The sequence below is a fragment of the Epinephelus fuscoguttatus genome, linkage group LG2 (assembly GCF_011397635.1).
Source record: "Epinephelus fuscoguttatus linkage group LG2, E.fuscoguttatus.final_Chr_v1".
Classification (NCBI taxonomy): domain Eukaryota; kingdom Metazoa; phylum Chordata; class Actinopteri; order Perciformes; family Serranidae; genus Epinephelus; species Epinephelus fuscoguttatus.
The window spans coordinates 36,862,819-36,969,702 of record NC_064753.1 but is presented as its reverse complement, the minus strand read 5'-3'; the positions used below and the strand labels follow the sequence as shown (position 1 = coordinate 36,969,702).

The following is a 106,884-nucleotide window of genomic DNA, read 5'->3' as shown; positions in this document are numbered from 1 at the left end:
CTGATCCAAGTGGACGTGTGATGCACTGGTGGAATGTAAGTTCGTTTATTCAAGAACTGTACTGTACTACAGTTTTGAAGAACTTGACCTGTGTAGGCCCATTTCCATTTTATGTTACTTTAACATCCACTCCACTACATTGTGAAGGCATATACTGAAGGCCTAAATAATTGACACATTTTCAAGAAAATAATCAGGATGATAATTTAAAAAGGTAATGCATGGGGACAGAAATATTGGAGAAATGAGTCAGTCTTAAACTTCATTTTCCAATTATGCATGTTTATAATGTTGTCAGTTTACACGTTGAATCTTTTTTTTACTTCCTTTATATGGTCATCATATAATGATACAAAAGCATGGAAGAATACAATCAATAACAAGAAGAACAAAGGGTACATATATACTTAAAATTTGATTTGTCTTTTAAGTGTTTTCAAGTCACAGTTTCAGTTCATGGTTGAGGTGGTGAATTATTGGGTTTCCTTTCAGACCATTTGCATTTAAGGATGAAAAACTTACCATATAAAATGAGAAGATTTAAAATAGAAACATGACCTCTATCAGATCACTTGCCACAATAAAAAATAAGTTACACATAACATCAAGAAATTTTCAACATCTATCCAGAACAATTTTACATAAATACATTCATAAAATAGATAAATTACAGAACACACAGGAATTAGAAAAAATATTTCCTGTATTTATGTAAATAGTTTGTTTTATAGATTAAGTGTATAATTTAAAAATACACCTCACCAACCTTATTGTTAACAAAATGTTTGTTATATTAGGACACGATTAATTGTTAATTAATATTCTCAAATTCCAATATTGTTTGCAGCAATAAAAGAGTATTATATTTCTAAAAATAGATAAATACATTTACACATTTTTCATCGTTTATGTTTCACGTTGGACTCGTCCACTCTCACAGACGCTCCCATGTTACGTAACATAAAAACAGCTCGTCAGACTTTGCGACAAGTCGTCAGAAGAAATCGCCGGAGCGAGCAGACTGATGGCTCCCGTCGCCCACCGTCGGCTGTATTAGAAACTGTTTTAATTTTACTGCAGATTTAGTGGAGTGGTGCTATGTCTTCGGGAATGACTGGACAAACACCGTGAGTTCACATTTACTTTGTTTTCTTAATTAAATACATTTGATAACTTGAGTAATACGAGCTAACACCACACTGCATATTTGCGCCGATCGGTTAGCTAGCCAGCTAAGCTAACGCTAGCCGCCGTATTTGCCAGTGTAATCAACCAGCTAGCATACTCTGTTGTGGCCTGCTAACGAACGTTAGCTTGCGGGCTATCAACTGCGCGCGTAAAAAGTTATGAGAATTGTTGAAAACTGCATTCCTCTACGTTTCAGATAAATGTATTAATATCAGGAAAGCCCAAAAATACGACTGTAAGTTACGTTACTTGCTAAGTTGGCTAGCTCAGCATTAGCTTTAGTATCAGTTAACGTTAGCTAACTTTGGCTGTTGTTAGCTTAGCTGACAATTAACAGTTACGAAATCGCAACGCCTCTGGCAGTTGGCACAGAATAAATATGGTTTTGTTAACTTAATCAGAAAGACGGGTCCTTTATCAACAAAAATATATTTAAAGCGCCACCATTTAACTTTTAAGCGACGTCAGTACACGTTTGGTTGCCACAAAACGCTATCAGTAAACATTACATAAGTGTGTACTATTACCCCTTGTATATAAACGTGTAAAACTTTGTCTAAATAAATGGCGCATAACAGAGAAAGAAAGTTAAAACGTGTCCCCGTCTTCAATTTGCACAACTCAATTATCTAACTAGCATTATTACCACCAAGAGTATCTAGGCAAAGACACTGAAATGGCCATTTTAATCTCCCAATTGTTTCACCTCTCATCTAAGATTCACCAGATTAAATATTTATGAGCTCGTTACTTGACACTTCACTATTATACTGTTAGTTTACTTTTCATATACTTTTACTGACTGTTATCCAACTGTTTACACCTTTCAGTTCGTCATTGTGCATATATATGTACTACATTCAGTTAATACATTTGCAATGACTGTAAAATGTTGAAGGGTGCCTGAAACGTGATTGCCAGCGACTGCTTCTCTGTAATTGTTATATACATGATAGATAATATCAACTTGAAATGGAAAGTCCGTTATCTGTTGATGTTTTGCTTTTAAGTAGTTTCTTGTTAAAATGGTGCAGTAAACGTTTAAAGTATGCTTACTTAATTGTCTGTTTGATGTTGTTTTCTTTTATTCTTAAGGTGCCTATCCAGCCGATGGGATAAGCCAGCCCCATCTAAACAGAGTGTAGATGTAAAGCAGCAGAGGAGTAGTGAAAATGCTGCCCAGTCTGTCTCATTATCAGGAAGCGTCAACACTGCTGGTTCAAACAGCACAGTCTCCCAGCCACCACAAACAGGAGAAAAGCCAGCACCTCAGGGAGGAGTTGAAATGGCTGCGGCCATGGCTGCTAAAATAAATGCCATGTTAATGGCAAAAGGAAAGCTATTGACTCCTCCACCATTACTCGCAAAGGTGTGTATGATGGAAATAGTTGTTGAAAATAACTGCATAACATTTCTTGTTTATGGCATCCTGAGAGGGCTTATAGTTTCATTGTCACCCCACATTTCTTTTAGACCCCTCCAAGCGTGCCTCTTCCAGCCACTACAGAAGAAATGGTAGTAACAGAGGTCGACATAAACGATGTACCGCTTAATTGCAGGGACCTTCTTACTAAAGGCAAAACACAGGAGGAGGTAAGTGAAAAGTGACTGTGGTAGTTTGTCGGTGAAGATTCTCAGTCATCCAGGTCATGGTAATCGCACGTGCTATATCGTAGGCAACTGGACTTGTTTGCGTTTCTTGAAGACGTTTCGCCTCTCATCCAAGAAGCTTCTTCAGTTCTAAATGACTGGTACAAAGTTGCAGGCTTTAAACCCTGTGTGGGTGGGAACCCTTGCAGAGTTGTAGGGGTCACATGTGAGCTCTTAGTTGGAGCACAAGTTGGGAGTTATCAAGACACTGAATCATCGGCCTGAAAATGTGCCCACTAGGACAGAAGGGAAGGTGAAGGAACAGAAACACATCAGGAAAGCACTTCAAACCTGTGGCTGTCCCAGGTGGGCCTTTGCTAAAACCTCAAAAACACCCAGAGCAGACAGAGAGGAAGAGACACAAAACGTAACAACATTGCCATTCCTTATGTCGCAGGACTGTCTGAGAAACTCAGGAGGATTTTCAATAAACACCACATGCCTGTGCACTTTAAACCCAGTAACACACTGAGACAGAAATTTGTCCACCCCAGGGACAAACACCCAGGCATGAGTAAAGTAATGTAGTTTATGCAGTTCAGTGCAGCCATGAATGCACAGATTTATACATTGGGGAAACAAAACAACCACTCCACAAGCGCATGGCACAGCACAGGAGAGCCAGCTTCTCAGGTCAAGACTCAGCTGTCCACCTACATCTACAGAAGGGACACTCCTTTGACGACAGCAATGTGCACATCTTGGCCAGGGAGGAAAGATGGTTTGAAAGAGGAGTAAAAGAAGCCATCTACGTCAAGCTGGAACTACCATCGTTAAACAGAGGGGGTGGCTTACGACACCACTTATCACCCACCTACAATGCAGTCTTGGAAACCCTCCCCAGATGACTTCACACCTGGTCCCTCCTGACCCTAACGACTCACATGGTGGCCAGGTGGGTCAATGACTGACATTGTGACCTTAACAACTCTGAAACTAAGAACTCACATGTGACCCCTACGACTCTGCAAGGGTTCCCACCCACACAAGGTTTAAAGCCTGCAACTTTGTACCAGTCCTTTAGAACTGAAGAAGCTTCTTGGATGAGAGGTGAAACGTCTTCAAGAAACGCAAGCAAGTCCAGTTGTCTACAATATAGCGCTTATGATGACAGTGGTAGTGTTGCATTTGAAACACCACATTGGTTAAAATAAATGGGAGATGTGAGGGGAAAAAAAAGGTTAAGAAAGGTATTTAACAACTTTGAATAAACATCTTCTCTATAAATCCCTCTAATGTCAAACTTCCTTTTACCTTTTTCAGATCCGACAGTTTAGTGGAGCAGTCGTCTCAACGAAAGGTCATTACATGTCTGATGCTGAAAAGGGAAAAGCAGGGTATGTACAAAGACCAGAGATGTCCCGATCAAGTTTTTCTTGCCCATATACACATCCACATTCTTTACTACTGCCCAATCTGATACTTTTATTTAACCAAATCATGTTCAATAATCATCAGGGTTCAACACTAAGGTTTTTTTTCACTTGCCCTATAAAAATTGTTTAATTTAAGTGGCTATCAAATAACAAAGACTGCAGTTATTTTTATGTTATGTAATCTTTATTCACACTGTATTTATTAATTAAAACAACATATGTCATGTATTGTAGCTTAATTCCTACACAAAAATGACAGTGTCAGGGCTTAAAGTGAAAAATTTGTCAGTCGTTCTCCGTCTGTAATTTTGCGCCCTGCTTGAGCCATGCCCACCTCTATTTATTTTTCACCCCTCTCTCCAGTTCTGCTGTATTAACACCGGGTTTAATATATTTTGCTTCCATCTCTCTGCCCTGCTCTACTCTATCAGTAGACTACCACATCCACCTGTTGCACAAAACGCACACAGCAGTGTTTCCCCTAGGATGGAGTTGTAGCAGTGGAGGTGAAGCACACGCAGGAAAAATAATTTTCATATGCGTGAAATTTTTTTATATGCTTGCAAAGCACAGCCTGCTGGGATGTTTCTATGTATCTACTGGCATCAGAAGAGCTCTTTAGGACTAAGTATATACAGTACATGTGTGCACAGTAATGAGCAGGTGAAATGTCTGTCTAGCTTACATATGAGGTGTCTCAAGATTTAGGACCATACAATTTTATTGAATATAATAAAAGTAAAAAGTCACATGACATGCTGCTGTTTTGTGCTATGACCTATTTAAGTGTTGGAAGTTGTTATTTACGTGACAACGCCTGAACGCAACACGAGCTCAGCACGAGTGCCGTGCTGCGCTGCTGTGCCAGCAGCTGTTTGTCTGTGCGTAACAGCAGTCTGTTGATGTTATTTACACAGTGTCCATAACAATAACTTTGTCAGCTGACAAACTGCACCGGGCTCGGGGTCAGCTTTGGTCAGGAAACTGTAGCGTCCTCACCTGTGTGTGTGGCGGAACTCTGCCATGCGTGATACAGAGAGCAGAGGAGAATTGTTAACACGTGACCATGTAGAGACAGAAATGACACGATGACATAACACCATAAATAGTATATTGTTATGTTATTATATGAAGCGTCCGTCGTGCAAAATAATATCAATGGGGGCTGTGGGCAGGACGTTACACAGCATGTGTCTGTGACTTCAGGCAGAGAGACCGCTGCATCAGAGCAGAAGAGCGCGTTTTAAAATACATTTATTTTATCAATTAGTTATTAACTTTTACTATTTTGAGCAACTTGCCCGATCGGGCAAGTGAGTTGTTAGTTTACATGCCTGACCTTGAGTTTTACTTGCCCCGGGCAATCGGGCAATCGTTATTGTTGAGCCCTGATTATGTATCTGACGCATTAAGAGTTGTAACCTACTATTTGGCACACCTTTCATTAGTATTGGCTCCAGACATCTTTAATGAAGACATGGTGTTGTTCCTATCAAAGACATATTCCATAAATTAAAGTTTGACATCACTTTTGCAAGTATACTTACTTGATGCCAGATGGTAAACTAGACAATATGGTGTTTAGTTGTTTTAATGAAATGTCACTATATTTAACAGGAGTGCAATTAGGCCTGAAATGGTAGGGTTTTTTTTTAATACAAGGAAACAAGTACCATAACCCCAGCAGTTTAAAATCATGTACGAACAACAAAGTCGTAAGTACTCCAGCCAAGGAATAATAAATAATATGGTTGAGCGAGAGAGTGACAGAGGCTGTGCTCAGGTTACCAGAAGTTGTCAAGTGGCAGTAAATGTACAATGTAGGTTACAGTTTGCCCATGAATAAACAATGCAGCTCTTCAAGACCCAAGATGTTCACCGTGTCTTCCTTTCCAGCTAAAAGTAAAGGGAGAGTCACAGTGTGCTGCTCTCGGATTCAGTCCAGAGACAGCACATGTTGATCTGCTTAGCTTGCAAAATGTTCAGTGTCTTTTTCATTTGGCATTAACCTCACTTTAATGTGCTTACTGTAAAAAAAATAAATAAATACTTGAAGGGTAAATAAACACTTCAGGTCACTGTATTGCCCATGAGACACAGCCGAGACTCGAGCCTGCACACAGCCGGTGCAGACGGGTCATGATACATGATAACAATTAAACAAAGATTATATGCACTCCTGTAACTTTCACCAGCCAATAAAAGGAAGAACAAAAATGGTGGTGATGATGGTTAGTAGCTCACCCCTGTGGTAGGCATCACATGACTGTGGTATTGCAGTTATTGACACAGTCCTAAGGGCACCGCCATGGAATAAAAATTAAATCAGTCAGTTACCATATGAAATAAAATTCACTAGTGTTGCCATGATAATGAGAAGATAAGAGAACAGCAGTATGGAAGAATGTAGAAGTTCTGTGTTGTCCATGACATTTCTGATTGCTTTCTTTCAGACAAAGACCTTTATATTTGCATGTCCAGGGAAAGAACCAAGAGCAGGTCAATAGTAAGTAGCACTTTTTGAAAATCTCCTCAGTATGCAGAGTCTGGCATCATCTTCATCTAATGCAATTCACAAATGCCTGTTGTTTACGGCTGATTGTTGACATCTCTGCATCATCAGAGGCTGTGCAGAGGATAAAGGAGATCATCTCCGAGGACGTGTTGAGGGCCTCAGCAGCATCAGGAGGACAACAGGTGCCTGTAATGCCACCGCTCACACTCTACCCTCAGCCTCCTCGCCCCGTTGTCACCCCACCTGTGCCACGGATGCCCACCACCAACTCAGTGCCAGGACATCGGCCGGCAGCTCCTCATTCAGGGGTAAACGGGCATGGTGTTTATATTAATATTTATCTGCCTGTAACTAAACAACAAACTCAAAGGAATTAACAAACAAATCTAGAACTGAACATCAAACTAACTGTAAAAACGGAGGCAGCGCAGTCATCGGCCACTAGCTTGTAGAAAAAGTCCTATTGGTGCTGCTTCATCGGCCAAACCAATGAATCAGTTGAGCTCTAAAATAAAGCAATAGTCATTTATTTTGATGTGTAACTGTGGCACGTGAAAATCAGTTTATGTGCAAAGTGAAATCAGGATTATGTTGTATACAATTCATAATGTAGCTCATGTCTTCTGTGTTGAATATCTATTCTCTGTGACGTCTCATGTCAGAGTCAGGATTTTACAAATGGAGGTTAAGAAAGTGAGGCAAATGAAGACCATGTTGTCTTCACTGATACCCACCTCCTAAATTAAGCAGCAGAGAGAACGTCCCTGGTTGAAAGGGAAAAGCCTTGGATTTCTGCACCTGCTTACAAAGCCGCTCTACATCCTATTCTGACTTATAGATGTCAATAAAGAACCCTAATTATTTATCACATTTTTCCTACATCCACAGAGTTTTGTGCACACAAAGATTTTTGTGGGTCTGGACCACGTGTTGCCCTCGTTCAACGTGAACGAAAAGGTTGAGGGTCCAGGAGGTTCGTACTTGAGTCACATCCAGTCAGAGACAGGGGCTCGAGTCTTTCTCAGGGGAAAAGGTTCTGGCTACATTGAACAAGCATCAAAACGAGAGTCCTTTGAGCCTCTTTACGTCTACATCAGGTATGTTCACTTCAAATGGTCACCTTTTGTTAACTGTTCAGGATTTATGATTGTTACTGATTTATGTTTTCTCACTCTGTGACAACTTGCCACATTTATATACGTTTACAGTGTATTTGTGATGATCCATAATTAATGAACAGATGAATTTACTTTTTGTTACCTTTCATTAATACAATAGTAACAAATGTTAGTTAGACACAACTTGCATACAGTGTGGCTCTTGTCCAAGTCCCTTTGTCCTTCGACTTGATAAAAGCCAAAATGCGACCATACACTGGCTTTTATGCACGGGGTGCTAGTCAGATTGCATCCATTTACGATTGCTGTCGCTCAGCCATCCTCACCAAAACTCCAGAAGTAGCCTAGCTTAAAATGTGAACATAACACAAATGTTTATATTAAGTTATGTTTCACCATCCAATTGATTCATCCGTAAAGAACATACAGCCTGGTCTTATTAAATTGTCAAAGGTGATCATAATGTCGAGAATGGGATTTTAAATTTTCAATTATTGAATACTTTGCATGAGCATGTTACAGTCCCGGAGGATTGTTAATGTGCACCTCCCCTTGTACTGCCTTAATATGCACATACAGCAAGCCAATGCATCAAAACATTGTTTTCTAGTTGGAGCCGCGCCTCATTTTTAAACTGTATGGTTTGACTAAAATGAACAATGACAGCAATATAGTCCACGATGAGCAGCGCTAAAATCAACCTGCGTAGTTGTCCCTCCATTGTGTCTTGCTTTGCTTCATTCAGACCAAAGCAAGACAACTGTACATCTGAATATACCCTGAATCAGCTGTCTACGTGCCCTGCTGCATATAAATGCTAAAACCTCTTTCTTTTTGCTCTCTGTTTCATCATATTTAACACATGACCATCTGTGTGTCACAGCCACCCAAATGCAGCTGGTTTGGAGTCAGCGAAGAAACTCACTGAGAGTCTGCTGGAAACTGTAAGTTCATGATATTGTCACCACAAATGAAGTTGTGTAAGTTTAGTTGTATTATATGAGTCTGATGGGAGGTTTAAGAAGGTGAAACTATTAAAGCATATAGTTTTCACTGATACCCACCTCCTAAAGTAAAAGTGGTAGCGTGAACCACCTGATCTCCAGAGATAGGTCTTGAGTGCTCTGCACCTACCCACAATGCAACTCAGCTGTTGAAAATACATCAGCACAGCCTTTGTGAATTGTTTTGTAGCTCCTTACATAGTTTTGGTTTTCTTTGACTCTCCAGGTGAGAGCTGAAAGTACCCGTATGATGTCGATGTACACAGCCACAGGCTCAACACAACGTGAGTACTCTTTTATGTCTTGTAACTAATCCCACAGGGTGACCAAATATCAGCCACTAGCTGCCTGCATTCTTCTTGTGGTAATTGATCGTCCCTTGACGTCTTTAGTGACTCAACAATAGGATGAAATAGTACGTCACACTTGTCAAAACACCGTTAATGATTCATGTGATATGTGCTATTAACCCCACGTTCTATACTTTCATTTCAGCATACCCAGCACATGGATTTCCACCTAATAGCAATTACTCTAGCCAGGGGTCCTGGTATAACTACCCAGCAAATGGGTATGCTGGCGGCTATCCAGCGTACTCAGGAGCCAGTGGTTATTGGAGTAATGCAAATGGTCCCCCAAGTCATTCTAACATGTCGACAAACCCTCCATCTTCTCAGGCAATGGTTCAGTATCCGGTGTGTCCTAGGAAACCGCATCCCTATCTCGTCCAGGTAATTACCAAAGATTAAGGCTGCCACTAATCACTGTGTTCTACATTCATGTATTTTTCATTATGTTGATTGATGTAACTTGTAAAAAATTTTATGATATAAAGCATGAAAAACAGTTAAAATATTTTAAATTATATTATTTTATTGCCATTGCTTTGTCAGTCATTTAATAGACTGACCACTTACTGAGTTTAAATCTGCACACACATGCCATGATCTTCATAAAATGTCATGTTAAAAGCTTCTGAGCTCATAGTCTGTGTAATAATTTATATCATTAAGTTGTCAGGACAGTGTCAAGGGAGTTTAGCTTTTTTGTGTTGGTTTTGCTCTTCTTTAGGAACCTGGTAGCAGTGAGACAGTGGAGCCTGAAGGATCTTTAAACACCCCTGCTGACCCAGGAAGTCCCAAACGTCATTTCCAGGAGGGGGCTAAAGAAGAAGAGGTTAGCTCAGGAGTACCACCTGTACATGTCACTGAAAGATAACTGTCTTTTTTTTTTTAATAGTTGACCTGTTGAAGTTACTACTGGCAGATTCACTGTCCAGTCTTCACCATTCATAGAAAATGAAGTAGTTTCAAGCATCACTGCAAAAACCATGAAATTACACACCATTATATTCCATGAAATGATGGTATGAAAAGTGAAAAGTGTGTCAGTTTGTTCATCCTACGTGCATGCTGTCACTGTAGCGACTTGTTGAGTAGTAGGTCACGCAAATGTTATTTAAAGATCAAATGACCATCCCTAATACAAATGGGCATTAAACAAAGCCGAGCAGTGTTTTTTCACCGCAGGCTGCATCAGTGCTGGTTTGAAAATGGATATACAATGCTGACCATTTGGAAACTCCCGACATTAACTATCAACCCTGAAAGCTCTGTCAAATTCATATCTTTGTCTGTCATGAGACACATCTGTGAAGATTTAAATTAAAACCATTACAATGGTGGCAATTAAATTTAGTGTAGTGACTTTTCACCCTTTAAAATAATTTGAAATGTGTATTTTGAAATTAAAAAGTATAAATATGAGCAGTACTTCTCATCTTAAATATTTTGTACTTTTCTTCTCAGCCCACCAGCAGATCTCCAGAGCCTGCTGCTCATGAAGAAGCTGTACCTCCTGCCTCCAGTGTTGGAGAAGAAAAAGTTGTAGAAAGGTCTGTTAATAGATCTAATTTCCTTTGTGTATTATTGTTCGTAAAGCTTGTGTGGTGTGGATATTGATGTTTTTCTCTCTTCAGGATTCTGATGCCTCCACCACCACCTGTCTTTGTGGCTCCTGCCCCTGTTGCACGCAAAAGGCTGAGAGACATGGAGACAGAAGATCCAGTCAGTGTGCCTGGCAGCGCCGCGTCGATGGGTATGCCTTTCTTTCTCCAAATATTCTGAAAGCCCGAGTACTCAGACAACAGCGTTGCCAGATGGGAAATATTTAACTATGGTGCCAGAAGCTTAAAATGATTGGATTTTGAGAAACAAAAATCGTACGCAAGTCATCTTCACAAAAACAAGTATTTTAAAACTCCCTGACATGCCTACAAATTTTCCCACATCAATTTTTTAAAAGCAAGCTGATGTAGCTATGATGCGTGAACAGGAGTATGAGTCCGAAAGTCTGACCGTTTTTGCAATAGCCCACTTACAAAATTAAATACAAGACGGCACAATTGGAAACCTTTTTCATATTCTGCAGGAAACAGCCATGGTCACAAGCTAAAGTAACTGAATAATTGGGCTTACTGGTGCATTCAAAACTACCCCAGTTAAACTGAGCATACCTTAGTGAGAAAGTTCAAGCTCCTAAACAACAACCGTGGTCACGAGTCATGCTCATCAGAGCCTACACCAAGCAAGATTAGTTTAAAGGAGGTCGCAAAGGACTGCATAAACACAGGCGCAGTATCCATATTTTTGCTGTCCTGTTCATGTCGGTAAATTAATTAAAATTAGAGAGCACAGACTAAAATCAAGTACTAATTGTAAGTGTCATATAATAGAGCTGCCCCCAAATCATCAGCTGGGTAAAGCCCCTTAAAATTTAATGACACATGGTGACACTCTGTCGTACAGGGGGCAAAATTATCATACAAATACAGTAACTGTACATCTGGCAACGCTGCTCAGACATGTCTGTTGCATGAAATGGCATCTCCCCCCATGGAGGAATGGGGGAGGAGTGGAGACCTGTGTGACTCCCTCCACTGGTAGAAACCACTAACATGCTCTTCTTGTATATGTTTTTTGTCTTTCCCTTGTTTTCTCTCTCAACATGTGTCCCTGGACCTGCCTGTAATGGATGTGTGCTCTGCTGCCGTTTCATTTGATATCTTCCCTCCCCTGGCTGCGGATCAAACGAACTCAAAACCACCGCTAACATGGGGCTCCGCAATGGGTTTCCTTTTTGTTTTCTCTCGCTTTGTCTCTCCCCCCTCTCTTTCTCATGTCCCCCCACCTTCTCTCTACTTTTCTCTGTCTCTATATTTTTATTGTGCCCTTGCAGGTGTTGAAGAGGAGGTGTGCGAGAAGAAGTCTAAAGTGGACGAAGATGCATCAGGGCTAGTGCCCTACGGAGGAGACTCCTCCGATGAAGAAGAGGAGAGGACACGCAGCAGTAAGACAGATAACTCATAACCCCTGCCCTGCCCCATCCCCACTGTCCAGGACACCCTCAGACCCAAAGTCTGCATTCACAATATTGACACGGTTCTCAAACTCCATCAAAGGAAAAATCCACCCTCGTATTTTCATACACTGTTTTAGGACCATACCAGTGTTTTGCCAAGTGTTACTCCATTTACTACAAAAGATTTATCTGCTATTGCTGACCATTTTCTGTGCAACCCCCCTTTCCATTCAAGCAGTCATGGTTTTCCATTCATCTCTGTCTACTTACACACTTGAAATTTGTGGTTCCACTTTATGTACTGACATCCATTTGAGGACTTAAAAGACAGCTGACACTGTCGATTTGACAATCTTAATATAGCAGTAATGTAAAGAACAGATGATTTGTAGTAAACAGGCTGAACTTATTTAAAAAAAAAAAAAAAAAAAAAAAAAAACCCTGGTATGGTCTTTGAATTATCACCAGTTTCTGATGTTTGTTGCTCCCCTGGACTCTTAAGGGTCCTGGCTTAGGTTTGTTTGTGCATTTGTTTCAATTTTTCTTCCAGAATACCTACCTGTCACCCATCACACAGTGGGTGTAAATCTGTTGGGCTTATTTTAATTTATGCCCACCTATATAGCAGCTGTAAATATAGAAATATAGACGGCCCGCCAACTACTTCATTGTCATTAAATGTTTGTAGCCACATAACTTAAAATGGAGCACATCTTGTGGCTTCATGCTCATTGGGGCATTTTGAGGGTATGATTTCAGAACATACAAGTCTTTCCTCCCTTGTGTTATTGCTGTTTTCATAGAAGCCTTTCTTTCTTTACTCTAAGGCTCTGTCTGCACGTATATGGATCATTTTTAAAATGGATATTTTCCCCTCTCCATTTAAAAAAAAAAAAAACTGTCCACACAATCTCTGTTTTATAAAATAACTTTGCACACACTAGAATGCAAAAACAACTCCAGACGTTCACTGCTGTTGGCTGTCTCACACATTCTCCACTCGTTGCAAAGGTTTTAAAGACTACAGGCTCATGTTACCTGTTTAAAAAAAAAAATTTACTCCTTCTATAAAGAGGTGAAGGAGCTCACTAAAAGATTCGAGTGATGCTCTGGACATGCTAAAGTTTTCCTTCTAGTCCTCATGAACAATAATCCCACTCAAAATTATCCCACCATCTGCCATTTCGCCTGGGCCTGATCCAAAACCAGTGGTTCCCAACTGGTCCGGCCACGGGATCCAGATTTCTCCTTAGTCATTAGTTCAAGGTCAGTGTCATACTGGCGTTTGGCCATGCTGCCGAGCTAGTTTGCTGTCTGTCAGGTAGCTGTCTGTTAATCATTTCCTCTACAGCAAGAAACAGCACTTCAAAGTAAAGCCTCTGTGCTGGAAATTCACTGTACATCAAAATAAAGTGTGTTTTATACAAACTTGAAACATTCACGAGTCACTCGCGGTCCATTCAGAATGGACCTGTGACCCACTTTTGGACCGGGACTCACCAGTTGGGAACCACTGATTCAAACCATGGATGCTGGACTAAACATTTGGTGCAGCAGCACTAAGTTTTAAATGTAAAATTATCATGAGACAAAGCTCTGGTAACAAAGTGGTAGCCCACCGTTGTTGTTATGGGTTCTGGCTCACGCTCATTACACAAAGTAACAAAAGGCATGTGCAAATTGAGGAGATGACCTCATCATTTCTTAAACAAATTAAAAAAAAAAAAAAAACTCAGTTTGCGTGTGGACTAGAGGCCAAAACGTTGAGGGAAAATGGACATTTTCAAAAAATGTTTGTATTCGTGTAGACCGGGCAGAAGATACTGACTCTAAAACCTTTATTTCACCAAAAGAGACATTTTCTGTTACAATATGTCACTACTATCCAAAATACTCACTTTTAACAGTGTGGAAGTTTTCAGGGTGGATTTTTTCTTCTTAAGATGTGAATACACTTGTATAATAACTACAAATGGATTTTTATTTCTTAAAACACTTGTTTCATTTTTTCAAAGCATCTTTTGTTAAATCAAAAACAAGCCCTTCTTTCCTCTTTTTGGACTTAAACAGTTGGTCTGCTGCAATTACTGATGCTATAAATACATATTGTAAAATTCAGTGAAACTTTTTTCTTATCTTGGAAAATGGTGTATGCCTGTTCCCATGGAATATTATAATAAAAACACCTAAAAAAAAAACACCTTATTGTCTAGGTCGGCAAATATTTTTTGGGGGGTGTTTACAGTGTTGGCACCCAGATCCTTGGTAAGTATTAAAAACAAAGTTATTGCATGGGTTTTATTTCATGTTTATTAGATGTAATTGCTGGTGTCAGATGAACGCATACTCGGGAGCCTCTATGCCGTTGTGAACAGTAAGAGCTCCTGGGTTGTCCAGGCCAAAGCAGGGGTGGACATAATTTCGGAAATGACATTGGAAGGTGTGTAGGTGTTGTTCCAGATCCACATTAAAGAAGGACAGAGTTCCCCTGTTGTAGTCCAGTGCCACTCCTATCCGCACTGGGTTCACAGTAATCCTCAGGTCAGGAGTCCAGCCATTGTGCAGGAACTCAAACTTATGCCTAAAGGGTAAAAAATAAGAGGGTGAACATCATGGTTGTAAAGCAGAGAAGTTCTAAATATAAAGCTCCTTCTCTCATCCCGTCCAGATAATTTTCCCACTCTGTCAGCCGTAAGTAAAGCAGATGCTGAATCATGAGCCAATAGCAGGATTTCAAATGGCTGCAGATTAAAGAAAATGAGAAATGTGATTGTTAAATTGTGCGTAGGCAGAATCACCAAGAAGATGCCCACAATGGAAACCACATTCAGGGCTTGTGTGATATGCCGCACTGAATGATCTGCTAGATGTGACAATTCAACTGTCCTGCTTTGTTCCAAGAAGAGTTGCCATAGCAACACTCATAAAAGTCACAGATATTCAACTGTGGGCTTTTCTACCTTCAATGGGCTTAGTTTTACATGGAGCAGATGCGCAATTTTTTTTTTTTTTTTTTTTTTTTTTTTTTTTGCTAAGGAAAGGAAAATTTCTGGTGGCTATAAATAAAGTCTTGGCCCAGTTTCTGTGTACTGCAGTAGTCGTCCCTCGGAGGATCAGCATGCTAATTGTGCTATCAGAACTACATCTACTTGGTCTGTGTAGTCATGTGAACATGAAAGCCAGTTCTTCCCCAGCGTGCAGAAGAAACGGGGAGAAGTAAATTTCATGCAGTGACTGAGCAGAAAACCAAAGCTACTTTAACCCTGGGGTTTTGTTGAAACTTAATTTACAAGTCATTGTCTGGGAACTCAAAGACCCCACAGTGGTTTGTCTAAAAATAATTTAATCCCAAAATATGTTTTGAGTGTTTTTTTTTTATTTTCCTCTAACTATTAATAAACTATAAATGGAAAAGTATTAAAGTGGTAACCCTTCTCTCTGCCACAAACAGACTTTGATAAAACAAAACTACAAATTATGGAAATGACAAAGGGACAGTTGACCACAAAATAGAAGTACACATTTTTCCTCATTCCTGTTGTGCCACTTCTCAATCTTGATTGTTTTGGAATTACTGAGTGTTGAAGGTTTCGGCTGTACAGATGTCTGCCTTCTCTCAAGTATGATGGAACTAGATGACAATGGGCCAAGAAATACAGTTGGAAAACTCAACAGCAATGTCTCTGCAGATATCAGGACCAGGTTACGTTAATCCACAGACCTTGTTGTGAGCAGTTAGATGAAATAAATTTTCTTTGTACCAAACTGTATCATTGTGCAGAAGGAACACAAGATGGCATCTGTTCATGTCAGTGGAGTTGCTTGACTGATGCTTTTGCCAAAAAAGTTTGTGAACTTCTGGGGTTTACGGGCCACTGAATATGCAGTCGTGCAACAACTCATCTGACCATTAACGATATAGATGTATCAACTTTTTTTCCCCTGCTGATGACCTGCTGATGTTATCATGCGTCCCTGCTTTACATTGTGATAATGTCACAGATTATTAAATCACTTTTCTTGGCTCCAGGAAAGTTTTACAAAGACAAAATTATTGTTTTGGAAATTATGGGCTGTACAAATATTTATTTCTTTTGTTTGCTTTCACAAAGAAGGAAATGTACAGTATTGCATCATGTGGTGTGACATTACTGAACACTTTGGATCAGATGGTTATGAAACTGCATTAACAGAAATCCTAATCAACTTATTTGGGATTTGGGAGGAGTAGTGTTGTGTAAAAGTAAAAATACCGTCACTGCCAATCAGAGATATAAAGTAGGGGTGCAACTGATGAATATTTTCACTGTCAAATTATCTGTGTGTATGTACCCAAAGATAATTAGTAAAGAAACCAGAAAATATTCACATTTAAGAAGATGGAATCAGAGAATTTGACTTATTTTTTTCTTACTCAAACTATTACTTGGCAATTAATTTAATAGACAATCGATTAATCGTTACAAATCTGATTTAAAACATATGAAAATCTATTGTATGTAACTGTCTTACAGCTGGTCTCCAAACAGAACATTAAAGTTAATATCCGCAGTGATGCTATGTTAACAGAGATGGTGCACTGTTACCTGGTTGGAGTGAGAATGTGTCTCATGCACCAGGAGGTGTTGTTGGCTCCAAGGTACGAGTTCCTCTCCGTGTCCTCGGATGCAACTCCAATCCGAAATTCCGTCCCATCATCCACCTCAACTTCCCAGTAATGCCTGCCTCGCACTGGGATCAGGTCCCCCAGGACAGCTACACATCTGTACACACACACATTTAACACATCTACACTCTGACCTTAACAGTTCCCATTACTCACTGTCACACACACAGCCATGTATACTTTACCTGGTGAAGGCGTTGTTATCGTCTAAGGCCATCGCGCTGATTGGCAGCTCCTCATCTCCATAGAAGATGGTGAAGCCGTCTTCAGAGAGGGACAGGCAGGGATGAGCAGTGTCCTCCAGGAGATAGAACAGTGTACCTAAATAGGTAAACAGCATAAAAAGCAGTAGGAATGAAAGGTGACTAAATACATTTTGAAGTACTTTAATAAAATTTTAAGGCGCCATTTTGAAGAAAGGGGAAACGCAGTGTTTTTTCCTCAGTTGTCATACACACACAGACCTGAAATACACACAGGCCTGAAATACACACACATGCAAACAGGACCTATACATTAAAGATGCCTGCCCATGAACAGGCACCCTGAGCAGTTGGGGGTTTGGTGTCTTGCTCAGTGGCATCTTGGCAGTGCCCAGGAGGCGAACTGGCACCTCTCCAGCGACCAGTCCACTCTCCATATTTGGTGTGGACAGGGACTTGAACTGGCAATTTAATGCCAATTATACAAGGAGAGAAGGGTGTTAAATGCTGTAAAGCCCTTTGAGGCAAACTGTGATTAAAGCTGTGATCACTGTGTGATGTTGGACTTAATAAAATAAAATTGAGATTAATTCAAAACTATTATTTGTTCAGCCCTTTAAGGTATGCTTCATGATATTAGGCTGTAATAAACTTTAACTTGACTTATACTTCCACTCCACTACAGTTATTAAACAGCTTTAGTTAGTAGTCACTTTTCAGATCAATGTTATATCTAAAACAAAAAGCACAAGTGTATAAAATATGATGCATTTTTAAAGTTAAACTACCTAACAGTATATGAGATTAGCTGCACCTTGATCACTTACATGTTAATGCAGCGGTTCCCAACCTGCAACTCAGGACGTACAGGTCTTTTACAGGGTTGTAAAAGATGAATCTCAGTGGTCACCTGAGGCTGGGTTGAGTACTTTTACTTTGATGCTTTGAGTGCATTTTGTTGCGGATACCTCTGGATTATGCTTAAATAAAATTCTGAACTTTTACCCAATATACCGGATATTTTTATAAATCAGTATTGCTACCTTTACTTACAGGCATACTATGCAGGATTGTCAGTTACTGTTTGTAAACACTTGGCAGCAAAAGTGAAAGTAAAAGCCAATTTGCCACTTTATGGACGTATTAACAAACATTCTGAGAACACTCTCAGAGAGCTCCTAAACTTAGCCTGAATGTTTTTAGTAAGGAGGAGCTTAGGAGTGATTTAGGAAAGTTTTCAAAGCAACTCTGAGCAAGGAAGGGACAGAAACTTTTACCTGGGTGAGGAGGTGTGGGTGACCCCTTTGCTTGGTATGATGCATTCTTTAACAGATGTGATTGGTTGTCACTGACACGCCCCTTTGTGAGCCTGCAAGGTGTGAACACCCAGTGGAAATGAAATGAACTGCTGACTGTGAAAGTGTCATTGTTAGTGTGATCACTCTGCCGATGGGAGGTTGAGACAGACTCGGGTCATTATTGCTGCACTGTTGAATTTTTCCAGTTTTCCAAATATCTTAGTGTTGTGATCATTTTATTTATGGTGTTCGGTGGGAAATGTGTGCGTATCCCTCATCACATTAACCACAAATATTATCCCCACACAGTCTAGTCTGTAGCATTTCATCTCACTGTCATCCAGAGTTTGGAGAGAGAAGAAATTTCATCACTGGGAGCAACTCTTTGTACTGGGCAGCTTTGTGAATACAGCCCCTGGTCACTACCTTTTTACAAAGCCCTGACCTCACCTGAGCGTTGTGGGGGTACACACCCATGAACATCAAGAACACAGAGTATTAGAAGGAAATAACTACAGGCAGAGGAGAGTCTCTGCAGAAAAAAAAAAACACCACCAAGCATACAGTGGGTCATGGTTTAGAGGGATTACTTCTGTATTAATCTAAACATTGTGTTTTTGCTTGTTTGTTTGTTTGTTTTTTTCAGAAAATCCTGCACAGTATATCTTTAAGTAAATAATTTAAATACTTCTCCCACCGTTGCCCAAAAGTACCATGAACAGGCTGATCCTCTCACCTGTTGTGGAGACGGTAATAACCTCACTCCTGTCGCTGGGCCCGCCAATGTTGACTGCTCTCACTGAGATGAGGTAACGGCGTCCTGTCTGCAGCTGGATCAGACACTGACAGGTGGGCACGGCTACTATAGACCTGGAGGATTAACCAATGGGACAGAAGGCTGATATCACTTCCTTTTTGAATAAACTAAATGCACAATGATGACAACTTTCTGGGACGGGCTTTAATTTCCATCTCGCTAACAGAGCGTAAGACCTTGAAATAACATCTTGTCTCACAACTTGTGAAACACCAGGTGGATAAATGAGGTGTTAAACTAAGAGCTCTTTCATATTTGCACCATGGATCCATTTCAGTGAATACAGTTCAGGCTCCTTTATGCATGAAAACACAGATTATTCAAATTACAGGTTTGACTGTTCTCCGAAGTGACCGGATGAAAAATGAAAATGACCCCAAACGCGAGGACGGTATTCTAGCTGAGGCTAACAGTGCTGCAGGAGCTGAGGCTAAGAATAGATTTTCTGGGACAGAGTGTGTCTTGATTCAGCAGCTCTATAACCATGGGACCTCAAAAAATCCCAGGCAAGCACTAACACAGGCTTGTTTATGGATGTATTGAAGCAAAAGCTTTATTAAAGGATGGGCCAGTTGAGATAAACATCGTGGGGGTGCTGCTTCTTTGAAGTGGAGCATTTTTGTTTTAAAGGGAAACTTTGCAATTTTTGAACCTGGACTATTTTCTCCTGTTTTTATATCTAAGTGACTACTGGAGACACTTTCTGAAATGAGTCCTGTATAAAGAGAGAACATTGCAGCCTGACATCATCAATTTAAATCCTTCAAAACAGTTTGTTTTTGCCACTGACAGGCTCCAATTTTTATTTTTGTTAAGTGTCTGACAACGTTACAGAAAGGATCCAACAGACAAATGAAACATTTTCCCTTACCTTTGGTCTGTTTGTTACTGTAAACAAGTCTCGCTCAAGGAGAAGTCTCATTCTGAAATCTTGCAAGAGGTGACTTGTTGCAGGAAAAACAATGGCGGAAATGTTAGCGAGGATTGGGGAAAGGAGTGCTGGGAAGAGTTTGCTGTGTACAGAAAGCTTAGCTTAGTGTTTCTAAAAGAAGACTTCTCCTTGAGCGAGACTTGGTTACACATACTAACAAACGGACTGTTTAATTATTCTGTAGGATCCTTTCGTAATGTTGTCAGACACGTATATTAACGATCTGAGTCTGTCGGTTACAAAAACACACTTTTAATCGACGTAAATTGATGGTGTACAATTGCCCATGGAGATTACATTACAGCCTGTTTCGCTGATGCGGCTGCAGTGCTCTTTCTCAGTAGTGGACCAGTTTCAAAAACTGTTGTCTCCATTAGTCACTTAGGGTGCTTTCAGACCTAGAGTTGTCTTGTTTTGGTCCGAATTAGGGACTAATTTTGTTACATTGTTGCATAATTGCCAAGAGGTGGTTTGTGTTCTCACGGCAGCATTTACAAGCAGACCAGATCAAAAGCCTGCCGAGAAAGCTGCTCTCGATTGGTCAGAATTTTCATGTGGGAAAAATCCAGGAAGTAAACCAAACGTTGAAGAAGAGTACACTTGCAAGATAAGTGTGACACTTTCTAATGTCACAATGGAGGGACAACTACACAGGTTGATTTTAGCGCTGCTCATCGTGGACTATATTGCTGTCATTGTTCATTTTAGTCAAACCATACAGTTTGAAAACGAGGCGCAGCTCCAACTAGAAAACAATGTTTTGATGTATTGGATGTGCTGAATGTGCATATTAAGGCAGTACAGGAGGAGGTACACATTAATAATCCTCCAGGACTGTAACATGCTCATGTTTAACCCAAACAATGTGTCATGTGACTGCAGTTGGTTCAGATCCAGGTCGGAACACATTCTCACAACAAACGAACTGCACCAGAGTTCATTTGTAACCAGACAGAGACCACATCTTCAAAAAGGTCTTGATCTGGTTGTTTTGGTGCACATCCAAGTGTGATTGCTGTGTTCACACCTGCCCAAACAAACCGCATTCAGGGGGCAAACAAACTTGAGTTCGATTGAACTGACCCAAACAGGGCAGGTGTGAAAGCACCCTCCCAAAACATGGGAAAAAAAGGGCCCAGGTTCAAAAATACAGAAGTTTCCCAATAACATCGCCATTTTTAGTTTATTTTTGTGTGAACTCTTTAAAAAACATGACACATCTTAATGAAAGCACAGTTGAATCTTGAGCTTGTTTCTATGTTGAATCTGTCAGCTGTAGGTGCATGTTAGTAACACAGCTCTTACTCAGTTATACCGCTCTCTGTTCCATCAGTGCCCATCTCACTGAGCTCCACAGTGTAAGAGTCTACAGGGTTGGTGTTCCCTGACTCCCAGCGGATCAGAGCAGCCTCTGGACAGCTCGTACACTCCCTCTGCTTGATCACTGGAGGCGACGGCACTACAGACACAGAGAGGAATAAACCATTTTGACTTTATTCACTCCATCATCAATCATAACAGGCTGAAGTGACTACAACATAGAAACATAAGGCATTTTAGGGGACATCCTGAGAAAGACAACAGAACAACTATTTCAACTGCAGAACTGCCGGTGATCTCTGCCAACATTTGTGTCTTTCAGAGGCTGGAACGGGCTGAGAACCAACTATGTTTTACTAGCTTGTCAGGAAGAATATCGCTCTAAAATTAGGCTAAATTTTGATGAGGGAAAAACTGGCGTGGCCATTTTTCACAGGGGTCTCTTGACCTCTTGCCTCAAGATACCTGAATCAAAATGGGTTCTGTGGGTACCCACAAGTCTCCCCTTTTTACAGACATGCCCACTTCATGCTAACCCCATGCAGTTTGTGGCAAAAAACACACAGCTGTTTGAATGCAGTACAGATATCTTATTTTCGCCTATTGTATTTAAATATTTCTGCATATGGGGTTCCAAAACAGTCTTGGAATTGTATAAATTGAATATGGCTGGAAAACTGCATCTCTTGCAGACTCAATGAGCCCAATTTTATTCATGTGTGATGTCTGTCCCCAAGTAGCCATTTTTGAAACAGGCATCACTGTATAAATTGACCTATTGTGACCTCTCAGATAATCAGAGCCACATGAAACTTTGCAACCACAAACTACAGACCGAAGGCATGCAGAGGATGGACGGTTTTCAAAGGTATATTGACAATATGGGGGTTTCTCAGCAATTTCCAGAACAGAAGTGCTCACCGTGCAATCACCAAAAAAATGCAGTTCTTACAGAAAGTTTTCATACCAAATCACAGCATGGATTTTTCTACAGTGTTCCTCAAAGCCTTTGAGTCTTAATGTGGTATTCTGGAGGGACATTTTTATCGGTCCTCAAATGTAAAAGAAAAGAAGCTTAAATTGATCGCCAAATCTGTGTTACAGATGGTATCAACCCAAAAATTGCATTAACAGTTTCTGAGACATAATCAAGCCCTGAATAGGACAGATGTATAACTTGAAAAACTTGACACAGTGCCAAGCTGCATCTCAAATAAGTCTTCAGATTCCCAGCTTTCAGATGATGCATAACACTTCTGTATGGCGTATACTATTAACCTGCTATCTCCCCCATAAAGATCCCTTGTCCCCCCTAAAAAGGTCTATGGTGGGTCTCAGAGGGTTAACGACTCCTTGTGTAGTTACAGGAATGCAACATTTTATTACCTGTCATGTATAAGGCCTTCTCGCTGGCTGGGCTGATGCCTGTTGTGTTGGTAGCAGTCACCCAGAGTTCATACTGAGCATTGGGCAGCAGGTCTGTCACGGTGCAGTGGGTCTCCTTCACGTTCACCTTGCTTACTGAAAAGCCAGCACAGATTTAAAATGTGGCTGATCAAAACACGTCACCAGGAACCTTCAGACAAAGTCCCACATCAATAGATACTATTTCAACAGTAGATGGTGTTATCATGCAGTGTGAATCTGCAGCCAGTGTCTCTTTGTCATACCAGGTGGTGCACAGGTGCTGTCTGCTGGTGTGTCCTCCAGCACCGGTCTGTAGTAAAGCTCGTAGTACTCCACCGTGTCGTCGGAGAACAAGCTCCAGCACACGCGCAGGGACGTCTGGGTGGCAGAGTTGGGCATCTGGGGGTTGATCACCGGGGCAGATGGAGCTGTTTTTATATTGGAGAAACATTATTAAACCTGTGATGAGCAGTTTACATAAGAAGCAATATGACAGCTCAACACTGACACCTTTGGTCTGTTTATTATAATTCTTATCCATAAAACAATTACTTTAAAACTGAGATTTCACTAAAGCTTTTACCAGTGCATTATAAACTGTTAGTAAAATCAAAGAGGACATTTTTCTTTCTTTTCTTTTTCTTCTGCAGACTGATAACTCACCTCATAAACTATGACACACTGCTCTTACCTACATGAAAGTTCATAGGCTGCTTTTAATAATAAAAAGTATTGGCAATGATGTCAGTGATTCTGGCCTTGTATTACATAGTATCAAACTGAAACCAGATTTTGTGGTATTGCCTACCCCTACCTGGAACAACGTTGATAGAGTCCATCATGGTTTTGACATCTGACAGGTCAGCGAGTGGTGTGTCAAACTCCAGACGTGTAGACAACGTGAGGTCAACATCCTCTTTGGCAAACTCCTCAATTCTGAAAGAAAAACAAAATGAGCTCTGAAAACTACGAGGTAGCATTTAAGGTGAAGCAGTTTGTGTCATGCCATTCATTCGAATCACTCAAAATGCATTTAGTTTGACAAAAAAACAACTCAAGATCCACTTTCTAGCTTTTTCTGGAACATTTTGTGGTCTTCCGTATTGATGCTCATTTGTCATGGAAACTGAGCAACTGCAATGCTCTTCAATAAGCTAGGAAGTCGACCTTTGGTACGGATTTTAATGTCAAAGCTCTTCTTTCGAAGGCCAAGAATTTACTGTCACTCTTCGAATGTGTCTACTTACATAATATTAGTCTGAAACTACAGGCACAACACACTTGGAAACACAATATCAACATGGATGGATTACTGAATAGGCCTACCAGGCCCAGGGGGTTCCAAAGGTGTCAGGGGGCCTTTACACGCAAAATGTCACTCAAATTAACACATGCCGACCTGGAAGAGGCTCAAAAAAAATGTCCTCAAAACATAACAAAAAGTGGCCAAACTACCAAAGTCTGTGTGTCTTGCTCCTGTGTAAGAGTGGTGGTGGGGCCTTTTGCATATCTGTGCCCAGGGACTCATTGTCTCATAATCCTACTATGAATATTAGCCCTGTGCCAATAATGGTTAGTCTCCTGAGGTCACACTGCAGTCACAGTCAGTGCAGTTGTCACGCCATGCGGCATACCTACTGAGCAGCATCATAATTACCTTTTAATGGCGGGCATAACTGTCTGTCAATAAAGGTCAAAGACAGCAATAAAGCCAAGTCAATAAATGTAGAAATACAAATAAATCAAACCCACATCAGGACTACGACGGCTAAACCAACTCCTGGAGCCATTTATCATCATGCATGTGACTGTAATCTGCATCCAATACATACAAGACCACAAGCTACGGCACCTTCAGGAACAGCCGCTTGTCTTGGCTGCGGTAAATCTCCTGGGCCGTCTCGATGAGCTCCTTGGAGGCATCCATCGCGTGACCACAGGCCAGCAGCTGCTTGTACAGGGACTCCAGCTTGCTTTTTTTCTCATCCTCCAATCCAGCCGCCCTCTCGTCATATCGCTGAGACAACGTCTGCAGCACATCGTTGTAGTGCTGCTCCAAGTGCTGCTCCTGACGGCCAAAATTCTCCTGTACATATATTTCATAGTTAGAGATTTACATGTGTTGTGCATTAAACCAAATATGGAGAGAAAAAGCTGACAGATCAAGGGAGGCAGTGAATGAAATGGATGTGTTCAGGCCCTCCAGGACTTACAAAACTGAAATCTGACATCTTGAACTTTATTACTGTCTATGAGTTTAATAAAACTAAATAACAATAAAAAAGTACGTATTCCCAAAACCCTCACACAGCCATAAAATAATAAATCACTGTCAAAACACATTAGGACAACCTGTTTCGCTGAACTTAGTCTTCTGAGGACGACATTTACCTCTACAGTGAGAAAGATTTCCTCCAGATGTCCTGCAAAGTTCTCCATCTCAGCCACCTTCCCCTGCAGCCGATTCCTGATTATGACGATCTCATCCTGAAAACAAGTGAAAGTCATACATCTTTCTCTTTTTAATTCAAAACAGTAACAGTAAATATTTTGCAGCTGGTGCTGTCGGGACTTTCTGTTCATGTTGTCTGAAGCTTGGAAGAAAAAGAAGCTTTCATGTGGCTTTCTTCATCTCCTGAAAGTTAGCTACAAAGAAATGTGAAATTACAGATGTTGGTCCACAGTCCTTGAGTGGAATGTCATGGAATTTTTTAGGGAAATAAATGGATGAATGTGCATGTGTTAAAGTCAAGAATTTTGACGTTGTAATAGCTTGTTTTTCACTAATCTTTGTATTTCTTGAGGTGCTGGTTTAAGATGCCAATTTCACTGACACCCTCTAGAAAAAGTGATTTAAATCCCAAGAAACCACCATAATTAAACAGAGGTTGAATAATGCAGGGCAACTACCACACCACCCAGTTTAGTCTTGGCAAAGATATTTCTGCACACTTACATCTTTGCATTGTTTCACATCTTTTCTACCAGTCTGAACATAGGTGGAATAAAATAAGAAAATATCAAATGTTCCATTAGTGCATCATGTGCCCAATCTGTGTTAGTGTCCCCACCTCAGTTTGTCCCTCATTAAACACATCACTGTCGTCAAGTCCTGCCCCGGTGGGAGATGGAAGGCTGTCCTCACACGGCTCAAATCGAAGGGAGTCCTCGGTGTCTACAGAGAACTTCTGGAAGCTGGAAACTCCTCGGGTCGGCCTCACTCCTCTGTCCGCCATGCTTAGCTCCTGGTGCTCAGCTTCCTCTGCAATCACATCCAGTCTTTCCTCTCTGATCTCATACAGGTCCATGAGGATGGCAGCTGTGGGAGGTTTACAATCCATTTATGAGTCTAATAAAAACAGCTTTTTAATTCAACATGTTCTGTTCTTACTATGTCAATTTAGGGATCAACAGCCATTCAAAAAATCCAGCATCAAAACAGCATTAACACAACAGAACATGACATCTCAAAACTACACTCTCCTAATACTTGAACTAGGAAACACGCATGTGCATAACAATTTGTAATGAATGAGCAGCTGATGGCAAAATTACCTGAATAATTCAGCAAACCAGTCTGTTCTAAACAACCATGTCAGGCCACTGTGGTGTCCGACAAGCCAACTCTGAGCAGTCCAACCCTCACCCACAAGCTGTGACAAAAATAGATGGGACTCAGATTGCTCAAATGTCACAGGCATGCCAAACATCCATACAGGAATCAGTTATTATTAAATAAAACATACAATATAGACTAATTAGATGTCCCAGGTTTGTTGACATTGTGTAAACAGTGAAATTAGTGCCAGTTTCAGTATGACTTTGTGCCTTGATATAAAGAGGTGGAATTCCCCAGCATGTGATTCAAAGGTCGAAGTTGAACACAATACAAGAGGCATTGTGGTGCCTTCACGGGTCCTCGTAAACTCCTATATTCCGCGAATTAATCGCATCTACACATCGGAAATATCTCAGTTATGACCTTGTTTGCTCTTGCTGTACCTCGGTGAGAGAAATTAAAAGCTAGCACGTTTCCTGTGTCTGTTAATTTGACGTCAGAAATCAAGCAACACTGACCTTGAGTACACTAAAAGGAAGATTAATGGCGAGAACGTAGTGGCAGTGTTGTTAAATGTAGTGTCTTAGCGGATATAATGAGCACAAAATAACAGGGCTTCTATTGTGCAATCTATAACTACATGTATTTTCAGTAAATATGATAAGTGGCTTTTTTTTTAGATTTATTCGCTTGTGTCAATATGGTCTCTGTGAAAATTCCGGATATGTCCGAGGTGCGTGAAGTCATCTTACGTCACGCAAATGGCGGACGTTGTAAACAGAGCCAGCAGCTTCTCAGAGGCCGAAGTGAAACAGCTCTTTTAAGATGAATAACGTAGAGATAGAGCGGTTAGACAGTCTGGAGGGCTGGGTGGCGGTTAAAAGCAACATATTTGAAGAACCGGAGACGTTTAAGCTCGGCTTTATCGTACAGTGGAATGTCATAGAGTGTAAGTTCGCCGTCACTTGTCACAACCGGACGTTACAACGGCAGAAACGCAAAGCTGAAGTTGTCGTCGGCGGCGACTCTCAGATGAGCTGGGCTGGACTCTTCTCCGTTAACGATTTGAAACACATCCATCAGCAGTTCACATGTGTGGCTGACGTGTTAGCGACCTGCTTCCCGGACTTGTCTGAGTTTGAGGACGGCAACATTTGGGACTTGCTCTTCCTGAACCGCAGGTCAGGTCCCGGAGACGACGACGAGAGGGACTTTGACACGCCGTGTCGGAAACTGGAGAAATACTTCAGCACAGCTATCGACATCTGCGGGCGGAAAATCGTGCTCGACACGTTGTTCACGCAGGACGAGCGGGATGTGGAGGAGTACTTTGAAAACCTGCAGGAGTTCAAGAGGAAGACGATGCAGGAGGAGATGTCGCGGGCCAAGGGTCACGTGCGACAGGTGAGGTGCTGTGACAGCTGTGGGATAATGAGCCACGGGTGCTCACTTCCGGGTCACAGCGTGCAAGAGGCATGGGTAACTGCATATACTGTCAGCTGCCAGTTTATTAGGGACACCTAGCAGTCTAATACCACAACCCTGCGTCAAGGTTCAGTTGTAGAGGTGTTTACTCAACTTAATTTTCAGTTTAGAGGCTCTAGTGATGATGATGATGATAGTGAGAGGTGTATCCTCCAATATTTTGTCAATCCTATATATTGATGAGGATAGACTAACTATAGACACCTCTCAGTATGATGCAGCACTGACCCACACAGTATAACCATTATTAAAGGGCTGTTGACCTAGACTAGACTAGTATTGTGGGGGCATCTACGACACATACTGTACTGTAGAGAACTGAAAATGCCATGAAACCAATGATTATGCTTATGTTTTGTTTTGCTCATAGAATATAAATCATGACTAGAAGGCTTGTCCATGCATCACAGCCATGACTCATAGAGGAAGTCTAGAGGCATTGATGGATTACTGCATGCGCCTACCCGATGCATGCCCAGGGGTCCAGAGTTTCAGGGGGGCCCTGGCTTTCACTTTCAAAATGTCACTCAAATAAATCAGTACCAACCTGGAAGTGACTCAAAATGACCACAAAAGGATTTATAGGAACTGCAAAGGGATACAGAATAACTACCAAAATGGGTAGAACAACCACAAACAGACGCAAAGTGATTTCAAAGTGACACAAAATTACCTCAGAGACTCAGAAGACCACAAAAAGACACAAAACAACCATAACGAGACCCAAAGTGACTTCAGTAATACACAAAAATCACCTCAGAGACTCAGAAGACCACAAAAAAACAACCACAGAGACACAAAGTGACTATAAAGTGACACAAAACAACCGCAGAGACACAAAGTGACTACAAAGAGACACAAAACAACCACATAGAAACACAAAATGACTTCAGAGTGACACCATATTACCTCAAAGAGACAAATAACAACCCCAAGGAGACACAAAATGATTTCAAAGTGAAACAGAATACTACAAAAAGACAAAACAACTAACAGGGAGATACAAAATGACTTCAAAGCAAAACAGATTTACCTCAAAGAGACACAAGACAACCATGAGGAGACACAAAATGACTTCAGTAAGACACAAAATTACCTCAGAGACTCAGAGGACCGCAAAAAAAACAGCCTCAGAGACACACAGTGACTACAAAGAGACACAAAACAACCCCAAGAGGACACAAAGTGACCACAGAGAGACAGTAAAGTACAAAAAGATGCATCACATCTACAAACAGAAGCAAAACCACCACAAATTTGTGTGTCATGCTCCTATGTGCGAGTCGAGGTCTCATATTCACCCATGCTAAGAAGCTAGCTTTGATGCACTTAAAAAATACACGGCAGACTATTATTATCTGAGGGACTGTTTCAATTGAATAAAAGAAAAGGGAAGATTTAGTACAGCTTGAGAAGCCTCTGTAAGATCTTTTTGAATGCTACCCTGCAGGACTAGCACCACACAGTGGTGTTACAAGTCCACTATGACACAGCAAACATTTAGCTGTTTGTGTGTTAAAGCCAGTGCTGTAGATGTTGCAACACCACCACCACCACCAGCACTGATGTTTGTTTTTCAGCTTGTGATTCTTTTTTCTCCTTCGACATGCATTTGAGTTAAAAAGATTTGTACACAGAAATTTAACTCGTCCCCCCAGGTGCCTGCTATACGAGTAAATAACATGGTGAGAGGTGCCTTGCGGTGGAATGGCAGCCTACAACTCCACAGTTAAAGCCTAGGGATATGAGACACTGGAGAAAACACAGTCAGTGCACACAGCATCAGTTACTCTACTATATATTGCAATCTGATACAACAGTGATGCAGTAAATGCCAACTTTATGAACGTCATATGATGTTTTGTTGATACTGTGTCAGAGAGCAGATCTGAAGCGATAGTTTGTGGCAATACTGTATTTTATTTGCATTATATCTTACAGCCAAACATTATATTGCTCCCCTTAAATCAACACATATAGAGACAGGCATGGAATCAAATCGCTCATGTGTATCTTCCATCTTTACTGACATAGAAAAAGTCACTTCTATGTCTACGGCAGCTTACCTCATTCTCCCCTTTACCTAACAGCATTTCAGTTTCTGACCCAGCTGACCGAGGTGCACATATGGTCTGTGGTCCAAAGATGTCATCACTTGAAACCTTGATTTAAAATGTTTGTTAATATCAATTTGAAGAGATAGAATTGTTTCAGCATTAGTGCTGAGTGTCAGAAAAGAGCCTCCAGGAATCCAGTGGTATTAAACCTCTAACCACTGGCTTCACTGGTCAACCTTCAGCCCAGCTGGTTATGAAGGTTGTATTCTGCTAGGGCTAATATCGACTGTTAAATCAGTGCTATATGAACAGTCATGCAGAACAAAGCCTCTGCTGTGGGCTCAGAATAAACCCAGGTAATGGTGTTTATGTCTTACGACCATATTCACAGCTCCTGCAGAGTCATGGCAGCACAGACCGAATGGTGGCGCTGCTCGACATCTATGATGAGGAGGACGAGGCCTACCAGGACCTGGTCACTGTGGCCACCACCTTCTTCCAGTATCTGCTGCAGCCTTTCAGAGACATGAGAGAGCTGGCCTGCCTCTACAAGATGGAGATCCTGGTAAATACAGACATGTATATTTAGCAGCTGTCAGCTTTTTTTTTTTTTTTAGGATGTTTTAAACGATTTCATACACAGGATGCTGTTTGCAGTTTGTTCTGGTATACTGAATATATACTTATCAGGAATTTAAAGGAGCAATGTGTAAGATTTAGTGCCATGTGCCAGACCTGAACTCCTGGTTAGGGTTCCTTCAGTGTTCATTGTTAAGGAGGCTTTTGCTGGGAGCTGAATTATCCACAGAGGTCTCTTCCTCTCCAAAACTTAAATTAAAACCAGTACAAACACTGAATAAAGCAGTTTCATGTTACAAATCACTTTCTCCCCCGACACTACTCAGTTCGTCACAGACAGGCTGCTAGCCCTGCACCTGCTAATGTGTGCTCGCCTTTTTTTCTGATCCAGATGTTCAGGATATTTTTACCATGAGCCAAATTATCTGCAGAGGTCTTCTCCTCTCCAGAGCAAACAGACCTGTTGATTTAAACTTGTAAAAACACCAAGTAAAGCAGTTTTATGTCAGAAAATCTGTGTTTTTACGAAGCTGTTCATCACAAAGGAGCTGCCAACACGAAAACTATCTAGAGCCAGTGTTTGGTTTGTCTGTTCTGGGCTACTGTAGAAACATAGTGGTGCAACATGGTGGACTCCATGGGCGAGGACCCGCTTCTTATGTACATATAAACAGGTCATTCAGGTAATGAAAACACAATGATTCTTATTGAAAGCATACTTATTATATTCCATTTCTGCCAATATATTCCCCTAAATTCTACATATTGTGCCTTTAAATATTTAAGACAAATTTAAGAAGAGCTTTGTAGAACATCCTCACCTCAAAGCAAAGGTCTGCATTCAAATTTATCCAAATTTAATCAGATTTACAGCCCCAGAACATTTTTCAAAGTCACATAGCTGCTACATGATGCTAGTTCTTTGTCATAACCTCACAGTTAACACTGACCCCTCCCCACCGTTAGTATCACTGTGTAACCCCTAACTTGCAGCCTTCTTTGTTACTGAAAAAACAATATTTGTACGTATGTTTTATTCAGTGATCACTACAAGTTCTCTTTTTAAGTCTTAGCATTGAAATTTATAAGTGCAGAGCCTCTTAAAGCACTAATGGAAGGGTTGGCCCTTGATGGTGGAGTGTTTGACACTATTCCATATTTTTATGTCTCATTCGAGGAAAATCTGAGATTGAATTTTATTTTCCCACTAAACTAACTTTAATTAAAAGCTTTTATGTATATGGCTTAAGTATCTGTAAGAGGTCTGCGTTAAAGCTCTTAAGTGTAAAATTGTCCACTGTTTCTCTTACCGTGGTTTTCTTCAGAAGTCTTTGGAGTTTGAGGACTTGGGTCCTAAGAGAATCGCAGCTCTGGAGAAGGAGGCGGAGGAGTGGAGAATGAAAGCGGAAGACGCAGTCGCCTCAATTCAAGACATCACTGTCACCTACTTTGCACAGACTTCAAAGGCTCTGGCTGGTATAAGTTGCTGTGTTTATTTCTCTTTATTTGTGTAGGGGTGAATTCATTAATGACTTTTTTGTGTCATTCCTCAACACACAGGAAATGAGAGTAGAGTTGCGCTGCAGCTGCAGACAAACCAGCCAGTCGGCAGGAGAAAATGTTGGCATTGTTCAATTCTGCAAACCACAGATTCGTTACATTTGTACTATTCATACGTATCATATTAATTTCTAAAGTGACGTAGTTCAGATTACATACATGAGCTGACTGTCATTGGGAGGTGAAAAGGTTGGTAGATGGTGTGACACCAAGGCGAGACGGCTGCAGACCACTGTTTGAGAACAACAAACAAAGCCAGTTATTTGTTAGTGAGACATCAGCAGCATTTCCAGCTGTGGTTGTGACACCAAAATCAGGTATTTCAAGTCAAATTATGATCTCTGTTTTACTATAACCAAGTGTTTTTTTGTACCTAAATATAACCACACATCAACCACAGTGTTGCTGAAGTGTTAAGAAACAAAATTTCAACATTTCCACCACAAAATAACATATAAATATTAACATATCTGTGGTTTGTAGAAACGTACTATGCCAACATTTATTCTGGGGATTGGGTTGAGTAAACAACATATTCATATTACATTACCTAATATTAAAATTACCAAAAGTCCACGCAAAATGCAGATTGCCATCTAAAAGGAAATAGAAGTGTTAAGAACCATTTCAAATCATGACTCAAAGAAATATAATAACATACCAGGTAATTGTGCTGTGGGATACATTTCATGCTCAAAGCAAGAGGGAGAGGGGAAAAAAGCAGTGGGGGAGGATATCGCTGCTCTTTTTTCTCTTTAATTGGATAAGAATTTCGCTTTGTTTGGCAGCCATCTTTGATGTGGGTGTTTTTACCTTGATCTGAGGGAAGAGGACAAAAAGCTAGACTCACAAGTCAGTCTTTAGACGCTTTGCTTAACTAAAGACTGATGACTTTCTCTCTGATTTTGTGTTTAGATGGGCAGATACAATTTCAGAGTTTAAAAAAGCTCTCTACGTTGCAGAACCAATAGTAAATCCGCAGGGCGGTCCTTTGGTGGCTCGCTGAACTTTTGTGCTCGTAAACATAGTCCCACTAGAAACACATATAGCGGTACAAAATGGCTCAAGTTGCTGTAAGTCCTTCATATCCACAATCTTGTGGACTGAGCACACGTTTGATATAACAGAGTTAAATCTCTCAGCATCCTTTTTCAAGCTCTCTGTGTGTTTGTGTCCTTGCAAACGAGAAAAGGGGGAGTGCACATTTCCGGGAGGGTGTGTCCTTTTCAAAAATGCAAGAGGCGTTGCTTTGTTGGCGGCCGTTTTCGCCGGTGTGTTAAACACACTTTAGAAAGGAGTGTCCCCAGACTATCAGAAGGCGGAGATCTCTGATTGTCTGGTGGCGAGACTAACAAGAAGCAGACAATTTATATGGATACACTAGATCCACTGTCTATAAGACTGGTAATTGTAGTTACATTTACAGTATGTGCCTTTAAATCCACCATTTGTTTAAAGTAACACATGTATGTCTGTTTGCTGGAGGTTTGTTGTAAGGCATTCCTGAAAAATGTTTGCATTTTTTGCAATAAAAGTTCAAGAGGCAAATTAGTGAATGTAGATATTAGGTCTGGGCTATATAGACAAAAATCCACATCTCAGTATTTTTAGGCTGAACGGCGATACACAACATATATTTCAGCATTTTCTGCTAAATGGATCATGTGTTCATTTGCAAGTCAGAGCCACATTCTAGATGTCACAGCCACTTCTATAAAAACAGACTGTCACCAAAACAGAATGCAAGCACAGGGATTTGTCATCTGTCGCCTGCATCCAGGCGCTGTCTTGGTGTCACACATTAGATCACAACTACCAAGAACAACGTCGATGCACTATGATCCACCTCACACACACAGACTAGCAAACAAATGCTGGCAGCATCGTGCTGTCCTGCACGTGTGCTACTGTAGTCACTTCAATCATCTCACAGACTGAGTTAGCGTAGCACGTGTAACATATAGACCGATGTCTCACTAATGAAAAGACAGATTAAACAGAGGAGCAGCTCTGTGTCTCTCTGATTGTTGCTGGAGAACTTGTGAGTGAGTGAGTGGGGTGGAGCTGTGAGAGAATGTGAGAGAGGAGAGATGAACACTGGTATGTGTTATGTGGCGCAACTTGACCCTATATCGATATAAACAGTGTTGTCTGAATTTAAATCTTGCTTGAAAATATATCGATATATCCTAGTTAGTCGTTATATCACCCAGCCCCACTCTGTAATAATTAGACAATACTGTGATACATATCACAGTACAGAAGATACGATTCAGTATATTGCGATACAGTGTGATGCTCTAAGCGAGGTGATGTGCTGCAGTATTTTTTAAATGTGATTTTAGGATATAGAAATGCGCTCTTTAGGACTCTGCCTGTTTTAAAGGCCTGTGCTCTTTGTGTTTATGCAAGCAATATCTTGTTGGATTGGAAGAAAAGAGTCAAATTACTGAAAATAAATAACACTGCTGCTATGTCGTGGTTGAGGATTCAAACACAAAATGACCCACAAACTTTTGCAGGCAAACTATTTATTAAAAATCAACACAGTATTTTTGAGAATTGGCACACAATCACAAACTTAAAATTGCAATACTCAAGTGCATTGATATTTTCTCACACCTCTATTTGTTACTTGGTTTTGTGTCTTTTACCCTGGTTAATATATACTGTATGTGCTTTGTGTGATGCTGACATAAACCCTTGTGTGCACTCAGGTATGTTAAAGCAGATGGAGGAGGATAAGTGTCGATTCGGAGCGGCTGCCTGGGCGTCTGCAGCTCCCAGACTGGAGAAACTGCGCTTCCTGTTGGCCAAGGAAACTCTGCAGCATATGAGAGCTATGGAGATGTGCCTCAACCGCAAGAAAAACGGCATCAGACAAAGGGTGTGTGTGTGTCTCACTTTCTTTTAATTAACATAAGTAAACCACAGCTTTCCTAGCGATTCTGTAATTAGTCAGCACATTCTTCAGTGTTGTGTCGGACTCTGACACAGTTGTAAGGCTTTAGTTATCATTCAGATCTTTCTCTCCGGTGCCAAGGCCAACACTGCTTTTGTAGTGGTTGTAATTCTGTAGAGATGTGACACAGTGAATCTTTCACTTGGTATTCCACACTGTGATGTGAATCTCTGGCTGCTATAGTCCTTTGATCTATTTATAAAGCCTCTGTAAAAACAGAGAATCCCCTCGATACACCCCCAAAACCTGCATACATGAATAAGTGAGTGCGTCTGTGTGTACATGCATACTCAAAACGTGCCAGCTACTGTATATGCATGTTTGTGCGTACGGAGGGGTGTTAGGAATACAGTTTTTAAGGTAAACCACAGCGAATTCCTTGGTGCTGTCGGGCATCGTGCTGTGCATTCAAGCTTTTTGGAAAAGAACAGAGAACACCTTCAGCACCTTCACCTTCATGTGCCTGCATTATTCATCAGATTAAGCTCTTTAAAAATCGGGATGCTGGCAGTATCTACCACTGTGAAATCAGCATGAGCCCTTACAGAGACGGCTGTGTGTGAGTGTTGAAAATGAGCTCAGTAAGCTACACCTACGCAAAATCTCGCGCTGATGGCAACATAACTCTGTGGCTCTTTAAAAAGCGCCAGTGTGCCTGCAGATGTCACAACGTGACGCCTTTATAGTGTGTGTATATATGTAGGTTTAAGATGAGAAGTGTGTTATTTGAAATCAATTCACTTCAGCTCGAGTGTCATATCCAAACAGAGGATGTGTTTGTACTTGACATAATTAGTGATAAAGGGACAGTTCACCCCAAAATAAAAATATATGTACTTTTCCTCTTACCTGTGGTGCTGTTTATCAGTCTAGACTGTTTTGGTGTGAGTTTCCGAGTGTTGGAGATATCAGCTGTAGAGATGTCTGCCTTCTGTCCGATTCAATGGAATTAGATGGCACTCAGCTTATGGTGCTCAAAACACCAAAAAAAATAATTTGAAAAACTCAACAGAAACGTCTCTTTTAAGAAATCATGACCCCCTAACTCAAGATAATCCACAGACTGTCGCAACATGCTGGCTCTTTTAATGATTTAGCCACTGCACTAAAGGCTTTTTAATATTTCCTTCCTTGTGTGTCTGGATTACTGTCCTGTGTCTCCTGTTGTCTTCCATTCTCCAGGAGCACCCAACACAAGATTTTGATGTACATTTGATTATACAGAGCAACCACTTATCTCTCTTTTTCTTATCCATGTTGTGAGCAGTTTCATGAAGGAACTTTTTTCTTTCTATCAAACCTCATCCGCCAACCGTATCACCATGCAGAAGGAAGCTTGCATGAAAGGCTTGTGACAACACGAGATGTGAAAAACAATGGCATCCTCCTCTTCTGAGCTGTAACGTTAGCTAGCTCAGTGGCGCTGTGAGTTAGCAGTAGATGCACGCTTCCTTCTGCATGGTGATTCGGGTGTCATTTGGTAGAATTAAAATAGTTCCTACATGAAACTGCTGGCAACACGGTCTGTGGATTATCTTGAGTAAGCGGTTTATGATTTCTGGAAAAAGACATGCTGTTTTCCAAATGTATTTTTTGACACTTTAAGAAACACAAGCGCAGTGTCATCTAGTCCCATTATATTCAAGAGGAGGCAGACATCTCTACGGCTGATATCTCGAACACTCTGCAACTCACTAAAACAATCTAGATTGATAAATAGCACGACAGGAAACAGGAAAAAATGTATGATTTTGATTTCAGGGTAAACTGTTCCTTTAAGGACATACATATATACTTTAGACGTGTCCGTTCATTAGGCATATGTAACATTACCGTCCCAGCTTGCAGGTAGGTGTTGGTTTCAGCACATTTCATCACAGTATGAAAATTAACCTGCAGACAGTAAAACTGGCTTGAGACAGGTTGTCCACCACAGATCCTCAGCTTTATTCTTGTGTCAAATTTTGATTATTTCACCTGGTAATGAAGTTGAAAGCAGAGACTATTTTGAAAACTCCTCCTGTCAAATAAATCAAACCCAGGAGGGAAACAATAAGAAGCACAGATGTCATGAATGTGGAGGAAATTCTTTCTCTATGTGGGTTTCAGTTTGACAGTTTGACTCTTGAGTGAAATTCATTCAAGGTCTCTTTGAACACAACAACAAGAGTTTTCTTTTCTCACCATGTCTCTGTGAGAGATTACAGGGTGTATACGGGTCCTTAAAAAGTCTTAAAATGCCTTAGATTTAGTTTTATAAATATTAGGCCTTAAAAGTCTTTAAATGTTTGAGGTCTTATTTGCTATAGTCATTTTACCTAATTTAATTTATCCATCTTTTTATTTCTTTTTGTCAAAATGAATCAAGCTCTTCTGCATGAAAGTCCACTTTTCTGATGTTACAAATCTTCAATATTTTCTCTATGCTTTATATTTGCATTTATCTCTGGGCAAAATGTACATTAACTAAACTCACTCTAATAATAATATTCCTCCATAAAACCTAACTATAACTACACTAGTCCAGGGAAATAATGGGCACGCATCATACAGATGTCTTTTTTAAGTTTTATTTCCATCCTTCAAACCTCTGCAGAAACCGTGAAGACTACAAAAATAAAAATCAAGGTATTGATTGATAAATCAATAAGATGCACAAAGCATCAACAAACATAGAACCAAGAAGGACAGAAATCAACCCCACCCACCAACACAGATACAAGCAGAGAAAGCCAGACCAACGAAAGGAAATAAAAGACAAAAACTAAAAATAAATAGATAAATGAAAAATAATTAAAAAATGTATGTATACATACATATAAAAAAGAAAGAAAGAGAATTTTAAAAATATGTTTACATTTTTAAAAAAAATTAATAAAACTAAAAAAAAAAAATGTAAAAAAGGGGGGACAAATTAAAATGGTTGCCTTGTAGCGTGCAGTTGATCCTTTAATAAAACAATGGATTTTCTCCAAATGTAAATAATACACAACATCCTTAATAATTACTTTTAGAGTTTCTCAACAATGCCCAACGATAGTCTCTCACATGAATTTTCTGGTAATAGACAGGTCCCATAAAGTTAGCACAGCAACAGAAAGTATATTAAATTGTCCACACAGGCCACTTAGACAAATGTTGTTATCAGATACAAACCAAATGAAGGTGCAAAATGGCAATTACTGTGTGCGCCTCTTGGACCATGCAGAATATTAGTATTTTTGGGCCGTATGTACTTCCTTTGCAACCATGTCCTGCGGCCATGTTGGCGCTCTCTGCTACTGTACTGCCTCGGCTCATAATGCAACAGGTGTGACCCCCCCGAACTAGATCAAAATAAATTCACAAAAAGAACAATTCATTTTTCTTTAACTGAACAATGCTTTTAAAAGTGGTATATTTTAAATAATTTTTAAATTAAAGTTGCCTTTTTAGCTACTTTTTTCTCAAATTTTTAGTCAGTTTTTAATGACAATTAATTTAAACGAAATTATGACAGAAAATATGAAAAGCATTTCAATTAAATTTCAGTAAAAAATGTCTCTGAGACAGTACACTACTTATTTTATACTTATCTGCAATGCTTCAATAAGAAAATAATGATTTGTCCTTAAAAAAAAAACAGTCTTAAATTTGGTTAAAACAGTCTTTTAAAGGTCTTAAACAGCATTAAATATAAGTGTGTGTGAGATTGTATACTGAAATTAATAGAAACCAACAGCTCAATCAATTGAAACGTAGCGCATGCTGAGAAGATGGTCAGCAATAAGTATGCACAGTATGTAGTTATTGGCTGTAATATGTAAAGCCACAGGTATGATCCTCTGATGTGTTTCTGTTGTTGCAGCTGAGCAGCCTGTCTGGCAGAGACAAGAGCCACAGAGCTGACTCCAGGTCTGCATCTGAGGACACAGTGGACCAGCTGGAGATACAGTTCTACGAAACCCAACTGGAGCTGTACGACACCAAGTTTGAGATCCTGAAGAATGAGGAGCAGCTGCTCGTGGCTCAGATAGACACCGTGCGACGGCAGATTAAAGGTAGACCACGCAGGACTAGTGGCATTGTGGTGAACAGTAGATATGTAGGCTTGTTCCTTTAGAGAGGAAACTGAATCACAGTGAAAGATGGTGATGTCCTTGTACAGTCCACTTTAAAACACTCAAGCCACAATGATTTGAAGATGTATAAAGCACTCGGCCTGTAATAACACTTCCTTTTTCCAAAAGCATAATACGAGAGGCTTCAAAATACTGTAGCAAAGGCTCAAGGTGAAACAGGCTGTGAAACTGTAACTGGAATCTAAAGGTCCTCACACAAACTGCAGTCTTTGCCTGAATACTGCAATAATATTAACACTTGAACAAGGTAATCCACTGCAGTAACAAGCTCTGCAATAAATACTACCTAAATTACCTAAACCACAGCAGTTTTCTAATCCTTTATTTGTTGAGATTGTTGGCAAATTGACACCATTAATCATGTGCCAGATTAGCTATTAGCAGCTCCTGTTCTCACTGAATCCATTAATGTGCAGGCAGCTGTCACTGACGTACTTTAAAACTGAAGACAACTTAAAAACGTGATTAGTCTCAGGCAAGTTCTGGAGTTAAAAGTAAAAAGCAGAAAGTAAAAATTGAGACATCATTTCTTTAAGTCACTGGTATAAGACTCACTTCAGTGTTTCTGTTCTCTTGCTCCAACAGACACAAAATGAAAGACACACAAACGTGACACATCACACACACTCCTTCGCCCGTCCAGACCACTCTCTCCTAGGTGAAAGTGTATGAGCACTGAGCAGACGAGGCGTGTGTGTTTTTGTACAGGGCTCCAGATCGCGACCATTTAGTCCCAGTTTGCAACCACGGAGCACAAGTGTGACTCACAGATATTAAAACATGAACTGGAAAACTGTTCATTTGATTCCCACCCCGACATGTAATAGCTCTGTTTTAATGGTTTAACTTTCTGCTAACAGTTAATAGTACTTTATTTAACTTTATTAGAACGGTACTTTATTAAACTGTAATATAACAGTAGTTTAACTTAATTATAACAGTGCTTTATTTAACTTTATTGTAACAGTAGTTACTTAACTTTATTACAGCAGTACTTTATTTAAATGTATTATAACAGTACTGTATTTAACGTAAATGTAACAGTATTTTATTTAACTTTATTTTAACAGTTCTTTATCAACCTACTACTTTAAGTATTATTCTTTCAGTACTTATATAACTTAGTTATGACAGTACTGTCTTTACATTTATTGTAACAGCACTTTTTAAATTAATTATAACAGTGCTTTGTGTAACTTAATTATGACAGTAGTTTATTTAGTAGTTTAGTATAATAGTAGTCAGTAGTTTAAAGGGGATTTTAAAATATTGAGATATATATTGTGTTTTGTAATACAGCCTGAAAATAATGTGATATTATTTATAGGCCATATCACCTAGCCCTAGAAAAAATGTGGGATTTTTTGTATGATTTCTGATTGGATTTATGGATGCTGATTCACAGTGGACATCAGAGATTGTGAAAATGTAAAAATGTCTTTATTCTCAGATTTGACTGAGTTATGAGTGTCAGTCAGGCACTGAGGTGGAGGCACGGCTCAGTTTGGAAACCTGTGAGAGGGAAATTTTAAGTGCTTGAGTGTGTTTTTATGTTGACTCAGTAACATGACACATTTTTAGGCAATATCTTCGTGGTAGTGTTTTAAAGGACTGTATCACACTGTGAGGTGTCTCGTATAGTTTGTCCACACACCTCACAGTATAACTCTAAATTACACTACACTTACTGTGGTTTTTAATCCCTCTGACACAGTGTCAGCTGTTGTTAAAAACAACTCGTTACACAATGTTTCACATATTGATCACAGGCGTGTTGTGTTGGATTACAAGATGATGTAAAAGGGTTTCTGTTTTTCAGGTCATTCAGTGTTTTGTGCTCAGGGTTTACTTCAGGGAAACATTTTGTGCATGTAAATATTTCCGTAATTGCTCCTCCTGGGACGTCTGATGTTTGCCTCTGAGTTGTGTGTGTGTGTGTGTGTGTGTGTGTGTGTGTGTCTATGGTGTATGTACATGCTGTCTGTTTGTGTCTGTTACCTTGGCTTGTCTCAGGTTTATTTTCCCGGCTAAAAAGCAGGAAGGTGTCCTCTACCAGTTGCTCCTCAGTAAAGACAGCGAGAGGACAGATGAATATGAAGTGTTGTAAATCAAAGGAGGCTGCTGAGTTTATGGAGCCTTTTAAAGGAGTTAAAAGTTCAGACTGTAAATTAAATACTTATCAGTGGGTGAGACTTTCACAGTGCCCTTGTTGGAATATATGAATTATTTTATAAGAAATCTGCTTCCTGTCTCTCTCAAAACTGACACAGGATAATATGTATATTATCTGAGGCCAGCTGTGTGTACACACAAAGGCAGAACTATGCATATGCGTTGTTATTGCCAGATTTATAAAGTCTTCTGTATGCCTGATTCTGTTATAAATTTAGATCACTGTGGCGCTGCTGGTTGCACATGCACAGGCCTCATTTCAGTCCAACAGTTCAACAAAAATGGATGTATAAACACCCTTAAACACCCTTTTTCATATCGATATTTGCGCCTCTCCACCATTCATAAGTTCTGTCGAAATATACAGCAAAGCCAAAGTGCAGCTTCACCGACTGTGACGCATCATGAGGTCCTCCAACGTTGCCAGAGCAGCTGTCATTGGGCACAGCTGTGGATATTTGTAGCATCCGTCCTAATAATTCATCACGTTTCTGCAAACCATCGCAGTAAAATCTCATCATAATGATTATTAAATGTCAGACGGATGATTAATGATTCATTCATAGTCCTCATGTTGAAACTGACTTTACAAAGTCACATTCATAAAATTAAATGATCACTAACAGTGAGGTGAATGTAAGATTAAAAAAAATGTAAAGTTGACTGTAAAAATGAACCTTTAATTGACATTTTACACAACGCAGTGAAGCAAAAAATCGTAACTATATCAGTGAAACATGCAGATGTTTTATATTCACTCTCCTTCTTATCACATCACCTGCAGCAATCTCAGCTAAACCTGTGAGTACTGCTAGTCAAATTACTTCAAAAGTTCCGCTTAACTGGTTAGTTATTTGAATTTAACTATCATGCTGCTGCAAGAATACTTTATCTTAGCTATGTCTTTGTCATGTCCTTTGTGAACCAGGAATTGTTCTTCTGTGCAGAAATCCATTTGCCTCTATCAAGTTTCTCTCGACCCCATAACCTGATACAGGAAACTGTTGTTTCCGAAGTAAGCCCACCACCAAAACAGGAAATAATCTGATATTGTAAGTGCATGTAAAGTGTAATGTAATGTAATGTAATGTAAGTTAATTTCCAGAATAATATCTGAAGCGTAGTAGTAGTAGTAGTTTATTCGATCATGTATGCACATGTACAATTGGACACCCAAAGAGCCACACACTAATAGATCGAAAAAAGAGTAGGCTGAAGCTATCAAGCTTATATATGCCTACCCTTCAAAGCTATTACAATTTCCGATGCTGCCAAAAACAAAATAGTAAACACAAAGCGTGATTATATAAATAATCATTAACCCAAAAAACAAACAAAAACAAAGACCTTACAGTCATCAGATGCAACCGGGACAGACAGATCAAACAGATGTTACCAACCCCTGACAATAACAGAAAGTCAACTCTACAGAAACAAAGATACAACAAACACACACAAAAAAATAATACATAGAACATCACAAGCACTCCAGATGTAGGCTGCCATTCCACCAATCACATAAATCAATCCTGTTTGTATTTTTCAATCATACTCTGCTTTAATTTATTTTTAAACTGTATGATACTTTTGCTTTGTTTAAGATCATTCGACAAGCTATTCCACAACTTCACCGCAGCAACAGAAAATACACATGCTTTTAAGTGTAGTATGAACACTCGGTTACTTAAAATTAAGTTCCCCTCTTAGTGCATATTGCCCATCTCTATCATTAAACATTTTTTGAATATTACTTGGGAGTAAATTATTTCTAGATTTGTAGATTATCTGTGCAGTTTTGAGTTCCACTAAGTCAGTAAATTTTAATGCTCTTAATTTAAGAAACAGTTCATTAGTATGATGATAGTATCCCCCATTATTTACGTTTCTGCATTATATAAATAGGTTGTAGGTTGGTTTTATATGTATTTCCCCACACTTCTACACAATATGTCAAATAAGGTAATATGAGCGTACTGTATAATGTTTTATGGTTTAATATGTGTCTTGTTCTACCTGAAATGCTAATACTCCTTGCTAGTTTCGACCTGACATAATTTATTTGGGATTTCCAGATGAGATTATGGTCCATTATCACCCCCAAAAAAGTATTTTCATAGACCCTTCTGTGTCATCTCTGTTGAATACAGAACAGAAAGCAAAAGTGATGATGTAAGAATTACATTTGTGTGAGTTGAAAGGTGCACCTCTTGAACACACAGTTCCCACAGTTCCTTAAAAAGTCTTAAAAAGGCTTTAAATTCAATAATCTAAATAAATAAGGCCTTAATTGATTTTAAAATGTCTTAAATCAATCTTTCAAAAGTCTTAAAAAGGTTTTTTTTCTGAAGTTGTCTTGTAAAATCTCAAAATAATTGGTAACATCTATTTTTTGTGAATAATTGACTTGCATTCCCATCACACAGATCAGGATCGACATGAGGAAGTGCAAATTCAAATAAAGTTTGGTACTTAACCAAGATTTTGTGGCATGGCTGAAACCAGTACGAGGCAGTGTATTTGAGGCTCTGTGAGGAATCCGAACTGCAGAGTAAGATAAAGAAAATGGGCAAGAAAACTCGCCAACAAATGGCAGATATTTCCCTGATCTGTTCTAAACTCGTCTTTGCCACGAGACACAAACTTATGTTTTATGTTTACAATAAACATCTAGGCAGAATTGTCCCTACCTTTAAGTAACTGATATTGGTTCATGTTTTTGTTTTCTTTAATTAGTTATTATAAAATTGGTCTTAAAATTCCTTCCAAGTGGCTTTAAATAAAGTCTTAAAAAGTCTTGAATCTAACGTGCCTTAAACTGCAGGACAGCCATGAACACGTAATGAGGAGTTTTTATTGACTGGACTGCGTTTGTGTCGTAGAATTGAAGGAGGAGGTGGTGTACTACGATGTGTGTGAGGATCCAGAGGAGCTGCAGAGTATGGTCCAAACAAGTATCCACCAAACACACTCTCCAGCTGTCACTCAGCTCAAAAGACGCCTACAAACCTTGGAGACCAAGAGAGGCAACATCTGTGCCCGGCGAGCTTACCTCCGCAACAAAAAGGTGTGGGCGAGCACCATCGACATTCACTTACTTTCAGAGGACATTTTCTGCACCATCAAAAGTGAATTTTAGAGGCATTTTTTGTCCTCTTTGAGGGTATTGATCTGTGAATAGAACATTGGAGTGGTGCCATTTTCCTCCCTCTGTCCTCTTCATGTCCCAAACTGCTGAGTTTTTAAATTTTAGTTTTACTATACTGTTTTATTTTTAGCTGCCAGAGTAATTGAAGCACAGTTGGAGCAGTTGGCGTTTTCTCCTGTTGGCTGGCTGCGTGCTCATTTGACTGATTAAAAAACATTTTATTGCTCAGAACAAAGCGGAAGGAATCCCCTGGTTAGAAGCTCCCACAAATCACCCACAGTAATCGACAGGCAGGAAAATTTAACAATCCAGTAAAGAGGAGGAACATTATGAAATCTAAAAAATGTTCTCTTGACAAACAGAGGCATCATTTGCTCCTCACGATCAGTGGCACTGGCATTTTCTGAACTTTGACGGACATATGTGCCCATTTCTATGCTGTGTACATATAAGTATCACATATTTTTGAATGTACATGTATTAATATTTACGTGTGTTTTTAGGATCAGTGCATGGATGCCAACGAGCAGAAGCAGCTGTCAGAAAAGCAGAGCTCCATACAGTTCAGCCTGCATCATCAGGTCCACCTGGTACGTCACCACGGCAACCCGCTGAGAAACACCCGACAGAAGTCACAAATGAGACCGGATTCTTTCTCTCTTATAACTTCTCGCTGTCTCCCTCTGTTGTCCGCAGAAACGAGAGAAGAGGAAGGAGGAGGAGCAGAGGAGGAAACAGTGGGTGGACGAGCAGCGAGAGAAGACTCTGAGCAGATTACGCTCCTTCAGAGAGGTCAGGCTCTGCCCCCCGCAGCTCCTTCTTCTTCTGTTAATAAAACCTCAGAGGCTCCTGCTTCATACACTCTTAATTCAATAGTGCAGCTCAAAATTAAAATTCAGCTAATAACTACTCGACCCAGGAGTGCCTGGGTAGGAAAGTGGTTGCAGCGTATGCCACATAACCATCACGCCCCTCTCCCTCCTCTGTTTCCTATCCATCTCTTCACGGTCAAACTGTCCAGGGAAGGTGAAGATGTCCAAAAAATGGAGGGCTGGAGCTTTGCCACAGAGGAGGAAAGAGATGAGGCAGTAAATTTGGGAACAAGCTATATGGAGCAGTGACTCACTGGAATTAGATTTGCTTGGTCGAAACTGATACTGTTGATATTAAATGCTCATTTTCGCACATTTTCAGCAAGGATGCCTCAAAATTACAGAGTTTGATCCACAGAAATAGAATGAATAGAAAGGGCGTTGCACTGTTTGCTGTGGTTATTTGATTAGTACTAAAGAAAATGCTGATTGTTGTTAGTTGTTATAGTGACCACATCAGTGGGGCTGTAAACTTTGTCCCACTCAACAGTTTGAGAACTCGGTTTTGGCCTATTCTTACACCTATATTCCTCATTAAACAGAAAATATAACCATACATCAATCCAAGTTTCTCTCTTTCAACCAACTAGAGCTAACGTTAGCTTGTTAACGTGACAGAAGCAAACTAAAACTCATCTTGATAGTCTTGTTAATCATCTAGTTAGTTCATGCATGTCCAAAGTCAGGCCCAGGAGCCAGTCGTGACCCATGGACTGATTTTAAACAGCCCGTGGCTTGTTGTTTAAAATATACTACATCGTCCCATCACACATTACTAGTTTATCAAGCAAAAACTCATTGCATTTTGTCCATTTACCTCATGATGGCAGGACTGTCATACAATTTGTAGACATGCACCAATTAGGAGCTACACAAAGAAATGTTTGTGTTTATAACAGACAGACAGTAAACAAGCAAACAAACAGCTCTCAAACAGCCGACATGGTCACAGTAAAGAAGCATAAAGACAACAGCGAGGGCCGCCGCTTTCAGTAGCAGTGGAAAGTTCAATACTTTTTCACTGGAAGATGAAATGGTTGCATTTGTCTCATTTGTATGGAATATTATTTTTTTGATAACTCATTTGATGTGAGAAGCAGCTGGCCCCCGGGTACTTTTACATTATCTAATCTGACCCCTATTAAAAGAAAGTTTGGACACCCTTGAGTCAGTTAGTCCACTCTTCCAACCATCATTAACTCTGGTTTAGTCAAAATAAATCCTTAATTCAATGAATTAAATGTGGAAAATATGATGATCTGCTTTACATCCCCATGGTCTCTCTATGACTCTCATCTAGTTCGGAGGCAGCTGCAGTAACATTACATCATGTTCATTACACATAAAAATGGCCGCTGCTCTGGCCATCCTGCTGTGTTGATTTGAATGTTAATTTTACTCATGCTCTCATATTTCTGTGATCTAGTCGTTCTCCTACATTTGTTCAGACCAAAATATCTCTAACTATTACTAACTATAACTATTCATGTTCCCCTCAGGATGAATTGTAACGACTCCCGTGTTCCCCTCGCTTTTCATGTTGCATTATCATTGAGTCAGAATTTTAAAGTTGTAAAAGATCGGCTAACTGAAGCAGATTAGGAGGACCTATTTTCTGTTTGTGTCGGCATTGTGGTGTTTAAATTGTGTGTGTGCCAGTGTGTGTTTTGTGCACATTTTTTGTCTGTCACTTCAGTTTAATCTCAAGTCACTGTGAGGCCTATTTAAAACAAAATAACATCAGACTGTGTGGGCGTCCTCTTGTGTCTCTCTCAGAGCATTAGACAAGATAATGTCCTTATTTCTAAAACCTTTATCTATCATCTCTTTCAAGAAGCGACAGGGTCAGTACATCCTGAAGACTCCTCAGTCCAGGATGTCTCCTTCAGAAGTCTCGTGTCCCTCGCAGCCGCTGTCCATCATCAGCCTCGGCCCCCCTGAAGGACCCCCGTCCGTCCGCCCTGCACCCAGACGCAATAAAACACCCAGGAAACAGCAGCCTAAAGACATCCCTGTCCAAATCTTCGCTGCTCCCGCTCCTCCTACATCAACCTGCCCTACTGCACCTCCTCCCCCACCACCACCACCACCACCTCCACCTCCCCCACCACTGCCCCCTGCCATACCTGCCCAAGCTTCGCCTGCCTCTGACGACACACCGATGCCTCTCAGTGAAAAAGAGGATCCTCCTTTTCCAGCCAAGAACATGCTCAAACAAAATATAGGTGAGACTAAACGACATACATTTTAATCCTGCTGTTAATGTGTCTGTAACTGATGACATCAAAATATTTTCACCAAATACTCCTGGTAGATTTGGGGGGAAAAAAATTGATGGCCATTTGTTGGAAAAATACAGTACAGATGGAGCTGGATGTGTGAGTTTGTCAGACTGCAAGGAAGGTTTGTTCCAGAGAAAAGTGTGCATGCAGTGTGTGTGTGTTTGTGTGTGTTTGTGTGTGTGTGCCTGTACATAGTGTTCTGTCCTAAATTCCATCTTCCCCCATGAGGCCAGAGGAGGCGTTTTTACCTCAGTTGTGGTCCTGCTGATGCACACTCTCCGCTCCGGGGAGACTTTAACGTCCAGCATGACTTCATATTTTCTGAGCTTTTGTGAAATGGAGGCGATTCAGGAAGAAGCTGTTTTTAAAAAATGTTCAGTTGCTTCATCAGCAGGGAAATTAAAACGGAGGAAAGGTCAAAATTATAATACATTGTTTACTTCCAGCTTCTTCTCCCATCATTGTAAAAGGGTCTGTTTCCCTGTGTTGTTGTGTTACTGTAGGAACAATGGATGAAGTGTTGGCCTCACTGCAGCGTGGACAGATTCAGCTTCGAAAGGTCCCCGTTCCCAGGACAGCGTCCCCTGCTGAGGACCCGAGGAGCAGTCTGATGTCTGCCATCCGACAGGGAGTCACCCTGAAAAAGGTGAGATGTTCTAGAGGAACAGAGAAAGTGCCAGACTGGTATATCAGACAGGCCAGTGTACTGTCTGATATTAGCTCATTGCAGATCTATTGTATGCGTGTATAGCCCCTTTCACACATGCACTGTTCACCTGAAATTATCTAGACATCACCTGTAGGAGCTGTATATGAGAACACAAATGTCCAAATTAGTTGGATCGGACATTAACTGGACTTTACACTGCCAGCTCTATAGTACAGAGTCCTTGTAATGTCTGAATGAGCCCACGTTTAAATTGAGCAGGTAATCCTCTGTAGAATTCACAGGGAGCAAGTGGACGTGTTGATTATGTTTCTGTGATGTGGCTTGCGCAAAACTGGAAGAGATCAAACATCCGAGGGAAATGAAGAAGGTACACTTCCACAAAGATGGCAACGAAAATTTTAACTGGAAAGACAACAAGATGCAGGAACTTCTGTCTGTAAGGTCAGACAAATTCAAGGAACAGCAAGAGACTTAATGACAAAATTAAAAAGCCGCTAGTCCATCCACTGACCAGTTGATGTTTCAACTGTAAAATGAGGGCAGAAAGGCACAAGCAAGAGTGACACTCGACCCTCACAGACAGAACCCCACACAGGTGTAAGTAATAACATTAACAATGGCTGTTATCTGTTTAGCTGCTCCAGTTTCAGGGTCCTTGTATTGTGCATGCTGGCTCGGTCGAACACCTGTGTGGCACAGAGCCATCGTTAATGTCATTAGTTACACCTGTGCTTCAAAAATCAGCCCAAATATCTGCGATGAAAAGAGGTCTATTGATTTTTTTCCACCAGACATTTTAACCACAGGAGGTGATATTCAGCTGGAATGAAAAGTGGTATTAAATTGCCTCTCGTTGTGCCGTAGATGGTTCCTGTACGTGCAGAAGTCCCGAGCGGCGGAGACAATGAGCTGGAGCGCAGCATCAAGGCCGCCATGATGAGGATGAAGAAGGTGGCAGCAGACTCTGATGAGGAGGACAGAGGAGACGATGAGACACGCAGCGCAGACTGGGACAGCTGAGCACGCGCACACACACACACACACACACACACACACACACACGTACACACACACACACCAAGGAAGCTGTCTTACATTACCCACACTCTGTTTTCTTCACGGTTCTGAGCTACAGCTTAAGTTGCTGCCAAATTTTCACCAAAAAGCTTCCTCTTAGACATGGATGGGATTACGCCTCTACTGACTCAAACGCAGCAGTTTGCAAAATAGCCCTGAGATGTTGTAATACACTGAGAACGGCTCAAATCCAACCACCCAGCTAGTGGCAGAATCAGGAGTTAGTCTCCTCTAAAGCAGCAGAAATCCCAAACTGAGCGAATGAGGTGCTCATTAAGAAGAAAAGTCAGGCAGTAGTGCTGTAGTACAGTGTGTAAATGATTGAATTTCTCCCAGCTCGCCGTCTAAAGGCCTTTTGTGAGACTGTCACACAGCAGGGGAAGTCTGTGCTGCAGGCAGAGACGACACTACACAACTCCACTGTCATAAACGCTCATTTTCCCTCATTACTGAGTCTGAAATCAGTAATGACTTCTCGTATTTTGAATGTAATTAAATTTGTTTTTTTTTTTCTTTCCCCAAAAAGGGCTACAGCGTCTGAGCTTCGTGGGTTTTGCATTTTCTTATTGAACAAATGAAGAGTTATGTCCTGAAGTGCAGCAGCGTTATTAGCAGCCTACATGTGTAAAGTCTGCGTCATTGTTTGTATTACAGGCTGTTTGAAGCACTGCACTGAAAGGTGTGAATGTGTCGGACTTAAAGGTCCAGTGTGGAGGATTTAAGGGGATATATTGGCAGAAATGGAATATAATATAACAAGAATGTTTTCATTAGTTTGTAATCAGCTGAAAATAACACTTGCTGTGTTTTCATACCTTAGAATGAGCCATCTCTAAGTGCTGTTTCGTAGGCAACTGGACTCGAGTTTCTTAAAGACATTTCACCTCTCATCCAAGATGCTTCTTTCGTTCTAACAGACTGGTGCAGAGTCGCAGGGTTTAAACTCTGTGTTGGTGTGAACCCTTACAGAGTCGTTGAGGTCACATGTGAGTCGTTGACCCACCCGGTCATCATGTGTGTCATTAGGGTTAGATGGGCGCAGGTGTAAGTGGGTGTTTATCCATCTAGGGAGGGAGCTCAAGACTGCGTTGTAAATGGGTGATAAGTGGTGTCGTAGGCCACCTCGTCTGTTTAACGAGGGTCGTTCCAGTTTGATGTAGTTGGCCTCTTGAAGGCTTCGTTCAAACCATCTGTCTTCGCTGGCCAAGATGTGTACATTGCTGTCTCTGATGAGAGGTGAAACGTCTCCAAAAAACTCAAGCAAGTCCAGTTGCCTATGATGTAGCATTTAAGATTATCATGACCTGGATAACTGAGAATCTTCACTGATACTTTGAATGAGCCGTTAATATTTATGTAGGGAGCAAGTTCTTGTCCAAGGAGTTCGACATGTTGCACCACCATGTTTCTACAGTAGCTCAGAATGGACAAACCAAACACTGGCTCTAATTAGGGACATTGGCATTTTTGCGTCAGCTACTGTAGTTCGCAGCATCTTAGCGATGATTTTGTATTCGAAACTCCTATTTTCAGTGTTTAAATCATTAGGTTTGTGTTTTGGAGAGGAACAGACCTCTGCATATAATTTAGCTCCTGGCATAACCCTCCTGAATGTCTGATTTTAAGTTATCAGAGAAGAAAGGTGACCACCAAATACCAAGGCTAATGGTCTGTCTCCAACAAGCCAAACAGCATTGCAGAAAGAAAGATTCGTACCATGAAACTGCTTTATTCAGTGTTTCTACTGGTTTTATTCACCTAGTCTGTTTGTTTTGGAGAGGAAGAGACCTCTGCGGATAATCTGGCTCCTGGTAAAAACCTCCTCAACAATGAACACTGAAGAAACTCTAACCTGTAGAAGTTTCATCTGGTTGCAATCTGCAGTCGTCACTGCCAGATGCCACTAAATCCTCCTTAATCTTACACACTGTTCCTTTAACTTGGGTGCAATTCATACATGATCTGTTATTTCTTCCTCTGTGATGCCGTAACAAATTAAGTGACACATAAAGACACCTTATTCATTTATTTAAATAACCAAAATGTCCTTTTAATCATGGAGTTCCTTTTCAGTGTACACAGTGTGTCTGTAATTGTTGCTGAATCCTCTGAAAGTTTGTAGGCTGGTTGTTGATGTTTAGTACTTATGACCTTTGAACCTGTGACACAGAGCACTTACCTGAAAAGACAATGACAATGTATTATGTACAAACAATACGATACTGTATGGCGAGCAGCATTAAATGATTTGCAGATGAGATGATTAAGACTGCAAAGATATGAGGCTTGTTCCGGTGTGTGTCAGATGAGCTGATGACAGCTGTGGCTGAAACGCACTTGTACTGCTGTGTTTTAATAATAAATGAAGATATGTTAGATCATTAACACGGACTGATGGCGACTTCTTTTCATTCAGAATCTGTTGACTTTCTTCTTATGGACTGTTCGTGGTGTTCCCTGCTCTCCGCAGGGTCGCTGTACCTGTGTCGTAACGAAAACCCCCGTCTTTTAAAATGAGTCACATCATCTGAAGAGGTGTCTGATCAACCTGTGCCGGTGAACCTCCGATGTTTGTGCTTTGGCAGATTTGTCGCCCACATGATGATGATGGTGACTCATACATTGTAATATCCATCCCGGCAGCTGTCGCTCTCGCATATCTCTCCTGCAGTGACGGCTCAGACATCCCCGGCCAGTTGTGATTGGGTTTATTCAGCTCTGTGTACTTTAGAGAGCAGCTGCTAGCAGAGGTAGTCATGGCTGCTCTTGAACATCAGCTTGTTTGCGGGGCTGCTGCACCCTGCGCGTACGTGTGTGTGTGTGTGCGTGTGTGTGTGTGTGCAGTTTATTGGTGTCACTCAGGTGGACAGGTCATGCACCTTGGGGAAGACACACATGACTGGTATTTAGACGAAACCCGCCGATCGAGCGTCAACATAAAATTCCGCAGCCTGTTACTATGGCAACAGGAAGTCTCAGTGGTAGTGGCCTGCAGTGCCATCTCTCTCTCTCTCTCTCTCTCTCTCTCTCTCTCTCTCTCTCTCTCTCTCTCTCTCTCTCTCTCTCTCTCTCTCTCTCTCTCTCTCTCTCTCTCACACACACACACACACACACACACACACACACACACACACACACACACACATGTACAGAGCAGCACCAACTCGCCCACTCATAACCAGTCACACAATGAGCTTCGCTGAGACAGTTAAAGACGCAGCCATGAACAGCAGAGATGCTGCGTCTCCTGCATCACTGCTTCAGCATCGATTCGAGTGACTGATGAGTGATATGGCAACAGTTAAGGGTTATTTTAATTACTGATTGTCACTTATTTTTTGTTTAATTAATTCATAATTCAGTCAATATAAAGTCAGAAAAGTGACAAGATCCAGAACCCGCAGTGAGATTTCTCTTTTGTTTTGTCTTAAGAAGAGTCACACTCTTTAATAAAGGCAAAAAATGCCCAAAATTACAGCCACACCATCAGCCCTGTGAGGATGCACCTAGCCAGAGATGTTTCCTCTTACCTGTAGTGCTGTTTATAAATCTAGATTGTGTTGGTGTGAGTTTCTAAGTGGTGAGATCTCAATCGTAGAGATGTCTGCCTTCTCGCACATATAATGGAAGCAGATGACACTTAGCTTTTAGTGCTCAAAGTGCCAAAGAAAAAACATACATTTGAAAAACCTCAACAGCAATGTCTCTTTCCAGAAATCATGACCTGGTTGCTTAAGAGTATCCATAGACATTGTTGTCAGCAGGTTTATAGGAACTATTTCCTGTCTACCGAACTACACCTGCCAACCGTAAGTGTGCATCTACTGCTAGCTCACTTACTGTAGCACCACTGAGCTAGTTAACGTTACAGCTCAGCCATCTCACGCTGTCACAAGCACAGGCCTCTCATCCATGAGTAGATGCACACTTCCTTCTGCACAGTGATGTGGTGCATGTGTAGTTCAGTAGAAAGAAAATAGTTCCTACGTAAAACTTTTGACAACAAGGTGTGTGGATTATCTTGAGTAACTGGGTCATGATCTCTGGAAAGAGACATTGCTGTTGAGTTTATCAAATGTGTGTTTTTGGTGCTTTGTACACCACAAGCCGAGTGCCACTGAGTTCCATTACAATAGAGAGAGAGCAGACGTCTCTGCGGGTGATATCTCCACCACTTGGCAACCCACACCAAAACAATCTTGACTGATAACTATCAATACAGGTAAGATTAAAGATATGTAGTTTTGATTTGTAACTGTCCCTTTAAGCTAAATGCTAACATGGTCACAGTGATGAATAATAATATGCCAATGTTTAGCAGGTGTAAAGTTTACCATGTTCAGCATCTTAGTTTAGCATGTTAGCTTGCTAATTAGCACTAAACACAAAGTACAACTGACACTTATGGGGATGTTAGTTTTTGCAAAGTTTTGGTTATATTTGATTTACTAAAAGGACAGGACAAATTGAACTACTGCTGGCTCTAGAGGAAAAGTCAGGAGATCATTAAAGTCATTAGGATTCATTCTCTGGAGAACGCGAGTGTCTGTACAAAGTTTAATGGCAAATAGTTGTTGATATATTGAAGTCTGGAGCAGTGGCCCAACTGACACTGACCTCCCTAGAGCCAAGTCCTAACAGTGATGAGATCCAGAACCTAGAGCAATATTAATCTTTTGTTTTGTCCAAACTGTTGACATCTTCACATTTGAGAAGCCGGATATAGATTATTTTTTTTGCCTAAAAAGTGACTCAGACTGATTAATTCAAAATAGTTGATTAGTCGACTGACAAAAAAAATGTATCTACAACCAAGCTCCAATGTTCAGTTCACAGTGTCAAAAGGTGAGAAGACTCTCAAATTAAAAGAAGCTGGAACCAGAAATTGTTCTTAAAATTAATTGTCAACTATTTTGATAATTGATCGGTTGTTTTAAGTCATTATAAAAAGCAAAAATGCCAAAAATTCTGTGGCTCTGGCTTATCACTTATGAAAATCTGCTGCCTTTCTCTTTTGTACATCATTGTAAATTAAGTATTTTTGAATTCTGCTCTGTTGGTCAGAGAAAAGAAGCCATTTCAGACAATACTCCACATAATGCATTTTTTCATAGTTATTAAATTTTATAGAGAAAACAATTAAATGATTAATAAATAAAAAAAATCAAGATTTCCACTGTAAACTGAAGTGACATGGCCAACCATCCTTATGGTTAAAATCAAACCATGTAACTCTTTGAAACTCTTTTGTAACCTTTTTCTCTCATTCTTTTTTTTTTTTTTTTAACTTTTCTTGGCGTCGCTGCAACATAGGGTAGAGAGTGGTTGCAGAGAGTCGGATGGGCAGGGAAAGCCATGCACAACAGTATAATGAACCTTTATCTGTCTATTTTTGTGAAACCCACAGCAGCCACAGGCTCTATTCCAGCCTGCAGTCCTTTGCATGCTCTCTCTGTTGCCCTTTCACGTCTAGATTGTCCTGTCTAATGAAGGCAAAAAGCCAAAAAAATAAACCAAACAATTAATTAGTAGTTAAAATAATAGTTAACTGTAGTCCTACAACACTTAATTTTCCATCAACTGACTTAATTGGTCAATTAACTGATAATTTCAGCCCTAAATTGGTTCTTACTCTGCATATTGATTAATCCTCCACCCTGATGTACCTGCACCAACCAGCTGATCTCCGAGGGTGAAACAGACAATTAAAGAGCCTCATTGGCTGAGACAGACGACCAGCCCTCTTGTGTAATTAAAACAATTAACTGTTGGGACGTTGCTTTGGATCCATACTTCTCACTGTCAATCATTCACACTGTTATTCACAAAAATAAAGGAGAGAGTGGGATTAAGTTGCCACGGCAACATGTCCCCTGATCCACCCCTGCAGTTATTTCCTCAGCGCCGTGATGATGTTGGAGTTAAAGGGTTTTTCCATCCCTCAAACAAGCGCATGTCTGTGTTTGCTTTATTTGTCCTGATCTCAGAGAAACTGATACGTGTCACTGCGATTAAATCCCACTTCTTTTGCTGTGGTTATGTGCGTCTGTTAGGATTACAGCTATATTTAGTGCTATGTAAATCGACATCAGAGAAAAAGTCGTGCGGTGGCGGAGCTTCTGTACTTCATGCAGCTCTGGCGCTGTAGGTTCATTCCACCTCCTCCTCTGAGCTTCTCATCCAGCGAGAAAATGCCTCAAGACTTTAAAATAATATCAGCGTATTTGTAAGCTTTAACAGCATCTTACTTTCCTACACAGTCCCCACAATACTGATTTACCACTGAGTGGAGATTAGGGAAACCTCCCCCTCTCCTCTCGTGTTAAAATGCAGCCCACTACTCAGACTTAAAAGAAGACACTGAACTCAAGTGTTGTAATTAAACTAGATTTTAACAATTGTCAGTTCTATTGTACAATATTGAACAGGAGTCACAAAAGTGCACAAGAGGCATTGGTTCAAAAGGAAGGATCATACTTTGTGTTCCAGGTTCAGGTGACATTAGAGTTAAACAGAGAGAGAAGCAAAAATGTCCCTTCATAGATCAAAACAGTGATGAAAAAATATAACATCATACTATCACCCAGTAAATATGCCACTACAACATATGCCTTTGATTTCAAATGTCTCAAGATGGACTTCCCCAAGAGCAGCTGCGACACCGTCCTGCAAACAAAGCCTCGATTATAAAACCTCCTGACAGTTTGGTATACTTTATATATTATTGTACATCTATAGAGACATTAGGTTAAGGTTGATTTACTTGGTATGTTCTAGAAACACTAGTTGCAGAGAGGCACCAAAAATAAATAAATATGTAAAACAAAAAACCAAGATTGTGACAGGGTTTGTAGTGAAAAGGCCCATGCCATCTAAATGTTTTCAGTGAAGTACACTTTCACATTATTCACCCATCGAGCAGCACCAAGTCCCCTCACCCAAAAATAACCACCACCATAACAAAAACTAGTGTGTAGGAAGCACATCAACAGCCTTGGAGACGTCTTTTGTTCTACGTATGGACGACAATACTATTGCACACACAAAGTCCTCTGAACACTACACTACACTCATGGGAAAATGGGGCTCCTATTATTATAGTTTGGATGTGTCTGAAGGAAAGATCCTGAGACAAGAGAGCTGTCCTTCTTTATGCAAATATAATCAAAATGAGTGTTTACTGAAAACACCCACAAGAGAGTTGATGACTTCCTGCTGCGGTCCCTCCTCAGACTAGTTTTTGTGCAAAACACCTGTTTTGTCCTTTGAGTTTATCACCACATTAACACCGTCGAGATGGGCTCGCCTGTCTGCCTTCCTCTCCTCTCATTTTATTACTGAAGATGTTTTTCATCAGGTTTTCTCACACAAAAAAAGCAAGTTATTATTATGGTGATGGTCATCACTTGGCCAGTTCTCCTTGCCAGGTAGATTTTGACTCACCTGGAGGCACTTTGTGTCACGGCCGTTTGTCATGTATGTGCATATAATCTAATGAGTACAAACTGTCTTCTAACACACCTGAGATAGACAAGAGGCAACAGCGAGGACAGTCTGTAGAAAGATTTGATCTAATTCTCCAAGGGGGCCACAAGGATTAACACCAATTACTTGAGTGATGCTGAACAGCATTGTCTTTGCGTGTTATTCGTTTTAGCCCTTTTAAGTCCCCTCTTCTACTCTAAGCTCAGACTGCCTGTGAAGAAGTGCTGCAGCCTTCAGAAAAAAAGACAGATGGACAGAATCTAAGAACCCACCACCAGCTTTTTAAAGCCGTTTCCCCCCACAGAAACGGGTAAGTAAGCTCAAAGTGTGACTCTTGATTTAGTTTCTGAATGCCAGCGCACAATACAGAGCCATTTGGTGGAGCACGCTGGCCTTCCCCCTGCCAGTCTCTCTCTCCCTCTCCCAAAAACATCTCTTTCTCACATGGTAGTGTTTATTAGAAGCCAAAGCTGATAGTGTCTGAGTGGACATCACCTTGGGGGAGTAGGTGCCACATAGTTTCTGCCCTGAAGACATACTGTAGTGAATCCTTCGTACCTGACCCCTGACCCTTTCAGCTCAGTGCCACTTTGCTCAGTTATCAACACCTAGCTTGGAGAGCCCCTGCCTGAACTCATGCAGCTCGTCTATCTTTCCATCCAGCATATCCATGAACTTCTTCAGCTCGCCCTTCATGTGGACCTGCTTCTGCTGACTGTCATCTATGTCCAGCTGAAGACCTTCTATCCTCCCCTCCAGCTCCTTGTTCTTCGTCTCGGCAGTCTGTGGATGGACATTAGGAAAAACAAAACATTTGTTACAGCAGTCAGCAGCAGTGGAAGCAGGGAAATCAAAGGGGTACTTTGTTGATATTCAACAGGCATTGGTGTGGGTAGTATGTGTAAATGATCTATGTTAGCATTCCCATTATCTCACCAGTGCTCAGATCTCCCTGCTCATCTCTCACTGAAAATCAGTTTTCACTGGCTCTAGGGCTGCTGCTTGAACTTCAGATTGTACTTCCACATTTTCATAAGCCTGCCACCACGGACCAAAGATTATAGAAGCATATGGAGAGAGACCCACCCCTCTCTTTCTAGCGCAGACCAAACTCAGGTCTGTAAAACTGGGCAGTGTTGATCAAATATAAACCAAGATTCCGTTACTGTGTTGCTTATTTCTTGTCTAAAATGTCTTCAGAAACATATTTTAGTGCACTGTTTTGCTGTGATTCAAGAATTTGTGAACAGGAAGTACGCGCCACACATCCCTGCATTGTCATAACAGAGTTTGAAATACTGAGATCAAATGATAAAGTGGCAGTGCTGGTAAAATATGAACTAAGATTCTGTTACTGCATTGCCTGTTTCTCACCTAAAATGTATTCAGGAATATATTTCAGCTCACTGTTAAACTGCAATTCGAGATCATTTGTTACCAGCTGGCAGCCATATTGTCTCCTGTGCCAAAACGGGTATGCTCACATTACATCACCCACCAGTGGAAGTGTTTATTGGTCGTTGTAGGTTTTCTACCTCTTGAGCAGAAGCAATTCCACAGCCCTTTTTCCTCTGTTCTCTCTGGTCCTGTAGCACCAATTGCAAAAGTATTTGCACCGTTCTACTGCATGAACAGCCCAGCTTTAGGAAAAGTCCATCTTTCCAGCTGTGAAATACTTCATAAAGAGGGATGTCAGGGCATTTGATGTAGCACTGAAGATATGTTCTTTTGTCTCTGTCTTAGCAGAGACATCAAACCAAAAACAGAGCTTCTTACAGCTACTGTCAAACATGAAATAAAAGCAGTTCAACTGGCCTTTCAGCATTTCACTCCTTTGCACTGAGTTCTGGGGAACATTTGCCAAAATGCTCTAAGAGGAAAATTCCCTGTGTACATCCCCAGGAGTTAAAACCAAGCTTTACATTTAAGAAAGGTACATTGTTGTGTGAGGATGGGAGGGTACAGCAAGTGTTTCAGACTAGCAGGCGACACGAGTGACACATTAATGCTGAAGATACCATTGAAGGGAGGGGTTTAAAATAGGAGTGCTAAATGGGTGTTGCGCCTGCATGACGGTATCCTTCAGCTGACTCCTGAAACCCGATCACCACGTGGGGTGTCGTCTTTAAATAGCGAGGAGCCAAGACCAAAAACACAGAGGTGGGGTTGGTGGATTCATTTTTTAAAAAGAAAACAGAAAAAAAACAGTTTTACTTCACTGCTTAACGTTATCTGAATGGACTGTGGCTGAGTTTTCATGTTGGGCCCCGTGGTTAGACGAAGGTATTTGAGAAATCCCTTTGTCTATGTTTCTCCTGAGTTTGGGTATCTGGTTAGATAAACTCCCGTTGTCACTGTCATTCATCCAGCTGGCTGTTGCAGAAACAAACCAGGCGGTCCAGCTTTGTGAAGCACAAGAACTTCAGGCATGCCACTGTTGGTTTTATTCTCCTCTCTGCCCCGGCTTGAGAGGCAGCACATGCATGACAGCTTGGATGATAAAATTCTGCTCTGAGTCAGTCAGAACAGGGCGACATGAGCGTCACTATCAATGCAGCTCATGTCAGACTTGGCGCAATCAGAGTGAACAGTCCGTCACCAAGCCTGGCACTTCTGGTTTTACAGAGAGTCTGATATTACTCAATGAGAAATCAGACTTGAGGAACAAGTGTTCTTTGTTACAAGATGACTGAGGTGATGGGCGTGAATCTGTCGGGTTTTTGGCAACAGTAGATTCTCACACCCAACAACCCACACACACTCCCACAGAAATGTTATCAGACTTGGTCATTAAAGCTCCCAAACAACTTCAGCTGTTTTTGTAGTCAGCGACACAGATCAAATCTGCGCCACTTGGAAACTAATAAGCCGTGACAGAGATGTAGTCTCTCTGTTTCACAGATGAGGAAGAGGAGGCCTTTTCAAAGAGGCAATAATCCACTCAGCGTTGTACCCAGGATGGACCTTTATTAATAGATACAGTAACCACAATGTGCGTTAGTGAGACACGTGACAGGAATGTTGTGTCACCAGCCCTCAGGCAGAATGGTGAATAGGATCTCTCATTCTCTGCCTCTGTCTGAGAGTGCTGCTTACGCCTCAGAGCCTGCGTGTTACCTCGCTTTGACAGACATCGTTTACTCACGTGTGCCTGCGCCGTAAGCTTGAGCTTTTATACTCTGCTGTAAATCACACCTGAGAGAAATGTGGGGGTTTGTGGGATTCCTGGGTCCTTTGAACGTACCTGCAGTTTTGCAGTGATGCTCTCGCACTCCGCCATGAGCTGAGGGATTATCTCTGCCTGCTTCCTCAGGTTCTCCAGCTCCTGGGAAAATAAATAGAGACCAGTTCACTGAAAGCAATCAAAACATATCAGGTTGATTCTGTCTACATTGTTCTTTTAAAAATCCAGTGTAGGAATCAGGTAGATACATTGGCAGAAATGAAATACAAGTTTTCTTTAGTGTATAATCACCTAAAAAATAAGAACTGCTGTGTTTTTGTTACCTTAAATGAGACATTCATCTATGGAGATCACCATGTTTCTACTTACCCAGAACACACAAGCAAAACACTGAGTCTAGATAGGGCCATTCACGTTTTCGCATCTGCTACTTTAACTAGCAGCCCATCCACAATGATTGCGTCAGAAAAACACTTATTTTTGTTTGTTTTGGAGAGGAGGAGACCTCTGTGGATAATTCAGCTCCCAGTAAAAAGGTCCCGAATAATGAACACTGAAGGAATTCTAACCAGGAGAAGTTTCAGCTGGTTGCAATCTGCAATCCTCACCACTAGATGCCATTGGATACACTGTTCCTTTAAGAATGGTGCAGCTCATTTGGGGAGAAAAAATGAACTCATGCGTGGAGCAGGAACAAGTGCATTTACATTAAGTTAAAAAGCCTTTTCCAAAAAACATGGCTGCTAACATTAAAACACTGACCACTTTCGACTTTAAGGTCTTTACCAAGGTGCTAAAGGGTGGACAGGAGTCAAGCATTTTATAAGCTTGGTAGGGGGTGTCACCCAATCCTGATTAATAAATGAATGCAGGTGGGTGACAACAACAAATTACAATTAGAAGCCATTTTGAAGTTGACACGCCTCCGCAGGTGTTTACCACTATCTCGTTCTCCTAAGTACAGCTCATTTAACAGAAGAAGCCAAACTTTTCAGATGTTAAAGACATGGTCCAACATATGGGGCACTATTCTTACTCGCTTTGTTGCCGAGAGTTCAATGAGAAGATTGAAACCAGTTTCATGTCTGTCTGTTGTGTTGCCAGTGTTCATGCTAAGCTAAGCTAACTGTCTCCTGCCTTCAGCTTGTTGTGAAGTAGCTCAACAAGAACTTTGAACAAAATACAAAGTTTACTCTATTATTTAAAGTAGCATACAAATAATGCACTTGACTCCAACTTTTCCGTACTCAGTGCTACAGACGCATTTCAGACTGTACCAAACAAATATGGCAGCAGCACAAAGCAGCTAAGGAACATTGAAGAGCAAGGTGAAAGTGTTGCGTGAGAAAAACAGACGAATGAATACTGAAGCCTTGATTCTGTTTTTCTGCCCTGTGCTTACATGTTTTTTTTTTCTTCTCAATTCAATATCTATCATCGCTCTCAAGTTTTATCTCTCCGCTGCTTTAAGCCACACAAACACATACAGTCTCACAGCATCTATAGCATCGCTCCCAGCACTTCCTGGCCAAGTAATAATTGGCTGAGTCTTTGTAGTCACCTGCTGCAGCTTTGTTCTGTTAGTTCCCGTCTGGCCAGCGCTGGGGTCAACACCATAGTGATTGCTTAATAATTCATAGGCATGTTTTTAATTGGAGGAGTTGAGCGTGTGCATTTCTAGACGGGGTGAGTCACTCGGCAGATGAGCCTCTGTGGGCCGTCTGTGTCAGTGCTCTGCAAACAATGAGACTTCCTCCCGCGGGCTCCTCGGTCACTGTGAGGAGCATCGTGGCTGATATGCAGGACTGTGGAAAAGCTGAAGCCCCCGAGAGAGCGAGATTCTTTGCTTATAATCTTATAAAATCATCTCCGGCTCTTTGAACTGCTTCCTTCCTGTTGTTGTGTAAGATATACCGCTCTCCAAGGAAAGACTTATAGGTTCTATTAATACTCAGGCTGCCAGGTGCTAAACTAGAATATTCCAGACACGCTGTTTACCTCGGGGAATTTAAAAGGGTCTTTACACAGCGGAGCCACATGAGGTCTTTGTTTTGAAACACTGTTTAACTCAAACTTAATGACTAGTTCATCAACTGATTAGACAATCAACAGAAAATGAACTGACAACATATTTGAGGATGAATTACTCATTTAAGTCATTTATTTAGCCAAAGAAACATTTGCTTCTTCCTGGTTTTTAAAATGTGTTGATGTGCTGCTTGTCTCTGTTTTAATGTGACTTTTAATGTCTGACTTATTGATCAGACTTGAGAAGCAACATGAAGACTAGATTTCAATGATATGTAGATTGACAGGAAATTTTCTGCATCTGTCATCGATAATCAATTACCCTTAAAAGTCATTTTTCAAGCATTAATGCCACATATTCTTTCCTTTTCTTTATCACATCTCATCTGTAGCAACTGGAGTGTTGGTCAGACAGAATCAGATGACATCAGCTTTAGCTAGAGGATTATGTGATCTGCAATTTTTTAGTTTTTATATTTTTTATGCATAACAATTAATCAATACATTATTCTGCAGACGATCTGAAAATGAAAAGATTGTAAGATGAAGCCCTGATAAAGATGTCACCTTGGACATTTTGTAACTGACTTTCTTTTTCCCTGTTTTCTAATTTGATTGATTCAGCCATCATACAAATTTCATAGAGTGTAAAGCTAGATTTGCTGCAGTGTTCAGGTTTATAACCTGCTAAAAAACTGTCAAGAAGTTCCTAATGGAGCTGTCAATCATGTCAATCACCGCTTACAAACTGTGGTCAAACTGTCAAACTAAGCAGCGCTGGTCAAATATAAGTCAGGATTCTGTACTGCATTGCCAATTTCTTGTGGGTCACAAACCCTCTCACTATACAGCGGGTCGTGTTCCAAAAGTGGGTCGTGGGTCCATTCTGAATGGACCTCAGGTGACTCGCAAAAATGTCAAGTTTGTGGAAAAACTCGCTTTATTTTTAAGTATAGCAAATTTCCAACACAGAGCTTTTATTTTGAAGTGCCGTGTCTTGCTGTAGAGTGAGTGACTAACAGACAGCTACTTAACAGAGACAGCAGATTAACTCGACTGCATGGCCAAACACAAGTATGATCCTGATTATATTAAACTGTGTGGACCTTGAACTAATGACTAATGAGAAACCTGGACCCTGTGGATGGACCAGTTGGGAACCACTATACTAAAATATGTTTCTGAAAACATAAGTAGTAAGAAACAGGCAATGCAGTAACAGAATTTTGATTCATATTTGATCAGCGCTCAAATCTGTGTTGTAGACTCTGATCGATTGTGTTTGTTTCCTTGTTTGTGAAATGCCATAAGTGCACTAAGAAAAGGCAGAGGAATGTTTGTTTTTTTTTTACAGATTGTCTATCTCATATACTACTATGTAGATAAAGGGATAGTTTCAGTAAATTAGTTATTTCTCATAAAAGTAACCAACTACAACCATAAGGACCACTATGAACAGAAAATACTGACATACTGTCTTCTGCTGTTGAAGCAGAAATACATACTGACTTATGAACTCTTTAACTCTTCATTTTGTTTATCTTTCCCTCTGCTTCACACGTGGCTGACTGTTTCTCCCTTTGATGATGACGGTGACGGGGAGACACAGTCACTTCAGGAAAACGGTGATTGCTAAAATTCAGCCTTCATCATTTATCTGCAGACAGAAAAGGCATTTAACCAGTGACGAGCAAAGGTCAAAAGACTATGTGGCCGCGCAGGGCTCATCCTCATTAGAAATAACAGCACCATTAGGCTCCGCTGAGCCGACAGTCAGCTAGTTTGGATTATAGATGACTGATGCAGTAGACATAAGGCGATGCGGCTAATGGCATTCGTGCCAAAATTCCCTGCTGCTCTGACTACAGACAAAGTCAGCGGCTGAATTTACATTCCCCCAGCCTGATTATTTTCACAGTGGAGTTCAGTTGAACCAAAACAGGACAAATATAAAGTAAATTGCTGTTAAAACACAGCCAACACGGAAAATAAGATAAAAGGAAATTGGGAGAAAAATTGGACAGCAGAAAGGTCTAGGCTTCGGTGGGCAGGTGAAGATAACAAGACCGATCTATACAAAAACCCAAGATCCCACAACAAAACCTATCATTTCCTGCTGAGGTATAATCACCTCCTGAGGGAGAGGAGTGGTACTGGGTAAGAGCAAGAGGCGAAGAGATGGTGTACAGTGAAGAGACGCACCAAAATGTTGGAAGAGGAAGAGAATGTAGAAGTGGAACTTCAGGAGATGAAGGGGTGTTAAAATAAAAACTGATTTTTTTTGATGAAGAAAGGATGAAGGGGGCTGAATAAATCCTAAACTTTCAAGGTAAAGTACCGCCTCCGTTGTAACAGAAATTATTGTTTTACAAACTCTTCCAGACAACCCTGCTCTCAGCAGTGCCCCTCTGTTGATTGAAGACAAATGTGCTGCAGAGGTCTCACCTGCTCTTTGTCCTGCAGCTCAGTCTCCAGCTCCTGCACTCGTACAGACAGCTGGGCGTTTTTCTGTTTCTCCTGATTGGCTTCGTTGCACTGAGCTTCTAGTTCTGCAATCTGCACACGAAATGAAAAAGATGTTTATGAAAAAGTAAATCAATGAGGAAGGTGTTGTAGAACATATTCCCATTTCCCTTACCCATCATATTTGTGTTTGTGGAATCCTAAATAATTATGCTGTGTTATATTACTGATGTCATATCAAAAACTGACACCAGCAATTAGAGAAAAAACTTGCAGCATGTTACAAAATAAAGAGCATCATTGCAACAGCAGCCCAGCTGCAGTAACAGCCCACATTGATTATGAAACTAAAATAATTCTATTTATAGTGAGACTCTGGTGCAGGAGCACAAAAGCTACCAAAATGTGCAGCACTTCACTCGCTCAGAGTGGAGAAACTTGGTGAGGAATTCACTCTTCCCACTAAACACATTTTAAGTAATAGATTAATCAAACTACAACAGAGTATATTCTCATTTTGTGAGTTTGCAGTGCAGTTTTGTTCCTTTTATAAAAGAGGCAACGGTGTTTCTAACCCGTCACCTTTTCTGCCAGCAGGATTGATGGGTGTGTGTACATTATTTAACTTCCCTGACTGCATTACCTTTTCCCTGAGCGTGTCACTCTCTTCCTTGCAGGCACTAAGTTGTTTCTTCCAGCTCTCTACATTAGCGGAGGACTCCTGCAGTGCGTCCACCAGCCTGGCATTATTTTCTCTTAAAGTCTGCAGCTCGGTTTCCCACTTCTTGGCATTGGTGTTGCTGTCAGACAGGAAAGAGAGGGAGACAGAGACCCAGAGAGTTATTGATGGAGGAAAATTTTTGACAGGTTAGTGCTGAAGAGCCCGAGGCCTGTGCCCACTGACATGACACATAATGCTACAAAATTCTCCCAGTCATGACTATTTAATTAGCTGCGATGTACATCACGCTGTCAGAAGATATTTAGATGATTAAAAAAAAAAAGAGGAGAAGTGGGAAAAGTCTCTGAGGTCTAATGAGCTGCAGCCCTGATGCAGTCCAACATATAGTTTGTTATCTTTTCAAACCACAGCGTGTGTTTCTGTCTTATCAATAAGATCAGGGAGGTTGTGATGTATATTTAGTATGCATCACTGTTCCCTTCCTTATGCATGGCTGGTTTGAAGTGTGCTGCTCTCCATCAAACGCGGACAGACTTGCATCACAGCATTCTGCAGTCCTCGGCTGTTTCACTGCTGTGACACATTTCAACAGAACAAAATCCCAAAGCCTCGTGAAGGCATGAAAAAGGGCAGGCAAAGACAGGGAGCAGTGGAGGACCAAACTGTGTTTAACAACCACAACCTGGAGACATTCAATGGTTCGTGTAAGGGTCAAAACAAATGTTTCTCCTCTGACAAAAAATGTTTTGTTTAGAGTCAGTGTTAAAATCACACAGCAATTTTACAGATCTGTAATTTCCTATTCATCTCTCTGAATGTTTCCCAGGAGGAACTTTCTAATTTAGTACTAATCATGAGAAAGAGTTGGTTGAGTTCAGTTAGTTGGTCAGAGGAATCTTATTTAATTGAACTGGCCAAACTAAACCAACATAAACATTCTTTAGTGAAAATCTTTTAAAATGATAACGTTTGAGAGGGGAGGAGTACTTAGATTTCCACAGCTGACTTTTTGTCAATAATATGGCTTCCTCTGAGTTTACAGGGAAAAGCTTTACATCTTATTAATATCTTCTGGGGCAACTGGATGTGCAATCAAGCTCGGGTCCTCTACCAGAGGCCTGGGAGTTTGAGGGTTCTGCGCAGTACCTTAGCTGTTCTAGGACTGGGCTCTTCTGGACAGAGACCTCAGATGTTGTACCTGGAATCTGCTGGAGCCACTCTCCCAGTTTGGGGGTCACAGCTCCCAGTGCTCAGATTACCACTGGCACCACTGTCGCCTTTACTCCTCACATCTTTTCTAGCTCCTCTTTAACCCCTTGGTATTTTTCGAGCTTCTCGAAAAAGCTTCTTTTCACCAGTTTGTCAGTCTGGATCTGGAAGTCCCACAGGATCTTAGCTTGGTCATTCTCAACCACCCTAGGAGGTGTCTTCCATTCTGACCTTGGGACCTCCAGCTCATACTCAGTGCAGATGTTTCTGTACACTGTGACAGCCACTTGGTTATGGTGGACCCTTACTTCTATTGATCTAAATCAGAAATGGCTGCGCCCCTGAAAAGGTCCAGTGAATTGCCCCTCCCCAAATCTGCGTTACTCATATCAACACATGCCCATGCTCTCTCTCTCTCTCCTACTTTAGATTGGTGAATTTCTTGTGTCCGCCCGCTTGCAGTTGCATACAAAAAAAAAAAAAAAAAAGACTTGTACCACTTTCAAAAGGGAGGGAGGTTTCATTGTGACAATATTATGACTATATTTTACTAAAATTATGCAATGTTAATATTTTGGTTCAGAATAAACTGAACATGACTGCTGGCCTCCATGGGCCCCCCTAACAGCTGAGCAGATGTTGTGCACTGACTAAACGACTTGTTCTGTCCAGGAACTTTGTTACGAATGTACGACTACATATGAGTTCTTTTCTAGGAATGGAAAATAAAGTGTTATCTACACAACTCTAATTTTCTTATGTGTATAAAGCATGTATTCCCAGGAAAGTTCTGCTAATTGGTCTTTTTTTTTTTTAACCTCAGGGCCTTTGATCCCATCTGGATCGACTATGTGAGTGATTTTTTTGTTGCTACCCAATACTAATTCTGGCTAAATTTGCTTACTGTAGTTCTGGTTAACTCGGATGCCCTTGGGTCATTTTAATCCCATCTGGAACCACATCTGGTGTTTCATGCAATTACTGATTTATACACAAGGCATCTGGATTATAAAGGCCATATAATCAAATGGCAGGGCAGAGCAGCGTCACTCTTTAGATTAGATCTGATGATTTCTGAGCCCTTTGGGGACGTGATATCATCCCAGCAGCAATAAAGTGAAGAGAGGGAACATTTGAGCACACTTTGGTGGAGAGAAAATTAAAAGACAAGAAAAAAATGGTGTGAAAGCGATCAAGAGCTGCTGTGAGTTAAAATAATATGATGCACTTTGGAGTGAGTTTAGCTGTATTGTCAGATTATGTGCTGCGTGATTTTGGGAGAACACATTCAGAGCAAATTAGATGCACATCACAGTAAAGAGGTTCATCTGAGGTTTTCATGAAGGAAAACCTTACCTTTGTTCGACTGCACTCTTGAGACGTTCATTCTCGGTCTTCAGCACAGCAGCCTCCGGACCAACATGAGAGATCTTCTCATCGTCCGTCCCATTAATGCTGGACGCCTGGTTGGTTGAGGGCGTCTCACGTCCAGACTCCTTGTAGGGGACAGAGGGAGACGTGTTATGGTGCAGGGCAGGTTTTGATTCAGTCTACCTTCAGTGTTCTAAAGGTCTGATGGGTTAAAATCTATAAATGTGTCTCATAAATCTTGCTCTGACTGTGATAAAGGGCTCTGGGCTTCTTTCGATGAAACACTGTAAACACCTCGGACACGTCAGCTATGACAGCGGAGGGGTGAGGGAAAAACTGATGCCAGTATTTATCATGTCATATGGCCCAGCAGCTTTGTGTGTCTCAGAGCCGAGTCTGGATTCTGCCATCTGGAGTCAGTGCAGGCAGAGAGCAGGCCAAGCTGCTGGATCCACCTCCAATCAATGCTGTTTACTGTTTACGCTGTTTACTCACTAACTGAATTATCAATCCAAGGTCGTTTGTGTGATCTGATAAACTTTTGTTTTATTACTCCCACTGGCTTCCTTGTCCTCTTAATTACTGTTGTGGCTTCCAGGTAGGATGACCTTTGACCTTTTTTTTTTTTTTTAATGACGATTAACACTGTCACATTAATTATTTCTGTTGTGTTGACATGTAATATTAAATAAGCCTCAAAGGCCTGAGTTCATATAAATATTTGAACTTATCTATTTGAATACTTGATTATGCCCAAAGCTATTTCTAAACACAGAATCTGTACACATTAGTGTTTGTTTAAAGGACGGCTCCATTAATTTTGTTTTTTGTTGTTTGGTTTTACATCATTCTGTAGCTTCCCAGTAGTGTTCCCTATGTATTCAAATCCGAAAAAATTCAAATTTTGACCTAAGTATGTATTTTTTAGACCTAAAATGCTATTTATCCAAGCCTCTCTAAAACCTGTTTCCCACCTAACCCAATGTAGATTTCTGCACAATATTGTTGGCCTGGGTTCGACTTCAGCCTGTGGCCTTTTGCTGCATGTCATTCCCCCTCTCTCTCCCCCTTCACGCTCATCTGTCCTATCAATTAAAGGCTTAAAAATGCCCAGAAAAATATCTTTAAAAAAAAATAAAATAAAACAATGTTGTTGCTACGTATAAACCCACATACTGCTGTGGACACATTAGTTCAGTTTTGAAAGTCACAAAATAACAAACCAACTTAACGATCGAGTCGGTGGTAGACCAGCAAACCCTGTGTGCTGTGAAGTAAAATTAATGTTTGTGTCAATGGAGTCTGGTGGGTGAAGAGAGCATCGATAACAGCTTCAGTTCCCTGTCAGAGAGGGCTGTCTCACAGCGAGCTAAAGTGGTAAAAGAATCTTAATATAGCGTACTCTTACACTGATGTGGATTTTTCTTTTTTGGTGGTCCTATTTTTGGAGGACCAAAATATATTTTGCTGCTGTTCCCGTCCACAGCCACCAGACTCCTTTGACAGAAACAGTATTTTTACCTCCCAGAACACCAGGAACTACCGTTCTACCACTGCCGCTGATTAGTTTGTGTCAATGTGTGACTTTTGGAACCAAACTAACATGGCGTCCACAGCTGTAGGCTACATTGTTTAGCTTCTGTGCCTCGGTACTCTTGTTTGCTTCTCCAAGCTGGGAACGTGCTAACCGCCATCTCACCGTGGGTAATACACTGCCTATGGATCCATTAATGTGTTCATACAGTACAAATGCAGTATTATATTGAATCTTAACGTGTCTTCACCTTGTTAAATAAAAGTTTAATGGCACCATGTTCCACCTCCAAGCTCAGAGCTTCCAAGCTAACACTTTTCTCACTCTCAATGATTACAATCAGTGAAGAGTGTGTGTGGGGGGTGAGGAATCAGCGCTGTAACCTACGTCACTACTTTCTGATAGCGGTTAAGTGGAAGTTTCCATTTGAAAAATACAGAAAAGAACACAAAGACAACAACAGTCCTGATTTCTTTGATGATGTGGTATTAAAACTTGGGACCACTGAGGACTATTGTTTGGTAAGATCTAGCCTTAGAGCCAACAATGGACAGATCCACACCAAGATCCTTAAAGGGTTATTTCAGTCCTGGATCAGGGCATTAGGAACTTGAGGTTATGCCATTTGTGGCATCTGTTTATTCCAAATGTAACGTACTATGTGACGTACAAATGCACTTTTCCTTCTTCTCAAACACCCATAGTTCCTACTCTAGAATCCACGTGTTTGCCAAAGTATGATCTCCAGGGTTAATAAAGGCTCCTGTTTATCAGCCATTCTATCTGACCAGAATCGACTTAAGACTTGAGAGACGGATATCACACAACCATCACTGCTAGGGATTTAAAACATATTTTCTTAAGGAATTAATTTTATTTATGAAGGCCATATAATTCATTCAAACTAAAACAAATTTTCTTGCCACGCCAACATAGGGAGGCCTTAAAAGCATATTTGAAGGGGCAAGTCCTTTCATACAGCACACATAAGAGAAAAATGAACTAGAATTACCGCTTTGCAGTCAAGTTGCACTTATAGTTGGAATTTTATTTCTTCTATGTTCAATTCTGAAAGAGGGTGACATTTCTACCATACCAGGGCTGTGGGGGGGGGGGGGTGGTATGGGTTCTCTGTATATATCTGTTTATTTTTCTCATGTGTATTTGTTTGTTTCAATAAAAACATCTTTAAAAACAAAAGGAGAGTAAGCTAAACTGAAATGTTTTCATCGCTAGTTTTTCTCTGTGGAGGCCAACAGTGACTGTAAAGGGGACAATAGCAAAGCAGAGGTGTTACTGAATCAGAATTTCAGACAGCAGAGAGATATAATTTACCTCAGAGTGATTGCTCAACGTCTCCACCTTGTCTTGAGACTTGTCCCTTGCCAGCTTGGCTGCCTCTTTTACTTCCTGGAACTTCTCAGCAAACTGAAAATATGAGAGAGATGTGTGAGAGCTGTGATGATTAGTGGTAATACAAGCGCTGAAATGTCACAAACGGTGTGGCTCGCCTTAAAACGTTTTGGGAGATCATGGAGCCAAATTATCTGGTGATAGTAAAGATTTAAGAATCAGACACAGGCCTGTCTTTAAATCCTTTTCTGATTGCTTCATTTTTTCCAGTTAATGTTCAGTTAATGACGAACTGTGCACTGTCACACTCCAGTTTTAGTGAGAAATACATAAATCGTCTCTAAGCTTGATGCTTTTGTGATTCATGTGATGCTGCAGAAATGTTTCCTCTCACCTTGGCCAGCTGCTGCTCCGAAGCGAAGCCCAGTCCAAATACAGTGTTGGCCCTGCTGTCCGCCCACTGGCCAAACTTTTGTGATGTCTTAGTGAACGTCATGTTGGGTGTGATGGTACTGTTGATGATCACCTGTTAGGACAAAACAACTTTCATTAATTTCCAAGTCTTGTTAGAGATCACACTAATAATCAATACAGATGAGCAGGCTTTCAACACCTTTTTTTTTTTCACAAATTCCAGGTAGCACGGGGTGAGTAACTGATGTACAAATTATTTTGCGGGTCAGGATTCCTTTAAAGAAGGAGCTCCAGCAGCTGCATTCACATAATGAATGATTAAACAAAGGCCAGTCCCCTATTGTAGCTCCATTGATACAGAGCAAATCTGTAATACCCTTTCTTAGGATGATCCATTTCATCAAAACAGTCTGATTCATATGCATGTTTGAGAGCCTCTCTACAATACAAAGCTATACTGTTTACAAAGCAATCTTTGGAAGTACTCAAAGACTAATTATCTATTCTCTCTATAGAGGGGAAAACAATTTATACATAAAAAGGAAAGAAATTAGAAATATATTCTTGCCAGATGAAAAATGGTGGGAGTCTTAGTGTCTCACAACGTCCTGTAAATCAAAGAATCCATCTTCAATCAGAAAAAATGACACACACTCAAAGAAGCTGAACCAGAGCTTATTCATTTTATGTTTCACTACAGAGTTAACTATACTTGCCATCAGGTTTCACGTGAAACAAGAACCGCGTTAGACTTGTAACATTTGTTCCTCGGTTCCTCTGTTCAGAACAATTGGGAGTGAGTATCCAAAGTTTTCTCTGAATTGAAAGGTAAGACCACATGAGCACTACTTAAAAGGGATACTCTGCTGATTTTCAACCAGCTTTGTATCGTAACGATGTGGGCAGCATGTGTAAATGAACTGTGGTAAACTTCTCTCCATCTCACCAGCGCCCAGATCTACTTGCTCATCTTCAAGCTCAAATCTGCCAGATGAGACGTTTTGCACCATCCGGCAGATTTTCGCTGGCTGTAGGCAGGATTGCTCGGGGCTGATGTTCTCACTACAGATTGTTCATTCCTGCCAATACGGACAAAGAGTATAGAAGTGAATCGAGGGAGAGAAAGCCACCCTACACTCTCTCAAACTCAGATCAAACAGTAAAACTAATTAGTGCTGATCAAATATGAACCAAGACTCTCTGTGCTGCCTTTTTCTCGCCAAAATGTTTTCAGAAACGCATTTTAGCTTGCCGTTAAACTTTAATTCAAGATTGTTTGTTACCAGTTGGGCGTGTATTGTTTCCTGTGTGAAAAAGGACAAGCTCGCATTATGTCACCCACCAGCAGGAGTGTTTATTGGCCTAATGCGGCACAGTGAATTCTGGAAGTTGTAGGTTTTCTGCCTCTTAAACAAAAGCAAATGCCACATGCAGCCCTTTTTCACTGCTTTCTCTGGACATGTAGCACCAATTTCCAAATTATTTTCATCTTTTTAACTGCACAGACAGCCTAATTTTATGAGAAGACTATCTTTCTAGTAGTGAAATACTTTTTAAATGACAACTCAGTTAAATGAAAAAAGAATTATTAATGGAGGTTTTACAGCCGCCAAAAACTGTGAGTCCAGAGACGGCTGCCACCTCACAATCTGAGCACCAGAGAATGGCTCACATTTTTTCGTGACATTGTAGGCGATAACTTGAGCTGTCAATTGCCTAAAACCCTTCACTTTGGAGATGTGGGCACACGCAGCAGCGCAAAGAAAGTCTCAAAGTCTCCCCACTCAATTTAATGTGGTCCGTCATAGACTCCAGAGGTGGGAGGATGTGGGTGGGGAAGGTATATATCTTATGTATCATTTTGTTTTACAATTTGAGCTAAAAATTTGCTCACAAACTTAATAAATAAAAATACTGACACACACAAACAGACAAACACTATATAGTGGCGACTGCTGACCCACTAACCCCTAAGTAGTCAAATTACAGCCTCCATATTTGCTACAGTACATGCTCACCTGTTGTTGCAGCTATGCAGTAAATCAGCTGCTCCAAAACATCTGCTGCAGTCTAAAATTGTAACCAGTGCACACGGCAGTGACAGCAGAAACCAACAGACTCTTAAAACACTACTTCAGCAAGACCACACTGCAGCGATGTGTGTTCGCTGCATCACCGTACATATAAACATGTCTAATCATATATGAACAGCTGGATGTGTACACAAACACAATCAGCTTTAATTTACTACTGCGCATGTACACAAGCCAAATCTCACTGCCAAGATATAAGAGAACTTAAAAACAGCACATGCAAATTACCCCCAACAATTAAGAAGAATAGAAGACAGTTTAATCACGGTGCAGCCCTTGTTTCATAGCAACATGGCTCTGATCACAGGACTTGAGAATTCAAATTGCTGACAGACTCGTGTCCTTTCCTACGCCCCCACCGTCTCCCTCTCCATTTTTTTCAGTGGCTGAGGTGTTAAAACACTTTACACTGCATCATTACTGGACACATACCTAAAAAAAGCAGAGACTGAGCTAACAGAATGAGGACATTAGCACGCAATCAATACCCTCTTAGACGTTTCTGACCCATGCAGAACAATACTAATGGATCCTGGAGACTGCACATACACAGAAACAGACCTCTATCAGTGTCATGCTGCAAAGATTACAGTCGCAACCTCTAATTCAGGCTGCATTCCCACATCAAGGGTTTATAAAGAGAGTGGCAATTTACCAAGGTGCCACTAATCTAATTTTAAAATCATAAAGCTTTCAGAGGCTTTATCAAAACAGTTACCTCATTTCCCCCCCTAAGAGGAACCTGAGCGAAGCCAGAAAAACACCGACATGTCTCATCTCAAGCAGCTGAGTGAATATTTAACAGAGCTCACCGTGTCAGCTCAAAGAGAAGTGTTAAGATAAGATGAAACTTTAATGATCATTGTGAAGAAACTGGGCTGTTGCTGCAGGATGGGGCAAAAATAAAAAAATAAAAAGGAAAAAATGAGGTAACCATACTGTAAACATACGTAACCAACAGTTTACGCATAAAATGTCCAGAAGAAATATATAAATCAAAATACAATGTTTCCTTTTGAAAAAGTAGTACTCAGATTTATTAAAGTTAAAATATTTTGTCAATCGGCCAATTAGAGTCTAAATTTCTTCTCAGTTTTATTTCCTCTGCTTGCTGGAAACCCTGTCAGAGCTTTCTCTACACATCATGTTCAGAGCTTCTGCCTGAAGTTTCACCTCTTCACATTGAGAACTGACATTTCACATTTCACTTAACACTGAGCTGAGGTCGTTAACCAGTACCTTGTTGGGAAGATACGACTGAACTACCCAATTATACAACAGAAAATGAATGCATCCAGCTTTTGATTTTGATTTAAGAACATTAAATGAGCAAAATTGGCACATAAGACTATCAACCTGTCTTTTTTTTTAATAACCTATAGGTGGAAAGGTAGAAAGTGAAAGGTACAGTGAGTCACTGAACCTGCCACCTCTGCAGTGTGTTACAGGGTAATGAGCAAGATTAACTATACACCTCTGACACCACACACACACACACACACACACACACATGCACACACGCACGCACTACAGACCTAAGGCTTGCATCAATGTCCTGCTCTACATGCGTGAAATTTACTCAAAAACCACAACTAGAGCTGAACCACAATCCAAATATTATGATGACTGACTTCACTATTTCAATGTAATTGTAATAAGCTACCAAACTTCATTGTAAATGAAGTTTGTGTTTTACACATAAGAGTTTTGATTGATGTAGAGCTGAAAGAAATGCAGTCAATTAATCGACTACTTGACTGATAGAAATCTAGAACTTTATCAAGGTTACTCTGTCAAGCAAAAATACCAAACATCCCCTGGTTCCTGCTTCTTTATTATTAGAATATGCTGCATTTCTTTGTATTTTAGGATTGTAAACTGAGTATATTTGGATTTTGGACTGCTGGTTGGACAAAATAATATAATAATATTTTATGTGATATGGCCATACTATGATAAATGTGAGATGTTTTGAGAGAGAAAAACATTGTGACCATGAACTCACCTATGTCGCACAAGCCTTACGCATAAAAAGGCTTTACAGAGAAATATGAATATCAAACAGAAAAAGGCATTTACAGATATTGTTGTCATGATACCAGAATATTAAACTTCGATATAATGCTTTTGTAACAAAAAAACATACTCAATGTCTCTTTCAAAACACAGCTAAATGAAAAAAAAAAAGTCTTCAACACACAAAATAGGATTTTTTTCCTCTTTTTTTAAATTACAACCTGCACACAGTGCCAGTACAGAAAAAGTCACTGAGCACACTACTCCAGTCACATGTTGAGAGAGACAATCCACAGTAAATGTTTGAGTATGTACAAAGGAGGAAACGTACATATGCAAAAAACCTATTAAAATTATAAAACCTTGCATATGCCTGCCAGTGCGCAATTTACTTAAATAAATTCCAAATTGTGTTGTCAAAAATATCAATTTATCAATACATATTAAAAATTTGAAACTGTTTCAATACTTATCTAACGCAGTATTCATACTACTGATACTATTTTCTCGTTCTCTCCGTTCTCCATCAGCGAGTTGACACACACACACCACTGCAGTGCCCCCCCGCCTTCTCCCACTCACTCACACTGCTGTCTTGTCATCACTTGTCTCATTCACTCCGGTTGCACAGAGGCTTCTGTGGCACGGTTTTGTTTTTTCACTTGCACTTAATTGCATTTTGAATGTGTGACAATTTTAAAGGCTTATGAACATTTGAACTACCACAAGAAAAAAAATGTTTCCACTGATGTAAAAAAAAAGTTTTATTCTTAATGTTTAGTACAGTCATTCTGCTTTTTTCTGCTACTAACCAAGAAAAGAGAAGTCGTCACTGTCATGTTACAGCCTTGTTAGATTTTTCTATTAATTAAAAAATTAAGTTGTATGCCCCTTAATGTCAAATAGACATTCAGGTATTGTGACAACACTATCCCAAATCATCAGCCTCATATCCTGTCCTCTACACACCAACATTCAACCGTAAATGGTCAATGCAAAACACCACATAAATGTTCAAGAGTTTTCCGTTTTCGTAAATGTACGCACATTTACTCATCAAGTTTTATTTTCTTTTGACGTCTTTTGACTTATCTTTATGCGAGGTGTTTTTAATGTGCTTTATAAATAAATTTGAGTTGAGTTTTTTAATAAATCCCAATTTATGCTTGGAGGCAAACGTATAGTTCAAGCCTGTTTACACAGATAAATGACACCCCAGCTGATTTCCTTCCTAATTGTTTCATCTGTACAGCCTTGGGTTGAAAATCTGATCGCAGACCTGTTTGTTTTTTTCACTTATTATATCTTAAGTATTTTCAATCCTATTGAATATACAATTAACAGGAACTGTCTTGTTTTAAACACGTGGTATTAAAAAATATTGAAGTACTGCACTTTGACAACCATGATGTGGAATCCCAACTGATGATCTGTGTACGTTAACATACAGCACTACCTGGCTGCCCCCATCTCCGTGGGCCCTGTGACTGTGGTGGCATGTATGAGTGTACGACTGATGAGCAAGCGAGTGAGAGTGGGAGGGTGAGACAGAGGGAGGGGAAGTGGAGTGACGCTGGCAGCTGTGCCGGTGGTGAGCCGCGCTGCGGATCAAGTGGCACAAGAGGCGCAGAGCGAAGCTGGGTTGGCCAGTGGCCTGGGGGTCAGTTAGAAACTCGGAGACAGCCAGGAGGTTATAGGAGAAATCTTCCTCAACCGATTATGTGTCTGCAGAGAGCAGAGAATCTGCAGAGTCAGTAAGTAAGATAGGAGACGTGGAACATGGGAGAGGAAAGGGCTGTGATCACATGACAAGCACTAAATGCCAGGAGATTTTGTCGTAGCTCGCTCTACACAGAGCGGTTGCTTTTTTAAGATGATAAAAACTTGAATGTCTTGTTAGAGAGCCAAAACCCTCGGTCAATTTGTGACTCCATTCCACATATCGTAAAAGGTTTTTGTCTAAAAGCCTGGAACATGATACTTGAATAATATCAACATTAAAAATGTAAATTGGTCGATATTACTGCACTTGCTCATAACATTTGAATATCTCACTGTTTGACTCACTAACTGGTCAACAATTGCAGACTTAAGTGACGTCTAACTTAATATTAATTTTGAAGGATACATATATCAAAATAATGGTGACAAATGGGCAGCGAGGATGGTCATGATGATGATGAACAGGCAGAACTGGCAGCAGTGTTATAACTGAAACATGGCCAAAGAAAGATGAGATAATGGTCGCCGTGTCCTCTCATCAAAGCAGGCAGCAAAATGGAAAATTATGATTGCTCATCAAGCAGAGGTGTGATGTAGATGAAGTGAAATGTTAAATATTTTTTTGTATGCCTGCCAATGACCTGATGAATTTCATCTCACCATATATTAAGGACTGCAAAAACACATCGTTCTCCGGTGCCAATGACGCAGGTTTGGTTTCCAAAGGGAGGAGGGTTAACTTAGTCAGGGGTGTACCACCACATTAAAATCTTAAAGTGAAGGCTGTTGTATTTCCGCACAAACTTATAAGGATCTACCGACTTATGAATAAGCTGGTCCTCATACTTTCCATAATGATTGGAGCCTGTGTTTATTATTAAAGCTCTGATCTTACATATCATAGATGAGCATAATTTCACAAAGCAAAAAAGAAAAATGCTGCTTAATAATTGGGGAATTTAACTCCCTGGATTAAATCCCAGGTGACATGTCTTGGTGTGATCCTTGATTCAGATCTAAGCTTCAAGTCCCACATTAACAAGGTGACGAAAACATAATTTTTCCACCTCAGAAACACAGATAAGGTACGACCATTTCTAAATGAAAAAGATGCAGAGAAACTGATTGATGCCTTTTTTTTCTCCAAGCTGACTCAACTCTTGTAATGCACTTTTTACTGGCCTCACAAAAAACACCACTGAGAGACGTCAGCTCATACAAAACTCTGCAGCTCGGCTATTACCCAGAACCAAGAGGAGAGAGCACATGAGGTCAGTCTGAGCTGCTCTGCACTGGCTTCCTGTTACATTTAGAGTTGATTTTAAGGTCCTTCTCCTTGTATACAAAGTCCTACATGGCTAACTCCCTTGTTAACTATCAGCCTATTTATTGCCATTATTATATAGAACTGTCCATAATAACTATAGACATGCTTCTCCAGGCTGCACATAAGTAAACACACATAGATAATATGAATATGAAGGTATTAAAGATATTGTCCGTACAGGAAAATGGATCAACTTATTCTGATGCACAGGACTCCACAAAGTGTTGGTCTGGTCACCCATAACACCTTTCCCTGCACAGAGACCTTCATGTGTATCTTTGCACAACTTTAATTCAAGCTTGTTTTTTAATAATTTGTTTTGTTTGTTTTTCTGACAAATTGTTATGTGCAGTGTTGTTTACAATACTGACCTTCCTGATGTTGGAGATTGACATTAGCACATACCAGCTTTGGTGTGAGTGCAAATTAATCCTAATAGATGACTGTTTGAAAACTTTCATCAACCCTTTGCTTTCTCTAATCATGAGTAGAAGTACCCAAACTAGTTTGATTTTAGTGATTAATCCAAACTACAATTTGAAAGCACGGGCAGCAAATATCGGACTGTGAGGCGCAGGGTTGACACGTCCCCTTCTAACCCAGTTGCCAGAAAAACAGGCACGAAACATTTCTGCAAACCACACATAGGTTTCATTTGCACATTATTATATAGCTGAACTGTTGACACTTTAACTTTCAACGCTGTAGTTAACCTGTAGTTATGTTCAGCCACAAAGGCTGGGTAAGGTTAGGACAAGATCATGTTTTGGCTTAAAATATCCAGTTTGGGGGGGGCAAAATCCCAGCAAGAAAAGCAGTGATGTCTCAGTAAAAACAACATCTCTTAGTGCCTTAAACATCGCTGACAGCACTGACTTGCTGTCTTTACAATCAGTTTTGTTGTCTGTTGGTCTCGCCTATGTAACACATCACCATCCCCTCCACCTCCCGATGACAGAGTTTCAGCGTGGACAAATGTTTATATGATACATAAAAATGTACAAATTTAACGACGTATTTGTGGTTTGCAGAAATGTACAATGCTAACATTTTATTCTAGCAACAGAGCTGCCCTTTTATCCCCAGTTCAAACAATGCTTTTTCTAAGGGGAACAAAACTTTTATGACACACAGGTAGAGAAACTAGTGTAGACACGACTTTATAGAGGAGCGAGGTGAAGGTAACACAGGGAACTTGGCGGTAGTTTGTAGAATTGGCATATACATTACACTAGTTAACAAACCTATCAGCCACAATCTCACTCAACAAGCTCACTTGGAGGAATTTAAATGATTATTATTGGCAGAAACGTGTCTTTTAGCTCACCAGGCCTCAGCACATGAGCCAAAATGTTAATTTTGGACACTGGCTGTGAGAGAAGTAGTAAGAAATAAAGAAAAAATAGGTAGTTGAAGAGAGAGTAGGATGTCAGAGAGAAAAATATGAGAACATAAAAATGAAAAATATTCAAACCTAAAAAGAGCTGAAAGATTTTTACATTAACTCCGAAAGTAATCACACTAAAGTACAGCAAGAAAACCCTTCACTGTGTTGTCATCGTTGAACATCGCTGTGTGAGAAGTGCAACTCAGGATGAGCGAGAGTCAAAAATGCTGATATGCTCCTCTACTTGCCATATCATCATCACCGAGTTGCCCGGCCATCACGGATGGACGAATATAAGCTGACGGTCTGTCATAGTTAGTGTGCACAGCAGCACAGACTATTCCTCTAGACAGACCTGTCTCCCTCGCAGCTAGTGTACATAATACAAACTATATTTAACATTCATTCGAAATGACTCAACATTCCCTCGCTTTCCGTTACTTTGCTCAGACCCACACCACTTTGACTCACTTAAATTAACTGGAAACAGGATTAAAATTGAAATCAGTGGGAGTCATCTCCATTTTAACTGACATAACTTTTTATTTAATAGATGTTAATCTTCATGGCTCACATATAGCTGCTGCCTGCAGACATTATATGACACGCACTGCTTTGTTACTCAAGGTCAAAGGAGAGTGGAGAGACAACAGGACAGGGAGGCTGACAGGGTGGGGGAGCAGAGAGAGGACTCCTGGCCTTGACGATACAGAGGACATACAAACATATAGATGCATATAACGAGAAATTAAGTACATTTTAGATGTTTTTCTGACATTTTCTTTTGTAAAAATAAAACATGCAAGTAGTATTGTCAGTGCTGTAGCTGCATAAGTGCTGCTTGATGACATAACAGATTAGAGTCTTGCCTCTCTGGTTTCTAGCTGTGGGAAGAGAGCTATTTTGAAGCTAACATATTTTGACTCACAATGCTTTGCAGGGAAACAGAAATAATGTGTATTTATTTATTTCAAAGATTAACCTGCACAAGAAAATGTATTCCTGATGTAAAAATCACAACAGAACTAAAATCCCATATGCTGTTTGCATTTATTTGTCATTTTAAGAAGTTCCATGCACTGGCAGAAACTGCTTACCATGCAGATACTCTATATTTGTATATATCTGTGTCGAGTTCCTGTGAGACCCACCCCTCAGCTGTTGGGTTGGTAATCCTAACTCCTGAACTCTACAGGCCCTTCACCCAAACACAAAGGTGCATGTCAAAAAGACAAACTATGAGGACACAAACAGATTCAAACATCCGTCGACCTGTTTGGTCCCTGAAGTGGCTCTGCAGGTAATCTGTGTGATTTAAGATTGTGGGAAAAGTGATTGCCTGACAGTGTCAGCAGAGGGATACTACCTCTGTCATAATTCTCCTCCAGTTTTCACGCAGAGACAAGATCGCCATGGAAACACATAATCTACTCTTTCAGCTAGTGGAGGAAGAAGGTGTGAATATGGGACATAGGCACACTCGTACAGTGTCTATTATCACACAGATGATTTAAGCTCAACATCAAGCTCTTCTGTAAACAAATCAAAATTATTTTGAAAAATGATCATGTTATATAACCAAACAATTCCTGGTTCTTCAACACACAGAAAATCAAAAGAAAAACATAACATCAGGTCAAAAATCAATGCACAAGGATTTGAGTGGAGAGAAGAAGAGCTGATCCAGTGGGACCAATATTTAAAAACACTACAGTCCCTGAAGTGTGACTTCTGTTGGCCATTTGCTGATGATAGTAAATTATACATAATTGGGTTTAATTGCCACACAACAGGTGTGCAGCTCTTGGCTGCTGTTGGTAATTTGTTAACGGGGATGTTTGCTGATGTTCAGACCCTAACTTCTAACCTACATCTTACTGTTCTGCACTGAACCATTAACATATATTTGTAAACCTTAAACAAACTCATAGCTATCTTAATAGAGACCAATTTAGCTAGGCAGCAGGCTGAATCACATTTAAAGTGATGCTATGTGGGCCTAGACATAATTATATTTAGTCGTGTACAAATGACATGAGAAATGTGATATTATGTATGGTGTATATACTCTCAACCAGTTGACCAGCATTGATATCACATGCCGAGGGGCAGGGCAAAGTGGCAGTATTTGACGCCCTGGGAATGACAAGAGCATTTTCTAAGATCTCTTTTTTTTACTACGAGATGTCTTTTTTTTCCCCCTGTGCTTTTCTGACTCTAATTTTCCAGCTGTGAAACAACAATTATCTCATCTGATAAACATCACAATTTGGGCTGAGTGATAAATTATTATCATTTAGAGACTTAAATCATGCCATGGTGATAATTCCATATAATTACTGACCAACAAATTTATGTCCAAATTGGAGCTAAGAGATAAGTCGAATAATCAGTAAGTGAATAAACCATCTCAGTCCATGGGGATCTGGATTGGGAACCGGAGGGTTGCCGGTTCAAGTCCCCACCCAGACCAAATATGGAGTGTGGACTGATAGCTGGAGAGGTGCCAGTTTGCCTCCTGGGCAATCTCTCCATTTAATGCATGTATAGGTCCTGTTTGTGCACGTGTGTATTTCAGGCCTGTGTGTATATGACAACAGAGTGAAAAAAAATAATTTCCCCTCGGGGATTAATAAAGTATATATTCCTCCTTCTCCTCCTCTTCTTTCTTCTTCAACTCATTAGTCATTTATCAAGAAATAATGTCGAGCCTACACTTTAATATTTTTTAGCTCCTCTGCTATAAAAATATTGCTGCTTCTCTGCTTTTATCTGTTTGTCAATTGACTATATTTTGATTTTGGTCATGAAAACACAAGTGATTTGTAGACATAACCTTGTATTCTGAGTAACTGTGATGGGCATTTTTATAGTCAAAACAATTATTTGATACACTGAAAAAATGATCACCACATTAATCAACAGTGAAAACAATAATTAGTTGCTTTTCATGACTCGGAGCATGTAATTAAGATTAGCTGTTAAGCTGTTGTTTAGCACATATAAAGAGTTTGGTCTGGTGTAAAGCATGATGGTGGAACACGGTTCATTTATTTGTGATTTTTCATATATTTGCCATGCACATGTATTGATGGAAAATATCCTATCATGATATTGATTTCAGTGTTTTTTCCCCCAGTGTTTTAATGAGTCGGATGTTTGAAGGGTAAAACAGGCAGCCATAGATGACTGTCCTCACACCAGAAGCAGCAGAGCACAGGAATATTAAATGGTCCAGTGTTGGGTTAATGTTCATCAATGGGAGCTGCAGATTTAACATTAACATGCTTCACATTTCCTTTTGTTAAATTCTGGCTTTGAGTGCTCCTCTTCGGCCTCAACTATCTCTCCTGAGTGCAGTTAAATGTTTCCCATCATACTCACACACAGACACATAGTATGCACACACACACACACACACATACCTTGGATCCATCCACGCTGATGATGCGGTAGCTGTTGCGTGTGCTGTCGTAAAAATAAGAGACGGTGACGGCCTGCTTGCTGGCAGGGACCCAGTTCTTCTTGGTGGTTGGGTCGATTTGGAAGACGTGGGCCCTGGTGGTGTAGATCGGCTGCTCCCTGGACAGCAGAGGACAGAGGAGAGGTGCAATATGAGCAAAGGATCACTGTGAGACACACAATATGTAATCACAGGGAACAGGGACGCTGTGTTGTGTCTCCAGAGATACAGAGTCCTGAGAGTTTCAGCTTGGACAAGCAGGTGATAATGTAACAAACACTAAATCTTAAACCAAAGCCAGGAGCACATCAACACCCCCTCCCTTCTCACAGGCGTCGGTAACACATATCTAGGTGTTTGTGTGAGACTGTCCATGCGTATGTACTCCCATCTTTTGTCAAATGGAAGATTTCCCTTGTGCACCACATACATCCAGACAATTATCTACTTGTGGTAACACAGTCAAACGAGAGAAGACTCACTGTAGAGTCGTAAAAAGAGAAAGGCAAACAACTATTTTGAAGTAAAATCTGTCAGAATAAGCAGTGATGTGCCGGATAGTCTGGTGTGTGTGGACATTAAATGTGTTCAGAGATTCACATTTGGAAAAATGTTCTTGGCATCGTGGGAATAACTTCAGCCATATCACCCAGTCTTATTAGAAACAACTTTCTTCACATTGCGTCTGTACTCTTCAGCCTGTAAAAACATTTCTCAGTTTCTAAAAAAGAAAAACTGTATGCATGGCTCATTGCAGAACAGCTCTTAATCATTTTAACTATTTTAGTGATGTTTTATTTTATTTTCTTTGGTCGATACCGATTATTTTACCCTAATGATTTTGTGTCATAGGAGGAGGATCTCAATCGATATTAAACCATGACAATTATAGCCAGCAGTTACAAAGTTCCTCCAGCGCCAACATTGTAATGAGTGATATGAGTACTAGGAGGATGAGCAAAGCTATTAACGTCAATGGTAAAATAATGTTTTCATTTCAAACCCTAAAATTAAACCTACAATAAAATCAATGGTGAGTTACCTTTATAGAGCAAACCTAAACTGTATTGGAAAGCACAATGTTAACATGATTTACACTCATCGTGATTAACCAACTCCAACCAGTAAAATATGATTTAAGTTTGTCTGTACTAGTGGTACTGCTACATCTGGTCATATTCCAAATCCAGTATTAAATCTTCTGACTAAAGACAGTAGCATTATAGACTGTATTTAACTGCTGGAAAGATGTTTCTTTTATACAACTGGGCTGTCTATGCAGTAGAAAGACACAAATACTTTTAAATTGGTGCTACATGACCAGAGAAAACAGCTTGCTCAAGAGGTAGAAAACCTACAACCACCAGGCAACACTGCCCAGCACCGGACCAATAAATGCTCCTGCTGGTAGGTGACATAACATTATATTTGATTAGCACTGCTTATTTTTAAAGGTCTGATCTCAGTTTTTTTTCATACTCCCTTCTTACAATACAGTAAATGCACCTATTTCCTTTTCACAAACTCTTGTAGTTCATCAGCATTGCTTAGATTTACAGTTTGATCAGAGTTTGGTCTGAGTTGGAGAAACAGAGAAAGGAAGGCATCTCTCTCTCTCTCGATCGCTTCTTCTCTGTGTGTCCGTGGTGGCGGGCATATGATAATGAGGAAGTACAATCTGTAATTTGAGAAACCCGAGCCCGAGAGCCAGCAAAAAATCCTCCAGATTTAAGCTTAGAGATGAGCAGGGAGATCTGGGCACTTGTGAGATGGAGGAAGTTTTCCACAGTTCATTTACACATACTACCCACACTGTTGTGATACAAAGCTGGTTGAAAAATTGGCAAAGTATCTGTTTGACTTACCGACAGTTTTAAATAAGGAAGCTGCAAGTCTGGGTATTTCACCAAATTGCACTCAAATCTAAAATGGAATTAGCTATCAAAACCCAACTCAACAATGACTGTGATGGGGAATAGTTTGAAATCATGTCTTTGAGAGGTTCAAGTAATCTGCCTCCCAGCATCAAGCAGCTCGCTGCCCATGTGATTCAGAGTAGAAGCATCAATGTGAGGATGAAGGAGCAGGATCAGACCACCTGTTAAACTTGAATGACTGCAGACTGAAAAAAACAACAGGAAGTGGAAATTCTTGTCTTTACACAGACATGTCGCTTTCTCTCTAGACACTGTGATTATCCTCACTCACTGTCACTATACACACATGCACAAATAGCATAGCCTGACTGGGATGCTGAGCTGAAAGCTGTTTTGAAAATATGTTCAGAGAACCCCCCTCTCCGCTTTCAATGTTTTCTGTTTAAAGCATCAAAGTGAACAGCATACTATGCATGCATACTATACACTTAGAGTACTTTTACTTTTACAGTGCTGCAGGTGATAATATTTGTACTCTACAGACTGCATGACTGAAAAAGATAGGACAGCTACACATTTAATCCAATCTTCAGAAAGGCTGCGTCATACTTTTCTAGCTTTACTAGATTCAACATCAAAAGCCATGTTGTCACATCCAAGAATATTTCTAGGACGTTGTTACAGTGCTTGTGGTAAAAATAACCACACCTGTATGCAGTAGACTCATAATCTCAGTTCCATACAGTCTTGGCACTTGCCATTGAAAGAACACCACTGCTGAAAGTGAAAAACTAGTTGAACTTTTAAAATGGTAGTGCTTTGCAGGGACCGGACCCACCAAGTTTGAATTATCCACTGGAAGCTCTCATTTTAAAAAGGTGAGTGCAGGTGGTTGTGATGCTCCTCTATAAAGTTCCAAGAGTGAAGAATAATTAGGTGGAGTGGCTGGATGAGAGGGATCAAAGGACACCTCAAGAACTCAATAATGGCTGCAGATGAAGAATATGGGGGAGACAGATGGGAAGTACTTATCTTGCTGGAAGTCAAAATGTGAAGTGAATGTGTTTTTCAGATAGGGTGAAGTTTACTGGGCACTAAATGCTTCACACCTCCCTTTATAGCCTACTTGAAAAAGTTGATATATCACCTCTGCGTTTCCATCTCGGTGTTTGTCTTCTTATCTCATTATCTTTTATGCTGTTGGTTTGTCTGGGGATCTTTTGCATGTGAAGTCATCCTGGTCTCTCCTTCTTAAAAATGTGTTTCTTGGATCATCGCCCTCATCATGGATCTATTTACACTATGTATATTTGCATTCTTCCGATGTCACATTGCTGCAAAGCAACTTCCTTCTGGATGAATAAAGTTTTATCTTATCTTATATCATGTGCATGGTTACATGAAAATCTGTCATGTGTCCTCAAATAATAAGCAAGTCCCACTGAAAGCTTCACGATGAACTGACTACATGCGCTAGATTAAAGCTATAGTAGGTAACTTTTATAAAAAAAAAATATCTTTTGTCATATTTGCTGAAACTGTCACTATATCCTGACAGATAATATGTGAAGGAAACATGTTTCTCCGGCTCCTCTTGGTGCTTCTAATGACATTTGCAAGAATTCACCATGAACAAATACAACCAATCAGAGCCAGGAGTCGTCTCTGACGTAATGTCAATCACTGGGTCTGCACCATAACCACATGCGGCAAGTAGGTAGAGTCTGCACACCATTCGATGGGTATGGTAGCCAGCAAATCAGCCAGATTTGCTGCTAAAATTGAACGGGGACACATGGCTCATACAAACACAAATGATTCATGGGAGACTGATAAGGCAGAGTACTGATCAATGTCATTCAGACTCAAATAAAATCATATTGTGTACAATATTGCCAATTATTTGTCACCTGTCAGCCGTAGTTGTTTTGTCAGCTCACAATTACGTGGATGCTGCTGCTTGATAACAGGTTACGCTCCATTTAAACTACTTTCCCGGCCCTCACAGTAACTTGTTAAACAGCGCACTGGTGCACTGAAATAGAGCGGACTCGCTGCTCGTACACACGCTACGAAGCCCCGCTCCCCTGTGCATGCTCTCATTCAAAATTGACTGCAGGAATGCTTATAGCAACATGACGATGTTATGGCAACATGAGGATGTTCATTCATACATTTTCCATAAGTGTTAATCCTGTTGGGGGTCGCGGGGGTGCTGGAGCCTCTCCCAGCTGACATTGGGCAAGAGGTGGGGTACACCCTGGACAGGTCGCCAGACTATCACAGGGCTGACACATGGAGACAGACAACCACTCACACTCACATTCACACCTACGAACAATTTAGAGTCACAGATTAAGCTGCATGTCTTTGGACTGTGGGAGGAAGCTGGAGCACTCAAAGAAAACCCACGCTGACACTGGGAGAACATGCAAACTCCACACAGAGGGGCTCCCCCACCCCGGGTTCGAATCATGAACCCTCTTGCTGTGAGCGACAATGCTAACCACTGCACCACTGAAATTAACTGATTTTGGTCTGAGATGTTTTCGGCCTGTTTGTGTTCTCAACAAGCTGTTAGGTATTCTTTACTTTTTTGTTTAATTGTGTTGTTTCTGCGCAGAATTTTCCCTTAGATCTTTGGAGACTCATTCTCTGTAAAGTCCCTAACGTGCTTCAGATCAGAGGTTACTGAAAAAAAGGACTCATCACTAAACTCCACTGCACATGGTCATCCCATTTGGTCACAAACATGGTCCCGTGAGCTTTTCTGGCAAACTTTCTACAACATCAATTTTTTGTTGTAAACCTTGTGCAATCCTGATCCTCTATCCTCGATTACTTTCCCCTCTTGGCCTGCCATTTACTTTAATGACATGAAGGATTTCAGCTAAATGTGTGAACTGGACACAGTGACACAGCCACACTTTGCTTGGTGCAGCAAAGAAGTAATTCACGCCCAACAAAAGCCATTACAAATATTGTGATTTTTAAGAGTGCAGGGATGTGATTAGAAAAAAAAAGCCTAAATCCAAATCATCTGAGAGTATGTTCTTAAATTGTCACTAAAATGATACTAAAAAAAGCTGCTGAAGATAGAAACATAAGCACATTTCCTGTATAGCAAGAGGGTTCATTAACAGTGCACAGATGGTGCCATTGTTTTTGTAATGCTGTATAGAAACTGGCAAAGCAAGTTGACAAGAGAACATTCAGTTCAGTATTACTTTAATGTACTACTATGAGATCCTGGGGAAAATAATGTCAGAGAGACAGGCAGGCAGGCAGCGAAAATTCATGAGCTAATAAAGCTTTTACTTCCATTGGGATTATGGTTCTCACAGAAATGAAAGCCTAATAAATTCACTGTCCTTTTTAAGCCTAATCTCAGTCTTCATCTGCTTTGGGAACAACAAAACCCATTATACAGATCACTGTTGTCGCTTTACATACACACGCAAACACACACACACAGACACACACACGCTGACCTTTGCAGTGGCAGTGTCTGGAGCCAGCTCACACTGGCAGGGGAAGAGAAGTGAAAGGCCACTGCTGAACACATGGATACACTCAGACAACTGTTGGTGGAATCCAGTGATCTGCTTTTCTGAGATAAAAAGCATTAGGTTGATTGATTTTACTGGATAAAAAAAAAAGAAGAAGAAGAAGAAGGTGACATTTGGGACTTCATGACCGCTGGATTCTTTCTACTGCTGACTGTCGGGTGCTCTGTCCCATCTGGCGCTTTAAATTATTTACAGGTGTGTGTGTGTGTGTGTGTGTGTGTGTGTTTCTGTGTGGGGGGAGCAGGTTTGACTAAGTATTGCACTATCAATGCCTACGTACACCTACACACCCACCTCGGGCCCATCCACACTGATGATGAAGCAATCGTGTTGTGTACAGGCATAAGAATAAATTAAAAACGTAGGAATGCGCTGACAGCCAGAAACCTAAGGACAAAGTCAAACTGTATCTAGAAATATGAAAAAAGTGTTGCAAAAGGCTGCCATGTCCGTCTGATAAATAATTGCACTACAATACCTCTGAGCTGCAGCAATATTGTAAGTGATGCACGACTAAGCCTGCTGGCCTCTTGTTTTCTTAAATCCTTTAAAATGTTAGCTTGATCACTACCTGTGATTTATCCAAACACTGTTTTCTCCTGAGTTTAAGTGATGTTTGCTGAGAGAGGGATAATCCTGCTGCTTAAAGACGACATTTTAAGATGATGCAGGATGACACCGTATCCTGAGAGGAAGTGTGAATAACAGCAGGCGGCTTCTATCTTTGACTAAGAGTTTGGAAGGTGATTTTAATGCGAGGGGTTGCGGTCACGTTGCATTTGTGCTCTGCTACGCTGGTAGAATTCAGGTATATCTTCCAACGAGTGAGAAAACAGCCTCGTCCAGATTCCTGAGTTTAAGAATTCACTCCAGGCTCATTCCACAAACAAACATTCCCCATCAATCACAACCATCCACCTCTCTTTTCAAATGAAAGTGACAACTGTCAGCTGTTTAGATTATTGATGATTGAATTGGGAATCGGAGGTCAAACACTGATCAGGCTGTGGGGGCTTTTTCAGCCTGTTCGACATATATCAGCACTCAGCAGCTTTAGTGCACTGCAACATTCTTCACGTTCCTACAGAGAGTGAACGTAATGTCATTTTACCAGCTCCAGAAATCACACAGCACATGTGAGGAAGCACATATAGTTATGCAAACAGAGATAAATGGGTGTTAGGTTTGAATCAGACAATGAAGAGGTGCTTAAAAATTAAATACAAAAGGTGCAAACTTATTTGTTATTTGATAAGTTGATGTTTTTTTTGCTGTCCTGTGAAACTTGAGTAAAATAAGTGTTTTTTTGTTACAGAGGTGTCAAGTCTCCCTCTGAATGGGCCAGCAGAGAGATAACATCAACACACAATGTCTGGGTTTTACACCATGTTTGGAGTGTGAAATGGACTGAGGAGGAATAATCTAGCGCACTGTACATCCAGGTACTACTGGGTGCAGACCCACAGGCACAATGATATGAACGAGCCTGTAACGCTTTAATAGGATCTCTTCATTAGTGAGACAACATCTTTCTGCCAGTGGGACTTTATAACATCACTGGCCTGTTTTTAAGTAGATATGTTTTCCCCTTTTGAATCCTCCGGAGGCAAAACAGAAACCTGAACATTTTCAGTGAGACGCACCACGTTATTGCCAGTGACAGGATGAAAGCACTCTCTGTGCAGCAAACAGCCATATGAACAAAAGACACAACTTTGGAGGCATAAATGCGTACGATGTACAGTACAGACAGTGAACACATCACATTACTCCACCACTTCAAGTGCTATTATGCTGAATTCACATTTCACAGATTATTTGTCTCCATGAGACGGGCATTAGAACAGGAAAATCACCAGGCTACATCAGTTACTAAAGGTCATTATATCACAAGCAGAACGTGTATAAAACGCTGTCCTTGAAGGTAAGTGGTCTGACTAATACAGGGAATTTGCATTTCTATCTATTCAAAGAACTTAAGTGACGAAAGCTGCATTAGTCACTTAAAGATCTACAGTAGGAGGAGGAACACCGAGTTAGAGCACTTATCCCTCCTCAATTTCTCTGCTGATGCGGACGACAATAAACTACAATTGACTATCCTGTGGCAGCGTGTAACAAAAGAACATCTTCTCCCAAATCTGTCACAGAGGCAAAATGAGAAACTCATAACTGGGTCACAAGGTGCACAGATCTGGTGACTGACTATATGAAAATAGCAAATTAGAAACAAATGTGCAGCATTCATTTGTGAATGTAAAAAAAATGAATTTAATAACTTGGTTTCTCATTAGCCCGTGTAATCTCGCTCATATATCAGACGAGCAGGGCTGAGGCTCTCCATCATTTTTACCTGCGAGGCTGCAATATTAGTGAGAGCCGTGTTTTGTCTGAGTGAATGAGCAAAGAAGGCAGGAGAGGAAAGCTCTGTGGAATCATCCCTACAACACCACCTGGGCTTTTATCGCAATAAACACGGAGCTCTGCTAATGATGTCAGGGGGGTCAAAGAAGAACAGGGTTGCTCGCAGATACTGTAGCGCGCAATAACCTGGACTAAGATCCCTGCTGAGTGAGACAAATATTTAATAGTGAAACAGCAGAAATGAATGAATTAATCAGTCAGAAGAGAACGATGGCAGCTCCACACAAATGCTTTTATGTTCTCCTGACATTTACAAAAAGGAGCATGTTTGTCTTAAGAGCGACTTGATGTGAATGTTTTTATTGTCAGTATCATTCATCTATTAAAAGGTTAGTTTGAGGCATTTCTTCTTTGGCAGATGGTGTAGTGCAGAAAGCAACAAATGTTGGAAGGGAGGGACCAAATATGCATTCAGTGCTACTGCATTTGATTTCATTTGATGTCTTCTGATGTTTTCTCTATAATTTTACTGACTATCTTTTTAAAACAGATTGATATTTTACTAAATGATGATTTAAGATGTTATTTTTAAAGCATTTTAGCTTTATTAAATAGTTAGCCATCACAACGAACGTCTTAGGGCCAAGACACATACTGTGATTTTTGCGCTGTCAAATCTAGTGTTTTCAATCTAGACACTTAAAAGCAAGAGTGACCCCAGTGTGGTGCACATGCATTGCTAAGTGTCTATTTTTCAACGTGTTGACGGCTGCACCCAGAGATAAACAAAGCTCAACTTTTGGAATGCATCAGCACGCACACAACCCCAACCCCATGTCATGTGATGAGGAATAATCAATCACAGCTGCCAGATATCTCTTGTTTTTCCGTAAATATACGTCTATGATAAATATGGTGGACAAGTTGACCACTTTAGTGCAGGGCTACTCAGCTTTACTGTCACATGGACAATATTTAATATACACTTAAAAAACAACACCTGGAAGAAGACCAGCCACAAACTCAGCATTTCTATGATCCAGTGCTGATTATGGTCACTAAGCAACGTCAATTTTGAAAAAAGATGTCAGGTGCACACGCTAAGACTAGACGCAAAAATAGTGTCTTTTATTCAAGTACCAATGTTTCAACTAGACCATCTTCATCAGGGTTTTACAAGACACTGAGCTACCAAACATTGTATAGGACACACAGGTGAGCTCTATGATGAGAGGGAGTGTCTTCAATTACAGGCACATGACATGGGAGGAGCCGACAATCAACACAAATTGCCACACAGATGAGACAGGAAAAAAGCACAAAATGATCAAGGCTCAATTTCCATTCAAGTATAATCTTAAAGACTAAAAACGACAGAATATAGACAATTCAAAAGTACAATTCAAAAACACAGTTATCATAAAGTAGTAGACAATAAAAAGTATCATCATTTTAAATGCAGCCAAATCAGGAAGAGAAAAATGCATTTAAATACCACTTAAGGTAGAAAAGAACAGAATACCCCTGTTTTTTGAAAAATGAATTCCTATAGGAGGGGGAGACTGCAAAACAATTGTTAGGACTTTGAAAAAAAGACATCTAGATATATAAAACATAACTGTTAATGATTTAGTAGAAAAATGTTAAATTTTGAATACAATTTTAGAAAAAGAATTTTTAGGAAAAAAATGGATTTAGAAAAAATCTACTTACAATAGTAATGGTAGATAATTGAAATAGAAAAAAGTTACATTTTAGGAATTTTGGAAAAATGTTTAAGCAATATCAGGCACAACCTGCCTCCATGCCCTTGAAAGGTACAAGAATAGCACTCAGCATCTGACCTCACGTTTTCCAGGTGGTAAAAGACGTCCTTATAGAACATAAAGTCTTACTGCCAGATGTGTCGGATCAATAACTCAAAAACAAAAATCCTGCACGCTACGGCTGCACAATATATCATTTTTAATTGCCACCTGATGTCAACTTGCGGGATAAACAGATTGAGAAAGACTGTGTCATTGCACTCAGGGATTTTTTGAGTTAGTTGAAAAGAGCATCAGCTGAAAACTGAACTTTAGATGTAACTATCATTCTTTTTGTCATAGTGCTTTTTGTGTTCAATTCAGTGTTCAACGGAAATCATTTCCTTTTATCTTTATTATTTGTTAAATTTTTAGCAGCATACTGAAAGCAGCAGAAATGCAAATACACTTTAGTATCTTTTTATCAAAAGTAATATCGTTATCACAATACTCAAATGTTACAGCATATCATATAATCTCCTCATGTCGTGCAGCCCTACTGCACACTCATACTTGATATCGATTCCTTGTAGTTTATCAACATTTGTTCCAATCCTCAGAGCATCAACAGGTAAAATTCATTAATGTATGAGGACTGAAACATTGCTAATAAAGTGATCTACAGCAACTACATTTTCTTGTTTTGTTCAGCATTATTTGGTAGTAGAATACATCACTTTGACTATTTGCTGCAAGTTATTGAATTTAATTTAGTGCTTAAAGGATTAATCCTTGAATCAATTAGTTGTTAAACAAAAAATAAATCAACAACAATTTTGATATCAGATTAGTCACTGCAAACAATGATCAAGCAAAAATGTCAAGGATTTACTGCGTTACTCCATTCTACACTTTTAATCTAATACCTTTGGGTTTTGAGTTTTTAGTCTGACCAAACAGAAAATTTTAAAGGCGTCACTTTGGGCTAACAGAGGTTATGAAAGGGATCTTTCACAGTGTAAACCAGTGCTTTTAGCTTGTGAGCCTTTAGTATGTTGAGAGGTGTGAATAGTTCAACAGAAAAGTGTTTTGTTTTTCTCCTCGGATTGTTTTTTGAGGGATTTTCAGAGCCCTGAAGAAGTAGAGAACATGCAGTATTTTACAAGAAAGGGTCAAGAGATTAACATGTTTTGAGATAGGATAGTTAACTTTTTACCTCTATCATACGTCACCAAATTTACCAAACTGTATCTAACCTCCAGGTTAAAAACCACAGGATGAAATGGATGAAGAAAAAAGTAATTGCTAGATTAATCAATAATTAATCTAATTATTAGCTTCAACCTAGTTGTTATCCTACAATTTTACCATATTGGTATTATGCTGAATACTCTTTTAATCTTACTGTTGTTTTCAAATTATATAATTTTCTCATTGTTTTTGACTATTAAAGGTGACCTTCATTATAACTACCAATGTTTTGGCATCACATAGTCCACTGAGCTAAGAGACAGAACCCCATGCAACAAAGGCAGCAGGCCAGATTCAAACCAGCATCAACAGCAGGTCCCCCTCCACCACTCTGCACTAGGAAGCAGAGCCCAACTTAATCTGAGAGCTGGGGAAAAAGGAAGTGAGGAAGTCTCCACAGAAGCGCAGCATGGCAGCAGATGGCCTCCTAGGCCTCAACCATCTGGTGAGGAGACGTCCAATCCGCCGTCAGTATGTCCCCTTTCATTTACCCATGATTCTTAAACAGCAAGACCTGCTTATTCTCCCCTACTACACCTCTACAACCCTCCCCTGACGCCATCAGCCTCAACTAGAGAACACACACTCCAATTAGGCCAAGAGTCTTCTGTCCTGCCGGGGCAGCCAAGAGACCCACTGCTACGTCACATGTCACACAGCCTAATCAATGAGTGTTAAGCCTTTAGCTGTCACTCTCTTGCCAGCCAGGAGATTATCATCTATCCCTGTGTTAGGGCTGCTCCCAGCATGGCTTATTTTAAATAGCAATATGCTGATTGCACTGCTGACTGTGTGACCACTTATTCTGTGAGATGAGGCTTTCAGGCAAAGTAACATGCAAAGCGTAAGCTGCGAAACTGTACTTAAAAATACAATTATCATCACTTACTTTCCCCATGTTATTATCAGCATTTCCTCGGCCTCTTTAAATCAAGCAGTCTTGAAAACATTTAAATTACTGGGCATGCTGCACACATAAAATATGATAATTTGGACTGATACAATATTTAGCTTTACAAATCATGTGGAAATGACATGATCAATAACAAATATGTCAAGGTCAGGAGGGTTCTGATGGAACACATGATAGAAGTAGGAAGGGCACAAAGAAAGAGAGATAACGGAGGGTGTTAATATGTTGTGCGACTTATAGTTAATCTTTAACTCCATTAAGGAGCAAAGAGCAGGAACAAAAGGACACCTAAATCCTGCAAATAACACAACAAACGATCTATAGTTCCCACCGCCAAACGCACACAAACTCACTTTTATCTATATTGACTTGTCACTGAGAGCAGGACACACTGAATGATTACCAAGTGTAATTAGAACTCCACAATTAAGCACGCATGTGAGCTTAAACTTATTGTTCACCTCAGAAAAATAATCAAACTATTTCAAGTCATTTTTCAAGACAAAGAATTTCCAAGTTTCTGCTTCTCAATTTGGGGAATTTCCTGTTTTTCTATGTCTTATTCGATAAGAAACGCCATACTTTCAGACTTTGGGCTGCTGCTAGGGAAAACAGGCAGTTTAATTACTTCACCTTGGGCTTCAGGACACTGGTATCACCATATTTTAAACTCTTTTCTAAAATTTAAAAGACTCACAAGACAGACAAAATGATCAGCCACAGATTAATAGCTATTCTAAATCATTTTTAGCTGCAGCCCTAGAAGTAATTAGCTGATTAACTGATTAGTCACTTGACAGAACACAAATCTGCAACAATTTATTAGCTGTTTTAAGGTTCAGCATGTACGATATAGGGAGATTTTGTGAAATATAGCAGTGAGTAAGAATTCCTTCAGCGATCATTGCTCAGGTGGTTTAATCGGGAGCTAAAGTATCAGCAGAGGTCGACTCCTCTCCAAAACAAACGGGCCAGGGGTCTTTGTCTGTATGTACATCTTATAACGAATCCTATGCATTGTTTTATAAATGAGACGAATGAGAATAAAGCAGTTTAACGTTACAAATCAGTGTTTTTACGATGCTGCTTGTGGCAGAAGGGCTTCTAACTACAGCGGCTGACACAAAAATGCCAAAATACAAATAGCCCTATCTATAGCTAGTGTTTGCTTTGTCCATCTGGGCTACTGTAGAAACATGACGGTGCCACATGGCAGACTCCGTGGATGAGGACATACTTCCTATGAAGATATAATGGGCTCATTCTAAGGTAAGGAAAACACAACTCCTTTTTTTCAGGTGATTACACACTGACAAAAAATATACGTATATTCAATTTCTGCCAATTTCATGTAATTTGTTGTCATTTCTTAAACAAAAATGTCAAAAAATCAGCTGGTTTCAGATTCATAAATGTAAATATTTGATGGTTTTCTTGGTCCACTATGATAAATAAATACTTTGGGGTTTCTGGCTGCTGGTCAGACAAAACAAGATGTCACCCTCAGTTCTTATAACTTAAGATGGACATTTTTCACTGTTTTGACATTTAATAGACTAAACAATTAACTGAAGAAAATAATTAGAACATAATAAAAAATAATCGTTAGTTGCACCCCTACACAAACCCCACCAGTCTGTAACTCTGAGAGAACGGCTGGTCAGATTAAATTTCCTGGGAGCCATTTGTTTTCGCCTTCACTAAAAAGTACTCAGCTGTCAAGTGATACTGCTGGCTGGCACTGACTGAAACCAGGGACCGGACAAAGGAAACTTGTTTCCATGTCTCTGTCAGTAGGTGTGACCTCCTGTCTTGGACTGGCTTCCTTGCTGCTGCTGGTCCACTGGGCCAGTTTCATGACACAACACTACTGAGTCCTGCCAGTTTCAAACCTGCTGGGCGAGTATGCCAAACTCTTAAGAAGGAGTCGAGACTGATGAACTGGTTTCTTACACACACACACACACACACACTAACATGTCTGCTCAGGAGACACAATCACTGTGGCATTGGGTGGCACTTTACATAATGACTAAAAACTAACGCTGCCTCTGATTCACACCTTGCCTAATATTTTCTACATAAACTGAGTTTCCTTAATGTCACAAATGGACCTTTTTTATAAAGTTTACATCAATTTTTTCAGGGCCAGATTGTGAAATAAATTACACTGAGCTGTTATTATTGCAATTTCTAAGTCAAATAAAAGCCACACAAAGAGGAGTAGGTGCTCCAGAGAGAAAACTCAGTAATATATGTAGATGTGAGACAAGCTGATGATTGCATAACTATGGAATTGAGCCACAGAGCCAACACTCACACCACAGTAGACTGTGAAGGCAAAATAATGTACTGTACCCTGTAAACACCTATGAGAGTGCACCAGTGCCTCCAGCCCTGTGGACAACACACACACACACTTCAAGAAGTACCATCTCTCCTTATTAGTGGGCAGTGTTGACTTTGCCACCTCCATATCGTAACCCTCTCAAAGCCATATTCCCACAGACAGATAAGCAGGAGGTGGGGGAATCTGATCCACATGATATTCTGCTATGAAATCACATATAAATCCATATTAGAAATATGGTATGAAGCTTTTTCACACATGATTATCTCACAGACAGTGAAGACAAGCTGAAGTCACCTCTTAAATTACCCACATTGCCACATAATCCAGGCTATAAAAGAGTAAACTGGGGTCTTCCTCTGCTTCCATACCCACAAACAAGCATTAAGGCAATGATAATCACATTTACTCAGAGGCTTGAGAGGTGAAGTGGACAGTTGTGGAGGTATTTTGTCGTATACTCCCCGCACACACACACACATATAACATAACATTACAGCCAGTGCAGGTGTCATGAGAGGCGCTCTGAAGGGCAGCAGCGCTTTCTGGATTACTCACCCCATTGCCGCGGACTTGAGGAACAACTCCTTTTTAGATACTGGCTCTATTGGCTGCGGGTTGACAAAGGAAAATTATGTTTTAAAGCTCAGGCAAAGTACACAGATGATTAGCGGTCCAAAGAGTCCGTCAGCCTCGAGCAAGTCCTCTTGCCGCTGAGAGACAACTGAAATATGAGAGCACTTCTTCGGAAACTCGATTCACCGGGTTGTCAAGCTCTGTGTCTCACAGAAGCCTGGTCATTTCAGGAAGTTTTCTCTCTTTGCCTGTTTGTTTCTCCCCTCAGGATACGCGACACAATTAATCCCACTTCGGCGCGGCTTCTTCCTCGCTGTCCTCAAACAATCGGCGCTGATGAATTAAGTTAATGTTTGCGTTTCCCCTGCTTGCTGGCTGCGCAGAGTTTCGTCCTCCCCAACTGGATTGTGTTTCATATGAAGGGGCAGCAGCAGCGACACGGAGCGGCTTCCACCTGCTCGCGCTGCTGTCAGAGCCACCCACACTTCTTAAACCTGTGGTATCTGCGGTTTGTGTGTGTGTCTGTGGTTTTAACCCAAATTGTAGTCCTAAACCACGACATTATTACACCCGGAACACTGATAAAACATGCTGTTGAAAACCGACCAACAACGATGATTGGGTTTCAAAATCCAGGTGCACTTACATGTTTTTTGTGACTTCGACGGTTTCCAGCAATTTCTCCCAAATTAAGCTAATTTACACCAATTAAAATTAGCGGCCCCACTTATTAGCATCTTTAGCTAACACACTTCTTAATAACATGGGTTTAAAGTCGACTGTTGGCGTCAAATAACAGACTTTAAGCGGTTTTGCTATCAACCGTTGAGCCTGTTGTTTCTAACTGGCAGGTAACAGCCATCAATCAGCGGCAGGTGCGCGCGCTCCCGGAACCATTAAAATATGTTCCTTTGTTCCGGGGGGGACGCGTTTCAGCGACGTACCAGTCCTGGGATTTCTTTCCATTGCTTTAAAAGAAGTCGTTTCAAGGCATGTTAGTGTATTTCGACAGCTAACAATAATAAAGGTATGTTTTCGAAGCTAGCGTTAAACATGCTGTCATTGTGATTGTTGTGCCGTCTGTATATTTAGCTAACGTTAGCTAATCTTAGTTAGCTAAGATAAGTCAAGTTTTTATTGTTCCGCATGGAGGATTTGGCAGCACAGCAAAAGCAAGGCACATTTAAACAGATGTATTTGCCAGTAAACAGAATAAGCACTAGTCTTTATGCTAAACATATTATTAGCTTTGTTGTGATATATTAGTGTTTCTGCAGCTTCTCATCCTCTGTCATTGCAGCATGGCAGAGACCACAGAAAAACCGCAGACCTACGAGGAGATGTTTGCCCACAGATTTACATCTGAGGACAAAGACTACCAGGAGTATCTGAAACGGCCAACTGACCCCCCACCCATCGTCGAGGACTGGAGGAGTCGTGGAGGTGGACACCACAGAGGCAGGGACAGGTAATGTAACCACAGCTCTCAAAGTGGCCATTCATAATCTGTAATTTACATGCTTCTGTTATGGCAATGGTGAAAAGGACTGACTGTCTGATAACAAAGTAGGCAGGTAAAGCTTTATTTATATTGTACATTTAAATGCGATCTAAATGTGTGCAAGAACTTGGCAATATAGTGATATGATTTGATGATAAATAATAATAGTGCATTTTACTCATGGGCGTATTTTAGAGCACTCAAGGACACCTTTCAAGACACAGTTTAAAAAAACAAGCAGTAATGTATTCATAGATCATAAAGTCAAACAATTCAGTAATATACAATAATAAATTAATACAATAACTAGACAAAAATCATGTTATTAATCAATTCCATTCATTTTCTGTGACCGCTTATCCTGTTGGGGGTCGCGGGGGGCCTGGAGACTGTCCCAGCTGACAGTGGGAGAGAGGTGGGGTACACCCTGGACAGGTCACCAGACTATCACAGGGCTGACACATATGGAGACACACAACCATTCACACACACATTCCAACTACCGACCATTTAGAGTCACCAATTAACCTGCATGTCTTTGGACTGGGATGAAACCGGAGTACACGCAGAATACCCACACTGACACAGGGAGAACATGCAAACTACGCACAGAGGGGCTACCCCACCCAAGGGTTCAAAACAGGAACCCTCTTGCTGTGAGGTGACTGGTTTTAAGTTAAAGTGGTACTCCAGTGATTTAGTATTGCATCACGGAGTTTGTGGACCTGTGAGAGTGGAGACATGCTGCCTCTGGTTTCACACTTTTTGAGACTTTTTGGGTCTTTGGGTCTTTTTTACGTCGGCCAGTTAAGATTGCAATTTCACAATTTGTATTTTTTTCTATTCCAAGTAAATCTGACTAACCAGCGGTTTTGTTTACAACCTGTATAGTTTTCTCACTGCTTTTGCGTTCATAGATGTATCAATTCAGAGTTTTACAAAAGTTCCACCAGAACCAGTTTTCACAGGCTGAGTAGTACTCCTCCAGTATTTTAAATGTAACCACAAGAACAATTTCTCTCTTTATACATTGAAGGTCACAGTCAGTTTTTAGACATAGCTCTTTCCTTTTCAAAAAATACTCCAGCAACTGGCTGTACAGTTTTGAAAATGTGATTAGAAATCATCTCAGTTAAAATCTTGGAAATGCAATTATGGTATATTGTGGGGCTAAAATCATCTTAATAGTCTCTCTTTCCATTTTAGGTGAGGCTTACTTCAACTTGTTTAGGTTACAAAGTAAAGTTGCATTACTGTTGCACCTTTCTCTTGCAGACATTATCAAGTGCTTTATGATAAAACACAACAGCAGCACTCATAGACACAAATATTAGCCAGAAGTAAAAACATATAAACAGTAGGATTGAAAGGCAAGCCTGAACAGTAAAAAACTACTTTGACACTTATTTTTAAATTACCTAACTGCTCAAATATGTAACAAAGTAATAACCAGGTTATTATCCACAAATCTGATTTGTTAACTTTCATGTAAAGGAAAAATCTGGTTTGTTTAATCTGGATACACAAGTGAACAACAACTAGATTTACTCTTTCATGGTTATGGCGTAACTGTGTTTTTATGTGTGTACCTGTTGTTAAAGATTGATTGTTAATTCCCCTGTGTCTCCATTTAGGTACCAAGATCGTCGAGGTCGTGGCTGGGGAGGAGGGCGAGGCTGGGGAGGAGATCGGGGTTGGGGAGGAGACCGAGGTTGGAGAGGAGAACATCGTGGGCAGCAGCACTGGCATGACAGAGATAGGGACAGGGACAGAGAAAGAGACAGAGACTGGGACAGGGACCGGCAAGGGCAGTGGGGCCATGGAAGTGGGTATCAATCAGGCTCACCAAGCTCCAACCAGGGATACAACTCTCATCATCAGAGACCTCAATATGACCGCTACTGATCTCTAACGTCATTTCTCAGGTGTTGTTAGTATTTATAGTATTCACAGTCTTTAACTTCACAGTGTCATATGTGGCAGTGTGCAACTGTTGACAGTCTCATAAGCAAGGGCTGAGCAATATATCAATATTAATAACATAATGTCCATCATGGTAATTGTGTGGAACGTTTTTATATTGTCACACAGTTTTGTCTGAATTAAAAATACAAAGCAAATACACAGATTTTCCAGAATTATTTATGAAATGTGACAGCAGACGATGACTGTTCCTGTTCGACTTCCATGTACATTTTACTCTACCTGAACACTGTAATTTCTTCCCATATTGCTTCATATTGCTCAGCCCTGTAAACATAATACCTTTTCTCTTATATTTCTGTTTTAATATTTCAGACGTGGAATTTTTATGATTATCTCATTATGACATTATAAGAGGGAATTGTTTTGTGTTTGGATAATTTTGCAGCTACATCTCTACATGCTTTGATATGAGAATTATATGAATTAAACAGTACAGTATTGTCACAACCAGTGAGTCAGAATTTGCAGAGAAAATCAGTTTGTAATGCAGCTTTATTTTTCTGTATCGCAACATCACTGCAGGATACCGATGAACAGAACTGCTTTCAATAAACATGTATTTTCTTAATTTGTGGTTTCTGAATTTCTCTCAGGTAGATTCCACAGCAGTTCCCTTCCTTGTGTAGCTTTTTATAAAGATGAAACTAATGAGTTAATGCTGTGAGGTACACTGATTTTTAGTTTGGGGAGAAGAGCACTGATGTGGGATCAGTGCTCTATGTCAGCGAACACTTTGAGTTGCTGTATTCAGGGTTCCCATGGTTATGGTAAACCTTAAAAGTCATTGAGTTAGTAAAATCTTTGAAAGTTTTAGAAAAGTTTTGTCATGTTTAATGAATTTAACTGTTAATGTAATTTTCTGGGGATAGCTTGTTGACATAACATAGGTCTGGGCCGATGTGTGACAAAGTTTTTGAGACCATTTTGTACGTTTCTTCATATTTTTCCCCACATTCTGTCTCTCCCTCGAGACAGATGCCTGCTAGCTGGAAATATGTTGGAATAGAGTTTGAATCTGATGTTTGAAAGAGAGGAAAATAATGTAACAGTGTGATTTAATGTGTAAAATCATTTTTTTAATACCCATGCTTTGCCACATTTTTTAACTTTTAAATTATACCGTGTGTGTCTGAGATGAAGCAGTGTTCCTGTTATACATTGTAAATTATCATCGAAATTTTATCACACGTCCTTGAAAAGTCATGGAAAAGATTCTTTTAAAATGTCATCCATGAAAATATGTTGGGAACCACGGGTACTGGAATATGTGTGCTTGAGTGATAAAGTCAGGAACACAGAATATATTATATCTGCTTTGATTAAGTGTGACAGCACCCTCTCTGAATCTTAAAGGGGTAGTTCAGATTTTTTGAAGTGGGGCTGTATGGGGTAGGCCTACTTAGCCATAGTCGGTGTATTACCTACAGTAGATGTCTGTCAACACAACCCCAGTCTGGATAAGCAGGTTCAGCTGGGGGGGCAGCAACAAAACATATTTCAGCCACTGAAAAAAATCAATAACGGAGCAAGTTTCTGCTGTACTGAGAGTATTTTCATCATTTAGTCTTTCCATCAGACAGCCTGTTTCAACAGGAAAGCCATTAACAGCTTCAGTTCTCCATCTATGCTCTCGTCAAAGCCACCAGTCTCCATTGACAGAAACAGTAATTATAGCTTGCTGGACACGGCAGCTGCTGATGTAAGGTTCCCACAGTCAGTTAGTTTGTGTTACTGTGTGACTGTGCTTTGAATCCCAACTAACCCGTGTAAACGCCAAAGTCACACAATAACACAAACTAAGTGAAGAAGGCAACGGTAGGCCAGCAGCTCCTCTGTTCAGCGATGTTAAATTACTGTCTCAATGGCGACTGGCTGTGAAGACAGTGATATGACGGCTTTAGCTCCCTGTCAGTAACTGCTGTCTGACAGTAAGATAAAGCAGTGAAAATATTCTCAATAAAACACTTAAACTGTTTTTGATTTTCGTGGTGGTTCTTTATTTAGGTGATTTAAATATGTTGTGTTGCTGACCCCTCCACAGCTAGTATTACTTAGCTTTCGTGGAGGTATTCCAGTCTGCTTCTCAGAACTGCCAACTAACATTACAGTATGTTATACACTGACTATGAATAAGTACCTCATACAGCTCTGCTTCAAAAGATCCAAATATACCTTTAAACTCCTATTCAGATCAAAATTCTTTCCTAGAAGTTGTACTAATACTTGTTTCAAGACTCACTACAGGCTCAGAAATCAAGAATTCACTGAAGCCACAATTTCACCAGCAGTTTGAGCCTCTAATGTCTGTCTAATGGATGGCACATTAAACCAGATGGTTGAACAACTGCACTGTGTGTGGAGGGAAAGCAGCATTCAGAGTAAATGGCTCAGCTGAAGCCCAAGACCAATAGTTCACATTGTGAAAAGCAGCTGAAATATTTATGTGCATCATTAATACATTATTGCGACATGCATCATTGGCTATGGCATATGTAGCTCATTGCCTAAAGATGTCAGCGCCTGTGTATCTCAGCCCTTTCACAGCAGACCTCCATTAAGTAACAAATGGTGACTTTGGACACTTTGGTCCACTCCACTGATCCACAACACAAGCAGACACGCTCATGCATTGTTTTATCGCTGCCCTGAATGCTTTTCTGTGGTTTCTATTTATGGCCGTGGTGAAGACGGGGTTAACAGTTCATTTGGACTTCAGCAGTGCAATCAGCTGTGATGATAAGGGAGGGAGGGAGGGAGGAGGTTAGGGAGAAAGTGTGTGGGGGATGTGCTGGAACTGGCACACAGTGAGGAGGGCTGCCATCACCACTGTAATCAGTTTAGATTACAGGAACTTCACCCCACAACGCTGCATCTTCACAGAGCGGGGAGTCGCTGGACAGAGGCGGAAACAGCAAAAGTGGAACAGGGATTTATTGGCAAACAACATTTCAAAATGTAACTGTTGCACTTTGATAGCATGGTAAAGGAATTAGATTAATATCTAGAAAACAAACATGACTTTAAATTTTACACTTAATCAAATAGTGGAATACTTTTTTTTGACATGATCTGTCTGATAATTGGACACGCTCAGCAGCTAATTATTTTAGCGTAGCACAAAGACTAGAAACGGAAACAGCTAACTTGATTCTGTCCAAAGGTTGCAAAATTAGCATGTCAGCACCTTTAAACTCATGAATTAATCAAGTGGCAGACTCCAGGTCTGAAAAATGAAGCCAACACGGAAGTGCCAAAAACTGCAATTCTTTAAACGTCCACTTGAGACTAGCTCCAGAAGCTAGTCGGTCCCCATAGACCCCCATGTTAAAATGCCCATCTTTACAGCAGAAATAAACATGTTTACAGCCTGGTACAAAAAGTGGCTTTGGTATCTATAACTAATTTCCTTCATAACAACTGTACTAGGGAAGAAATTTTATCTAACTCACCCGTTTACATTTTATCAAGGCTTAAAGTTGCACATAATTAAAGGTGGGCTGCTTTGAGTGACAGGCTGTCTGCTGATAGTGTCCTCGGCTTCTCAGTCAGATCCACCCCTCGCTCCTCCACATCTCCAGCCTCTTGCCCAATTATGGTCACTCCTGTCAACAAAAAACAAAGATAGCAATGGCCGTAATGCCGAACTTGAGGCTCAAAACTGGAGTCCACAATCTAACAGGTGACGTGACAGTAGCTATGTCCATTATCTTTCCAATTTATGGAACTTGCATGTGTTATCTCGTTTGTTTAACTTGTACAAAAACAGAAGTGTAAAGATAACACACTGTGGTTTTATTGGGTGGTTTTGGGCCACATTAATTTGCATACTTGGCAACCTTGAGGCCTCAATAATAGGGAGAATTTTGAAACCAGTGCTGGGGGTCCAGAGTCCTTCCCTAGAAAAGTTTCAGAGACTTTGATTCCTACATTCTGTTGACTTTTAGGAAGGTTTTTAGGAAGAGGTAAAATAACAAAATAATTACACTGCAACCACATTTTACTTCATTTTACTTACTACCTCGCAAAAAGTGACATACAGTTTGCTGTCTCCCATCTTCCTGATTGCAGGTGAATGCAGCATAAACTTACTTCCTGTTTAGTGCTAATTAGCAAATAATAGTATACCAATAACCTAAACTAATTTGGTGGACATAAAGATTACACCTGCTAAAATGAGCACATTATTGTCATTGTAAACATGTTAGCATTTAGCTCAAAGCACCACTGTGCCTAACTACAACCTCGCTTGGCTGCTAGCATCATCCTAGACTCTCTCTGTCCATCCAAACCTGCTTTAAATTTGTGTAGAGGCTGGAATTTGGTGCACAGCTAATATTAGAGGTCCAAATGAAAACATTCTGTCATTTAGAGTGAGACACATCGACAGTCTCAAGAGCTGGACCCTGTGTAAAGTTCACACTGCCATTACAACTAATCCACGGGTCAACATTTTAATCTGGTCCTCTGGGTGCCAGAGAGCATTAAATATCTTTTACTCACTCATCTTGTTAGAGCATACAACATTTGGATTTGAGGGTGAGTACATTTTTTATTATTGTAACATTAAGAAAACGTGTTGTTTTTCAGTGAAGGATTTACCGAAACCTTGCAGTGACCCCCAAACCCACTGTGTATTACATTTTAATTAATAAGCTGTTAATACAAAGTGAGGCTTGGAGAGCGTATGAGAAGGCAAACAATAGAGAGAGCCACAGTGAGGGACCAGTGAGAGTCCCCACGGTCTGGTCTGCCAGGCTGTCAGGCTTCATGTGGTCTGTTTGTGACGATGCAATGTGACAGCAATGGAGACAGTGTGCTGGGGGCCATGTCCTTGATGATGAACTCATCCACTACAATCATCACTCTATCTCCTCCCCCTTTGTGAGTCCGTACAGACATACACGTGCGCGCACAAAACACCACAACCTCCCCACCAACACACATACACGCACACACAAACACACACAGACACCACATCCCCCAGCCCCTGCAGCACTCAGCGACCTACATCTGGTGTTGGAGAGTGCAGGGGCTAAGGTTGGCCCAGGCCAGCCAGCCCCCAGCAGACAGTGGGGAGTGTTCATGTAGCGTGTGACGTGTGTGAATGGCAGAGTACTCTTTCTGTTAAAATAAACGCCCCCAGCTTTGTATGGTACATATGAATCTGTACGCAATTGCACCGTGTCACATGAACACACACGTGAAGATGGTGAGCCAACACTCATATATGCACTAAGACTTAAGAATAGACCCTAATAATTGCTGCCACAGATCGCATTTAATGACATCTTGTCCCCTGCTCATTCAACTGCGTGCTCTGTAAGTTAATCATGCAGCCACTCAGGTCATCCATGTAAAGACAGTGGACTCTGCAGCCGAGGGGAGCTTGTTAGTTTGATTGTATCTTGTGGTGTCTTCACAGGAAGACGCAGGGAGGCTTCAGTGATGGAAGAAGTGCACGAATCCTTTACTTGAGTAAAAGCATTCTGCATTTAAAGCACAGACGTATTATCACCAAAATGTATTTCAAAGTGCCTTATAAGACATTCAGAACGCTAATGCAGCAGCAAACAGTTATTGCTATGTAAAGATATAGTGGAGTAATGACGTCATGCTCCATCTGTGTG

The 106,884-nt window shown here is 40.5% G+C and overlaps 5 protein-coding genes across 5 annotated transcripts; 3 read left to right on the top strand and 2 right to left on the bottom strand.

Moving 5' to 3' along the window:
- The first annotated feature begins 972 nt into the window (after window positions 1-972).
- LOC125898828 (KH homology domain-containing protein 4-like) lies at window positions 973-13,985 on the top strand. The gene is made up of 14 exons (XM_049592783.1): window positions 973-1,127; window positions 2,284-2,557; window positions 2,662-2,781; window positions 4,102-4,175; window positions 6,668-6,720; window positions 6,838-7,037; window positions 7,618-7,826; window positions 8,731-8,791; window positions 9,078-9,135; window positions 9,347-9,582; window positions 9,923-10,027; window positions 10,660-10,745; window positions 10,830-10,948; window positions 12,089-13,985. Exons 1-14 carry the CDS (start codon window positions 1,099-1,101, stop codon window positions 12,217-12,219), a joined length of 1,755 nt encoding a protein of 584 aa, XP_049448740.1. The 5' UTR covers window positions 973-1,098; the 3' UTR covers window positions 12,220-13,985.
- Window positions 13,986-14,503: 518 nt separating this feature from the next.
- Window positions 14,504-26,550, bottom strand: LOC125898821 (fibronectin type III and SPRY domain-containing protein 2). The gene is made up of 13 exons (XM_049592769.1): window positions 26,409-26,550; window positions 25,925-26,172; window positions 25,245-25,340; window positions 24,706-24,939; window positions 24,511-24,533; window positions 23,668-23,789; window positions 23,117-23,281; window positions 22,833-22,967; window positions 21,432-21,585; window positions 19,115-19,248; window positions 17,063-17,198; window positions 16,798-16,974; window positions 14,504-14,792 (listed from the first exon to the last, which is right to left on the bottom strand). The coding sequence occupies exons 2-13, from the start codon at window positions 26,159-26,161 to the stop codon at window positions 14,543-14,545; spliced, it is 1,863 nt and encodes a 620-aa protein (XP_049448726.1). The 5' UTR covers window positions 26,162-26,172; window positions 26,409-26,550; the 3' UTR covers window positions 14,504-14,542.
- A 158-nt stretch (window positions 26,551-26,708) lies between these two features.
- LOC125898811 (WASP homolog-associated protein with actin, membranes and microtubules) lies at window positions 26,709-51,779 on the top strand. The gene is given in 12 exon segments (XM_049592759.1): window positions 26,709-27,227; window positions 27,230-27,816; window positions 30,346-30,519; window positions 31,859-32,009; window positions 34,811-34,980; window positions 38,903-39,095; window positions 44,228-44,412; window positions 44,997-45,083; window positions 45,190-45,285; window positions 47,200-47,590; window positions 48,151-48,293; window positions 49,182-51,779. Coding segments are annotated over 12 exon segments (2,448 nt in total). The 5' UTR covers window positions 26,709-27,112; the 3' UTR covers window positions 49,338-51,779.
- Window positions 51,780-55,767: 3,988 nt separating this feature from the next.
- On the bottom strand, window positions 55,768-98,158 carry homer2 (homer scaffold protein 2). The gene is made up of 9 exons (XM_049599917.1): window positions 97,753-98,158; window positions 83,088-83,244; window positions 71,098-71,229; window positions 70,686-70,778; window positions 67,802-67,941; window positions 65,198-65,354; window positions 64,537-64,647; window positions 60,124-60,204; window positions 55,768-57,662 (listed from the first exon to the last, which is right to left on the bottom strand). Exons 1-9 carry the CDS (start codon window positions 97,755-97,757, stop codon window positions 57,474-57,476), a joined length of 1,065 nt encoding a protein of 354 aa, XP_049455874.1. The 5' UTR covers window positions 97,758-98,158; the 3' UTR covers window positions 55,768-57,473.
- A 191-nt stretch (window positions 98,159-98,349) lies between these two features.
- Window positions 98,350-101,805, top strand: LOC125903174 (RNA guanine-N7 methyltransferase activating subunit-like). The gene is made up of 3 exons (XM_049599930.1): window positions 98,350-98,797; window positions 99,071-99,238; window positions 100,906-101,805. The coding sequence occupies exons 2-3, from the start codon at window positions 99,072-99,074 to the stop codon at window positions 101,174-101,176; spliced, it is 438 nt and encodes a 145-aa protein (XP_049455887.1). The 5' UTR covers window positions 98,350-98,797; window position 99,071; the 3' UTR covers window positions 101,177-101,805.
- The last annotated feature ends 5,079 nt before the right edge of the window (window positions 101,806-106,884 follow it).

What these genes read in the sequence shown, in the direction of transcription:
- LOC125898828 (XM_049592783.1), top strand. Translation starts at nt 1,099, where the DNA reads ATGTCTTCGGGAATGACTGGACAAACACC. An exon ending in GAACCAAGAGCAGGTCAATA is followed by an intron (nt 6,721 to 6,837) that starts GTAAGTAGCACT and finishes CTGCATCATCAG; the next exon opens with AGGCTGTGCAGAGGATAAAG. An exon ending in AGCCACAGGCTCAACACAAC is followed by an intron (nt 9,136 to 9,346) that starts GTGAGTACTCTT and finishes CTTTCATTTCAG; the next exon opens with CATACCCAGCACATGGATTT.
- LOC125898821 (XM_049592769.1), bottom strand. Translation starts at nt 26,161, where the DNA reads ATGGACCTGTATGAGATCAGAGAGGAAAGACTGGATGTGATTGCAGAG. An exon ending in AAATCTTTCTCACTGTAGAG is followed by an intron (nt 24,940 to 25,244) that starts GTAAATGTCGTC and finishes ATATATGTACAG; the next exon opens with GAGAATTTTGGCCGTCAGGA. An exon ending in ACAGAGAGCGGTATAACTGA is followed by an intron (nt 19,249 to 21,431) that starts GTAAGAGCTGTG and finishes TTAATCCTCCAG; the next exon opens with GTCTATAGTAGCCGTGCCCA.
- homer2 (XM_049599917.1), bottom strand. An exon ending in CGTTGAGCAATCACTCTGAG is followed by an intron (nt 67,942 to 70,685) that starts GTAAATTATATC and finishes GTCCCCTACAAG; the next exon opens with GAGTCTGGACGTGAGACGCC. An exon ending in AAGAGTGCAGTCGAACAAAG is followed by an intron (nt 65,355 to 67,801) that starts GTAAGGTTTTCC and finishes CCTGTCTGACAG; the next exon opens with CAACACCAATGCCAAGAAGT.
- LOC125903174 (XM_049599930.1), top strand. Translation starts at nt 99,072, where the DNA reads ATGGCAGAGACCACAGAAAAACCGCAGACCTACGAGGAGATGTTTGCC. An exon ending in CACCACAGAGGCAGGGACAG is followed by an intron (nt 99,239 to 100,905) that starts GTAATGTAACCA and finishes GTCTCCATTTAG; the next exon opens with GTACCAAGATCGTCGAGGTC.